We start from the raw sequence: 138,646 nt of genomic DNA on the forward strand, positions 1-138,646 counted from the left end.
TTGTGTATTTTTGCTATAAACTTTTAATAATTATTGGAGATTAAACTATTGTTATTTATCATTGATGAGACTATTAATTTAGTTGAAATTATGATTGTTCATGAGTTGGTTCAGTTCAGTCGTAGGCTATTTGGCCAACCAAATTGACCTGGTCAGGTTAGGGAGTTGGTCAGCTGAAACCGACAGACCTTTTGTGAAAACCGACTCACTCAAGTTGTATCGGTTTGGGTCGGTTTTTTTGTTTGGTCAGTCGGTTCAAATGATTTAAACTTAAAAATTTAATTTAATTTTAAGAATTACAATGCAATATAACGGTTGAGATCAAAGCAATCTAACGGCTAAGTGCTGACTTAGCCCTTACTCTCTAGTTCTCTCATTCTCTAATATCATTCTCAGCTCACGACTAAGTGTTGACTTAGCCATCGAAGTGACCTCGTTGGGTAAACACCCCCGGGTTCTCTGATTCAACTCATGCAGGTCCCTCAGTTTCTGCCACCTACAAAGATGAGCATATCATCTCCAGCAGGGAGTAGTCGGTTCAATTCCCGCTATCTACAAAAATGAGCAGATCATCTCCTGTAGGGAGCAGCCAGGTTGCACTACACCAGGGAGCTCCACTTCAACCTCTGAGTCATCAACCACCTGGGTTCAGACGGGGTACTTAGCCAAAAAATAAAATGATATGTGACCAGAAACGGTTACATCAGTTTTCATTTTACTAAAACATCCCATATATTTTACAACTTATTTACTTAATCAACATTTCATCAATGAGTGTTTGTTTGGCCATTAGGCCCATAAATTTTCATTCCAAAAATACCATTAAAACTTTTTTTTTTGCATAGAAAACAAAATTGACCAAATATAGCCAATAGAATGGTTGCCTGTGTCTTATTAAGGGCAAAAATGATATTTTTATTTTTATTTTCTTTTGATTAAATTTATTTAAATGAACATTAGGGTCAACACTGTCATTTAATAGAAGATTGATTAAATTCATTGTAAATTATAAGTGGTGTTTTAGTAAAATGCTAAATATAGGATAGATTTTAGTAAATTCATGAAACTATAAAAGGTATTTTAATAAATAACGCTTCCTATTATTTACCTTTGGCTCAATAAATCCTATGCATAGCATGGGTCTCCGCTAGTATTTATTATATATTAGGATGATTAGTCAAGATGGGATCAGCTGCCCACATAATGCGCCCCACAGCCCATCCCCTCCGTGCATTGGGAATATCTCCCCATGACAAGGACGGGAGATGTTCCCAGTACAGAGGAGATGGGCTATGGGGCGCGTAATGTGGGCAGCCGATCCGATCACTGATTAGTCAGTTGACCTTCGAATCGATTCAATGGGTCCCATCACATGGGCAGAAAATTTGGACGCTGTGACTTGTGAGGAGTTACTTTTAAGCTCCGACGATGATCGTTGATCATAAACTGTCTCAAGTGTTTGATCGGTTAAAAAATGCTAATTGTAGCTAGGCAGGCTCAATAAATTCTGAACTTGAGATAGATTATGTAGACTTCCCAGTCACTAATGGAGGACAATTACAACCAAACAGAACCTTAATTTGTAGAAAATAATACATTATTATATTCCTTCAACTGTGAAATATAACAACCCATGTAACGACTTTAACTACCACTGCCAAACCCTACAAGAGCATCCAGCCCAAGTACTCTAATAAGGAGAATGAAAAAGGAAAAAACTTTATATTGCAAAGACCCCTAACGAACCAAATTAACAATGAGACCGACCAACATAATAAACTAAAGGAGATGGAACAGAGCATTTACCAAAAAAAAAAAAACGGAGATGGAACAGAGCAAGCTGAAGAATGACAAATGCAGAAACCCCGGTTACCGGAACTGCAATGCCGGACACTTTAGATTCTTCAGGCGACATCACCTTGATGATTATCGTCTGTCCTCTCCCGCAGTGTCCTGATACTCCACTTGTGAAATAAAACAGCCCTGAATGGTCCAACCTATATAACGTGTTCCCAGTGTGGAGAAGAAAATGGGATAAGAGGAATTACACCGTTTGTAATCTGAATCACTCGCAACCATAACTGAATCTTTCGTGTACTTGAAACCTGAACTATAGAACTCGAAGTAAACGGTAATGAATTAAAAGAAAAGAAAGAGCAGAAAACAGCTAGAGTATACTATAATCAAAGAAATATAATGTTCACTTAGGTGTCACCGACTTCAAACTCGAAAGAAGGTACAGAGAAAGTGGTGAAGAGAAGAGAGAATGACCAGGAGAGAAGACAAACTTTGGAAGACCTCATGATGAGAGAAGCCACTGTAAGCTTTAGGGAAACTGTATCAAAATTTTAAAGGTTCTTGGGAGGAAAAACAGAAGTTCAGAAATGAAGATTGGTAGAGCGGGAGAAGGAATGAGAATGACAACGGGGCGGGGCTGGGTTTGGCATGCCCCAATGGGACCCAAATTTACCCTGATTACTCATTCTTACATGCAGCAAATTTATTTTATTTTTGAAACCTACCTTTTTTTTTTGCTCGCATATTCTTGGCATAGTACAACACTTTTTCAGCAATCATTTAATAACTCTTCTCCAAGTGGTGATGGGAGCCGATAGCAGGGCTCAAAACCGCATCTATTCTAGGACTAATTTACGTATCAACCGAGCCACCACTCGGTTATTTTTGAAACATACCGAAAATTATATTATATTACATAATGTAATTAACTATATATATATATATATCCCAGTCCCCAATCACCAAAATTTTCTGCCCCCAACCCATCCAGTGATTAACAAGGAGTTTGACATACAACAGGTGAAGTGTGGCTTTAGTTGGAAGTCAAATATTTTGAGGAGACTGGAGAGTGATGTAGGGGTAGTAGGTCCCTGCTTGGAACTGTATGGGAGGCAACGAATTCGGATTTGGTCCTCACAGAATCATCTTCACAGCCCTTCCAGCTGTGAATTGGGAATATCTCTAATAAATTCAAATCCGGGATCGGAGGCAACGGTTCACCACTGGCTTTGCACAATTCTAATTTCAAAAGAGACCAATTTGGATCATCGACAGACCACGGCCTTCAATGTTGAGTTCAGATCTGCTCCTCACAAAGCGCACCTCACACCGACCTGAAGTAAATGGAAATGCTTCCAAAGAAAGCTACAAAGATAGACAATTGTCCAAGTTTGTTCTCTTAAGAGAACTGAAAATCCTCTAGTGAACATCCATTTAAGAACTCTCTATGGATGACCGTCTACCTAAAGCAGATCTGGGCAGAGCTTAGTTGTATTGAGTTCTGGTTTTGACTGGGTCTAATTAATTGTTCATGAACAGTATTTACTAGCTGCCATCCAAGATCCTTATTAATTGTTTATGGAGAGTGTTGGGCCCAATTACATCTTCCTCACAAGGTGTTTTTGTCAATGGAAGGCAGATTTTGACTGGGTCTTTGGTTGCAAATGATTGTATAGATTTCAGAATTCACAGTCATGCCAGTAGTCATCTACATATTGGATACTGGAAGAGCTTACAACCATATCTGATGGGAATTTTTCTTTTCTTCTATTTTTTTATTTTTTGAGTTTATGGTGCAATAAACGGGCTTTTGTTGAAGTGGCAAAGATGGATTCAGATATGCTGTTGCTCTTGGTTGCAAATGCAGGTCATCACCAGCCAACTTCTTAGGTCTCCCTCTGGTACAAGTTACAAATCAAAGGCTCTTTTAGAACCAGTGATTGAGAGGTTTGGCTGAAATCTGGATGGAAGGAAGAAATATTATATATATATATATATTACATTAACACACTATGTTCAATGACCACCGCCTTAGAGAGAGGAAAAAAAAAGTAAAGTGATTTCCTATGGAAGGGCCCCATGAAAAGAAGCGTGACCTTGTGAACTGGCTTCATGGATTTACTACCAAAGATAACAGTGGAGCACATATAAGGCCTTTGAGAACAACGAATATAGCATTGCTCAGAAATGGCTATTATAGCAATGGACAAACAAAATCATGGAGAGAGAACATAGCAAGCATGGAAGGGCCATTCTTGATGGCTAACTCTCTGGCCTCCCCACCACCCACCTCTCAAACAAAATATAAAAATCATATGAATCAGGCATCTGGATTTGGGAAAGGAATTGAATCATGAAAATTCTTGAAATTCATTGCATACATCCCTGGAAATGAATGAAACATTCATTTTGAGATGACTCTTGGTGTGGGGATCTGGCTCTACATTCTGTTTCCCATTCTTATACAGGTAGTTGATGTATCAATACCACAGCAAAGTCAGTAAATGAGAGCTACAAAGTGGGAGAGGGAAACAGATAGTATTGGCCCAACATCTCCAACGCCATGTGAATGATTGAGAAGGTGATCTACTTGTGGAGTCTTAACCACACATCCATAGAGCACCATTCTGATTTGGAGAAGAGGCCAAATGACCATGGAAAGCTAGTGCTGATATCTTGTTTGCATAGTGCTGGATATGAAAAGCCAATGATTGTATAAATGAAAAAGAAATCATCTTATAAGGCTAAAAACATCCACATCCAGACGACACTCATCTTGACATTAAGAGTGTTTTTGAAGCAACTATTTGTACAGTTGTGACTTGTGATGATTGTTGACTATGAGCTGTCTCAAGTGTTTAATCGGGGTTCGAAAATGATAATTGTAGCTAGGCTCAATAAAATCTGAACTTGAGTTAGATTACGTAAATTTCCCAGTCATTAGAAGTGCAACAATGGAGGACAGTTTTCAGGGAATCATCCATCTTTCCTCATTTTATGTGCAACCAAACCAAACAAAGCCTTAATTAGTAGAAAACAAAATACATTATTGTACTCCTTCAACTGTGAAATATAACAACCCATATAACGACTTTAACTGCTACTGTCAAACCCTACACGCTACACTGCATTAATGAGGAATAAGAAATGAAAAGGCAAAAAGAACTTTATATTGCAGAGACCCCTAACGAACTAAACTAAACAACAATGAGACCGACCAACAAAATAAACTAAAGGAGATGGAACCCAAGAAATGACAGAACAAGCTGAAGAATGACTAATGTAGATGCCCCGGCTACTGGAGCTGCAACGTCGGAACTATTGGGTTCATCTCTTCCTTCAGAATCTTCAGGCGACATCACCTTGATGATCATCTTTTGTCCTCTCTCGCAGTGTCCCGATGCTCCACTAATGAAATAAAACAACCCTGAATGGTCCAACCTGTATAACGTGTTCCCGTTGTTGGAGAAGAAGATGGGATAAGTTGAATTACACCGTTTGTAATCTGAATCACTCACCGCCATGACTGAATCTTTCTTGTACTTGAAGCCTGAATCATAGAGCTCGAAACAAACGAAAATGAATTAGAAGAAAATAAAAGGCAAGGCAGGCATCAGTAAGAGAAGCAGCAAATAGCTTGAGTATAGTAGAAAGAAATGTAATGTTCTTACGGATGGCATCGCCAATCTGAAACCTGTTCTTGGATGCCCACTCATTGTACATTTTGGTGTCGTTAGTGGAGGGAACAATCCAACCTTTGGTGTCACCCACCTCAAACTCGAAAGAAGACACAGAGAAGTAATGAAGAGAAGAGAGAATGACCAGGAGAAGAAGACAAACCCTCATGGCGAGAGAAGCCACTGTAAGCTTTAGGGAAACTATATTTAAAGGTTCTCAGGGAGGAGAAAAACAGAAGCTCGGAAATGAAGATCAGCAGAGCGGGAGGAGGAAGGGATTGGGATTGGTTTGGACGATCTGGGGTTGTTTGAAATTCGATCTCAGAATATATATAAGAAGGGAGTTTGACGGTACTTAGTCGCTTACAGAAGGCGAAGTGGGCTTAGTTGGAAGTTAGTTATTTTGAGGAGAGAGGGATGTGGGATAGTGGGGGCAGCTTATGGGACTGGGTGGGAGGCAACGGTTTGCCGTTTGCCACTGCAGTAGCCACAGTCCTGTAATCGGAAAGAAATCGAATCCAATGAATCTTTATTCGAATTCGAATAACTGGATTCCAACTAAATATCGAATTCATAATTAACAACTGAATTCGTTTTTTTTTTAAGTCAACTGGATTCGAATTTGACAGACTACAAGAAAGAAAAATGTCAATAAATCTAAAATAAGAAAGAACAAGAAAAAAAAGGGATTATAGCAGTTAAGGGCAATTTTTGGCCCTTAATATCAATAAAAATAATATATTTAATAAAATTTTAAAAATGGGTTAACTTTTTAAAAATAATATCAGTTAAGGTAAAAAACACTGTTTAAAAATAATATCAGTTAAGGTCAAAAACACTTTTTAAAAATAATATCAATAAAAATAATATATTTAATAAAATTTCTTCCTCTTGCAATCCATTCACCGGTGCTGCTGTCCGCCGCTGCCTCCGGCAATGCCTTCACCTATCTCCGCCACCTCCACCTCCAACAACATTGCCGGAGGTGGGCGGAGGCAGAGGCAACAACGGCAGCACTGGTGGTCATTCCTCTGCCCAACGCCGCCACCTCCGCCTCCGTCTTCGGCCACGTTGTCGGAGGTGGTGGCGGAGGTGGGTGGAGGCAGAGGCGGCAGCGGTGCTGGTGGATGGAGGTGGCGACGTAGGGCAGAGGAATGACCACTAACGCTGTCGTTGCCGCCTTTGTCTTTGCCCACCTCCGACAACATTGCCGGAGACGGAGGTGGAGGCAGCAGCGTTGGGCAGAGGAATGACCACCAGCACCACCGCCACCCACCTCTAGCACCGTTGCCGAAGGCAGAGGCGGAGATAGGTGGAGGCGTTGCAATGGCGGCGCCATTGAATGGATTGCAAGAGGAAGAAGATGAACAATGTTTTTGCCCTTAACTGTTGTTCGAATATTGGAATGTCGTGAAACATTTTGTTCTTCGATAGCACCGGCCACCAAGTGCTTCCTACATTTCATCCACTCGTTACCCTTAGGCTGCGTTCGGAAGTGATGTAAACTAAGATTAATGTAAATATTTACATTCAGTTTTGTCAGTGTAAATCAAGATCAACATAAAGCTTTACTCTGGTTTAGATTTATTGGCATTTGGATAGAGTGGAGTTTTACATTATAAATCGATATAAAATCTCATCAAGAGTAAAGTTTTACATCGATTATGATGTAAATATTACATCAACAAAAGCGATATAAAACTCTACGCTTTTCAAAGCCTTTTTACGATTCGGTGTAAAATAACATTGATGTACTTTTACACCTATGAGGTTTTACATTGATTCCAAACACAGCCTTAAAAAAATAAAAGTTGCATACTTGAGTCGCTAGGTAAAATACAAATACAGGGGAAGGAAGATTTATGGCAGTAGCATGTACTCAACTCCGGATATTTAACCTCAAACCAAATGAAGCAAACTGAAATAGTTCCGTTCAATTCGATTTCAATTTTTTCACACTTTTTGGTTTTCGGTTTTGGTTTGATTTGACTAAAAGTTTCAACCAAATTAAACCAAAAATCAAACTAATATATTAATGGGTTGGACTGATATGAAAAAGATATGATATCTGAAAAACTTCTAACCAATCAATTGGAATCATAAACATAGTAGTCATCAAGGGTTATTTATCAAAATTCATGAGTGGGTTTTGATTGGTCAAAACACTTCCCATACCATGTCTTTTCCACGTCATACATTTTCCCTAGATTAAAAATAATAGATAATGACCCTGTACTATGTCCGGGGTTACTAATTTGAACTTTTGCTTTTGAAAAAATGACCTGTTTTTATTTGGCACCCATTATCTATATTATAATTTAATATTAGGTTTTTATTTGATTTTTTATAAAAGGATTTTTAATAGGTTACAATTTGATTTAAGATTTTAATCAATTTTGTTCATAATTAATACCCCACTTTATGAAGAAAAATGGGTCCAAAACATTTATTGTTTTATTTAAGATTTAATACTTATGCTTATATAATATATTAAATATATAATATTTTATTTAATATTTATACCCTGAAGATGTGACATTGATTAATTTATTATGGCGGCATTTAATCATTTTTCGAGAAAACGACGCTACATTGGTATCATGTTAGAAAAAAAAAGGAGGTGCTTTAGAAAATGAACTCTTATTTGACATCATTTTTTCAAAAAAAAAAAAACGTTGCTCTAAACCATGCCTTAAAATCGGAAAAGTGTGGTCTGAAGAAATGCCAAATTCAATGTTTTATAATAAATAAATAAATAATCTGTTGCTGCCAACGATGTAATGACGTGGCATCATCTTGGGCGTTGGATAATATAGATCAATGCTGAAAATGGTTATACAACACCGGTACCAAACAAAACCAATGCTGTTTTCCCAAAAAACAGCCTACATGGCAGGCCCTTATGCATACAACACCGTTTTCTCATAAAACATCTTCGAAGCAACAACATCAATGCCAAACACCTACTATTTTTAACAAGGACCACCGGTTAAAATTAATGAGGTCCATAGGTACAACCATGGTTTTTAAAAATGAACCAGTGACCGAACCGATCAAGGGTCCGGTTACCGGTTCGAATGGTTAACCGGCCAGTTCAACGGTTTGCTGACTAAAATCAACAGTTTTGGAGGAAAAAGCGATTTTGGAGGAAAACAGAACCGGTCAAGTGACCGGTTCTTGGTTTTTTTGGTCCAACCGTCCAGTCCGGTCCGATTTTGAAAATAGTGGGTACAACACAAGTCTGTGCTGACGTGTATCTTGGAAGGAACCAATTAGCTTCTTGGTCATTTGAATCAGCTTGGGCATCAAACAAACTAGCTTGACTCTACCGCCCAAAAACCACAACCAGATGGAGAACGAGGTATTGAGAAGCTCAAACTAGCCTTGTGACGGCCATCTCCTTGCAAGAATGGGACTCTTTAGCGAATACAACACCTCCTCTATATATAGGCATGGCAAGTGGCAACCCCCCCCCCCCCCCAAAAAAAAAATGTACACACAATAGGACTCTCTTAGTTTATTGCCTTGCTTTCCTCACCAACTATCTTCATTTACTTAGTCTGAAGATCCATCGTCTAAGGGAGTGTTCTTTTTCTGGATTTTGAGAGGGGGGAAAGTTAGTTAATGGGATTTTGATTCCTATTGACAAAAAATCTCATGTTCTTTTCTAAGATTTATGTGAGGATTAAGGAAAGTTTATTTTCTTGGTGGATAAATAACTTTCCCACTTGGGGGAAAAGTTGCCAACACTTGAATGGGACAAAAATGCCCCTTTTAATAATGGATTTTTATGGTTAAAATGGTCATTGTGCGAATGGAACCTAATTATTAAGTATCAAAGGGCTCATAATCTTAAAACTCTTTGCTTTATTGCAAGTATTAGAAAGCAACTTAGTTCATCTACTCAGGGGTGGAGCCAGGGGGACCTAGGGGAGCCATGTCCCCTTGGCCCAAAAATCCTCACTTTTATATATGTATATATATTTTCCTCCTCCCCCGCTCCCCACCCTAATGGTTGCCCCATTGGTCCATCTATATTCACTTTTCCCCCTACTCTGCAATTCATTTTATGTTTTGATCCCCTCATAAAAATTTACTAGCTCCACCCCTCCCTCTACTCACCTTAGTTCATTCCCTTTTCTCTTCTTTATATGTTGCTCGGATTTGGACTACAAGAAAAACCAAAGACAGTTATGGTTATGAAGGTTGTATCTAGTACTATTGTTTGTTTATATCTGAATTCCTGAAACATTTTTATGTTGACCAATGTAATCAGTGCAGAAGTGGTTTTTTCTACCTAAGCCCGCACATGGGGAACCAAAAAAAAATAAAAAAATCATGTCTAGTTGAAAACTGGGACTACAATGGGCATACTTGGCTCCATTGGATTGAAATTATTTTAAAACCACAAACAAAATCATAATAGTTGAACCTCATAATCTAATGAGAGTTAGGAGATACTTATGGGCATGCTTTGCTCCTATCCCGTTGGAGGACATCCATCCAAACAAAGGTATTTTATACAATGAATTTAATTTAAGGTTTATGAATTTAGTTTTTAAGGTTTAAGTGTGTATAATTTAAAATTTAAGGTTAAGGTTTATCGAAATCACATAGTCTGTCCTAACCAATAGCAATCTGCCACATCATTCAAAAAATCACTTTAATTTTAAAATGAGGAAAACAAGTTGGTGTGGCATATTGCCATTGGTTTGGGATAGAAATTTAAGGATTTAGACTTTAAATCATACAATTAAATACTTAAACTATCCATATAGTTTAGCAAAGTGACACAAACCTACCCTACTGTATAAGAAATTACTTAGGCTGTGTTTGGTTTGAAGGAAAAGGTAGGAAAAGGAAGGGAAAGGTGGGAAAACCTTTACAATTCCTTGCCCTACCTTTTCCTTCAAACCAAACATAGCCTTAAAGTACCCTAGACATTTCTGACAATGGACAACTGTTAGGAATTTATAATGAAAATATTAAAAAGACTACTTTACCCTTGATTTTTTTATCAAAATTTCACAATGTAGCATTTCTTTAGAAAAAAACTTGGCAATCTAACCAGATATCCACCCATATCTGCCCTAACAACTCCATACCTAAAGTCCCAAAACCAAATCCGCCTAGATTTGTTGATATTTCTGCAAAACTTTTTTTGTAGAAATTTATGAGACAATAAGTTCCTCTACTGGAGTCCCAAAACCAGATATGCCCATTATGTGAGCCTCATGTCTCTATTATTTCTATTTATCCGTCCAACTTTCTTGAAAAGAATAGACAACACCGAAGAAACAGAGGTTTGATTGGGAGGAAAAGAAAGGTGCATGTAAGGTGAAGGACTGTGATAGGATTGCAGAGATGGAGATGATGAGGCGGGGTACATGGGAGGAGTTCCTCCTCATAGGTGCCGTTCTTAGGCACGGGAAAACCACCTCGGAGCCTGAAACCCCCGGAGTTAGAGAGGTTTCAATATCTTCTAACCTGGGTAATTCTTTCTTCTTTCTAAAATCTTTAGACAAAGCTTCAACTATATATCTCAAAATTAAAATTGGACAATTTTATGCCCCCCTTTGATGATGAATCAACAGATGCAGAGATCGAGCTCTTGGATGTAGAGCCATGTCCCAAATCAAAGCCAGAACGTCCACCACCTGCAAATGAATATATAGACTCATTGTTAAATCCCCCATCTCCTTCGATCCCTTAATCTGTTGGTTGTGTCTGCCTAGAAATCTCATTTGCTTTCCATTGAACATCAATAGATTCTCCTAGCCCTACTAAGAGGGTGTCTTTGGGTTCCACTCCATCACATAAGAAGTCCTCATAAATAAGTTTTTTAACCGTTTAACACCATATAATATGCAAACTCTAATTTCTTTATGTTGGGCAACACCAGATCCTGTACGTATGACATAAGAATGAAAAGGGGGAAAATAGTGAAAGAAAAGAGGGAAAGACTGGAGTCTTTATCTCTTAGTTCCAATGCCCGGTCCCACACAACCACACCCACTCTTAACCGTTCTGAAGACCCATTATGGTCGTAGCTCCAATGCCCGGTTGTCACGGGGGTAATCGTTGGGGCCCCGTGCGGCACTCGAAATGGGCGAGTAAGCCTACGAAACAAAGCAAACACACACACAAAGGCAACAAGAAGGCACACAAATTAGCAAAAGGCTACTTGTATTGCATAAATCGGTGGTAAGCACAAGCACACAGTACAGTGTCGAGGGGATCTCGTGCTTAACCTTTACACGCTTATGAGCTCACTCGACTACCTACCTCCCCTCAAAGAGTACGTTAAGATTTTGGGGGAGTGACAATAAGAAACGTCAAAAAGATGAAAAAGCATACTACAATATTACAATATTGCCATTGGCAATCCCCCATACAAAAGTACATGTTTAGCCCACCCATGGCACACACTGGGACGCTGGAGTTGCGGCTGAAGGCACAGAGGATGGCACTTGATGGCGCGACGAAGAGAACCCTTGTTACAGTCTCCCCCACTCAATTCAGTCTTCGTCCTCGAAGACTAGCTTCTGCTTGAGGCTTCAACTTGTTGTTGGTGAAAGAAGGTTCTTCGACTGCTCCCCGAACCGGGTTTCTTCCAACTTCTGCTTGAGGCTTCAACTTCTTGTTGGTGAAAGAAGGTTCTTCGACTGCTCCACGAACCGGGTTTCTTCCAAGGCCTAGATAGTAGGTTGGGTAGATTGCTAGTGGATGTTCTCGATGGTGGGGAAAACCTATGGCTAGTCCCTAAGTTAAGTCCCTGCTTGGCTGCTTCAAGGTAGGATTTTGACTTGTTCCTGATGGTGGTAGGAAGGTTGGTGGCCAAGGCTAGGTCAAAATGGTATTTTGGATTGTTTGGGTGTTGGTTCCCATGCATTTTTCCCCAAGGGTGACTCGCAAGGCTACTACGGGATTTATCTTGAGGGATAATGTGAATGTGGCCCCTAAATGGCTCGGGTGGCACTCGCTCTCCCCGATGGTTGTGGCAGTAGGTGTGGGCAAAGTTTGTCACGGCCTTGGGTCTTCTGCTTTGCTTGGTGGTTGTTGACACGCACGAACCCTGTTGCTGGAGAGGTGTAGACGGCTGGATGGCCTGCTGCTTCCTGCTGTTGTTGTAGTTGTTGGCTTGAGGGGCGGCTTCTTCCGCCAGTGGAGTGGGGAACTTCTCTGCTTCCTTCAGGTTGGTGTTGAACAAGGCTTCTTCGTGAAAAAGTTGTAGTGCAGAAACTTGCTTCCCATGAACCTTAGTAGAAGTCGTAACTGGTACCATGCAAGGGGAGCGCTCATCCAAAATGCATAAAGAGTTGATGTGAGGTAGGAGTGCTGCTTCTGCTTGTCTCATGAAGTCCATTCCCAAGACAACTCGGAAGTCATCCAGGGTCCCACTGAAAGATTAATCTTGCTTGTCCACGGCCCAACTTGGAGGTCAACCCCACGAGCCATGCCTTCAATCGCCTTTGCCCCGGAGTTCACGGCCTTGATCCACCCTGTCTCTTTCACAGTGTTCAACTTGAGTCGCTTGGCCTCGGCAACTGAGATGAAGTTGTGGGAGGCCCCTGTATCAACAAGGGCTTGAGTCTGCTTCCCGCCGAGGAGGATGTCTACATACTTCAGCCCCCTTTGGGCTTTCTTTGTCCTTTCATGATTGGCCCCCTTCTTCACCATGGCGTTGAAGAGTTGAAGGGCGCCCACTCTAGGCGCCCGTACAGACTTTTCCTCATCACTTTGCTCGTCATCACTGAGCTTGGCGACAAGGGCATTGATCTTCTTCTTGGTTGGGCAGTTGCGAACCAAGTGATTTCCCCCACAAAGGAAGCAAGAAATTGGGGACCCAGCGGTTCTGGGCTTGTAACGGTGCTGAGGGCCTTGCTCTCCTTGTGGCTTCTTCCCATAGTCTTGTCTTGCTGGCTTGTTGAAGCTGGAGTTGTCGTACGGAGGGCGTGAGGGACTTGCTCCCCCACTCGATTTAGGGGAACGTGGGTTTTCTGGCTTAGGGGTTTCTTCATCTGACAAGCTGGTCTCATTGAGTTGCTCCGCCAGTGCCATTGCCGTGGCGAGGTCCTGTACGTTGCGGCGTTGGAGTTCTAGTTCGGCCCATGGCTTCAGTCCGTCCATGAAGTTGAATAGTAGATCCTTGTCGGACATGTCCGTGATCTCCAAGGTAAGGGCTGAAAACTCTTTAACATAATCGTGGAGTGAGTCCTCATGCTTGAGTGATTTCAACTTCTTCCGTGCCAGGTACTCCACGTTCTCTGGGTAGAATTGCCGCTTTAGTTCTCGTTTGAAATCAGCCCATGTCTCGATGGTGCACGTACCCCGTTCAATGTCTTGGCATCGCCTGCGCCACCATAGCATAGCAATGTCAGTCAAATACATAATCACTGTACGAATTTGCGTTAGGTCATCATCAATGCCAGCGGCATGGAAATATTGTTCCATTTGCCACAAGAAGTTGTCAAGTTCTCTAGCATCTCGGGAGCCGGCATAAGGTGTGGGCTCCCGAATCTTCACACGAGCAGGGGCCAGTGTTGTGGAGGGGCTTGGAGTGCTGGCCACTAGTCTCTTGAGGAGCGTCATGTCTCCTCTTAGATCATCCAATTGAGTCTGGAGGTCGGAGGGAGAGGCCATGGCCACTTTCATGGCCACCCATTCAGCTCTCATCTCATCCACCTGAAAACTGAGCATGTCCACTTGATACTTTGCCAGTGTAGGGCCGCCATGCTCCAACGGCTAGCGTAACCGCATTCCTAACAAGGCCCACGCGTCTGCCCCCGCATGAGGACAACAACCAATGCGTCTGCACCCACAAGGGAAGCTGTTTTAGGGTCATTGGAATGGGAACGCGAACATTGAATGGCCTCTTGATAGGCCTGATAAACAATCTGCTCGGGCAGTGTACCCACATTCCTATCAAGGCTCACGCGTCTGCCACCGCATGAGGACAACAACCAAAGCGTCTGCAACCGCAAGGGAAGCTGTTTTAATGTCATTGGAATGGGGACACGAACAATGAAATGGCCTCTTAACAGGCCTGATTTGAATTCTGCTCGATCCTGGGTGGAGGTGACTAGGGACCGCACCCCACAAAATGCTGCTTGTCGAAATGACCGCTTCAACTGGCTCTGGGCTAATCTGCTGAAAACCAACTGCTGTTGCAATTAGCCAACTTGCTCTGATACCAACTGTCACGGGGGTAATCGTTGGGGCCCCGTGCGGCACTCGAAATGGGCGAGTAAGCCTACGAAACAAAGCAAACACACACACAAAGGCAACAAGAAGGCACACAAATTAGCAAAAGGCTACTTGTATTGCATAAATCGGTGGTAAGCACAAGCACACAGTACAGTGTCGAGGGGATCTCGTGCTTAACCTTTACACGCTTATGAGCTCACTCGACTACCTACCTCCCCTCAAAGAGTACGTTAAGCTTTTGGGGGAGTGACAATAAGAAACGTCAAAAAGATGAAAAAGCATACTACAATATTACAATATTGCCATTGGCAATCCCCCATACAAAAGTACATGTTTAGCCCACCCATGGCACACACTGGGACGCTGGAGTTGCGGCTGAAGGCACAGAGGATGGCACTTGATGGCGCGACGAAGAGAACCCTTGTTACACGGTGCCGTTGAAAAGAGATTGGTGTCTTTTAAGGTGTTTGGTATCGGTGAATATTAAGACCGTTCTATTTTGCAAGTGAGTCCCCATTTACAAGTGATTTGTTTCATTCATTTTTTTATTGGATGTAAGTTTACTAGACCTTTAAAGTGATTTGGCTTAATATTATAATATATTTATAATGACAAATATGTGACATCTAAAAATGTAGTCAACTTTTTCAAAATTTCAATGTACCATGTCACCTAGGTGATTCAGGATCACCTAGGCGATTCAAGAAATAATTCGGTGTTTCAAGAAAACCCTCCTTTCCCGAATTTCAAAGCTAATTATTACAAAAATGTTTTTTTAACAGGGCTACCAAATACCTTTTTTTACTGATTCCATTTATTTGCTGATGTGGCATACATGACACATCAGTGGAAATGGAACGGTCGGAAACGCATGGTCCAAAATGTCTCCTTTGTCTCGTAGCTCTAGTTCTGTTGAAGAGAAAGAGTGTCTTTGTCTACTATCTGAAAAAGTACAATGGGTAGTTTTGGACCATACAAGGGTAGTTTTGGAATTTAAAAATTAGAATGTTGTGTGGCTTGCATGCTAACGGATATTAACGATGAAATGGACATAATACTTTATTATGTAATTTTTAAGGGAAAATTCAATTTTAGTACCCAACGTGCCACTGCAGTATTTAAACTTTCAAAAAATACAAAGTTAGTCTCTACCGTTAACCGATCCTCAGTTATATGTTAAAAATGACAAAACTACCTTTCAAAAGAAGACATTGTTCGTTATATTCTACCTAAGAGTTGAGGTGTTTTGAGATTATGAACTAATAAAGTCATTATCTTCTACTTTTAGATGGTAGGCCCACCTCTAACCAAAACACTAAACTTTTTCATTCAAACGGGAGACTGAAATCTACTGTTCGCCTTCCTCCTTCGTTCCAAACAAATAGAGGTGGCAGCTACCCCCTTCAACTCATGAGAATGCTAACATGCCCGAGCTACTAAATTCACCAGATAATCCATAATCAGGACCACCTCTATCTCTCTGGTCAAAGGCGATCACAGATGTGGGAGAAACAATCTTGTCAAAACCTAGGGTTAGTTCTTTGGAGTTCTTTTTTTGATCAATTTAGTTATTTGGAGTTCTTGCTAGAAGGATCTAGCGTAATGAGTGGTAGGAGGAATCACAGTAGCAGACGAGATTCGTTTGATGTCAATCGACACTACACGAAGGAGATCGTATGTGACAAGAGGACCATGGTACTCCATAGCAAATGAATATTTGACCTCATCTTGATTGTGGGGGATCGAAGCCCGATCGGCAACATGCTAGTAAGGAGACTCGTCATATCTTCACCTTATTTTGCTGAGAAACACTAGCTCTAAGTCCCAAAATCTTATAAGAGAAAAAGCATTGAAGATGGCTAAAGGTTTCGTTTTACATCTCAAAACCACATGGAAGAAGAGGAGGAGCATCCATGAGAGTTTTCCCTCTGAAGCTCCTCCATTATCTTGCTTGTGTACAAAGAAACTCAAATGCCAATCTAACCTTACAGAGGAAGCTAGCTAGATCCTTCCCTCATTTGATGTAAAGAATATTCTCCATGGAATGAATTAAGGCCCCGCTTTTCGGTAAGTTATTTACTTGGGTAAATGTAATTACTTGGATAAGTTTTTCTTGGGAAACACTCACCCAAGTAAGTGTATTTATCCATAAAAATTCATTATTAAAATGGGCATTTTTGTCCCATTCAAGTGTTGTAAATTTTCCCTCAAGTGAAAAAGTTATTTACCACCTAGGAGATAGGTACCCAGGAAAATAAACTTTCCCTGGCCCCCACATTAATCTGAAAAAAGAACATGGGATTCTTGGTTAATGGGAACTGATGAAGGAAGATTTGGCCCGACCTCTTAACCACTCAACACGTGGCAGAAGCAACAGCTGGGCATGGCAGTACGCTCAAGGCGCAAGCTCCGAGAGGAGGAACCAGCGGTCCGAGCTCCCCAAAAGGAGCCCGAACTCCCCCTTTGACCCCGAGCCTTACGAGGAGCGCAAAAGGCAACAACCCGAACTGGCCCACCCCAGGGCAATTCGGGCCACACCTCTATCCGAATTCAAGACTTCACCTCGCACACCACTCCAGCACTTCGTCTCCAGGCCGCCGAACTGAACAACCATACCTGACACCAAAGGAGTCCGTATCCTGAAGCGGCGCACCTGACTGACTTAGGATCTGACGCTTGACAGCCGCACTTCAACGGCCACCTGCCGCCGCCACCTCCAGTCGCAGAGATGGCTCCGACAAAGAGAGCAGTGGCGGTTGCCTGCCCTAGCAGAGGTGATGACACCTGAACTGGCAGAAATGTAGAGGTAATGATACCCGACCTGACAGGAGCTTGGGAGTGAGTGCGTGAAGTGGTTTTAAAAGGCTCTCTTCCCCCCCAAGAAGGAGGTATGTGATAACTTTGCACTATCTGGTTTTGATCTTGCCTTTGAGAAAATACTAACTTGAGTTTCGGAGCAATCTCACCGAGTTCCTCCCCGGAGATTCCTCGCCTTCTTCTCTGTTTCAAGCACCTGTTGCTCCAGTCAGAGGCAAGGTCATTGACAGCTAGGACCGACCGGATTGTGCTACATCATTTGGCGTCGTCTGTGGGAATACGCTTCTAAAAGCCTCCCTTTAAAACTTTCGTAGCATCTTCTGACCAAGAAACCCCAACACCTATGGCTTCTTCCAGCAATGTCGAACATAACACGGAGATGGATGCCACTAGGGAACAACTTCAAGTCCCCGTGGTATGTATCGGACAGTACACCATCCCCCTTTCGGTGGATGGGACCTCCAGCCTGAGTACGCCGCGAACAGTGGCGCCTATGAATCTTCCCTCCGTGAACGTCCCCCTTCCTCCTGTTGGAACCACCTTTGCTGAACCTACCATTGTTCCCCCGGCAACTAGCCAAAACCAATTCGATGACCTGATGCATGGCATGCGGGCCATCCAAGCCCAGGTGCAGTAGCTTCAACAACAGCAATCCACCAGCAGCAGATGCTGCACCATGTCTCCCAGTACCATTACCAACAGCAGTTCCCCCAACTACTTCAAATTCAGCCGCAACTCCCACCTCAGCACCCCACCGTTAGGCGAGCTAAGCCCTCCCCTCAAGGCGAGCGCCCCCACCAGGAGGCTTCCCAAGCTCGGCCCCCCCAAGCTCAGGCCTCCCAGCCTCGGAGCCCCTCCAGGAGCCAGGCATCATCCCCTGGCAGGAGAGAGCGAGCTGCGGCCCCCACCTCGCCATGCGCCGACAGGTCAGGAACCCGATTTGTCAAAACAGCATCACCTCGACACCCTCAAGACGGGCTCCTTCACACCGAGAACTAGTTCAGCGCCTTAGCCGCGGACTACCCCCAACAGTTCAGGCCCATCGAGCTCGGGAACACCGAGGCAAGTAGTGCCAGCGCTGGGCCATCCAAGCAGCAGAGGCACCGCCAGCGAAGTCGTCGAACTGCAACCCGCATCCTACCCGGGCTCCGAGGAAAAGAAGAAGCGAGCTCGGATGAGGTAAAAGCTACCCTGTCCTCTCAGTCCCTTCCCCCCTGTCATCAAGACTCCTTGCAGTCCCCATGCCCAGAGACTTCAAACTCCCCCCACTTGACAAGTATGACGGGTCCTTTGACCCCAGCGACCATGTCGATGCCTTCTAGTCTCAAATGCACCTGGCGAGAGCCAGCGAGTCCTATATGTGCGTAGCCTTCACCACCACCTTCAGAGGAGTGGCTCGCACCTGGTACAAGAACCTGGCCCCCGGGTCAATAAGGAGATGGGCCCAGTTCGTACAAGTCTTTACCGTGCACTTCGTAACCAGCAAGCGGTGCCCCCGAACCGAGGAGAGCCTCATTGGCGTGGTCTAGAAGGAAGGGGAGTCCATCTGCAGCTACATCAAGCGGTTTAACGACGCATGCCTACAGATCCCACGCTTGGACCCCGCAGTTCAGCTCGCGGCGGCCAAGATGGGAGTGACGCACAAGGAGTTCAAATGGCACATAGTGGCCAACCAGCCCACCACCATCACCGAATTCCTTGATCTCGCAGACAAGTTCATGCGAACGGAGGAGGAGATCCATCAAAGGACTGGGGGCGGGTCTGAAAAAAGAAAGAGAGAAAAACTCCCTAGCCAAGGAGACAGCCGGAAGGATCCAGCTCGGGCGCTGAAACCGAGCCAGCCGTTCCGGGCTCTCGTGGCAGGTCGGACAGACTATACGCCATTGAACACAGAGTGGGCTAAGATCTTAATGATGATCAAGGACGCCCCGTACGTAAAGTGGCCACCTCGCCTAAAAGGGAACCCAAACGAGAGGAACAAAAACTTGTACTACAGTTTCCATAGAGATCACGGTCATAGTACCGAAAATTGTAATAGTCTCCGCGACGAGATAGAGGAACTCATCCGCCGCGGGTACTTAAGAAATTTTGTACAGCATAGTAGTAACAATAATAATAATAATAGTAAGACAGGTCAGCAAGGAGAGCGCGACAATGATGCTCCTGAATCTAGCAGCAAGCCAGCCGAACAACCACAGAAGCAGCCTCCGGAAGAGAGGCCAGTTCGGGGGACCATCCACGTGATAGTGGGAGGTTCGGTTGTAGCAGGGTGCACTTCGGCAGCGGCCCGGACGTCAGTTCGCGAAGCTGCCCGAGAAGACCAAAATCCTCCAAAGAGGCCGAAGACGGAAGAGCCAATTCTTTTCACAGAAGACGATGCGCGAGGGGTCCACTACCCTCACGACGATGCACTTGTGATAAAGCTGAGGATCAACGACTTCGAAGTCAGGCGCGTGCTTGTTGACTCAGGCAGCTCGGCAGACATTCTATTCAAATCGACATTTGACCAACTCCAGCTGCGGGGAAGTGACTAAAGCCCGCGAACACTCCTTTGGTGGGCTTTAGTGAGGAAGAAGTCAGGCCCCTTGGGAAAGTAACAGTACCCGTCGAGGTCGGCACGTGGCCCTGTGCGATCAGACTTAACCATGACTTCCTGGTGGTCGCGACCCCCTCCCCATACAACGCCATAGTAGGGCGGCCAATCACCCATGTCTTACGGGCGGTGGTCTCCACCTACTATTTGGCGATGAAGTTCCCCATGGACTTCGGTGTGGGAGTAGCGCGGGACGACCAACTCGAGTCCCGCAAATGCTATGTGGCCGCTTTAAAGGGAAAAACCAAGGTGGCTGGCGAACTCGAACTGGAACGCCCTACGGAGCAAGGCGAAGAGCGAGCTGCGCCCATGAAAGAAACGGTCACGGTCCCGACTTCGACGACAGACCCAGCTCAGACGCTACAAATTGGTGCTTCCATCCAAGAACCTCTACAATCCGAACTGGTAAGTTTCTTACTTCAAAATTTAGATGTTTTTGCTTGGTCCACGGTAGAAATGCCCGGCATAGACCCTGTGCTCATAACTCACAAGCTCAATACTGACCCCGTAGTCAGACCCATTAGACAAAAGAAATGCAACCTAGCCCCAGAACGCTGGAGGGCGGTCGATGAGGAGGTCGAGAAGCTCCTCGAAGCAGACTTCATCAGGGAATCTCATTACCCAAGCTGGGTAGCCAACCCAGTACTGGTAAAAAAGGCAAACGACAAATGGTGCATGTGCGTCGACTACACCGACCTGAACCGGGCTTGCCCAAAAGATTGCTTCCCCCTCCCAGGATTGACCGCCTAGTAGATGCGACCTTGGGACACGAGTTGCTAAGCTTCCTAGACGCCTACTCGGGCTACAACCAAATCAGGATGGACCCACGAAAAGTAAAAGAGGTTCAGAGGCTAAACGGCAGGATAACCGCTCTGAGTCGTTTCATGTCTAAATTAGCAGACCGCTGTCTGCCCTTCTTCAAGTCAATAAAAGGCAAAGGGTTCGAGTGGAACCCGAACTGTCAGCTCGCATTTGACGAGCTCAAAAGATACCTCGCCAGCATCCCAGTGTTGACCCGGCCCAAAGAGGGCGACGTTTTGGAACTGTACCTCTCGGCAAGCGACGAAGTGGTCAGTTCAGTACTAATAAAGGAAGCAGATCGGGTCCAACGACCCATCTACTATGTTAGCAAGATATTGCAGGGAGCAGAAACAAGATATCCAGAAATAGAAAAGCTAGCCTATGCGCTGGTCATCGTGGCCCGCAAACTCCGCCCGTATTTCCAAGCCCATACCATCGTCATCCTCACCGACAAACCCCTAAGGCAAGTATTACTTAGACCCGAGGTCTTTGGACGATTGACAAAGTGGACCATCGAACTCAGTGAATACGACCTCCAGTACAAGCCCCGAACTGCCATCAAAGCCCAAGCCTTGGCAGACTTTGTTGCAGAATGCACGTTCCGCTCCGAGACCCCTGGCCCGACCGAGCATGAGGCTCCCAGTTCAGGTGAGCTCAGTGCTTCCAGGAAATTCGATTCTGAGCACTGTGAGGTCATACCCAAATCGACATCTCTCCTGATTAGGCCAAGTGCGAACTGGGATGAGGAGCCATGGATCCTTCACATGGATGGCTCCATGAATCAACAGGGCAGCGGAGCCGGTGTAGTTCTTCGCGGCCCGAGTGGCATAAAACTGGAGTACGCGCTACGCTTTGAGTTCACGGCATTCAACAATGAGGTGGAATATGAAGCGCTGATAGTCGGGCTAACCCTAGCACAAGAAGTAAGAGCGAAGCACATAGTCGTTTGCAGTGATTCCTAGCTCGTAGTCAACCAGCTCACCGGCGAATATGAAGCTCGCGAGTCAACCATGATCGCCTACTTAGCAAAGGTAAATGAGGCTCTCCTCAACTTCTAGTCACACTTCATCGGACAAATCCCGAGGTCAGAGTACACTGAGGCCGATGCCCTGTCCCGGTTAGCTAGCACCAGTGACAAACACCATGAGAACAGTGTATATAGAGGACTTACCTCGGCCTAGTATTCTCAGGGGGGCAGTGGAGGTCGCTCCCATCCTTGAGGCAGAGTCGAGCTGGATTGACCCACTCGCGAGCTTCCTACTACATGGAACACTCCCTCCAGATCGCAATGCAGCCAGAAGGGTGCAGCGCTAGGCAGCCAAGTATGTCATAATAGACGGACGGCTGTACCGATGATCCTACACGCTTCCCTATCTGCGTTGCTTGCGACATACCGAGGCTGAGCTCGTACTATGTGACACCCATGAGGGTCTGTGCGGCGGACACTTGGGGGGCAGGGCTCTCGCTCAGAAGGCACTTCGACAAGGGTACTACTGGCCAACAATGAAGGCCGAGGCCACCGAGATCATCAGAAAATGCGACAAGTGCCAGAGGCACGCCAACATCCACCATCAGCCTGTCGCCGACCTCAAGTACCTCACTAGTCTGTGGCCCTTGGCACAATGGGGCATCGACCTACTAGGACCATTCCCGCCAGCAACAGGTGGGAGGAATTTCCTAGTAGTGGCGGTGGATTACTTCACGAAGTGGGTAGAAGCTGAACCTCTCGTAACAATCACAGCCCGAAACATCTAGAATTTATTTTGGAAGAGCATAGTATGTCGCTTTGGGTTACCTCGGGTACTGATCTCCGACAATGGCAAGCAGTTCGAGGACATAAAATTTCAGGAATGGTGCCAAGATCTGGGGATTCGGCAGAACTTTACATCGGTCGCACACCCGCAGGCAAACGGTCAAACAGAAGTTATGAACAGAGCTATCCTTCGCGGACTGAAAGTGCGACTAGACCGAGCTAAAGGGTTGTGGGCGGACGAGTTACCAAGTGTTCTATGGGCTCACCGAACTACCGAAAAAACCGCCACGAGAGAAACCCCCTTTAACCTCATCTACGGCACCGAAGCAGTAATACTAGCGGAGATCGAAGTACCCACATGACGACTAGAAGCATACGACGAGCAGACAAACGGAGAAGAACTACGTACCAACCTCGATCTACTCGACGAGGTAAGAGATCTCGCGTACATTCGGACTGCAGCTTACCAGCAAAGAGTAGCTCGGTACTACAATGCCAGAGTAAAAAAGCGGAACTTCCGCGTTGGTGACTTAGTTCTTTGTAAGATCATGGCACCCGAGCCCGGTATCGGCAAACTCGGACTGAACTGGGAAGGGCCCTACCGAGTAAAGAGAGCGCTCGGAGGAGCATACGAGCTCGAAACTTTAGAAGGCAAACAAGTACGCCGAGCATGGAACCTCGTTAACTTGAGACGATACTACCTATAGATCACCAAGCAAAGTAGACTAAATCGCTACCAGAGCCTAGGGGCTAGAATACCAAGCTAACAAGGACCTTGGCATGGGCAAACAAAGTGCTAATAGCGAACTAGTAAGGACATCGACATCTCAGAGGCCAAGTGTTGACACCAAAACAGGCCGCACGAGTGCAGTAACCCGGCTAAAAAACGGATTGGGCATATGGTCAGTTCGGAAGAAAGAGTGAACAACACTTAACCAAAAGAACATTCCATTGCAAAATACTTTGTTTACATTCCAAAAAAAAAAAAACAACAGAAGCGAGCTCACAGGCCCGGAGGTACTTCTTCACCATCGGAAGGCACTTCAACGATACCCGAAGGTCCTGCCTCGTCCTCAAAGTCTGGTTCACCGTCAGCAGCGTTTGCCATCTCCTGAGTAATGCGCGAAGTGGTTATGGCGCTAATATCAAGCACGGGGTACGTATTCCGGATCATCCACCGGCTTAATTTAAAACCCCTTCTGTACGAGTCCACCATCAGGTCGTCAAAATGCGGCGAGGCGATATAGTCTTCGACGGCCTTCTTCTTGGCATCCTCGATGCCCTGAGAAAAGATCTTGGTCCTCTCCCGAATGTCCTCTTGAAGGTATTCGACCTGATGCTGCAAGTCCAGCCTCAGGTCCGCCATGTGCTTCACCACCACTCCCATGGCCTCGGGGTCTCTCTGAGACCTCGCCAGCCTGGCCTGTGCAGCGAGAGAAGCCGCTTCGGCAGCGCGGGAAGCCTCTTCGGCAGCTCGTGCCCGCCTCGAGCTCCTTTCTGCTTGGGCCGCTAAGGCATGGATGGAGGAGTTCACCTACCAAAAGGAAAAATAACGGGAATGTTCAAAGAGCAATAGCAAGAAAGGTAATGACAAGGAGCCCGACAAGAAGTTGCTGACTTACCACCATGGCATAAGAGGCAGCACGCTCGGCTACATGGTTCAAAGGAAGATCGGTCCACGCCGCGACCTCCTCAGGGTAAACGGCCTCCCTACTTTTTTGAAGAGCGTGGTTCGACGACAACACGCTCCTGAACTCGCCTTGGCCTCCCGAGCCTGAAGGCCCAGCTCGCGTATAAGCAGTCTCTGTGTAAGGAGGAGCTCCCGTATAAGCAGCCTTGGCGGAAGGGGCCCCTGCCGCTTCTCGTACTGGAAGGGCCATCTCGGGCTCCCTGGGCGGATCCACTTGCGGGTAGCCCGGTACCTTGGGCTTCGCATCTTGGGGCAGTTCGGCACGAGTTCGTTTGGCAACTCGCTTCCTCCTCTTCATGGCATGAAATAGGTTCCCACCACGAGTCTTCTCTGCGTCCCTTACACCTGCAAAAAGAGCTCAGCGTCAGGAAAACGAAAGAATGGAAAGCAAAACAAAAGGCAAGCCTCTGAGCAAGGAACCTACCCGAACTCAGGCCGACCTAGATGAGCTTGGCGTCCGTCAGATAATGGTGTCATTTTAGCCCAAGCCGGGCTCATTCCTGGAGGCCCTTCGCCGTCTCCCTATCTAGCGTGACACTGGGATCGGGGGCAGCCATCCCCCACCCGGTTTGGAACAACCACCCCATTGCACTTTGCACCCCGAAGTAGTCCCGTTTCCACACCGGGACCTTGTTGGGAAGATCGTGTAAAAGCTTGAAACCCGGGCGAGGAGACAGGTAGTACGCCTGCCTACGCCCGGGAAGGGAACCCGCTTGCTTCTTAAGCATTAGAATGGAGGAAAAGATCTCCAGGTCTAAAGGCAAAATCTGTTCGCAAAAGAGGGAGATAGTCCCAACCAAATTACGGATAGAATTCGGGTGGAGCTGACCGACGGTAATGCCGAAGTGGTTCATAACCTCAACGATGAGGGGGTGGAAAGGTAGGCGCAACCCAACGACGAGTTGCTCCCGGAATATCACGATCTCGTCAGGACCGTGTTCCCATGGGAAGTCGCCCGAGGGTATAAAGTAAGTATACTCCCTGGGCAGGTTAAACCGGGTGATTAGGGAGTAAAGTCCCTCAGGCATCATGGTTGAGGGCCCGAACTTGTCTAACGTCCGACCTCGATGGGAGGAGGACGCCAAACTACCCGAGGCAACTCGGCCTTCGGGTTCAAAATCTTCCTCGAGCTCTACCTCGGGTTCACTAAGGCTGTCGGGGGTTGCAGCTCGGTTCGTAGAACCTGCATCTAACCCCCTCGAAGAACTGTCTGAGCTGTCCGAGCCAGACATCGGGAGGAAAAGAATACCAGGAAGAAAGTGCCGACTCACCCGGAAAAAAGCAAACGGACTACGGAAGGTTGACGCAAGCTAAAAACTTGGACGCGAGCTCAAGAAGCAAACGCAGAAAAATGGAAATGGAAAGCGACTAGGGGTCCCCCACTATTTATACCCATAGTGACTCGAAACCGACGGTTCTGATCGAGGCAAATCCAACGGCCCATGATCAAGCTGACCGCACGCCTCCTAAGACCGAGACGTGACTGGCCGCACGTCTTTTGAAACTGAAACAGTGCCGGCGCACGTCACCCCGCATTGAAGGCAGCAACGACGCGTTTTTTCAAATTTGAAATAACGCCCGTTGTCACGTCTCCCAGCGACGCATTTTTTAAATTTTGAAATAACGCACATTGTCACGTCTCCTAGCATTTAAAGACGAATTGGCACGCTTCCTGACTTTTTGGCGCTGAGAGAAGCCTGGAATTCTCCTGACGAATGCACACTTCGCGCTATCAGTCAACCGGTTCGAAGTACGGGTCAAATCCACCCGCCACCTCGCGCACTCCCCGCGCCAGGGCAAGCCCCTTAGCGCGAGGAGTGGGGGGCAATTGATGAAGGAAGATTTGGCTCGACCTCTTAACCACCCAACACGTGGCAGAAGCAACAACTCGACACGGCAGTACGCTCAAGGCACGAGCTCCGAGAGGAGGAACCAGCGGTCCGAGCTCCCCAAAAGGAGCCCGAACTCCCCCTTTGACCCTGAGCCTTACGAGGAGCGCAAAGGGCAACAACTCGAACTGGCCCACCCCAGGGCAGTTCAGGCCACACCTCTATCCGAACTCAAGACTTCACCTCGCACACCACTCCAGCACTTCGTCTCCAGGCCGCCGAACTGAACGACCGTACCTGACACCAAAGGAGTTCGTATCCTGAGGCGGCGCACTTGACTGACTTAGAATCTTACGCTTGACAGCCGCACTTCAACGCCCACCTGCCACCGCCACCTCCAGTCACAGAGACGGCTCCGACAAAGAGAGCAGTGGCGGTTGCCTACCCCAGCAGAGGTGATGACACCCGAACTGGCAGAAGTGCAGAGGTAATGATACCCGACCTGACAGGAGCTTGGGAGTGAGTGCGCGAAGTGGTTATAAAATGCTCTCTTCCCCCCCAAGAAGGAGGTACATGATAACTTTGCGCTATCTGGTTTTTATCTTGCCTTTGAGAAAATACTAACTTGAGCTTCGGAGCAATCTCACCGAGTTCCTCCCCGGAGATTCCTCGCCTTCTTCTCTGTTTCAGGCACCTGTTGCTCCAGTCAGAGGCAAGGTCGTTGACAGATAGGACCGACCGGATTGTGCTTCATCAGGAACCAAAATCCCATTGACCAAGTTTCCCCTCTCTCAAAATCCAAAAAAAGATCGCCCCCTAAGAAAAAACAAAATAGTACTAAAAATAAAAGAGAAACACAAAATCACAGAGTAAATGCAAAAACGGACTAGTCCTCTCTTAAGCCTCACTAATTGAAGAATGAATGACCGGAGAGGAGAAAAGCAGGAGAGGAGATGGTGAAAGAGAGGTTGAGGCGGTCTTGAAAATCTTGGGTGGTATTTTGAGTCCGTGTAGGGAGAAAGGTGGTTGGACATTAGAAGGGGAAAGAACGAAAGAGACAAAAAGAGGGTTTTGGGACGTGAAATTCACTTTCTCAATTTGTTTAACGGAAAAGTACGTATAGGCCCAATGCAGATTTATGAATTCCACTCCAGACCTATAAACATTCAAAATGTTAAACACCCCCCACTCTATACACCAATGCTGCCTATAAATTGGCATCAATTCCGAGTTAACACCTACCCCAACTGTACTTTGGGCCTAAAAATTCTGAACCGTCATTCTCCCTTTGTTTAATCGCCTTGTATTTTACGATGACCAAACAAGTAAGTCCAACATGGTGGATATGTTGGATGGAAGGGTTTTGAGTTTGTCTTTAGTTCTTTGGTACTATTTGAGCTTGAAAGTCGGAATTCGGATGAATAGAAGTAACACTGTCCTCTCTTTGAATCTTTTACCAAAGTACTTACTGCCAATACTACCGCTCCAACCCCAATTATAAAGGTTCCGATAATGTAGGTTTCAACACCTTAACCAGTTCAGTCTCAAGGTAGAAGACAATGAACATCGTCTTCTTTTGAAGGATAGTTTTGACATTTTCAACAAATAATTGGTGACGATCAATTAACATAGGGACCAACTTGATAATTTTTGAAAATTTAGGTAATACAGTGACACGTTTGAAAGTTCGGATACCAACTTGACACTACCATCAAAGTTAAGGATACTAAAGTGGAATTTTCCCATTTTTTAAAGATTAGGGTAGGTTTGTGTTCATTTGATAAATCATAAAGATAATTTGCAAGTGCAGCACAGAGGCTTCCTAAACACTAGTTGGGGCCTCAGTATCCCCCCAAGATAAGAATCTTTATGTTCTTGCTCCTTAATCGTAAACTGCCGTTCAAAGACCTCCTTAGGAAGAGGGGTATGAACATAAGTGAGGCATGTAACTTTTGTGGAGATGACGAGAACATTGATCACATTTTCAAAAATTGCATGACTGCAAAACAGGTTTGGAGACTAGTGGGCCAGGACATTGTGAACCAAATGGACAATGAAGCCTCTATTAATAGTTGGTGGTCTAACATGTCATGATTAACAACCATGTAACTCAGTTAAGCAGAGAAAAAACAAGTATTATTCGATGGTTCTTGTGGAAGAATAGAAGTGAGAAAATTTTTAATAACAAAAACATCAATCTGATCGGGATCATTGATAAAACTCAATCTTTCTACAACCAACTAGATTTGTAACAATGCAACTAGGGACAAGATCGATAAAAAAGTTTGGAACTCAGTTTATTGGAGGAACCTAAAACTAGGGGTCATCAAAATCAATTTTGATGCTTCCCGTAATAGTGAGGGGTGTTGTGCTTTTGTGTGTATTGTCAGGAACTCCCTTGGGGGAGGTCTTGGATTTGAAAGCTTGTCCTATTGGAGAGGCATCGATAAATCTTGCTGAAGTGTAGGCTGTTTGGGAAGCTTTCAATATAGCTTTTAACTTAAGAGATCAATCCATTTACATTGAGGGTGACTCATTCATCGTCATTTGCTGCCTCAAAAAGACGCTTGATTTACCTTGAAGACTTCGAACTATCATTGATGAATGCTTCAAAGCGGTAGAGTTGTTGGACTATGGTGTGATTTTCTCTCATGCAGCTGATGGATTGGCAAAATATGCTTTCGACTCGAATTCTCCTGTCAGCAATTATCTACCCGTGCTTACGCCTCTAGAGTTCATTTGTTGGTGCGATTTTTGGGAAGACTAACCCATGGTTGTGTATCTCGTTAAAAAAAAATCATAAAGATAATTTAAATATTTAACCCTTAGGGGTGGACGTGGTCATTGCTGTGCTTCATTGAATAGGCTTTTCCTCGTCTTAAGAAATCCAATGGCTAACGGTGTCATTCTTTTACCCGTACATTTCTCCAACAAGGCCACAATTCATGGGACGATCGACGATGTAGAAGTAGATGACGGATCTGTTAACATGAACCATTAAAGAATGATGGATTTCAGAAGATTCATTGAAATGTATTCTGGTCAAATTCTCGATCTGGGCCCGTATGTATTAACTAAAAATAGGGTTCTGGACTTCCGACGAAACAAAAGAAAAGAAAAAAGGCGGTGAGGACTTATTTGACTGATTTGACTCCATTGTTGGAAGCAGATCCTGTATGTCTTCTGCTCATGTCTCTGCATGTAGCAATTGTTTTAATGGTCGCATCCAGTGTTAGCTAAAGATCTAAAAGAGATGGCCAGCTGTGCTCTTCAAGGAGGTTGTCCGAGTGATTACATCGCTCTTGCTGTGTCCGCTATCGCCATGATTGTGTATGCTTGTATCTCCAACTTATTTCTTATTTCTGTCTTTTTTGCCCAATCTTTTCCTTACACTTCTCTGAGAATGGCATGTGCGTCTCCGTAAGAAATGTTAAACTTTTAAAAATGGAATATTTCTAAACCCCAAAACATACCAGAAAACAATTAATGTATTTATTATTTCGTATATTTTTTCGTCCTTTCCTTATATAAACGATTTGGTATTAAACAGTGCTATTGCTGGAAATATGGTTTTCTGTCGTTAAGTTGGATATCTGGTATGGTATTTAATGGGGATAGTTCAATTGAGCACATCCTTTCCTTTTTTATTCCCTTCCACTATTTTTCCTGTTTTCCTCTTCTTTTCCTTTGGGTTTATGCTGCTATTTTGTCAATTAGGTACTGAGCGTGGAGGCCTTACTTTCATAGTTATATGAAGTGGGTTGTACCCGAAATTTTAGCTCTCTATGCAACTTCTTATAGCTAAATATTTTATTGGCGAGCGATTTGTTGGAAAGCCACAAAAATTTATGTGTGTTTGTTTGGTTTTCTTTTCTTAAACCATTTTTCTCAGTCGTATTGTGATTTCTTATGCCAGTGTTTTGATTTCTTTCTTCCTGTCGTATTGGCACTGTGAGTGTGAGTAATATAGCATATTAGCATGTTGTCTCTTTATCTAATTCATGAAATGTAATCATTTTTGTGATGCGAGAATCAATGGGTTTAAATGCAAAATCCCTGAATACAATCATCATCATCATCATCATCGTGAACACGATCTGGGCACTCCTAGCTGGCTGTGACCTGGCTTCCGGCTGGAACGATCGACACCTGTGAGGAAGGAGGAAGTGAAGGGTTCCCGGGGAGATATCCCGGTGGGAACACTCCAACGGCTAAGTTAGGACTGGAGAAGAATCTCAAAGAGAGAGTAGAGAGTAAGAGTGCTGAAAGTGCTTAAGCTTCAATACCTTTGCTTCGCGAGGGTGGTAGTCCTTTTATACCGGAGGTCGGTCACATCAGGTGTAACCGTCACTGCCCTAGCCGTTACTGCCAGGATTGAGGTGGCAGGTGCAGGCCGCCATTGCGGGCTGCTGCTGCAGGGTACAGACTCGTCAGGCGTGCTATGCTTTTCAAGGACAACAGGCACGACGCCGCCTGGCAAGAGATGTGGGCACTGCCACCAGATCTGGCAGGTACGGATGTCAGGCGGATCTTCCCTACAGGCTACCGAACTACTCTGATTCGGCAGGTACGGATTCTGCGGATGCAGTCCCAAGGTACTTCTCCCTCAGGACACTTAGCCAAAAGCTGAGATGCCCCCTCCTCAAGAGTGGAGAGCTCGGGGCTCCCTAGGAGAGGAGAGTTTGGGGCTCAAGGGGAGCTCGGGCTCCTTCGCGGGGAGTCCGGGTCCCTTAGGGCTGCGGGAGATCGGCGCGCTTAGGCCTTGCGCTCGGGGCGGGCTGAGCCTCGCTTCCTAGCGAGCTGTTATTCCCGCTGAGTCGCTTGGTCGGGCTTCGTCGAGCTTGTTACGCCGGGTTGCGGCCAGGTTGTCATGCTAAGTTGCTGTTCATGCCAGGTCATGTCCACGTGTCCCCGTGTTACGAGGTCGTGCCAAATCACCCTACATCAATTGCCCCCCCACTCCCCGTGCTAGGGGTGCTGACCTCAGTGCGGGGAGTCCGAGGTCTGCCGGGTGGATTTGGCTCGGGGTCTAAGCCTTCTTGTCTGCCAGCTCATAGGTTGGACCGGTTCCCTGCTCGGTTTAGCCAGGCGTAGCTCGGGTAGCATACAGTCTACGCGCGGACGTCACGCGATTTATAGACTCCGCGGATGCCAAAAAACGCGCTAAACTAATTTCGTCTCGAAGGTCGTGCAACCGGTTTTCATGAGGGCCGTCAGATTGCTTTGATCTCAACCGTTGATGCCCGCGGATAGTGGCTATATAGTGGGGGTCCTGGTCATTTTCCTTTGCCACAAATCTTCAGCTGTAGTCTTGAGCTCGCGTCCAAAGCCTCTAGCTCGGGTCAGTTCCTTTCCAGTTCGGTCTTACTTCTCTTTGGTGAGTCATCCTAGCTCTTCCTTGGTTTCAATTATGTCTTCTTTCAATAGCCTTTTGGACGAGCCCGAGGTGGGTACCTCGGCTCAGGGTAACCCGCGCCTCGGGTCGCCAGGCATCCACCTCTCATCGAGTTCGGATGCCGGATAGGTTCGGGCCCTCCACCATGACCTTGGAGAGGCTCCGCGAGCTCATTCAGCAATACAACTTGCCAGGGGAGTACACCTACAGTTTACCTGCGGGGAACTTCCCATGGGAGCACGACCCTGACGAGGTCGTGATCTTCCGAGAGCAGCTCATAGCCGGGCTGCGTCTTCCCTTCCATCCACTCTTAGTGGAGGTCTTGAAACATTTCAATGTTACGATAGACCAGCTTCACCCGAACTCGGTCCGTAACGTGGCTGGGACCATCTCTCTTTGTTATGAGTATGTCATCCCCCTTGACTTGGACATACTCTGCTCCATCTTGACCATCAAGAAGAGCGCTTCATGTGTTCTTCCCGAGCACAGGAGGGCTTACTACTTGTCCCCCCGCCCGGGCTTTAAGCTAATGCACAAGCTTCCTAGCAAGGTCCCGCCCTGGAAGTAGGACTACTTCGTAGTCCGGAACCCCGCGGGGTGGCCCTTCCCTACTCACTGGAGGTCGGCTATCCAAGACCTTGGCGTCATACTCGACAAGAAGACCAGGGAGGCATTCCAATCGTGGACTGAGGTCGGCTGTGATTTCAGAGATTATATCAAAGAGGGTATGCTCTTCCCGGCCGGCTTGAGCCCGGGTAGGTAGTTAGTACCTTAGCTGTTTGGCCTACTCTTTTTTTCCTTCTTTTACTCGAGTACTAACGCCGAACTCTTTTGCAGGTCCTATGGAGGCAGATAAACTCAAGGGAGACCGGCTTTTTAAACACATGAAGGGGAGGAAGAAGCGGGCTGCCAAGAGAGCTCGTATCGAGTCGCCGCCTGCCCCCACTCCCGAGCCCCAGCTTCCACAGGCTCCAATTTCTGAGCCTGAGCTCCCCGGGGCTCCTCCAATTTCTGAGCCTGGGGCCTCGGCTGAGACCGTAGTGAGGTCAGCAACTGAGGCCAAGGTTGCCACCGGGGCTGCTAACGTTGCAGCTGAAGTCTCCGCCAAGCCTATTCACACAGCCGAGACGGCTGTCTCCAGCTTGGGGAGCCCAGATGGGGTCCAAAGCATCTTGCTCCCTCAATGCGGTCTTCGAAAGAGCAAGGGGGCCACTTACTCCGAGGAGATTGCGGTTTGGGCTGACATGCTCAATCCTTCTCATCTCGGAGCCCGGGCTGCCACCCACACTATGGTGGTAAGTTTTCTTCTCTTTCTTTTCTTTTTTGTATGTGCTTCTCTGGTACTAACTAGCTCCTTTGTCAGGCGAACTCCGTCGTGCACGCACTTACTCTTCAGACCGAGAGGTACCTGAAGCAGGCTTTGATTGCCGAGGAATCTTCCCGCGTTGCCCATACCGAACTGAGGATGGCTCGTGAGCAGATCCACCGGTTGGATAGCGGTGCCATGGCCCAGAGGGGCGTCATCACAGCGCTGACAGAGGAAAAGGACGGGCTAGCTCGTGAGAACAGCGAGCTGAGGGGCAAAATGGAGGCCCTTAGAGCGGAGCAGACACGCGAGAAGGGCGTGCTGAGGGGCGAGCTGGACGCCCTTAAAGTAGAGGCTGAAGGCCTTAAGGAAAAGGAGAAGGTTCTTCTGCACGAGGTGGAGTTCCTCAAGGCGGATATCGCAGAGAAGACCAAGATCTTTACCCAGGCGATAGAGGAGACGAAGGTCAAGGCTGTCTCTGAGTATATTCAGTCCGATAAGTTCGATGCCATTCTGGGGGAGGCCTACCGCAAGGGGTTCAAGCTTAACAGATGGTTGATAAGGCATACGTACCCTGAGCTCGACACAAGCGCCATCACCACCTCGCGAATCACGAGCGAGATAGCTCGTCAAGCCGCGGAGGATCCGGACTCAGAGGAGAAGGGTGGTGACGAAGAAGCTGATACCCCTGACCAGCCCGAAGCTCCTGGGGGTGGAGAGCCCCCGAAGTAATTGCCCTTGCATTCCGAGCCTGCGAGCTCAATCCTTGTATTTTGTTTTTTCTTTTTGTTGAGCTCGTTGTATAAAATTTTACATGTTAATGAAATTGACCCTTTTCTAAGTGATCTTTCTTTTCTACATATTGCCTTATCCGAGCTTGTCATGGTTGTGTGTGGATTGGTTTGTCGTAGTAAGGCATAGTAGGGTGCATGTCCGAACTGCCTTGCGGCGTACACCGAGGTGATTGCCATAGTAAGGCATAGTAAGGCGTGTGCCTGAACTGCCTCATGGCGTACACCGAGGTGATTGACATAGTAAGGCATAGTAAGGCGTGTGCCTGAACTGCCTCATGGCGTACACCAAGGTGATTGCCATAGTAAGGCATAGTAAGGCGTGTGCCTGAACTGCCTCATGGCGTACATCGAGGTGGGCTTAGCGCCGTAGGGTCTGCTTGCGCCTTTGACGCGGCGTGCTATGGTGCCGAGCTCCTTGGTCAGCTCGGTGTTTTGGCCCCTTAGAGCTCTGAGAGTGACCCGTGGTCTACTCCGTTACTCATAGGTAATACTGTCTTAGGTTGACGATATTCCATGCCCGAGGTACTTGTTTCCCTTCTAGGGTTTGGAGCTCATATGTTCCTTCCCTGAGTTTTCACTTTACTCGGTAGGGTCCTTCCTAGTTCGGACCGAGCTTGCCAACGCCGGGCTCAGGTACCATAACCTTACGGAGAACCAGGTCGCCAACGCGGAGAGTTCGCTTTTTGACCCTGGTGTTATAGTATCGAGCTACCCTTCGCTGGTAGGCCGCGGTCCTGATGTATGCGAGGTCCCGTACTTCGTCAAGCAGGTCGAGGTTGGTACGTAGCTCGTCTTCATTTGCCTTGTCATCATATGCTTTTAATCTTAGTGAAGGAACTTCAATCTTGTCTGGAATGACTGCTTCGGTGACGTATGTTAGGTTAACGGGGTTTCTCCCGTGGCAGTCTTTTCCGTGGTACGGTAGGCCCACAACACACTGGGCAGCTCGTCCGTCCACAGTACCTTAGCTTGGTCTAGGCGCGCTTTTAGCCCTCGAAGGATTGCCCTGTTTGTGACTTCCGTTTGCCCATTTGCCTGAGGGTGCGCCACTAAGGTGAAGTTCTGCTGAATCCCCATGTCTCGGCACCAGTTTTGGAATTTGATGTCTTCGAACTGCTTACCATTGTCGGAGATCAGTATTCGAGGTAATCCGAAACGACACACTATGTTCTTCCAAAAGAAGTTCTGCACATTCCGGGCCGTGATTGTTGCGAGAGGTTCAGCTTCGACCCACTTTGTGAAATAGTCAACTGCCACCACTAGGAACCTCCTTTGTCCTGTTGCTGGTGGGAATGGGCCGAGTAGGTCAATCCCCCATTGCGCAAATGGCCATGGGCTAGTGAGGTATTTTAGATCGGCAACAGGCCGATGGTGGATGTTGGCGTGCTTTTGACACGTCGCATTTTTTGACGAGCTCGGTCGCATCTGCCTTCATTGTTGGCCAGTAATACCCCTGTCGTAGTGCTTTCTGAGTGAGGGCCCTGCCCCCCAAGTGTCTGCCGCATAGGCCCTCATGAGTATTGCAGAGGACGAACTCGGCTTCAGAGGGTCGCAGGCAGCGCAGGTAGGGGAGCGTGTAGGATCTTCGGTATAACCGTCCGTCAATCATAACGTATTTGGCTGCCTAACGCTCTACCCTTCTAGTGGCGTTACGATCTGCGGGGAGGGTCCCGTGTAGCATGAAGCTCGTGAGCGGATCAATCCAGCTTGGCTCTGGTTGAACGACGGGAGCAACCTCCTCTGCCCCCCTGAGAATGCTAGGCCAAGGCAAGTTCTCTATATACACGGTTCTCATGGTGTTATCGCCAGTGCTGGCTAGACGGGATAGGGCATCGGCTTCGACATTCTCTGATCTCGGGATTTGTTGGATGAAGTATGACCGGAAGTTGAGCAGAGCCCCTCTTGCTTTAGCTAAGTATGCTATCATGGTTGGCTCGCGGACTTCGTATTCATCCATAACTTGGTTTACCACGAGCTGGGAATCGCTGCAGACAACGACGTGCTTGGCTTTCACTTCCCTTGCCAGATCCAGCCCGGTTAGCAGCGCCTCGTACTCTACTTCGTTGTTGGATGCCGCGAACTCAAAGCGTAGTGCGTACTCCGGTTTCACACCGCTTGGCCCGTACAGAACGATCACAGCCCCGCTGCCCTGCCGGTTTGATGAGCCATCTACGTGAAGGATCCAGGGTTCTTCATCCTAGTTCGGGCTTGGCCTAACTAGGAGAGACGCTGCGTTGGTTGCTACTTCACAGGGCTCGAGTTCAACCGGCCTGTGAAGCCCGGGCTCACCCGCACTGGGGGCCTTGTGTTCCACCGGCCTGGAGACTTCAGAACTGAAGGTACACTCTGCGACGAAATCTACTAAGGCTTGGGCCTTGATAGCAGTTCGTGGCTTATATTGGAGTTCGTATTCGCTGAGCTCGATGGCCCACTTCGTTAGCCTTCCTGAGACTTCGGGCTTGAGCAAGACTTGCCTCAGAGGTTTATTGGTAAGGACAACGATGGCGTGAGCTTGGAAGTACGGGCGGAGCTTTTGGGCTGCCACAACCAGTGCGTAAGCTAACTTCTCTATCTCGGGGTACCTCGTCTCTGCTCCCTGCAATATTTTACTAACATAGTAGACGGGTCATTGGACCCGATCTACTTCTCTTATTAGTACCGAGCTAACCACCTCGTCACTCACCGAGAGGTACAACTCTAAAACATCACCCTCTTCGGGTCGGGTTAAGACTGCGACACTGGCTAGGTGTCTTTTGAGCTCGTCGAATGCGAGCTGGCACTCTTTAGTCCACTCAAAACCTTTGTTTTTTATGGCCTTAAAGAAGGGCAAGCAGCGATCTGCTGACTTGGACATGAAGCGGCTTAGGGCGACTAGCCGGCCGTTCAACTTTTGAACCTCATTTAATTTTCGGGGTGGTCTCATCTCTAGGATGGCTTTGATTTTGTCCGGGTTGGCCTCAATGCCTCGGCGGTTAACGATGTACCCTAGGAATTTTCCCGATGTGACACCGAAGACACACTTGTTTGGATTTAACTTCATATTAAATCTACACAAAATTTCAAAAACTGAATGTAAATCTTGTACTAATTCATGCGAAAATTGGGTTTTGACGACCATGTCGTATACATAACACTCTACTTTTTTGCCAACTAGTGGCTCAAACAGCTTGTTTACAAGTCTTTGAAAAGTGGCCCTAGCGTTTTTTAGCCCGAAGGGCATGACCTTGTAACAGTACAAGCCGAACTTGGTTATGAAGGCAGTTTTCTCTTCATCTGCTGGGTCCATCTTGATTTGATTGTAGCCTGAATAGGCGTCCAGGAAGCTCGGCAACTCGTGCCCCGAGGTCGCGTCGACTAGATTGTCGATCCTGGGAAGTGGGAAGCAGTCCTTCGGGCAAGCTCGATTCAGGTCAGTGTAGTCGACGCACATGCGCCACTTACCGTTAGCCTTTTTTACCAGAACGGGGTTGGCCACCCAGCTTGGGTAATGGACTTCCCTGATAAAATTGGCTGCAAGGAGTTTCCCGACCTCCTCGTCGACTGCCCTCCATCGCTCCGGGGCTAAGTTGCGTTTCTTCTGTCTAATGGGCCTAACTATAGGATCAGTGTTGAGTCTATGAGTGATTATGTTGGGGTCTATGCCGGGCATTTCTGCTGCTGACCATGCAAAAACATCTAAATTTTCAAGTAAGAAGCTTACCGGTTGAGACCGCAGGGGCTCCTTAACAGAAGCGCCGATCTGAAGCACCCGAGCTGGGTCTTCTGTCGAAGCCGGGATGGGGATGGTCTCCTCGGTAGGTGCGGCTCGCTCCGCGAACTGCTCCGCAGGTCATTCTAGCTTGCGGTCGTCAGCTACCTTGGCCTTTCCTTTGAGGGCGACTACGTAGCACTTGCGGGATTCGAGCTGATCACCTCGTGTCACTCCAACTCCAAAGTCTGTAGGGAACTTCATCGCCAGGTGGTAGGTGGAAACTACCGCGTGTAGGGAGTAGGTGATGGGCCGTCCTACTATTGCGTTGTACGGGAAGGGGGTTGCGACCACCAGGAACTCGTGAGTGAGCCTCACTACACTGGGCCAGGTACCGACCTCTACTGGTACAGTGACTCTCCCTAAAGGCCTGATCTCCTCGCCACTGAATCCTACCAGTGGAGTGCTTGAGGGCTTCAGGTCGCTTTCCGGGAGCTGAAGCTGGTCGATGGCTGCCTTGAAGAGGATGTTTGCCGAGCTGCCCGAGTCGACTAGGACGCGCTTGACCTCAAAGTTGTTGATCTTGATCTTTATGATGAGCGCGTCATCATGGGGATAATGGACCCCTCGCGCATCGTCTTTGGTGAAGAAGATCGGTTCCTCCATCCTTGGCTGTTTCGGGGGGTTAAGCTCTTCTCTGGCGGCCTCGCGGGCTGATGACCGAGCTGCGGCCGAGGTGCAGCCCGCGACAACCGATCCTCCGACGATTACATGGACGGTTCCTCTGACTGGTCTTTCGTCGGGAGGCTGCCTCTGCGGCTGCTCAGCCTGTCTGCTGGACTCGGGAGCTTCTTTACTCTGTTCCCCTTGCCGACCTGCTTTATTGTTACTGCCATGATGTACAAAATTTATCAAATATCCGCGACGGATGAGTTCTTCTATCTCATCGCGGAGGTTATTACAATTCTCGGTGCTATGACCGTTATCTCTATGGAAACTACAGTACAAGTTCTTGTTCCTAACATTAGGGTCGGCCTTGAGCCGAGGTGGCCACTTTACATACGGGGCGTCCTTGATCGCCATGAGGATCTCGGCCCGCTTCGTGTTGAGGGGTGTAAACACCCTTTCTGCTGCTGGAGCTCGAAAAGGCTGAATTGGGTTTACCCCCCGAGCTTGTTCCTTCTTCTTCTTGTAGTCGTTAGGAGCCGGGGGTTCCGGTCCCCTTCTTTTTTCGGGGGCGTGCTCGCCCTTCTGGTTGATCTCCTTCTCTGTCCCTATGAACCGATCTGCCAGTTCGAGGAACTCGGTCACGGTCTTGGGTTGGTTGACAACCACGTGGCATCTAAACTCCTTGTGGGTGATGCCTCGCTTGGCCGCAGTGAGCCGAACTGCAGGGTCTAGGTCTGGTATCTGCAGGCAAGCGTCATTAAACCGTTTGATATAGTTCCGGATGGACTCCCCATCTCTCTGGACTATGCTGAGGAGGCTTTCTTGGGTCCTCGGGCATCTCTCACTAGTGACGAAGTGGGAGGTGAAGACCTTCACGAACTGCGCCCAGCTCCTTATTGAACCCGACGAGAGGTTTCGGTACCAAGTGCAGGCCACCCCTTTGAACGTAGTAGAGAAGGCCACGCACATGCAAGATTCACTTGCCTTGGCCAGATGCATCTGGGACTGGAAGGCGTCGACGTGGTCGTTGGGGTTGAAGGACCCATCGTATTTGTCCAACGGGGGGAGCTTGAAGTCCTTGGGCATGGGGACCGCGAGGAGCTCCAGGGATAGAGGAGAGGGGACCGAGAGGAGTGGTGCAACTGTTACCTCTCCCGAGCTTATTTCTATTTTGCCCTTGAGCTCGGGCAGGTCGTGGACGGTGGTAGTTTGGCGAGACCGGCGACGTCTTCGCTGCTTCTTGGCCAGCTTGGCGTTGGTGCTGTTGGCTTCAATATTGCTGAGCTCGACGAGCCCAGGGGGAGGCAAGGATGGCTGCCGGTAGCTGCGGACAGGTCCTTGTTCCAGGTCGCCGGCTAGCACCTCGAACCTGTTCTCCGCGAGCAGAGGCTCGAACAACGAGTGTTGGGGTGACGCCGGCCTAACCGGCTGGGAAGCTCCCGACCTGACCGCGGGCAGCACGGCGGGGGTAGGGAGCCTCCCCTTTCTTCCTTGAGACGATGCTGAAGTCTCTCCCCGGCGGGAAGGGAGTTCACTGCGGCGCTGAGGCTTAGCTGGTTGCGTCGCCGGATGTCGGGGGGGAGTGAAGGGAACTGTTGTTGATATTGGTACTGGGACATTTGGTGTAGCACTTGCTGCTGGTGGGACTGGAGTTGCTGGAACTATTGCATCTGAGCCTACATGGCTCGCATGCACTGCATCAGATCCTCGAGCTGACCTTGGCTGGCCACCGGAGGGAGGATGGTGGGTTCAGCGAAGGTTGTTCCGACTGTAGAGGGCAGCGGAACAATCACGGGTGCCACCGGGGGGAGGACGGTCAGACTAGGGACCCCGTCCACAGAGAGAGGGACGACGAACTGGCCGATGCAGACGGTGGGTAATTGGAGTTGTTCCTCAGGGGTGTTCCGGCGTTCGGTGTTGCTGGAGGAAGCCATAGGTGTTGACGATACTGAACAGTTCTTTGAAGAAAGTTGTACAGAAGTTACAGGAAGGCCTTTTGAAGCGTTTCCCACAGACGGCGCCAAATGATGCTGCATGATCTGGGCACTCCTAGCTGGCTGTGACCTGGCTTTCGACTGGAACGATCGGCACCTGTGAGGAAGGAGGAAGTGAAGGGTTCCCGGGGAGATATCCCGGTGGGAACACTCCGACGGCTAAGTTAGGACTGGAGAAGAATCTCAAAGAGAGAGTAGAGAGTAAAGAGTGCTGAAAGTGCTTAAGCTTCAATATCTTTGCTTCGCGAGGGTGGTGGTCCTTTTATACCGGAGGTCGGTCACATTAGGTGTAACCGTCATTGCCTTAGTTGTTATTGCCAGGACTGAGGTGGCAGGTGCAGGCCGCCACTGCGGGCTGCTGCTGCTGCAGGGTACAGACTCGTTAGGCGTGCTATGCTTTTCAGGGACAACAGGTACGACACCGCCTGACAAGAGATGTGGGCACTGCCACCAGATCTGGCAGGTACGGATGTTAGGCGGATCTTCCCTACAGGCTACCGAACTACTCTGATTCGGCAGGTATGGATTCTGCGGATGCAGTCCCAAGGTACTTCTCCCTCGGGACACTTAGACAAAAGCTGAGATGCCCCCTCCTCAAGAGTGGAGAGCTCGGGGCTCCCTAGGAGAGGAGAGCTCGGGGTTCCCTAGGAGAGGAGAGCTCGGGGCTCCCTAGGAGAGGAGAGCTCGGGGCTCCCTAGGAGAAGTTCGGGGCTCAAGGGGAGCTCGGGCTCCTTCGCGGGGAGCCCGGGTCCCTTAGGGTTGCGGGAGATCGGGGCGCTTAGACCTTGCGCTCGGGGCAGGCTGAGCCTCGCCTCCTAGCGAGTTGTTACTCCCGCCAAGTTGCTTGGTCGGGCTTTGTCGAGCTTGTTACGCCGGGTTGCGGCTGTTGGATTGAAGTCTTTGTATGTATGAGTATTCGGCTGATAAGAGTTCTTATTAGCCTATACTTAAGTTTAAGTTGTCCTGTACTGGGCCTAATCCTGTTTAATGTTTTAAGTTGTCTGGGTGTCCCATCACTAATCAGGGGCATTCTAGTAACTTCCTGTATCATTGTACTACACCATAATATAAATAATAGTACTGTCGACTGAGTAGAAAGTTCGACATTCCTGCATCTCTTCTTCTTCTTCTTCTCTTTTCTGCTACTTCGGCTACAGTAATTTAGCTTTCATGGTATCAGAGCATTAGCTTCTTCCTGGTTTCAGCCGGCACACACTCTCTTCTCTTGTTGTCTTTTCATCTTCTCTCTCCCTTTTCTGGGTTGCTGTAGAGAAGACCTAGGGGTGTAAGAGTAAAGCAAGTTCGAACCTAGGGTTTCTCTTGGTTGTGGGACTCAAGGGAAGTAAGACCCAGAAGTAGATGTCCTACTAGGTTATTTCCAGCAAATAGTAGCTATTTGGCTACTAAGAGAGGTCTGTGTAGGACAGACCTAGTTGAGGACTGATTTCAGCAGTCCTAGCACTAGCCGAAAGGGGCTTAGCTACTTCTACAGTTACAGCTTCGGTGCTCCAGCAAGACTCGCACAGACTTAGCTTCTTCTACAGAGCCCACTGTTCACTTGCTACTGTTGCGGCCTCGAACTGTTCACTCACTACTGTACCCGAACTGTTGCAGTTTTTGGTTCAGCCCAAGTGAAGTCTATCTAGTGTTCTACCAGCACTGTGAACACTTCTACCATCATAGCAATGTGGCAAACAGCTCCAAGTTCAGGGTGGTTATCAGTCCGAAACCCCTCACCACTGCTGTGAGATTACCTAGGGAGCTGCTAGCTCCAGATTGTTCAGCACTGTGAACCCTAGTTGAGGACTGATGTCAGCAGTCCTAGTATTGGTCGCAAGGAAGGGCACTCTCTTTACAGTTGCAGTACTCAAAGTTCAAGTGGAGTCTGCATAGCACAATAGTTGAGAACCCTTAGCTTCAGGTCGGTTACCAGCCCAGAACTCCTTGCTTGCTGTTGTAACTGAACTGTTTCAGAACTGTGACAGTCTCGGCAAGTCTGAAACTGTGTCGAGTGCTGTCAGAACCTGCTGTGGTCATTTCAGCTAATCAGATCTGCTCCAGAACTGGTTCAGAACCTTCAGAACTGCTTCGGCTAGTCTCAATCAGTGTCACCTACACAGTGGCTGCAGTCAAGATGTCTTCAATACCCAGAGATGTTTCTTCTAGAGATAACAGGCCTGCGGCAAGTGGGAATTTTGTCACCAGCAACAATGATGACAACTCACAAAATACACCAACAGTGTCTTCTTCTCCTATGGGACAGGTTGTTGATTCCTCTGGAACTGGTACATTGGGCTTCTCTGCTAGTGAGGTTGAGATCCTTAGTAGGGCATTAGCCTGTCTAAGAAATAATTCTTTTGCTTCTACATCTCTTGCTAGATCAGGTACAGCCTCTCCCTTCAGTGCCACTGGCTCTATTGACTCTACTTCTTGGGTTATTGATTCCGGTGCTACTGACCATATGACACATATGTCTTCCCTATTCTCTTCATATCATTTGTTGTCTGGTCAGGATAAGATGAGAGTTGCTGACGGGTCTTTCTCCACTATCTCTGGAAAGGGAATTGTTGACCTAAGCAAGGACCTCTCTCTTAAATCAGTTTTACATGTTCCCAGTCTTACCTCAAATCTCTTGTCTGTTTCAAAACTTACCAAAAATTTGAACTGTAAGTATAACCTTTTTTCCTACTCATTGTGTCTTCCAGGACAGATTGACAAGGAGAACGATTGGGTGCGGTCATGAGTATGGAGGCCTCTACTACCTTGATGCAGACATCGGCTCAGCCTTACAAGCATCTGCTGCTAGTAATCCGGAAAGTGTGGAGTCAATAGCTAAGCTGCATCTTTGGCATGCTAGGCTAGGTCATGTGTCTTTCTCCTCATTAGAAATGTTGTTTCCCGAATTGTTTAAGGGCATTCCAAGTCAGAGTCTAACCTGTGAAGTATGTCAAATGTCAAAACAATGTAGAACTGTGTATCCAATTTCCAGCAATGAAATTTGTGCTCCTTTTGATTTGGTTCATTCTGATGTCTGGGGCCCTTCACCCATTGTTTCCTTTGATGGCTTCCGGTACTTTATCAGTTTTATTGACCACTACTCTCGTTGTACATGGATCTACCTGTTAAAAGGACGGGATGAAGTACCATGGATAACCATGGCATTTTGCAAGATGATTGAAACACAGTTTAATAAGAAGATTAAGCAATTCAGGTCAGACAATGCTGCTGAATACTTTGAAAAATCCTTGAACTTATTCCTGGAAGATGCTGGCATACTACATCAGTCATCCTGTGCTTATACTCCTCAGCAGAATGGAGTTGCTGAGCGCAAGAATAGACATCTATTGGAGACAGCTCGAGCCTTACTATTCCAACACAAAGTCCCCAAGCAATACTGGTCTCAAGCTGTACTTTCTGCATCATATCTGATAAACCGGATGCCATCTAAGGTGTTGGGTATGAAAACCCCTTTCTCTGTTTTGTGCCCCACTCTTCTAGACTTTCCCCTTCCTCCTCGGGTCTTTGGCTGTATATGTTTCATACATGTGAAGGATTCAAAGAAGACTAAGCTAGATCCTAAGGCTACAAAGGGAATATTCTTGGGGTACTCTCCTACACAAAAGGGTTACAAGTGTTATGACCCTGTCTCCAAGAGAAAGTATGTCACCAGAGATGTGGTGTTCTTTGAGTCTCAACCCTATTTTCAGTCTTCTCAGAATCCTCTTCAGGGGGAGACTAGTGGGATGGAAGAGGATTCTCATTCTCCCTCCTTTTTTGTTCCCCTATCTACCTTGGGTCTTCCATCCTCTCTTCCTACTCCTTGTTGTGACATTCCGGGTCAACCCAGTGAGGCTCCCACTGTGCCGGTTACCTCTCCTGATGCTGCAGATGTTCTTGAAGGCTCCAGTGGGCAACAAAAAGAGATACTTACATACAACAGAAGGAAAAGGGGTCCTCAACCTCATGACAGCAATCAGTTGGACTCGGATCAATTTGTCTCTACAATCCAAGGTAATTTCAACTCTCATACTTCTGATTTGGATCTTCCTATTGCTCTCCGTAAGCCTATCCGCTCTTGCACCACCCGGCACCCCATTGCTGATTTTGTTTCTTACTCACATTTATCTCCTGCCTATCACTCCTTTGTGTCTGCTCTTTCCTCTATGCGTGTTCCTTCTAGGTACTCAGAGGCTGTGTCTGATCCAAGGTGGAAAGAAGCTATGAATGAAGAGATGAAAGCCCTAATGAAAGCAAGAACTTGGGAATTAGTGGATCTGCCAGAGGGGAAGACCACTGTTGGGTGCAAGTGGGTATTTACTGTAAAGCACAGGGAGGACGGGTCCATTGAAAGGTACAAGGCCAGACTTGTGGCAAAGGGGTTTACTCAGAAAGAAGGGATTGACTACAAAGAAACCTTTGCCCCGGTAGCAAAGCTCAACACAATTCGGGTTCTATTGTCACTAGCAGCAAATTTTTCATGGGAACTTCATCAGCTGGATGTGAAGAATGCCTTCTTAAATGGTGACCTTCATGAAGAGGTATTTATGGAACCTCCACCAGGCTATGACTTTAGTAGAAAGGTGTGCAAATTGAGGAAAGCATTATATGGGTTGAAGCAATCTCCCCGTGCATGGTTTGAGAGGCTCTGTGGGGCCATGAAGAAAGTGGGGTACACTCAGAGTGGTGCAGACCATACCTTGTTCATAAGGAGACAGGATAGCAAACTTACCGCACTCATTGTTTATGTGGATGATATGGTAATTACCGGGAATGACTTGGAAGAGATAAAAAGACTGAAGGAGTTTCTAGCTTCTGAATTTGAGATCAAAGACTTGGGTCATTTGAGATATTTTCTTGGGATTGAAGTTGCCAGGTCAAGAGAGGGAATCTACATATGTCAGCGGAAGTATGTTCTTGACCTCCTAGAGGAAACAGGCATGATGGGGTGTAGGCCAGCAGATACTCCAATGGAACAAAACCATGGCCTGCAGGAATCAGTAGGGGAGGACTATTATGATAAAGAGAGATACCAAAAATTGGTAGGGAAGCTGATATACTTATCCCTCACTCGGCCAGATATTGCTTATGTTGTGCATGTTGTCAGTCAATTTATGCACTCTCCAAAGATTCCTCATATGAAAGCAGTTGAAAGGATTCTCAGGTACTTGAAGACTTGCCCAGGGAAGGGAATTCTCTTCAGGAAAAACAATAGAATTGAAATTGAAGCCTACACTGATGCAGATTGGGCTGGGTCTGTTGGAGACAGGAAGTCAACCTCGGGTTACTGTACATTTGTGGGAGGAAACCTGGTCACATGGCGCAGTAAGAAGCAGAATGTAGTGGCTAGATCAAGTGCAGAAGCAGAGTATCGAGCTATGGCCCACGGGGTTGCTGAACTCTTATGGCTCAGAACTCTTCTTAATGAACTTGGCATTAAGGCTGAAGGTCCTCTCAGGCTGTATTGTGACAATAAAGCTGCCATCAACATTGCCAACAATCCCGTGCAGCATGACAGGACAAAACATATTGAGATTGATCGGCACTTTGTTAGAGAAAGAATTGTCTCGGGTGAACTCTGTGTGCCTTATACTCCATCTGAGATGCAAATTGCAGATGTACTGACTAAAGGGCTGGCAGCAGCAAAGTTTAGGGACATGCTTGGCAAGCTAAACATGATTGATATCCATGCTTAGCTTGAGGGGGAGTGTTGGATTGAAGTCTTTGTATGTATGAGTATTCGGCTGATAAGAGTTCTTATTAGCCTATACTTAAGTTTAAGTTGTCCTGTACTGGGCCTTTGTTAATGGGCCTAATCCTGTTTAATGTTTTAAGTTGTCTGGGTGTCCCATCACTAATCAGGGGCATTCTAGTAACTTCCTGTATCATTGTACTACACCATAATATAAATAATAGTACTGTCGACTGAGTAGAAAGTTCGACATTCCTGCATCTCTTCTTCTTCTTCTTCTCTTTTCTGCTACTTCGGCTACAGTAATTTAGCTTTCAGTGGCCAGGCTGTCATGCTGAGTTGTTGTTCATGCCAGGTCATGTCCACGTGTCCCCGTGTTACGAGGTCGTGCCAAATCACCCTACATCAAAAACCATGTATAAGAGCGAAAAAAATAAGGTGAAGAGAGCTCTCTCTAAAATAAAAGGAAATATCACATGATAACCTTCTACCAATCTCTTCCAAAACCATTTTATTCAGGTATTAGTAGAGGTGTAAAACGGGTCGTGTCAGTGCTTGTATGTGGCCTGTGGGCCGTCTCGGGTCGTGCTTCCCTCCCCTGGGATATTTTGGGGGTCAGCTCAGCACGGCCCATGGCCTGAGCCCGCGTGGGCTTGTATCATGCCGTGCCATGCGACAGACCGGTCTGGTCTGTGGGCTGAGCCTTAGGCCTAGCTGGGCCATGGACCAGGCCAAAGCAATTTATTTAAAAAATTTGAAAAAAATCTTAAAATTTTTATGTTATATGAATTTTGGTGTATACAATTGTTTATATATACAATAATTAAATAAAATAGTATAATAAAATTGAAAACAATTGTTTATTTTATTGATATATTATATACTATATATTATTTTATAATTATAACTTATATAATATATAATATATATAAATATATAAAATATAAATATAAATAAAATATGGGCTGTGCCGTAGGCCATGCCGGCTTGGCCTGCGGACCTGAAACCCCAAGCCTGGCACGGCCCATACAATCGTTCTGGGTAGTGGCACGGCCCATGACTATTGGGCTGGGCCGGCTCAAAATTGGGCCAGGTCATGCTGGGCTGCGGGCGGCACGGCTCGATTTACACCTCTAGGTATTAGACTCCTTGAGCACCTTAGTCCATTCAAAATAAAAACATCCCACCTATTCATTGTGGGGATTGATCTATCCTTATCCTGGAAATTCTTTTCAACGTTACCTCAACAAGCCTGAACAGATTATTGATGAACTTAAACATTGTTTTCATGTTTTTTTTTTTTCATTTTACACTTTTATTGGTAATCTCAACATGTTGTTTTGTGGTCAGAGTCTTTGAACCAAACATAGCTGTTATAGGAAACATTAGAGAAAAGAATAATAATGTGCTCTTTTCTTAAGGTTACAAACTATTAGGAAACAAGCAGAGATGGGCTTTATAGAAGAATTTCCTGAAAAATAATAGGGAATGGATTTTAGCAATGTCAATCAGTGGCAGACTTTCAAGAGCTGTGCAAAACATTGAACCTGAATTGGACTTACCCAATTGCCTTGGTACTTGGACTGCTCTTGGGATCTGTAGTAAGTATGTTATGATCCTATCTGGGAAGTGAAGAGGATTAATTGGTTGACTTGTGTAGATCAGAGGATGTATGAGGTAATATATTTGGAAGTGGGAATTTTTTTCTCCCCGAAATATTATTATTATTAGAAAAGGTGGAACACCATTGCTTCTGCTTAGATGGAATCTATATTTATATTAACAAGGGCTTCACATTGGAATGGCGAAACAAGATTTATGTAGCCAACCTCATATAGTTGGGACAAGGTTTAGATTAATGATGATGAGCTTTACATTCTGTATAGAAACACCAAGTTTTTGCACATCTATGTTACACGCATGGCATGGACAAGGTGTTGAACATGGATTATGCACTAAAAAACAAGGACATGATCCTATTGGTGCCTTTTTTTTGTCATCAAGAACCAAAACTTTATTAAATGCAAATTGAAGAATAGCGTACCCCTGAATATTTCTTCAGTGGTGGTAGAAGGAGACAGACTCAAAGGTGGTAATAAGCTGGATATTAAATCGGGAGGGGCCTTGGAGATTCTCTCATCAGATCAATGAAATCAGGGTTATCCAATCGCAGCTACACTGTCTTAAGGTGAATTCCAAGAAATTTGAACTCACTAGAGTAGCGGATGCTCTTGCTAAATCTGGGGTGGGCAGGGATTTTTTGTACAGCAATATAGAGCTTCCTTTTTAATGGGTAGGGAAGGCTTTTTGGTTTTTGTTTAGTACCTGATTAATGTATCTCTTATACATACTGTATATCCCTCTCCTTTCTTTTTAATGAAATTTACCATTTCTCAAAAAAAAAAAAAAGTAAAAAACAAAACAAAAAGTACAAGTAGAGTTCTGCCTGAGGACCCCTTTGTTTGGGGCCTTTAGGCTAGCAGCAGCTACCAACCTGTTCTAATTTGTTATTTACAAGTTTCCGCTTTGGGGATCATTCCCAAATACAAATATGTTCTGTTTGCTCCTTGCCTTGCCAAAGTATCAGGGATACTATTGGTTGATCTTAGTATTCCCACCAATGGCTAAGATGTTTGGTAGATTCCTTTTCCCTTCATGGGATTCGAGGCCCTTAGAAGTGAGCAGAAAATAGGCCATGGTTAACCATCATAATTAGTGAACATGTGTATGCTTCAGTACCTGATATTATGGAGTAGGAACCACATTGGAGGATAAGCAAAGGATGCAGATGAGTAGAATAAGTTTGATCACCTTGCATCAACCATCTAATGGACCATGGACTTGATAAGCAAACCCACCTAGTGGATTGTTGAGCTACAAGTCCTACGATAAGGGAGTTCGGTTGTCTAAAAAGCCAAGATTGTGGATGGTCAAGAGGGTTCACCATTTATATTGATGGGTCAAAAGGGAAGGGAAGAATGAAGATGCATAGCACTTGTTGGCACTGGGGTTTTTGATAATAAAGAGCTTTGAAACTTGTGGAGGGAATTATATTTTTCTGGTGGGTGCTAAATGTGGAAGGCAATTATATTGATGCAACTAAAAAAAGCCTTAAATATATCAGTTGAGATGTTCTTGCTTAATTCATGGTGGTATTTAGAATTTATACGAGCTTTGACAGTTCTATCTTTTTTCTCTATCCTACATGATCATGGCAAGAGATTATTCCCTTGCTCATCCTCCATTTTCTAGTTTTCTTTTGGCAGCAACACCATGTGACAGAAGTTAATAAACAGTATTATGTTAAATATTTATTTCTTGGACCAATTAGAATAATAATTAAGAGAAAAAACTTATAGTTTTTTCATTTTGGCTAAAGGTCTATTTGATAAAGGCTAAGTGGCTGAACTAAATGACTTTGTGTTTTAGTGAATAAGTCATGTATCTTAGCTCCTAAATGGCTGAATGGCATGTTGAGTTGATTACCATACCCTCAAATATGTTATCACATGACCCTTTTATCCACTAAATAACATAGCAATAAGTCATTCAATTCAGCAACTTCAGCCATTATTAAATGGCCCCTAAGTACATGAATCTTACTTATAGAAATGCAGATTTATTTTCTTTACTTCAAATAGCCTATGTTGAAATAATTTTTGTGCCTTGGCGACTGGAGATTAAGTGGTCTTCTCTTTCAGGCTTCTTGCTCGTTCTACATTACCCTTTGTGGTTCACAAGATTCCTTGTACAAAAGGAAGTGGATTCTGGCTTTTAATTATTCAAATTTTTGCTAGCTTCGATCTTTTATTCTCAATGGTGGTAAGATCAGCATGGATTTTTATTGCATAATTATGAATGCATGTATGTATTTGGAGATCTATTACCATTGGTTATTACAAGTGGAAGATGCAATGATTCATGCAGATGGGCATCAATATTTTGAAAATCAAAAAGAGGCATTGGTGGCAATCTTGCTATATTTGGGCAGGTGCTTTTACTTTACTATCAATGTTAGCTTTCATGTTATTTCATTTTCACATGGAAGTAGTTAATCGGTTAATCCCTTGCTAAATATTTGCATTAACCATTTTCTATATTTGGTTGCTTCTTCAGTCTGGTTCGAAGGTCCATTTGGATTTGCTTTACTGCTGAGCTGTCGCATAGTACAGGCCTTCCAACTGTATCACATATTTGCCAAGTAAGTCAAGAAAACTCAAATGTGAGAATTAATGGTGGACCTGAATTACATACCTTGCATTGAAATTGTTACATGTAGAATTCTATCCTACTCAATTTGAAAAGGTTATTCTAACTATGTGTGGGCTACCAGAAATCCTGTTTAACCATTTTACTCTATTAAGGGCAATGTCCAATTTGGTCAGACCACCAAGCTCAGTGGCTAATTTGTTGATATTGTTGACTTCTAACTAAGATGAAGTTTCAATGAATCTAATTTCAGTTCTAATTTAGTAGTTGATTCCACCAACTGGTGAGTTCAGATTTTCAATCTGGTTTGACTCAGTATGTTAAAACCTGGCCTGGAGGTTGAACCTCAATGGATCAACTGTTCAACAATCTGGGTCAATGGATCAACCTATGATGTCATCATTATGAAAAATTAAAAAAATACAACAATACTGAATTCCGGTAACTCACTGAACAGATCAAATAGGTCAATGGTTCTACCATAAGGGTCAATAGATTGTTAACTGAGTAACGGATTTTTATAACATGCCAGATTAGAGGTTGACCCAGACCAGGATTGTGGTTGGGCCAACCATGGGTAGAAAACATTGGTTTGACTTATACCAGTTTATGGCTGGATTAAATCTTTTAGTGACTTATACCAGTTTGGGCCAACCAGTTTATGACTGTCAAACCTAGATTTAAAACATTTGTATGACCATCCTGCCTGATCTCAAACTTGGATGATCATCAGCATTATTGTTGCCTTCTCACGTTCCTGTTCTGTTCTGCCATTCCAGTTGACACAAAACAATGCAATTTTCCCTTGAAAAGTTTGTGAACCCCTAATCAAGAGTATGGCATTTCTTGTATCATCCTTGCCACCATCTCTTCCTCACTTTTTTTTTCTCCTTTTGTTCAAAAATCAAACTCAGTCCATATAGCCCTGAAGGCAGCAAATCACACCATTTTCCATACTGTTCTACCTTGTTGCTCAAGCCTTAAATTGCCAGCTTAGATAAAATGCTTCAGTTGGATCAGGAAGCATCAAACATGTTCAACACCCTGGCCCATAAACCCCCAAAAAATTTGCAATGGAGGAAACAATGATTGACTGACATATTGCTTGACTTTTTTTTTTGATCAGTAAAAAGAAGAAGCTTTTATTGATAGAGAAAACAGAATTTACAACAGTGAGTAGCCTCGGCTACCCATTCAACAATCACAGAAATAAACAGTAATAGCCCCAGGATTTTGCTTTTTTAAAATTACAACTGTGCCCAGAATATATATATATTTGCCCCAAACTACCTCAGTGCACTTCCTTTCTGATCATTTCCTTGCTCTTTTATAGAGTGCTTAACCTGCACCACATGACTTCTTAATTCTTATTGATGCTTCTCAGCCTTCACTTGTGTCCAAATGATGTGGTAAACTTTCCTTTATCTCCTGTATTCCTAGATTATCCCAAGTATACTCTTCTTTAACTTTGCATTCCTAGACTTCATGTTTGCATATTTCAACATTCTCATCTACTCATTGTATAAACATTCAATGGCTACAACCTTTCAGTGGATAGGATACTTAGCAGAAGGCCTTCCGAGGGGCATGAAAGGAGATTCTAGAATTGCCATAAAATAGGCTAAAGCCCTAGATTCTGGCCTCTGGAAACTGTCCCATTTTTACATGAAAGCGAGGAAATTTCCTCTTCTATGGTATGCTGTGTGCAGCTTCAGATGAATCCCAAGAAATCTGAATCAGGTGGCTGATGAGTTAGCTAGACATGGGCTGGTAAGGGATATTTTGTATATACACCTTTAAAAAAACTAAGAAAAGGAAGAAGGCCTCAGTCAACAGATGCACCTCCAATGGAAAATTCGAAATTGATGTATGTGTGTGTGTTGTCTCCCACAAATAATTGCTTTGAATTACTCCATCTGTTTTCATACTGCTTTCTTACATTGTTGTGCTGTACTCATTTTAATAGTTCTGGTGGAGGTAGCAACAAAATTGGTTTTACTAATATTAGGTTCACTTGCTTGCTATTTGATATTTTAGGCGGCGTTTACCACCAATCAGATCATATATCTTACTTCCTCTGATTCTCTTGCCATGGATTGCTGGTGCTGCTTGTAAGATTCACTGCCTCAGAATGATTTTTATTTGGAGACCCTTTTGGCTAAACTAATCTTATTTTTAGAAGGAACAGTATATCTGTTACTTTTCTTCACTATTTGTTAATTTTTACAACCATGCCTCATGGTGATTATTTTCCCAATATGTTTCTTTTCACTATTTGTTAATTTTCACCATCTTGACCAACTTTAACCTTTATGACTTGAGAACTAATGTGCTTGCAAAAATATTCTTGCTCAGTGTGGCCTGCAATAAATAACTTTACATGCCTTGCTGGATATCTAATAATTCCATTTGAAATTTATTAATTTACCTTATCTTCTGAAATTATTTTTTTTCATGGTCTTTCTAAACTTAGCTAAGTTAGATTTCTACTTTTTTTGTTCACTAAAACTCTTTCTGTGCCCAGACAACTAACATTAGGACCTAGATAGATAATTCCTCTGGTGTTCAATGAACCAGAAAGAAATCTGCTTCCCAATGAATGGTATTTGAGATGACCAAGTAAAAGGGGTCAAATCACCTGGAACATGTTCCTGCTATCCATCACTTAAATAATCTGGGGAGAGTGGAGTCCATGTATTTTTGAAAATACAGTCAGGGTTGCCCTTTACTCTTGGATGTTGATTCACAGAAAGTTCAAAGGGGTAACCACTGGGAATATCTGATAAGACACCCAAATGAGATTGATTTATCAGTTTTCCTATAAAATTCAGTAATTTGCCCTGTTAAGCTCTCCTCCGGTACAACTGGTACCCAATTTGGATGCATCCCATTTTTGATAAATTGCACATCCCCAATGGAAAAGACAAAAGATACCACTGTATGATGATCAGTTTACAAATTGGGGATACTTCTTTCTTTTAAAGTATGCAACTTTTTAGTAACAATTAGGGATGTGGCCTAAAATTCCAACTTGCTTTTTCAACCAGAGGACTTGCTTGTATTCTTTCTACTTTTCCAAGTATGGTTTATTGAAAGTTGTCTGCTGCTTATCAGTCTGTTATGAATCTTCTAATTGTTATTCAGCTTCACTTTTTGTTTATTTGATTTTCCCATTGTCCTTTGTTCTGATTTCCATAGAAATTAACTATTTGTAATGAAGACCTTTTCTGACTTGTAGTTATTCATGTAAAGAAGCCTCTAAATCCTCGATGCCACTTGCGGGGTCAGTGGATCATCCCTGTTGTATGCCTCCATGCATTGTATATTGTTGCCATGGTTTTTATGACATGGTCTGTTCAGCATATCAAGTTTCGATTTCATGAATTTAAAGACCTCCTGCAGGGAGTAATTGTCTCTGCTGCCTCCATTGGTATGTTTCTACTTAAATTTCCTCCTTTGGTCTTGCCTCCCTTTTTTGCTGCTAAAGCAAGTTGAATTCCTATGATACAAGTCATATATTTTGTGTTTAGGGCTGTTGTAATCTCTATGTGTTCCACAAGTTAGATGATCTTCCATTTGGTCCATGCACACATAATTGTATCACACATAGAACTGTAATGGAGGCTCCTGCTCAAATTTCAGCAGGACAGTACTGCATCAAATTACTTGGAAAACAAAAGGCAGAAATTCTCATAACCAGTTAAGAGAGCATGGTTTTTTATGACAACCATACTAATAAGTGAAATTAGATATAGGCAATAGAAAACCTTGCACTCAGTTTGACCTTCCAAAACTGAAAAAAAAAAAAGAAAAAGAAAAAACCGAGGGCATGTTAAAGGGCATTTGTTTTGCATTCCTCAAATTAAGATTTGAAACATCATTCGGCTATCTTCTTTATTCATGAATCACCATCTTAAGCCCTGTTCGATTTTCAAACTTCCAGGACTATGGGTGGTTGCTTACATTATGAATGAAATCCATGAAAATACAGAATGGCTTCAAGTTGCCTCCCGGTTTCTACTGTTAGTGACGGTATATCATCTAATTGATAAATTCATTTAGAATTTTTTTTGCATTGTTGTTATCTAAATATTTCTAATTCATTCAGTTCTTTTCCCCATTTTGTATCTCTTATTGAATTTATTGAGTAGATCCTTGTTTGAGTTGTTTGCTTTACTTGCTAACATGGATGAGGGTTTCCTTGTTTTCCAAACAGGCAAGTATTCTTGTCCTTGCGTTTTTTTCGTTATCAATCTCCCAACCTTTGCTCTCACAGATGAGCTTGAGAAGAAGGGAACCCAGGGAGATTGGGACAATGAGTATGGCTTTGGGCATACCTGATAGTGGGTTACTATTACCAAGGGGACCCACACCAGAAATAGATCCTAATGAACCTCTGGATAAGCTTCTTCTGAACAAAAGATTCCGTCAATCTTTCATGGCCTTTGCAGATAGGTCTCTCTCTCTCTCTCTCTCTCTCTCCCATACTCACTCAATCCTATGAAAGTAGGTTTATTTTGAATACATAGCAAGGTGTTTTGGGCTGGAATTTTTCCCACAGTCAGTGGGAAGAGAAAGTTTGTTGACTCATGTTGAGCTCCAAAGTCCAAACTAGTTTGCTATGGGTAAGATTCTGTGATCATTTAGGGAAGCTCACTAAATGATCTGACTAGCAAATCTGCTTCTGTATGTGTGCATAGGCCTGTGGTTCTTCTATCATTCAATGCCACCTGAGAATAAATTTCTGTTGTTATAATTACAGTTGTTTGGCTGGGGAAAGTGTACATTTTTACGAAGAAGTGCACGAACTTGGTAAAATACCCATGGATGATACTGTAAGAAGGGTCTATATGGCACGGCACATTATTGAGAACTACATAGTTGCTGGTATGTTGTCTGTTTATTGAAATATGCTATTGTTACACAAACCAACAGTTTTTATGAAACAGAGTGCTCTTCTAACCAATGAAAATTTACATTATCCCCTAAAGTTGGCAACTGCTGTGATGGTTTAGTTATGTGGTCATCCAAATGCGCACTTTCTGGATTGGCTGGAATATAAACTATAATGAACATTCTGGATTAGCGATCGTATGTTAGCCATTTGATATCAGCAGAAATATCTGAACTAAATTACCTGTTGCTTTGCTCTTTAGTGAATGAAGACCTGTTCTGAAACTTCTGTTTCTCTATATGCCTAATTAATAGTCTGTCCATCAAGTTTCAACTGAAAATTTGAACTATACTACGAGGCAGTTTTACTTCAATATGAGACTTAAAGAGTTGGGTGATTATATAGATACTGTTTTATTAGGTGCTATCTTATAAAGTATATAGGCACATGTGTATTGCATATCAATTTAACTACAAGTTAAGGTGCCAACCAGCTGGTTGGTAAGGTCTCCTGCTGGTCTTAGCGGAGACTTGGGATCGAATCCCACCTGCACCTGGGTTGGGGGATGGGCTACCCCCGTTGTGTAGCCCTTCAAAAGATATCAGGCCTTATTACTATATAAAGCTCATCTGATTGACCATCCTGCACAATTTATGGAAATGCAGGTGCAGCTATGGAGGTAAACATATCTCACCGAACACGGCAAGAGATCTTAGGTACTCCAGACCTGGCACACCCTGATCTCTTTAATAATGCAATAAGTGAGCTGATGCAGCTGATGAAAACAGTATGTTCTCTTTTGGTTCAAGTTGAAACCACTTGGTTGAGGGTGCAACTTCGGTCAGGTTGTGTTGAGCATTTGTTAAACTTTGAATGAACTCAAGCCCAAACCCAAGCCTGATGTAGTTAAAATTCTTCAATTCGGGCAATGCGATTTGCATACCTATGGCTGGTTGCACCCTTTTTTTTTCTATTTTCCTTCTTCACTTAAAATGCTTTCTAACTAAACTAAATGATTTTGAAGAACTTGGGGAAGGATTACTGGTCATCAACTTTCTTCATGAAGTTCAAAGAGGAGTCACGATCACAAACAGATAGCAATGAACTTATGGAACGGGTAATTGGGTGGGACATCTCTCCGCGGCTGAGTTCTGTCCATGGTGCTGATGATCCCTTTGGTCAAGAACCGCCCTCAAAGGGACACCGACGCCAGTGTGATTCTCACAATTCAGATTCATGGTGAACCTGAAGATGGCTGGATTAAACTAGAGCATATCAGTCAGTGGAATGAAGTTGGGTTACGTTTGTATCTTTTGTTGAATTTTAGCAGTTCAATGTTAAAACGAGAAGAATGAAGGTAAAAAAAGGTAAGAAAGAGATGATGTATATGTTATAATTTATACCACAAGGACGGACGCTACATGTAAACATGCGCTGTTTGATTTATCACGGCTGATGATGTAACACACAACAAAAAGTTTTGGCTGATGTTAATATACTCTTTCTGCCCATGTTAATTGTTAATACAGTTGTTAGAGGTGAGAAGTTCCATATTACCCATGTTTCAGGCATATCAAATGGATTACATGCTGAATGAGTTGGGCACAAATCAAAGGCCATAGGTGTAGGGTTTCTTTTAAACCTTTTTTTGGCGGGTTTCTTATACTTAATATACCCTACAATTTTCATGTCGTATACATTCCACACCTTCCCCGTAATAATTTGGGAGGAGGTTTTTGTTTCATAAAAAACTGTTAGAATGGGAAAATCTATGATATGGAAAGAGTTTTGACCGATCAAAATTTGATCTTTGATAGATAACACATGATGGGCTACCACGTTTATGATTTCAGTGGTCAGAAGTTTTTTCCGGTATCATAGTTAATAATATGCAAGTTTGATGGTAGTTTATAATAAATTCCAGTTGATTGGTCAGAAGTTTTTTCCGGTATCATAGTTGAACCCGTTAATAATATGCAAGTTTGAGGGTAGTTTATAATAAATACGTAAAACTATAATGTGTCTAAGACCCTATTTTTCTTAAAAGAAATACAAAGCATGATTGCATGGTGGTGGCCCACCAGATCAAAAATCTCGTCCATTCATAATCCAGCTACCAGCTATTGGTCCACTTGGTAAGAGATTGCAGAACAACAGGACTCATCATAGCAAACAGGTCCTTTAAGCCGTCGAAGCTTTACTCGAAAATGCGCCCCAGTGCGCAATACGCATCTATAGGAATTTGTGGCGCGGTTGGAGGATAAGTTGGGACGGGTATTAAAGCCGTTACAATGCCCAAGCTAAAAGCTGGGAGAAGAGTGAGTGTGTGCAGTCTACAATGGCTTCTGCTGCTTCAACCGTCGTCTCTCCTTCGTTGTCTGCTTCCACGACTCGGCTTCCCAGAAGAAACTACTCTCTAATTTCTCCCGCGAATTCTCTACTTTCTCCGATTAAGACTTCCATTTCTAATATCGGACGCCAAGAGAGGAGCTTTACTTCTTTCCCAAGACGGACAAGCCTATGTAGACGTATGGCGACGCCTCAGAGCACTCGTAAAGGAGTCATCTGTTCTGCATCCTCTGCTCTTCCATCGGCCCTCCTATTCGATTGTGATGGAGTGCTTGTCGACACGGAGAAGGACGGCCACCGAATTTCTTTTAACGATACTTTTACTGAAGTAGGATCACACTTGCTCTCGCTTAATCTGTCAGTTTCATTGGAATGGGATTCTGTCATTTCTTGTGAATTTCACTGAAAATATGACAATAAAATTACTCTTTTTCTATTTATTTTATTGAATTGCGTTTTGGTTTTAATGCACCTGCTTTCATGATTTTTCCCTTTATTTTGGTATAAATATAAATATATCTCTCTACGTACGTTACAGGGGAAATTTGGATATTTTATTATTGCATAAGATGCTTTTTTTTATGCGCATTGCGCTTTGTTGCTCCAATTTCCATGAGGTTTAGATAGTTTTATGCTTTCTTCTTCTCTGGATATTCATCGTAAATAGTTCTTTCCTTAGCTTTGTTTGATTGGAACTTTCCGCTCAGTTTTGAGTTGGAATTGTTCTATCTCACAAATCGATAATCCTTCTGTTTTTTATTGCTGCTTGTAGTTCTTTTTTACTTTCCAATTAAAATTTAGACTCATCTTCCCAAGATGCTCAGTGAACTACATCGCATCATTGACATAATGTGAAATGACCGTACAGAGGGAATTGGGTGTTACTTGGGATGTGGATTTATATGGTGAACTACTCAAAATCGGTGGTGGAAAAGAGAGGTAAAGTTTTCCTGAATTTTTATAAATACTCTTGTTTCTTGAGTCAAATTAGTGTCATAGGATATTCCAGCATTAGTTAAGGACCTCAAAAGAGAACACTGGAACTAGATTCCTTTCATTAAATTCAAGAACTCTAGCTTTCATTTTTTTATATATATTCGAGTAACTCTTTTCATTAATTGGTGGTTGATGCGCTTCTGATTCTTTTAGGATGACATCCTACTTCAACAAGACAGGTTGGCCAGATAAAGCTCCAAAGAGTGAAGAAGAAAGAAAGGAATTCATAGCTTCACTTCACAAGCGGAAGACAGAATTGTTTATGGCTCTTATTGAGAAGAAGTTGCTCCCACTTAGGCCTGGTGTTGCAAAGTTAGTTACTGTTTGAGTGAGCTCTCTTATCGTAATATTGTGGTTAAGATTAAGTCACCTCAGAATTTACATTAAACTAATACTATACTGTAATTTGAATCCTTTGCTTGGCATTAGTTTTCATGTACGCAAGGCTGTATCCTGAAGATGTTTTATTAATGAATGAACTAACAATTTTCTATTTCCCATGTTCACATATTATTAATCTCATGGGCATTACTCTCTGATCAAACTAGATTAACATGGTTCTTTAAAATTGAAACGGTTAGAACTGTATTAGAGAGAATTTCCACGTTCATTTGGTTATTGGTACAGGTTGATTGATCAGGCTTTGGCAAAAGGAGTCAAAGTTGCTGTATGCAGTACTTCCAATGAGAAGGCGGTATGCATTACCAGGTTCTACAAATTTAATTTATTGGGTTGGTCATTTATATTAACCTGAAGCTGGTAGTTGCATAAGTTAGAAGCACATACAATTTGGGCAAGAGAGTGACAAGTGAAACAAAATTGTTCTGATTGCACAAGATGCACATTCTTCGGGCCTTTTGCTTTTTGTGATGAAAACTTCATTCTTGTTATTTCCCTGATGAGGATTATCAAGGATAACCATATGAAAAATACTGTATATCTTTTTGTTCTAATTACTGCAAGATTCATGATAATCTCAGGTCTCTGCTATAGTGTCCTGCTTACTGGGTCCAGAACGAGCAAAAAAGATAGATATATTTGCAGGAGATGTGGTTCCTCGTAAAAAGCCTGACCCGGTATATTTTTATTGCAATTGTTTAATTCAGTAATTTTAATTCTTTCTTTGTGATTTCTAATCTGGATTGATTTGGTAAATTTCATTCATTATCTGAAAGCTTTAGATAACTAACTTCCATTCTTCTTGGCAGGCCATTTACCTACTAGCAGCCAGCACTTTGGGTGTTGAACCATCAAGGTATAGCCTGATATAAATATAAATATTTGTAGAATTGGTTATATTCACAAAATTTATATGGCGATCTGTAAAATTGACAAAACAGAATGCTGGAGTCTTTCATTTATTTTTGTACTCATCAGTTCTTTATCCATTAAGAGGGCATAATTTTGCACATCTGCACATGAACAGTTTATTTGATGTCAGATGCATAAATGGCGTACTGTACATCCACTCCAACAAATCCAGTTTGGTAGCATATGCAGCTTACTTGATAATTGATATACTAAGAGATACAATAATGAATTACTTGAATATTAACTAATAGGACAAAAACAGGGTATGTAAAACTAGGCACCCTATCTCATAGAAAGAAATTGATGTTACTAGCATAATACAAGCAAAATTAAAGTTAGCACTCAACCAGATTTATCTGATGAATTGGATACGTAATACATTTTTCTTCACTCTCTGCAGTTGTGTTGTGGTTGAGGACAGTGCCATAGGCCTTGCAGCTGCCAAAGCTGCTGGAATGAAATGTATAGTAACAAAAAGCGGGTGAGTGGTTTGCTTTTCTATAAAACTGTAGTTTTTATTTCAACCGTATGATCTAGAAGTGTTATTTATACATACAGTGCATAATTGTACATGAGATAAATTGATATCTACCAAGATCCAACCTTGGATGTCTCCTATATCAGAAACCCGTGTGATTGGTTTATTGCAAGATTTTAATACTTTATAAGAGTGATCCATTCTACCTATCCCTTACCATCTACAACTTCTATTAGTGATCGGTAATGATTTGCTGACATTTGACAAGGGGAAGGCTGAAAAGGCATGGGCTGTAGTATTGAGAAAATATCCGGATGCATATTCTTTAGCAGAATATAGGACATTAGGTAGATTGAAATGGTGGAATTAGTATCCGAATAGTTGGGACATGTCTTTGTTGATTGATCAGTTGACCCTATTTCCATTTGGTTGTTTCATTATTGATTGCAGTTACACAGCAGATGAAGACTTCTTGAATGCAGATGCAGTGTTTGACTGTATTGGAGATCCCCCTGAAGAGCGTTTTGACTTGGCATTCTGTGGAAGCCTGCTAGAGAAGCAGTATGTCAGCTAGTAGATGATACTTTGAGATATGAAAATTGCATTTGTGTTCAAATCATCTCTGTAATTCACTCTCAAATTGGAGAAATGTACATTCAACTTTTTCTAAGTCTTGAACTAGGAACCTCCACTTGAGCCATATTTTATCAGACTCATCATGTACCAAGGCTTTGCTATTAGTCCTTCCCATATTTGAATGCAAGGATCAAATTTTGAATTAGATATGCCTTATCTAAAGTCGACCCATTAATGTTCAGATTAAAATCAAATCTTATCCATTGTGTTCTGGACTTGGATTGGATTTGGATATTGCATACTCTTGATAAATTGAACCAAAAGATGATAGAATATTATACTATGTTAATAAAATGAACAAGAAATTACTTTATAGACCAATACTGTGAATTCTCCTATTTATAACTAGGGGTGAGCATACTTCTGTTATTCTACAATGGTGAGCATCTGTTAATTTACAAGACTGCAACTGTGAATCTTCAAGACTACAATAGCAGAGCAAGACTGAGCTGTTATTCCTTTTTTTTTTCCTGTTATTCTCCAAGACTACAACGGTGAGCATCTGTGAATCTTCAAGACTGTAATGGTGAGCAAGACTGAACTGTTATTCTTTTTTTTTTTTTTTTCGCTTCTCAGGAGTTATCAAGTCAAATTTTTTGAAGTTATGATGTTTTACATTTTGGTGGGATCAGTGAATGATCCACCTGTTTGAAGTTTGGTTTAATCAAACAACCGAATTAACAAAAAAATTGGTTGGTTTGTTCAGTTTAATCAAACCTCGGTTTCGGTTCAGTTTCCAATTCCACTAGTTCGGTTTTAAACTGAACAAATCGTTTGCTCACCCCTATTTATAACACATTTTCTCTCATAAATTTCTATTTGTAACCCTGTAACTACCCTCTTATTGATTCTTATATTTAAGGCATTAACTCTTACTCAAAACCCCTAACCCAGGTAAGGCAGCAAAAGTCTCTGCTATAACTAGCCATAGACTTGCCAACTACCCAGTTGGCACCTTCACCCGTAATTACAAGCTACAACTTGAGAAGCCTCAAAGGCACAAACAGGCTGAAAAATAAATACGGTAGGTGGTTGTCAAACAACCACCGATATTATTTACTTGGCCCGGGTAGTCGGTTGCTAAACAACCACCAATATTATTTATTTGGCCTAATTTGCCTTTTCCCCTTTTCTGTATGGTTTGGGGCTATATTTTTTTTCCATTTTTTTGGTAACTAACGAAATGGGCCCATATGGATCACTTGACATGACACTTCATTGCCCTCTTAATTGGGGCTGTAAATGTAAGTAACAGGGTTACAATCCATTCTGTGGAAGCTGCAAATGTAAGTAACTAATGAGGCTGGAGCAACCAACAGAGGAATTCGTTTAATTAATGGGGTTAAATTGTAGCTTAAGGGGTTGTTTCTGTTATATTTGCCAAGCAAATTAATGAAATCATTTAATTTTAGAACAATTACATTAATCTGAAGCCATTTGCAATCAAACCAAATGAAATTGAAGAAAAAAGGTTGAAAATGAGATCGTTTCTCGAGTCAAATGTAATGGGAAACCACGATGAAATGTCACTTTAAGACAATTATTATAAGATAATGGGGCTCAGTTTTCCATGTGGCAAACTAGAAGTCAACTAACTAGTTTCAACGTCAGATACATTGACTTTTCCTTGAAATTTGATTTTTTCAGTTTGTAGCCGATCTAAGGGGCAAGTCCCTACACTTGAATTCGTAGTTGATGCTCATTGTTTGTTGCTGCAAGGCAATGGCAATGGTTGAAGATCCACAAAGAAAGGACAACTTGAGGAAAAAAAATAGCCAAAGCCTCAATGCTCATCCCAGCAAAGTCTTTACTCTGTAGCTGCTCTGGGACTGGCATCCAAATCTTCTTTTTAGTGACGCCCTCAATTCACAGCTTATTTATCAGTTTACTATAGCTAATTTTACTTTTTATATTAAACTATTTCAAATATAGTGGGTTAGATAAATTATAAAATGAGGGAAAGGCCCAAAACTTCTTTATGAATCTCTGCAAAACAGATCTAACATTTTAAATTTCTTTTTGCTCCAAAAGTCCTCGTAAATTTTGCGAGCACATGACACCCCATTTGCAATTTTGAATGAAGTCGTTGTGGGGAGAGATGGGCTTCAGTCATTCAGATGATGGGTTTGAATAAAGTTTTCAATGCTTGAAGCGGTGAGACAGAAGTTGATGACTCCACTGGAGTAGCTAAGTCAGTTCATCTACTTCAACCACCTGTTAACTCCGTAGTACCCATGCCAGAACAGTCATGAAATTGAATGCTCACCCGTCTCTTTCTACCATCATCATCACCACCTCCTCCTTCTAGTGAAAAACATAGGCATATATATTCCCGATTCCTCAATCCTCTCCGTTTCTTCGGCCTAATCTTAGCTAACTTGAACGACCCACATTCAATTAAGATTCTTTCTGGGGTTTTCTTATTTAATTCCTCCCAACAAGACCCATCATCCCTTGGATCCCCTCGTCTCTTCTCTTTCCTACTAGAGAGAATCACTTTGGTGCAGATGGCGGCCTGTCTCATGGAACAGCTCAAAGCTCAACCCTCTTGGGTGGTTCTGCTCTTGGTTCTGGGTTCTCTGTCTCTGTTCAAGGTCACGTTTGCTCTTCTCAAGTGGGTATACGTTACTTTTCTGAGACCTGCTAAGAATCTGAAAAAATACGGGTCATGGGCTCTCGTGACCGGGCCAACCGACGGCATAGGAAGGAGCTTCGCCTTTCAGTTGGCCCGGAAAGGTCTCAACTTGGTCTTGGTTGGTCGCAACCCTGATAAGCTCAAGGAGGTTTCCGATGCAATTCAGGCAAAATTTGGGAAAACCCAGATCCGGAATGTTGTTGTCGACTTCGCTGGAGATCTTTCGGAGGGGATTAAGCGGATCCAGGAGGCCATTGAAGGGTTGGACGTTGGGGTTTTGATAAATAATGTCGGGATTTCGTACCCTTACGCTAGGTTCTTCCATGAAGTGGATGAACAGCTTCTGAAAAATCTTATTCAAATCAACGTCGAGGGCACCACAAAGGTTACGCAGGCTGTTCTTCCGGGGATGCTTAAGAGGAAGAAAGGTGCAATTGTCAATATTGGCTCGGGCGCTGCCATTGTCATACCTTCAGATCCTCTCTATGCCGTTTACGCTGCCACCAAAGCGTAAGTACTAAGTACCATTCTCTTCTGATTTTGTCTTGGTAACTTCTGGATTTTTTTTTCTTTTTTCTTTTTTTATCTCCTTTTCCCCTGTCATTCTGGAGCTTGATCTGTTCTTCACTTTGGTGGGAAGGAGAAGGGTTTCAGAGTTCATTAGACGATTGATCTATGGTGTCATGTAGTTGTAGATTCTAGTTACACAGGAACCTTTAGGCTTTAGCTTGCTTTTGTTTATAAGCGGAATACCCATTTCATGCTCCTTCAGCTTGCTTTTGTTTACAAGGATTTAAGACTTCCTGTCTTATATTGTTCTCCTTCCCCTCTAGATTCATGTTTACCTGGGTTTATTTTCAGGTATATCGACCAGTTCTCCAGATGCCTCTATGTGGAATACAAGAAAAGTGGGATTGATGTGCAATGTCAGGTAGCAATTTGAACTTCATTTGGCCCCTCAATTAGACATAATTTGGTATTATTATTTTCATATTATTTTGAATTTAAAGGCAACTGTTATGAAATGAAGGAGTTTGGTTAAAAATGAGTTTATTTTCTTAGTTTGCCTTTACTTACTAGTGGGGGTGTGGAGAGTTCAGAATGAAGGGCTCTTAATTAGAGATGGTCATACTTGTCTGATTATGCAATTGGTATGTTTAGACCAAAGGCATCCTGAAAGTTTTTAAAGCCTACTTATTACTTATTGAACCTAGCAGCACATGATCAGTAACTTCTTAAAGAGGGACACTTCTTTAGTAAGCAGCTGAGCTATAACCAAACATTTCATTTATAGGGTAACACTTCCTTCTTATTAATGATCTTTTCTTAGATTAGTCGACATTGATAGAAGTGTCTGTCTATGCTTGGGTGTAGGCTACTCGAGAAGTGATTTTGTGGATGTCATTACCCTAATCAATGAAAACATTCTCAAAAAAAAAAAAAAAAATCAATGAAATTCGCCAAATTGTTTGCATGGGCAGAGAGCCCCAGAATTATGGACTATTGTTGTACACTTGGGAAGAATTTATCTTTCTTGTTGTTCTTGGTATTATTATCTTTATGTCTTTGTGGTGAATAACCATTTTTTCTTTTCAAAATTTGCTTTTTCTCTCATGATTTTTGCTGAATAATATTAGAGGATTGAAGGAATGCATAATTCATACACTGTAACTAGGGTCTAGGGGTCTGGGAAAAATAGAAATATTCCAGTTATTGTGTTTCTAGCTTCTTTATTTGCTAGTATGCTTTGTTTCTGCTTCTTTCAGTAGAGACAGAGACAAGGCTCTTCTAGCCTACTGGTTTGAAGTTTTGAGGTTGATCCCCTATCTGTATCTTCTGGTTGTAGATTCTGGCTTAGTCTTTTTATTACAGGACTCTTTACTCTTGAGTTGCCTTGCTTCAATCCTGCTGTGATGCTCTGTTTAATCCACCTTTAGATTCAGTGATCTAGCATTTTCATTTTGGGGTGTAATTCTTATTCAAGGTACTAATAATTTACAATTAGAAAACCATTGACCTCTTACACTTTTACTTTCTAAATGAGCTATGGAGCTTCCCCATAGGTGCTGCAATGTTTGGTGCTTTGTAATGAAGGCTCTTACAAAGCTGCAATGTCATTAAAAACTAGAGAATTGTTATTTTCAAGTTATGGATGAGATACTCATCCCAGGAAACTTGAAATTCCTTGATAACATCACCTCAACTTCTTGTTTTTCTCCTATTTTCTATCAAACCAAACACAGCCTGAAGGTTATGCTGGAGGGAAAGTTGCTTGGATTTCATTTGGTTTCTACTTTTTGTTTCAGGTCCCGTTGTATGTAGCAACAAAGATGGCGTCAATCAGAAAATCTTCCTTCTTGGTACCATCAACAGATGGGTATGCTCGGGCTGCTATGCGCTGGATAGGCTATGAACCACGATGCACGCCTTACTGGCCACACTCTGTTCTATGGAGTTTGGCATATTCATTGCCAGAATCCATCATTGATGCATGGCGTCTTGGGTTCTGTCTTGGAATCCGTAAGAAGGGGCAGCTGAAGGAATCCAGTAAGAAGGAATAGACAGTTTCAATACCTTTTACGTTTTTTTATCCTTGTTTCGGAGGGAGATGGTCCAGTTTTTTTAGCTATTTTAATTGGTAAATCTATGTTGTCAAGACTGCATAATTCAAATCTGTTGTGTTATCCGTATTTAATGCAATTTTCTATTCAAAGATCAATTTTATGGTTAAGTTGATGGATGCATGTATTGCTTCCATGTAGATTCCAAGGGGAGATTACATTGGCGCCCCACCGGCGCCTAACAGCACATCCCAACAGTGTATTGTGACCAACGAGGAGCGCAGGAGATGTTCCTGTGAATGCATATTGAGAATTGAGATGTGCATGTGGGGTTCGCTTTGAGGTTCACAAATGTGAACTCGTTCAAGGGGGTTCCCCTCGCCCCGGTTTCTGATTCCCAAGACCCCCAACCAACTTATTTTTTTGGGAAAATTCCCGATTAAGACCTTGTATTTTGGGTCTAGTGCCACTTTGGTCCCAAATTTTAAAATGCAATAATTCAGTACCTGGACTTTCAAAGCATGACAATCCAGTACTTGCTGTTAACTAGTTGTTAACCAGTGTTAAGTGGTATTTGCAAAAGGACAAAAATGCCCTTTGAGTGTCATTTAATTTTCTTTATCAACCATCCAAATATTGATGAAAAATTAACAATCTCAAATCCTTGTCTTTTCCATTCAAGAAAGTTGGGGTCACCAGAATGTCCACTCAAGCGTGACCCCAACTTTCTCGAATGGAAAAGGCAAGGATTTGGGACTGTTAATCTTTTGTCAACGTTTAGATGGTTGATAAAGAAAATTAAATAATACTTGAAGGGCATTTGTGTCTTTTTCAAATGCCACTTAATGACTGGTTAACAACTAGTTAACAACAATACTGGATTGTCATGTTTTAAAAATTGTTATCAGGTTTTTTATGTATCATGTTCCTCTTATCCCTCCAAGTCCAACATGTCTACACACTTGAAGGGCATCGTTCGAATCCGGATATTTATCAAATCAAATAAGGTCATATCCAAATTCGACTGATTAGATATTTGAATTATCCAAATTTGATCGAATTTTGAATTCGAAATCGGATTTTTGAATACCGTTGATACCCCTAGATAAAACAAATATCTTAGTGCATCCGTTTAATTTCATACAGTGTCCTAATCAATGGGAACCCTACTGGCCAAATTAAACCCTCTAGAGGAATCCAGACAGGGAGATCCCCTCTCCCCATATTTGTTCCTCATCATCATGTAGAGTTTTTTCAGTCAGATGCAAAAAAGGCCGTTCAAAATGAAGAGTTTCGGGGGGTGAAGATGTTGAGGTCAGGCCCAAGGATCTCCCATTTACTGTTTGCAGACGATTGCATGGTGTTCTCTAGGGTGAATACTCAAAATTGCAGAGGCATACACCAGCTTCTCCAAACTTTCTGCAGGGCCTCAGGTCAGGAAATCAATCTCAACAAATCACATGCTACCTTTAGTACTAACACTCCCCCCAGGATCAGGAAGATGATCTCCAGATGGCTCTACGTTCCAGTTTCAGGATCAAGAAAGTACTTGGGTCTACTAGTAGAAATGGCGAGAAACAAAAAAAGAGCTCTTTCTAAAAATCGTAAAAAGAATGGAAAAGAAAACGACAGAGTAGTAAAAGAGAAGGCTTCTCTTACAGGCAGGAAGGGAGGTTCTTCTGAAATCAGTGGCGCTGGCTAGTGGCTACACCAATTTATGCAGTGTCCCATTTCAAACTGCCTATCAACATATGCAAATTGTTAAATAGGAGGGCATCGAATTTCTTCTGGGGGCCAACAGAATCAGGAACACAAAGTTCATTGGGTCAGCTGGAGGAAACTGTGCAACTCAAAGTGTCCTAAGAGGTGACCGGGCAATGGTTTAACAGTCAAGAAGCGAAGGCCATAAAGTGCATTCCTCTCAGTTGGGAAGACCACCATGATTCCATAATATGGAGTCATCACAGATCGGGCGAGTGCACTGTGAAAAGGCTTACCATATAGCAAAGGCTATGGGAAGACCACCATGGGCATCTTTTAATTAAAACCCGTAACACCACAATGCTAAGAATCTAATCGATCCAATCATCTCTCTCATTATTTGTTTCTCTGCACTCATTTATATCTTTCTCTTTTCTTCATTTTTCTTGCATCTGCGTTGGTTGGTTGGAAAAATCAATTTTGCCAAAATATTTTCCTAAAAAATCAGTGATTCTAAGGGATTTAAAGAACCACTAATTTCTTTAAACAAAAAGAAATGATAATGATGCGATTTCTTGAAAAAAACATGTAATCACAATTCACATAAATGGATTTGTCATTGTCAACAGGTCGAATGGATCAAATCTTGCAATATACACATATTTATATGTTTATATATTATTTTGTTTAATTTATATTCATTTGTTTTTAATTTTTTACTTGTAGAAAATTGTAACACTTAGATATTAAAAATTTGAAAATAAAAAGCTACCTCAAATGTAAAGTTATGGTCTCCAAAAATTTTAATATACATGTAATTTTTGACCCATGACCTAATGATGGAGCGAGATCGGTCAACAGTTCAACTTCCCAAATCAGACAAGTTTTGACCAAGTCAACAATTTTTTTTATCAATTTCCGACTTACAAGAAACTAGGAGACAATTCCAATGGTTGGATTCTCTGGACAACGGTGGGTTGAAAAGATTGCATTGCATGTCAAAAATCAGCTATACTATTTGGGGGATCCATATCACAAAAATCCTGCTTTCTCTATTGATTTTTGAAGGATTGGCCTTACCAAATTGGGTCTTCATCGATTGGAAAATTGGCTGATGTCACAAATCTATAAATCAGAATTAACAAATAAACTCTTCCAATTATTATACCCTGCAATTATAGAAGGATTTTGCCCCCTTTTTTTTTCTCTGTAAAGAGCATTAAAGTTGGTTAAATTGAATAATATTATATATAAAATGAATTAAAATTAACTTTGATATATTGCACCTCATTAACAAAATTAATTGAAGGTATAAAACCTGAGCCTATCACTATTTTATAAAAATACAAACATCATGCCAATTTTTAACTAATAGATACAATATAAATTAGTAGCCGAAAAAAGTTAGATACAATATAAATTATATATTTATATAATCGAAGTGGATCGTATAAGATGTGAGTATGGTGGGTGGATCCATATTCCATCCAATTATAATTGAGCATATACCATTTTGTTCCCCCTACTGGGTTTCTATATTTATGACTGTACATCCTATCAATGAGAAAGTCTGCGATGCGGAAAGATATCGAAAGGGTTTTGACCAATTAAAACACTTCAAGAATTTTATTGTTAAAAATACCTAAGTATTTTTTGATAAATTTATTTATGGTTTAGTTAATTGACTAAGTGTACTTCTACAGTTTGAAAATTGACTTACACCGGCAGTGCGCAGTATGTACCGTCTGACAGCGTGCTGCATGTACACGCCCGGCACCACACGGCAGCGGCACCATGGCACGTAGCACGCACCGCCAGGCAGCATGCACCGCGCACACGCCCGACACCGCACGGCACTAGCACCATGAGCCGCGCACACGCACTGCGCGACAGCAGCACTGCCCGCACGCACCGCGCGGCAGCGGCACCATGAGCCGCGTGCACGCACCCGGTAGCAGCAGTGGTGCCGGGTGTGTGCGCAGTGCGTGCTGCCGTGCAGTGCGTGCGGTGTGCGCTGCTGCCTGGCGGTGCATGCTGCGTGCCATGGTGCCACTGCCGTGCAGTGCCGGGAACTATTTTACCCTCAACTATAACTATCTTTCCCTCTCCTTCTCATTTTTTTTGTTGGAACTATCGGAACCACTGAAACTACTAGAATAGCGGATGACGATCGGATTCTCATATGGGTTCCTTCAAGTCTGCACAACTGTTGTTACTTGGCTTCTAAGTCCGAACCAATGGATACTGATGGATCAATTTTTTGGCTAAGTACCTCGTCATTTGGTCTGCTTCCAAGTGGTCGATGACTCAGAGGCCGAAGTAGAGAACTTTTGTTGGATGAGGACCTGGATGCCGAGCTGACCAGGCCAAGCTAGGGGCAGATTAGGTGTCAAACTGACTAGGTCGAGCTGAGCAGGTTAGGTGCTGAACTGACTAGGCCGAGCTGGGCAGGTTAGGTGCCGAACTGCTGGGCCGAGCTGTGTAGGTTAGGTGTCGAACTGACTAGGCCGAGCTGGGCAGGTTAGGTGTCGAACTGAATGGCCTGAATTGGATTGATTGTTGAGCTTCGTAGTTCTTTAGAGACCTGCAAGGAATCAATGTCAGAGGACCCGGGGTGGCTAACCTGGCAAGGTCGCTCCGATGCTTAAGTCAATACTCTCATAATAGACTGCAAGTTAAAAATCACAAAGTATGAGAGCTAGAATATGCTTACTTGCCCCCCCCCCCCCCCCCTTATGCCATTGGGGTTAGTGCCTTTATATAGGTATTGTTTGGCGTGGGTTTCATGCACCGTATTCGAGATTTCTGAGAAGTCGCCTAAGTGGTCCGAGATTCCTAGAGGCAACCGCCATGCACGTTGACCACCCTCCGGATCGTTCGGTACGTGGGCCAACTTCCAAGGATCGTGGGAGTATTGGGATATGCATGCCGAATTTGTTGGCGAACACGTCTCGCAGGTCGTCAGATCGGCGCCTATGCCAAGTTGCCAGGTCACCAGATCGGACACCATCAGCTTAACTAAGACAAGTTGTTGCCTAAATGGTTCTAGATGTCACCTAATTGTTCAAAGATGCCATGTATCACAATGACATTGTAGGCCCAAATCCGCCCTCATCTTATACCGCCCAAACCAACCCTCACCGAGCCCACTTTGCTTAGGATTGCTCGGACTTCAGAGAAGAAGAGAATGGCTCTGCGCCTCGTGCTCTGGTTTTCTTCGGAGCCTGCAACCCCGTGGCATCATGGCATCGTCGGCGACGGAAAGAGGGATCTCTGCAACAAAACCTGCAACCCCTGCAACCTATGGCGTGAACAAACGCTTCCTCATCTTCTTCTCTTCACCCCTGCAACCCATGGCATCATGGCATCGTCGGCGACAGAAAGAGGGAGGCGTAGAGGAGGGATCTCTGCAACCCCTGCAACCCATGCTGAGAACAAACCCTTCCTCTTCTTCTTCTCTTCACCCCTGCAACCCCTGCAAATCAAACTTCTCTTCACCCGATCATTGGGGTCGGGTTCAGCTCCGCCACCACCACCATCGTCAACGAATTTTTCATTTTCAGCTTCAGCAAGGCATGACTCCCTTTGGGCTTTGGATTAAAAACTGCTGACATGCTGCATGTGCCACTGTAACAGCAACTAACAACCACTGTAATAGCTCCGCCACCGTCGTCTACATCGACCCCCTCCGGCACCGGCACCTTCGTGGCAAGATTAGCTGTAGGTTGGAGATTGTTTGAAGGACTTGGGCGGTATCCACTATCTCCTCTTTTCTCTTTCTCTGTTCTTGTGTTCCGCTGAGATTACTTCAGAGCTGAATCGATGAAGAAAGACTGCTAATGGAAACACCGAAGCTCTTTCTAGCAAATCCGCTCTGGAGCTCTTCTCTTGTTCCCAATGAAGGATATTCGGTTGGCATCCCCCGCTCTATCTATTTGTTTCGTTTTTTCTTTCTTTTTTTTTTTCTGGGTAGTATAGTTGATTTTGGATGGAGGCAATACTGGGTTCCTTAAGAACCGAATCAGTTCGGTTTGCTGCTGAAAGGAACAAGACGGTAGGGGTAAAATTGGAATTAAAAAAATATACGTCATTTATATGCGAATGTAACAGAATATTAATAGATGCAAACGATAAGGATAGAACCAGTAGGATAATAGGGATAACATCACTCACTTAGTTAATTAACTTAACCATAAAGATAATTTAAGAAATTTATCTTTTTTTTAATGACAAAAGAAGACATAGAACAAAGACGCTTAACAATCTTGCGAGATTAAATTCTCCAGGCAAGGAGGTCCAATAGGGGTTTGAATCTGCCACCCAACGTCTCACACCATTAAAATACGCCGCGTGTCCTCCCACACGCAAGCGCCTCAACCTCGTGCGGAGCTAATGGAACGGCCGTTAGTTCGTCCCGTTCTTGCCAAGAAATCCGACGCCACGATCATTCCTGCAGTTACACCATCCATCCCTCTCATCTCATCTCAGATATTCTCAGATATGTTTTTTTTTTAGTTTTTTAACTTCTTTGCAATAGAAAAAACGCAAAAGGGAAGAATTGCCGATAGGTATTCTCGAATCTGTTCTCTCTTCCTCCTGCAATACTCCACTCTAAATTCACTGATTTGAGTTTAACCATGGAATGTCTCCAGCTGGGCTGATACGCAGTGCAAAGATAAGAGCAAAATCCATGGTTATTTGAAGAATGAATATGGCGTTAATTAAAACCATAAAAATTGTATGGGCCAGACAGAGCACAATCGTTTCCGTGATCATAGGGTTGGCGCTGAGGACCTCATAAACAAGTGATGTGTTTCTGTGCTTTAAATAGAAATCAAGCAGTTGGTTTGTCGAACTAAAAGTCTCATAATCAAGACAAAGAACTTTCTGGGGATGACATAAAAAGACATTGTTGTCGTTGTTTCAAGCCTTTGAGTTCTTACCACAGCCAGCACCTGTATCTTCTTCCCTTCTGCGTTTTTTTTTTTATTGCAAAAAAAGAAGGTTAAAAAAACTGAGAAAAACATATTCAAGAATATCTGAGATGAGAGGAACGGGGATTATATATCCCCGGTGTATCTACCGGAATAATCGTCGGCGTTGGATTTATTGACAAAATCCGGCGGGGGAGGAGATGCCGTGGTCTAGGTTTCGAAGGGCAGGAGGAGTGAGAGGCTGAAATAAAGATCGAGACCGACTTTTTTGGGTGAAATGGGAGCTAACCGCCGTTTCATTAGCCTCGCACGAGATTGAGATGCATGCGTGTGGAGGATACGCGGCAATTTCTAATAGTGTGGGACGATTTTGGGGCGCAAGTCAGTGGGGGGCAGATTCTAACCCGTCCAATAGCTGCACAGCCATACCAGTCAGCCGTGCGAGAGCAAAAAGCTGCAAATTCATGAGTAATTCGATTAACAGTTCTGCTAATCCAAACGAAAGAAATAGAGTGAAACTGGCGAGCTAGTTCATGAATGTCCTTACTTCAGAATGGAAGCTTTTGCACCCCAGAGATATTCCATTAATAAGATCTTTACAATCAAACTCTACTATCAGTCGATTAACCCTTGCTTGTTAAGCCTCCACTAGCCCTCGTCTCATTGCCAAAGCTTATAGAGTTAAAATCGGTGCTTTATGGGTTTGTCTACCTCCTGCAGCTATCAAAGCACCTGAGGATGATCTTAAAGCATAGCCAAGTGCAGTGTGAATGTGTGACCTCTGAAGCATTTGAGTTCAATTTGACAAAACCAACAGGGGGTCCTAAGGGTTGAACCGCCCTTTTTCATCTTGGGCAACAGGTCAGCGGTTCAACCGTATGGATCAACAAACTAATCCATAATATCATTCATATAAAAAATTATTAAAAAACAAAAAATTCGTTGAATGGGTCAGGTATATATATATATATATATAAGGTTCAAAATATCGATATACTGATAGGGGCATATCGGACCATATTGGTACTTTGTTTTATACTTTTTTTTTATTTTTTTCAAAATCGGTTCAGGGGGGCTGATTTAAGGCTCCTCCACCCCCTGAACCAGTCAAAAACCCTGGTACACCCCCTGTAGAAGCTATCAAAGAGTTCCCAAAATGATACGTATTGACTGATACGGGTCGATACTTTGTACTTGTATATATATATATGTATATATTATAATATAGTGGAATAGATGTTGACCCAAATCAAATTGTAAGGGGATCAACATTCCGACTGCTGGGTCAATAACGGGTTTAAAACATGGATTGGGGTGTGGGAGAAGGTGGGCACCATGCAAGGCGTATTGGTCCAATCCAAGTTTTTTCTTTCAGATTTTTTTTTGGTTTTGGTTTTTTTTGGTAAATAGGTATAGTCCGATTAAGTTCTAGTCCATCTGAAATAGTTACATATATATATTTACAAAAATATAGTTTTCTAATTATTTATCTATATATTTAAAATAAATATATATTTATTAATAAAATTTACACATATTTTCAATCAATTTCATTTCTAATCCAATAAAAGATAATTCATAATTGTACAAAAATATACTCATTTAAAAAAAAAAAACCTTACCAGCCCACCCAGGCCTGTTTCAATTAAAATTCAACCAGTGTCTCACCCAAATTATATCGGGCTAAACTTGAGTTGGGCCTAAGTTCGGGTTCGATCTCAGGTTTCCAAACTGGGCCTGGTTGACCCTCAATCCGACTCACCCCACCCAAGTTGCACCCCTACCTGAAGTAGGACTTAGTTAAACCGAACCATCCGAATTCTAGTGTACTACGGTTCAAGGATTGGACTGAAGTAGGATTGGATGGCTTTCTGTTTGGTTACACTGCCTACAGTGGTGGGACCCACACAATCAGTGCAAGGTTCGCAAAACCCTAAATACTGTGGTTTTCACCTTTGATTTGTCTGGGCTTCTTGTCCTCACGGTCACGGCTCACGGAGTCACGGGAAAAGGCGTTACTTTGACACAGCGGGTCAGTTCCGAGTTCGTGTCGTTTTGCGTGGGACTGTGGGAGTCTTTGCTCACGGCGCAAGTTATCATTATAATGTGTTAAGCGTTTTAAAACCTCCCCGCCTTCCGAGTGCCGAGTGCCGCCGAACGAAGCCTGGATGTGGATGTAGCTTCTTGTATTACTTTCTACATCCATCGTCTTTCGGTCCCTGAACTTTTTTCTCCTTCCGTTTCAATGGCGGCGAAAGATAGTTCTGCTTCGGAATCTTCTGCGGATCATACAGTCTTCGTGGACACCAATCTGGATACACATTTCGCCATGATCGTCTCAGCTGAGGATACTGTCACCGACCTCAAAAGTAATCTGAAAAGCCACTGCTCTTCTCTCTCTCCTATTTGCTCCTTTTATTTATGCTGGCATGCACTTATTTGCCTGTATGTATCTATACAAAATTTGGCGCTGATATATTAGATTGCAGTGGTAAGAGGTGTGGCAGTCAAAGAAATCTTTGAAGTCATGGGAAATCATATTTGTTCATAATGGCTTGTGTCACATACCAATGTTGGGAAGTGGTTCAGTTGGTAAATCTTTAGTGGCAAATAGAGCAAAACGTGATTATCTTTAGAGAGGGGGGATATGAGAATATGGGAGGCGGACTCAGAAGGGGGACTTCATGGTGAAATCAATGTTATCTATTAGTCATATGTAGGAAGTAAGAACCTCTTTCATGTCGTTGGATTTGCAAACCTAATATTTGAGAAAAGGGTCACCTTTATGTGGATGGTGTTATTGGATAGAATTTTAACCATCAACCATCTTATATGGGCATTGGAATGTAGAAATGAGTCTTCCCTATGCAGGATTTCTAAGGGATCAGTCTTGCACCCTGTTCACTGTCCCTGCTCCATGATAGTTAAGTGGTTGCACTTCATTTGTCTTTTAAGTTTCTAATGGGCCATTTTTCAAGGAGCGTGTATTCAGGCTTGGTGTGTGAAAGGCTTCTTTAGGAAAAGCTGTTTTTTGGATCTTGATTTGGTTTGCAATATGTTGGAGTGATTGAAAAGAACAAGACAGTTCAATTTTTGAAGGCAAGAGTTGCCTAGATTTTAAGGTGATATCATATGTTTTTGGTCCTTCATTCTTTAGGAATTCAAATATCCGAACTTAAGAATTTTATACAACATCTGGGAAAGCATGATTATCTATATATCTGTTTATTTTTGTATTTGATTGTATAATATACATCAGTGAGCATAATGTGTATGTAAGAACGTGAGTGATGATATGCAAGAGTAAATCTCCAAGAATCAAATTTATAATTAGATCTTGGTCTGCTAAATGACCCATCAGTAAGCATAATGTGTATGTAAAAAGAGACTGATAGTATGCAAGTGTAGATCTCCAATAATCAAATTTACCAGTAGATCTTGGTCCGCTAAACCCAGCAGGCTCCCTATACTAGTATAGAAAAAAAGAAAGCCATCAAGTTGGCTATGACACAGATACACTCCCAATTAATTTCACTACGAGCTTCCCTTGTAAGATTTCAGCTAAGGATTTAGTGAATTCAGAAACCCAATGGAATGAGGAGTTCATGATAGATGCCAAAGATTCACCTCTCTAATCTGATAGCATAGCCTCCATGACTTGACTCACTGTCTTGATTATTTTTCTTTGCCATCTTATTACAATCTATGAACATCCTTAGCAGTTACCCCTAATAGCTCATAGACTCTGATAGTCTGAGTCTCTGGATCAATCATAAAACTTTGGTCTTTGCTAAACCCAGAATGCCAACTGGTCCTGAACATACTAGAATGGTCACCTTGTAAAGTAATTCTTCATCCCAGAAGGCCCTGAGTTACCTAAGAAGTAGGGAATAACCATCATTGTCTGTGTTATTTGACAAGATTACCTGATCACTGAGATCATTCCTCTCTGATAGCATTAGTCCCTCCATCAAATATAAGAGTTTGGTCTTTGCTAGATCTTGCATGCCAAGCAGTCCTGAACATACTAGAATGATCACCTTAAAACCGTTCTAAGTGCTTCTTAATTCCAGAAGGCCCTGAGTTACCTAAGGAGTAGGGAATAACAATCACTGTCTGTGCTATTTGACGAGATTATCTAATCATTTGATCATTCTTCTGTAGATGGAGTCTACTTTGACACTGCAAAATATACCCAATTACTCCGATAAGAATTGTCTTGATCTTGGTTACCTAAATTGCTAAACGTCCCATTGACTTGTAAACTGGTTCTATGTAAACCAATTATCATGTCTGTTCCTGAAAGCTTGGAATATGTGGCTAAGTTACCCTATAAGATAGACTCCTATTGAAAGTCAAAATCTTTTCTTTTTTCTTGGTGGAGAACTCCAAAATGGGATTAAATATTCTTTTTTCTAATTAGATATTTGACTATGCATAATTGATATTCTATGCTTCATGCTCTCTAAACTGGCATGCAATTTCAATTTGCCATGCTTTTGGTGTTGCAGTGAAAATAATGGTTGAACATCTCCGTTGTTTTCCTAACATTGGGGAGATAACAATTGATGCTTTAAAGGTATGTCACTCCACTATAATGGTGTTTGAACAGTCTTGCCCACTAAATCTATTATTCACACAGGGTGATAATCCTTGCAGATAAAGCGTAGAAGGTGCTTCTATCACCTAGTAGATTCTATGCTTGTTAGAAGTGCTTTCCATGGTGTTACAAAGAGCTGGTTTCTTCAAATTGATGTTTCTCCTAGCAAAGCAGGGTTTAGAGAATATCTTAACTTCTTGGAGCCTGGTGCTAGTGACCAACTAGCCTGTGTTCGTGTTACAAATGGTCCTTCAGCTGAAAGGACTACTCTACTATCTGGTTGCCCTTCCAAGAAGATGACCATTGTTGATTGTTCATCATTGCCACAAGTTGGAAGCAGCCAGGTTGTGAACCAGAAAGATCACCCTATTTTGCAGTTGTGTGCTGGCAATACAGGTACAGAAGTGCCAAAGGATCTGAGCATTGGAGTGAAAAGTAAAGCTGAGGAGCATTTCAAGTATTCTTCTTCTGAAGCAAATAAGGGGTCAGGTTCTGAAGCAGTGAAGAAAGGTAATCTACTTAGCCAGGGCAAGGAAGATTCAGGAACTCATACTCCACAGAAGGATACGACTGAAAATAGGATTTTGGACATGAAGTGTGATGGCATGGTGGGAGATTCCTTAGCAGATGGGGCTGTTGCAAAGAAAGAAAATAGTGTTAACAATGCCATGGATGTTCCTTTGAAAGACCATGATGTTGGGAGATCCGAACTGGAAAATACCCTCAAGAACACATTGAAGGTTAGCAAGAAAGTTAAAGATACTTATTTGGTTGACTTATCTACTAAGCTCTTGGACGATGATCATTTGCTTTCAACTAGTCTAAGTAATGAGAATAAGAAAAGGAGAAAGAAAAAGAAATCAAGTTTTACTGATGAGGTAAATTCCACAGTCCCTTCATCTGTGGAAAATGTCAAGCAGGATATTTCTAAGAAAGCATTTGAAGGAAACCAAAAGGACATGGGCAAAGAATCTGATGCAGTAGTCCTTCCTGAACAAACTTTTGCTGTTGCATCTCCAACAAATCTTAGTGCTATCATTGAGAAGCAAAAGCCATCTGTTCCAGTTGAAGAGGTGCCTGCTTCTGATCAAGTAGTGGCATCTGAAGCTAAAAAAACAAAAAAGTTGAAGAAGCGCCACCGTGCTGATGCAAATTGCCTTAATGATCCTTTAGTTGGTGAAACAGACAACTTCTCAAAGGATTTAGTGGGTGAGAATGCTGTTCCTGATGATGATAATTTTGTAACCAATAGGCCAGGTAAAACTGAGGGGGTGGAGAATTCATTGTCAAGGAATGGGGTTCATAAAATGATGCCATCAGAAGTACCCAATTCCGAGAATGATTCACTGGTACAAGATGACAGAGAAATGAGTATGAAAGATAAATTTGTGTTGTCTAAGTTGTTCAACACTTCTGTTATCTCAGAGATTGGTGATAAAAGAAGAAAGAAAAACAAAGTGAAGGATTCTGATGCGAAGAGCCTTGCTTTATCTTCAGGTGTAAAAAATGCTAGAAATGATGGAGATGTTATTCCTTTAAGAGTTGAACCTCATAAAGCCTTAACCAGTAATTACCCTGGTGATGAAAGTGATAGAGAGCATAGCATCATTTCCCGGACTAAAAGAGAAAAACTATCTAAAGCAAGGACACCAGATACTTCATTGTTGGGAACTGACCAAGAAGCTGATAAGGTGATTGGAGGTGATGTCTCTTTACCTCTAACTCAAATCAACAAAATCCTAGAGACTTCTGATGATTGTAATGATAATGTAAGAACGAAGAATTTGTTGTCTCAAAGCTGTGATCCTAAAGCAATGCCATCAGAAATACCCACTGCTAAGTCAGGTTCATTTGTTCAGTATGAAGCAAAATTAAACATGAAAAACATTGCTCTGTCTAGGTTGTTGGATACCTCTGGTATCTCAGGGACCAGTGAACTTAGTAGTAAATTAAGAAAAAAGTCAAAGAAAGCCAAGCATTCTGATGTGAAGAGCCACACCTTACCTTCAAGCATAAGACATGATAGCATTAATGGGGATGCCATTCCTTCACAATCTGAGCCTCAGAAGGATGTCAGCAGTGAGCATCCTGTTGATGAATCTGAGAAAGAGGGTAAAATAGCACCAAATGCTTCATTATTGGATATTGACAAGGAAGCTGATAGGGTAGATGATGACTCTTCTCCTCTAGCAAAAATCACCAAAATCCAAGATATTGCTGATGACAGTGGTGGTAAAGTAAAAAAGAAGTCAAAAAAGATTCATACTTCCATTGCCAAAACCTCCTCAACTCTGCAGGTGAAAGAGCATGATTTTGGCACCGAAGATCCTGAACCTTCAGTTGATGAGAAGAAAGAAAATAATTCTGTATCTAAAAAGACAAAAAGACAGAAGTTGGGGAAAACCATTCATGCAGATCAGTTAACAGGATCGACATTAGAAGCCCAGGAAGGTAGTAATAGTAAGATCAGGGATGAGTATCCCCAGCTGTACCTGATCTCTGGGACAAATGGATCTCCCGATATTCTACATGATGTCCGAGAATGTTATTCAGAGGGAAACCGTCAAGTAGTTAATACTAAAAATGATTACCTTGTTAATGACCATGAAAATAAAGGTAACAACATGGAAGTTCCTGAGGTTGATAGTGATAGGGTCAACTTCATTGACTACTTTGTGCATAGCCAAAACCAGTGTGAAGTTGTTGCTCCTGCTAAAGACCTTGTTGGAAAGGAGATTCAGACCAAGAAATCAGAGGAGTTGCAAGTTAATAAGAAATCAAAAAGGCTTAATTCTCAAAATAAAGGTACCTCATCAGATTTAGAAAGCTCCTTCAAGTCAAGTGACAAACAGGGACATAAAATAAATCCAGGCAGCCTAACTGAAAGAATTCAAATTCAAAGACCATATTCGGAGACTGAACAGAATGTGCTAATACCTTACCATAATGGGGTGAAGGGTCAAATTTCTCATTACCAGGATGCATTTGGTGCTGTTTCCAATGAAATCTCTGAGGGCAAGAATTTTTATTCTTCTGGGCTCAATAACTCTTCGCGCTTACCGTTAACCCAAGGTCCACCTAGAGCAAGTTCTAACAATATGAAAGGAAAGAGTGCTACTAGAACTGCATCAAGCTCTAGTCCAGAGGAAGGTGTTTACCAAAATAAAGGGGGTAGAGAGCTTCAGCTACAGTCCAACAATTATCGGGTAGTTTCCAGAAAGGCTTCCGGAAAGAAAACGGGGGAGGTTCTTAACAGTTCTAACCATGTGAAGAGCTTGCTATCAACTCCAGGCACAATTTTTAAGGAAAGTAGTAGCGAGACTTCTGAAGGTGAAGGTGAAATAAATGATTCAGGGGCAAGCACCAAAAGTCCTTCGGATAGTTCATCCTCATCTGATTATTCAGAAGGGAAAGACCCGGATGTTGTGGATTCACCACACAATGGTAATTTCACATCTCTGCCCTTTGGCACTATCATTCTGAGGTTAAATGTTCCTAGATATTAGTCAGTTTCTTCCCTTAGAATGCCCCTTAACAAGAATTTGTAAACATATAGAGATGCTTGCCATATATTTTCCCATAAAACTCTAGCTTCTGGGCCTCTTGTTAACGTATTCTATTAAAGCTATTTTTGTTTTTTATTGTTTCCAATTGTTACAGGATCCTACCGTGTGAAGGGGAAGGGAAATGGTGGCAACAACATGACTATATCACAGTAAGTGGATATTAATTATTTTATATAGATATTAGTTTGGTAACATGGAACTTTCTTTCTTTTTTTCTTAAGTAAGTTGACTTCTGAGATGTGATAATGTGCATGAGTTTTTTTGACTGCTTTGCTATTTTAACATTTTTCATGATGGCGATACACATTTTTCATGAGATGTGCATGAGTTTTTTTGACTGCTTTGCTATTTTAACATTTTTCATGATGGCGATACACATTTTCTTGTAAAAAATAAACAAACAAATAAATAAAGACGGTGATACACGTTTAAGGAGGATCCAAGTCTAGGGTTCATTACTTGCTGGCATATGTGAAGCTGTTCTTGTCCCATCTGCAGAACATACATTGGAAACTTGATTTTAGTCTTGTAAACCTTCTATGTTTTTCAGAAATCAGGAGTGGATTAAACACTTATGCACTTCCAGAAGCAAATCTCAAGGAAGTTTTCTTCAACGAAGTAGGGGACCTATGAATTATATTTCGCAAATTAATTTCCAATTATACTATGGGAGAACCCAATGGAAAGTCACCTATTTGCTTTATTTCAAGTTATGAAATTTTAGTTGGTTGGCTAAGAACATTGAATATGGCCTTGAGTAAGAGAAAAATAAATTAGAAAGTTCAGAATTTAACTAGGAATGTATGTAAGTGTAATTAGTTTTCCAAACTTATGAATTTATAGATAAATCAAAATCAAGAATTTAACTAGGAATTTATATAATTGGAATTTAACTAGGAATCCAAAGAAATGCTAGATGGTAATAAGGCACCTCAAATGATAACACCAGGAATCAAACCATAACATCGAAGTGAAAGATCTTTAAGGAGACTTCTTTGGTCATCAAAATGGTTCTTGTTTACTCTAATGGGTTTGTGCAATTTGGGTCAACTTATAAAAAGCTCTGCAATTGATACTTTGGTAATAATTAAGTAAATGGTCTCAAGAAGATTGTCTAAAAATTGCAGATTCCTACTTAGCTTCAATAATATATAGGTCAGTCAAACCTTATTTGCATGTAATAGCGTTGAACACCGTCAGTCTATTTTATCTTGTGGGGTCTAGTGTTTTGTCAGATCTGGGTTTAAACAGTGGTCTCCACCCTGTGCACCATATCCATGGTATTCAATTTTGGTGGAACTGTAGGCTAACCCCAGAAATTCAGGGGTTGGGGGAACCTTTAGAAACAAACAAGGCTATATTGTTGCTTTGTTTTCAGGTCCAATTGGTGTGGGAGATTCACTAAGGGATGAAGTTATGGCTGTAATGGAAGGTGTGTAAAGGTCTAAAGAGCAAAAGAGATGAATGTGGAAAAAAGCTGATAATTGAAGGGGATTCAAGGATGGGTTGGATGACTACAAAAGGGAGAGGCTGGTTTGTGGTGCACAGAAATGAAGAAAAAAGGTTCAGGTGGCTGACTAAGAGAGGCTAACAACTTGGTGGATGCTTTAGCAAAGCAAGGGGTGGATAGGGAACATATGTTTGAGGCATGATTATTAGAAAAATACAAGGAAATGAAAGGGGTAGAGAAAAGGCTCGGTTAGGAAAACCAGAGCCACTATAGTTTGGGTAACTCCCCCTGGCATTGGAGGAGTATTGAGGAATGAAAATGGCAACATCATATCCTTATTCTCAGGCCTGATAGGGATAGGGGACTCTACAAGAGCTGAGATATTGACTGCAGTACAGGGAATTCAGATTGCTAATCAACTAGGAGTGGAGAACCTATTGATTGAAGGGGATTCTAAGGTGATTGTGTGCTGGCTGTGAAATCCAGACTCAGTTGTTTGGAGTTATAGGGATCTCATAAAAAAAGTTAAATGTTTAACAAGGCACATAACGAGATATCAGTGGGTGGGTAGGGAGGCAAATGTTTTGGCTGATCATCTTGCTAAACAGGGGGCTACTAGGGACCATTTATTCTGGGCAGCATTGTAATTTTATTTCTGATCTTTTGTAACGGTTAGGGAGAGATTTTGTACATATTTGAACTTATTCATATAACGGTAATAAACTCGGAACAACTTAATGACTCTAGAAACAAAAAGTGTCCCATATTTATAGGGTAAAGGAACTGGATGACTAGGACTTAAAGAGTTTATAATTGACATTTTGACTACTAATAATAAGGCTTAATTCATTTCCCTGGGCACCTGATTCCCGGGGAAATAGGTACTTAAAAAGGCAGTGTTCGTTTAGGCAATAAGTTACCCGGTTAAGGCACGGAGCAGGAGCATTTTGAGTTTTTGTCAGGTGGGTAAGTACTAAGTAACTTGCCCATGCACCGGAAAAATTGTTTTCCGTGGGTCCCATTATAGTGGTGGCCGAATGCAGCTTTCTTTCAATTCTGTTGAATCCACCAACTTATCTGCTCGTCTTTTTTGGAAAACAATTGAGGCCTGAAAGTATAAAGTACTTAGAACATTTTGGGCTTACACTGAGGCAATGTATGGTTGCATGTAAAACAAAGGAAAACAAATCATTTCCTTAGAAAGTGATATTCAATAGGACAAAGCACATTTAGTTTAATCTTGATTTATTACTTATTTAAAGCAATAAACCTTATAATGTCTCTTGTTAGAGTCTAAAATATGGAAAAGACAGGTGATTTATTAACTTTTAAGTTGAAGATGACTCTAATCACCATAAAGATATTCATTTCTGTGACCGATCTATTCTGGCCATTTACACATTGTTGCCTGCTATCTAGGGTCTTGGGAGGGGTGAACTGGATATGGACCTCGGACTCAAATCCACATTCTCATGCTTGCTAGCTACTTGGCCTGAGATTTTACTATTATACCGTGCAATAGCCCATCTATGACTTATTTATTAATCATATTTTGACCAAACTCTCTCAAATGATATTCATATTGTGTTATTTTACTTGTGCCTTTTGCACCTCAGGCATTGAATCCCTAGCTCTTTTATTGCGCATCTCACTTTTAAACACTGGTCAGCCTGGGGCTATCATCACACTGAGCAATGGCTCCACTTTGACTGTCCTATATATTGTTCATATTTGTATCAAAATTGAATTGATTGATCAAAATTATATTGTGAACAAGCAGAATGGTGGAATTCTAAAACCTGCGGGATCAATTTGCATTACATTGATCTAAACAGTCATACTAGCATAAGCTTTAGAGAGTGGGCTCTTATTAATAGATCTCATGATATGACTAAGATAAGAATGTGGAATCTAATTAATGAGGTGTCATAAGAATTAACTCCAAGGAATAAGTATTGGCAGACAATGTTCCTTACTTGTTGCAGCTAGGTATGGGTGGAGCAAGCAATCATTTGTACTTAAAGGCCTTAAATTCTTTTTATTTTTGAACTGCTGCATACCTTTTTCTTCATCTAGGAGATCCATAAGGCGGCAGTTAAAAATAGAGAAAAAAGTTGCCAAACAAGGAATAAGGAGGGAATCAGAAGAGGAATAAAAACAATAAAAAATAAGTTTACAGCTTAGGCTATGTGTTGGAGCATTTCAAATAGTTTAAGACTGTTGAAAGAGAATTGTAGGAATAACCCAATCATGAAATGCCTTCAAGCGGTGATTAGCGTGTTTTTCTTCGTTCAATTTTTACATGGAGAATTGCTTGTAGATTTTCAAGCAAGTTACTTGGCAATGACTTATGAAAGCATGTATTCATGTGAAAACAAGCTGGTAGCTTCTGAACCCAAATCCACCTAAACCTGATCTAGTATTGACACAAAATCTTGCAGAAAGCCAAAGATCACTAGCTCATTTGGCAGCCATACAAACACAAATGTGTATGCTACTTTTTTCCACCTACCCGGGTTCAGTGAATGCAAAGTGGGTTCAATTTTCCATGCCCACTTTGCGCTCTTTCCGTTTGGTAACTGACCGTGGAAAATCTTCGAGGTTTAATTGATGCCCTGTTCTTTAACAAGTTCCTCATCGGCAGCCATGTTCTTTAACCAATGCCCTTGTTGATTTTTCAAGCACCTCCAACTGGTCTTTAGCAAGTTTCTCAATTGTGTTAGCTGTTTGCATACCGTGAATTGGAAACTTCAGTTGAAGTAAGGAGGGGGAAATCATTTGCAGTTGTCGTCAACAGAAGGTTTCATAAATCTGAACTAGTTACCATTCATTGTTGGTGTAATAACGTGGAAGATGCTGATGATGAGAGCAAAAGGATTACCTGTTTCCTTCGATGGAAGAAGAAACTTTGATAAAATCGAAGATGCCCAAAATTGAGGTAATCCCTTACAAGTTTACGTTTTTACCTCAGTTTTCAGTGCATTTCCATGCATTTACCAAATGCCTGCAAAGCCGAACTGGACTGTATAGTGTACTGTTCTGGCATTTGCATCACAACCAAGCTCAGTCTAAAGGTGAGCATTTTGAAATCACTTCAGACATTATGTTACCAGTGTATGATACAAGTTCTACCATTAGACAATTGAGATGAGCATCAGGTAGCCCGTGGATTACTCTATTTTAGATTGCATTGAACAATTGTGTAAAATCTATCAACATTTTACTAGTCCCAAGTGTTCAATTTATATTCTGCATGTTGAATGCTTTGAAGCTTACTATATAAATTGATCCTACTAGCTAATAATCTCAAGATAGATTCTTTTGTGTGGTCGTAAAAGAAAGATGCAATTCTTTGGAAAATGGTTTACTTATTTGATAGAGGTTGCTATGCAGTTTTTTTTGTGGTTGTGTGCGTAATAGATCTGCTAAATAGGTTCTGCAATTTTTACCATTTGGTTTGAGTAGATATTGCACCAGTTATCTTAAACAGGAATTACTACCATATTAACTACTTGTCCCTTATGTAGTTCTGCAGGTGCAAAGAACATGAGCCTGGATATGATCCTTCGAAGTTCACGCAGCTACAAGAAGGCTAGGCTCACAGCTTCTCAGTCCCAAATTGAGGATTCTGAAAGCCAACCTGTCGATTTTGTTCTAGACAGTCTGGGTGATCGGTAAACCACCCCAGTGGGCAGAGATGCAACATTTTTTATTCTCTTCGGTTCATTTTACACAATAGACGAATGTTCAATTAATTATCGAGTTAAGCTTTGTTGTGATTTGCCACGTAACCGGCTTCATGTCTTTTGTTTCTAATCAAAATGCCTTTCCACCATCGAAGAATTTTGACCTTCACACTGGTGGTTGCTGAGTTCTGTTTCTTCCTGGATGAAAAAAACATCTCAAGAGAGTGCGGCAAAACTCATTGAACCACATTTTTTCTATGGCAAAACTCGTAATGTATGAATTCCGAAGTGGACATTTACAAAATGAAACTGTTTTTCAATCTAGATACATTAGAGCATCTGAAGCCTGATTGTAAGTCACTAGAAGCCCCGTCAAAATTCAGTTTAATGTGAGTATGCGAGTAGCCGGTGGTGGGGACCAAGATCTAGGAAAATGGTTTGGAAATGAGCTGCACGAAATTGCTGTATCCATCTCCCCATGTTTACAGGGTTCGGCAAACTGGGCAAAAGCTCTATTGATGACATTTTCAGGGCTGAAGATCTCACCCTTCATTTGCTTCTTGCACCCGAACTTCCAAGAATGTTACATGATGATGGTGCATAATTTAAACATGAAGTTCTCATTAATTTTCCACCACATAGAGAGTCAATCTTCTAGATTTCTGACCTGCTCTGGTTTGATTCTAGCAGCCACCATCGAGCCAAACCACACCAGCCTCGTAGCTGGACAAAAAAGAAAACGATGTTTTACTGTTTCCAGCTCATTACCACATAAAATACTAGTGCCATCAATTTTGGGATTATGTCTTGCCATGTTAGCACTGATTGGTAAACAATGATTTAAACACCTCCATAGAAATGTGAGAATCCGCAATGGTAAATTATTGATACTCCACAACTCTTTCCATGAGGCACCGGGGAAAGCCCAACAACTGGATGAGGAAGCTTGTTTCACCCTCACATAGAAAACAAAATGCTTAGGCACAGGTGAGATTACCCTTAGGCAAGGTTCAAAATATCGATATGCCCGTGTATCAGCAGGGGTGTATCGATACTTAAAATGGCATGTTTTTATATTTTTTTTAGTTTTGTTTCTGAGTATTTTTAACTATATTTTGCATTAAACAGAAGCCGGTTCCCAAAACACCTATAAATAGGTCTACTGTGAAGTGCCCCATACGGGGTTTCAGTGTGAAAAGAGTGCGAAAGAAGGCATAATACTGTAGTCGAATAAGGCTTGAATCTTGGAAGTACACCAACCAGGTCGTTCATCGTTGAGCTTCGCCACTCTCAAGAGCTTTGTGCTAATCTGCGTGCATGCATGCCTTTTTTTTTTCCTTGTGTGTTGCGACTGAGACCAACTTGAAATGATAATGTTGCAAATACGAGTGAGGCGTCAGTTGGGAGGTGTACGGAAAAAAGGAAATTTGTATTTTGGAGATTTTACTAATTATGTTTCAAATGAACATGCTAAAACACCCCTTCTGCTAATGTGAACTGGTGAGTTGGAAACATTGGAAATTTTCCAATGATGACACCATCAGTTCTGATATATCATCGGAGATGTTCCCAATACATGGCTGGGATGTTCTGTGGAAAGTTGTTCCCAATACATGGCTGTGATATATCAGAACTGACACCATCAGTTCTGATATATCACCATGAGAAGTTGAAAACTAAAAGTCATAAATGTGCTCTACTCTTGTTATGAATGTCTTTAAAGCTTTAAATTATTAGACCACCATTTTCTGTCATGACAATTAACAGCAGTGTATTCGCATATTTATTTTCAAACATACAGGTTTATGCGAAGGTCAAAATACTGGGGAGGTTTAAATAATTATCCCTTCTATGATTTTTTGCGATTGAGTCTTGCCTTTGGAGTACTAGGGCTGGATTAAATGGAGTCTGGATCACCTGCCAACCAAGATGATCTTACACCGCACATCTTATACATGGTGGATCCCAGTCTCATGGTGAGATGTGTGGTGTTAGATACATGGTGGGTTCCAATCTCATGGTGAGATGTGCAGTGTTAGATTAAGTTGGTAGAGGGTTAGAACGTGTTTTGTTGACAGAAGATCCCAATTTGATTAAATGGATTAAAGGGGCCTGTTGGGGAAATCCGCTTCAGTACTCACAAGACCGCGCTCACATGGTTCAGTCCCTGGAAATCTTGCATTGAGAATATCTCCCCATGAATAACATGCAACGGTGAAAAACCACTAAAAAAAGTAGCTGTTTAAGGAACTTGGGGCCTTCTGGGATTAGGGGAGTATTCAGGAATGAGGTGGGGGCTATTATTGCTATGTTTTTAGGCCCAATTGGGGAAGGAGACTCTCTTAGGGCTGAGATCCCCGCAGCCCCGAAAGGCATCCAAAGAGCAAAAGAACTGAACATCAGATGTTTGGTCCTTGAAGATGACTCGGAGGTGGTGATTAGGTGGCTAAAAGGAAAAACCCATTAGAGAAAAACAACAGGAAGTAGAGTAAAGTAGTAGATAATAAGCAAGAAGAAGTCGATGACTATCCAAAATCCAAGGAGAACAACTACCCCAGCATGAGGGGCAGTGTTGATGCTCTGTTCAAGTCCTATGGGTCAAGGTAACTTGATTTAGGCAGAACTTCTGAAGATGGGAGAGTTTGTGGAGGTAGGCCGCTGGAGAAAAGCCTTGAAGATTGAAACTAAGGAGCTGCTATTTGAGGAGCTAAGATTAAATGGTAAGCTGAGCTTGAAGATCAGGGAAGCAAAGAGAGGGATGGTGCTGTTAGACGGGTTGAGGGTAATAGAAGGGTTCAAGGAGTTTGTAGAAGGTGCAAGTAACAAAGGCAAACAAAGTTGTTGGAAAGAGTTTCTCTCAGAAACTGAAAGAAGATTTGTTGTAGAATGTAAGAGAAACCTTAAAGGTTATTTTATATCTTTGACAGAATTCTTTGGCAAGGGAAGAAAGCAGATGGTCTGCCTACCAGAAGGAAGGAAGAGTCAGGTCTAGAAGGCAGTCCATGGGGTCTTATGTGAACTGTTGCAACACTTGGGTGCTAAAAGAGAAGAAATAGTAAAAAGGAAGATAAGCACTTCTACTAGTCTGGTGAGAAATAATAAGCAAGAGACTCTATTAGTGACAGTTGGGGTAGGCAAATATAGAATGGGAGTAAACATACAAAGAGGAGATTGGGAAAGTAAGCTGATAGTTAAAGCTTCAGCTCATATACTAGACTGGAGGAAAGTTGCAGATCTATTAATAGCAAGTTTAAAGCTGAAGAGTACGTTTATTTTAACACCCTTTGAGAAGGATAACGCTGTGTTGGATCTGCTGGAGAATAGAGTAGAAGTTGAGGCATTAAATATCCAAGCTTCTCTTGGAAGCTTCACAGTATCAAGATGGTGTCCAGGATCAAACTCCAAAGATTTCTTTGTTGAAGATGGAGTGATGGTACGTCTCTTAGGCCATCCCTTTAACTTATGGAAGCAAGAAGTTGCTGAAGCCATTGCTTTGATGTGTGGAGGATCTTTAGGAGGTGCCTTTTGGGGAGACATTTGTTCAGCCTCCATTTTATTGAATGGTGTAAAACTTGAGGAGATTCCTCGAAAAATTGAGGTTCTAGTTGAAGGGCTTTGCTATTCAGTGTGGTTGGCTTCATCCTTTGAATCGGTGCTCTGGAAGGAGGCTCGTAGGGAGGGAGATGAGAAGATTGAAGAAGAAGTACTACGTGGCAAGAAGGGATTGGGTGATTCAAACAAGAAAAGATCTTTCACAAAAATGGAAAAACCAAGACTGGAGAAACAAAATGGTAGCATTCAGGGGGTGGGTTTTATGCGTGTGGGAGCAGTGAACAGTCTGGAGGGTGGCAGGTCCTTTGCACAGGTTGTAACCGGCGCCAACTTGACTTGTTTGAACAAGGAAAAGGAGCTGATCCAAGGAAGAACTGGATCTAGACCGGATAAAAAGACTGGAGAAACAAAATGGTAGCATTCAGGGGGTGGGTTTTATGCGTGTGGGAGCAGTGAACAGTCTGGAGGGTGGCAGGTCCTTTGCACAGGTTGTAACCGGCGCCAACTTGACTTGTTTGAACAAGGAAAAGGAGCTGATCCAAGGAAGAACTGGATCTAGACCGGATAAAACCAAACCGAGTGCATGTGACTCTTTTTAAAGTCACGTGAGGTCGCAGTGGCTTAAAAATGGGCCGAAGCCAAAGCCCATTCAAAACATCTTGGGTGCAATTAAAGGCCCATTTGGGTCAGCGGGCCCGATCCAGTGGTTTAAGAAGGCGCGTGAGCCTTTACTAACTCACGTGACTGGGGACACGACTAAGATAGACGATGCTAATGGTCTATCATCGTCCCCAATCGCGAGAAAAGGGGGGGAACGCGTGCAGTGCCGGAAAACAGAGAAGAAGCTCGACTTGCAGTGGGTTTCCCGACGAAGGCTGAAGGAGTTTAGCCCCCTGCGGTGCTCCTCAGAGAAGCTAAAGCCAAGTTACGTTAAGGGAAGACCTGAAGAGAAGGAAGATAAGGATGAAGGCTGGGCGCAGACCGGGAGAACCGGAAGCAGAGCAGGAACACACCATCAAGGGGTGAAACAGGGGTAGAGTGGAAAGATCACCAGGGTGACCAAAGGACAGAAGTACTTCCCGACCAACTCAGGGAGATAAATATTTACCAACCTCTGGAACAAGAGAGGGAGGCAGGGAGCAGTCATTTTCCAGCTTGTCCATCAGTCCCAGGTAACCAAGTGATTTCGGTTTGTGCTACTAATGTGTCTCCAGTGTCTTTGGTTCTAGATTCCGTTCCTGCTCCATGTCCTGTAGCCCATGAATATGTAGCCGAGCCAGCAGACGGGCTCTCCGAGGAGGGAGAGACCGGAAGGAAGGAAGGTGGGAAGGTGTCGGAAGGAAGGTTTAGGAGTGAAAAAGTATGGGAAATTATTGAAAGAGTGCTTAAGGAAGTGGAAGGAGAGAGCAGGGTTGGAGGGAGGTAATAGGAAAGGGAGGGTGGATGGAGAAGAAAGAGTAAAGGTGGGACCAGAGGAGAGGAAGAAGGGGCAGGTGGTAGGGCTGACTCGGTGAGAGAAGACATGATAGCAGAATTTGTAGGGAACCTAGGTTGCAGGTTGAAAGATCTGAATGTGCTGAAAGAAAACTTACAGAAGAGGAAGGAGAATATCAGAATAAAGAAGAGGAGATTGAGTGAAGTAAAGAGATTGAAGAGAGATGTAGAAGGTGATAAGAGGCTCGGGGTAAATGGAGACAGGAGGAAAGGGGAAAGTAGTGGTAAGTGGCAAGGGGTTCACCAAGAAGCGAAATGAAGATTCTTAGTTGGAATGTGAGGGGAATTGGGAGTGCAAGGAAGAGGGCAACAATAAAAGAGGTAATAAGACGGTGTGACCCAGACATTGTGCTGCTACAAGAGTCTAAGAGAATGTAGTTTAATGATAAATGGGCAAGAAGTGTATGGAAAGCCAGGGGAATTAGCTGGGTGGTTGCTCCCTCGTGGGGTGCTTCCGGGGGGATTGTAACAATGTGGAATAAGGATGTGGTAGAAGGTCTGGAGGAGTTGATTGGAAAGTACTCGGTGTCTTTGAAGTTTAAGCAGCAAGAGGATGACTATACATGGGTGCTCATAAATGTTTACGGACCGAATGACTATAGAGAGAGAGAGGAGTTGTGAGAGGAATTGGCTGATGTTAGAGGGTTGTGGGATGGGCCTTGGTGCATGGGTGGGGATTTCAATGTGATCAGATTCTCGGAGGAGTCCAATAAGGTTAACCAGAGGGTGACAAAAAGCATGAGGAAGTTTAATAGTTTTGTGGATGCCTTTGAGCTTAAAGAGATTCCCCTAGCCCATAAGACGTTTACATGGTCAAACCATCAATCTAGACCCATTTTCTCTAAACTGGATAGATTCCTGTTCTCTTTGGATTGTGAAGAACATTGGGGAACCTTGGCTTCTAGAGCTCTCCCAAGGGTGACCTCAGATCACTGGCCCATGGTATTATGTAAGGAGGAAAAAAGGTGTAGAGGTCCTACCCCCTTTAGATTTGAAAATATGTGGTTATTTCATCTAGGGTTTACTAACAAAGTGAGGGAATTGTGGCATGACTGTAACCCACTGGTGGAATGGGAGGGGATGAGATTTCATAAGAAACTACAATTCTTGAAAGCAAGAATCAAGGAGTGGAACTTGATGGAGTTTGGGAGGATAGAAGAAAGAAAGGGAGATTTGATGGATAAGATTGAAAGCCTTGACTCTAGAGAAGAAAGGGGAGAATTTGGAGAGGAAGACAATGATCTCAGGAGAGATTTGAGAAGACAACTAGATGATTGTCTGTACAAGGAGGAAATTAGTTGGAGGCAAAAATCTCGATGTAAGTGGTTGCAAGAGGGAGACAGAAACACTAGGTATTTCCATTCTCTAGTAGATGGCAGGAGAATGAAGAACTTTATCTCCAAATTGGTAGTAGATGGAGTCGAGTTAGTACAACAAGAGGAGATTTCCAGGACCTATGTGGAGCACTTCAAATCTATTCTAAGAAGGCCTGTGAGTAGAAGGGTGTGGGTAGAAGGTTTGGACTGGCCAGATGTAGGGGTGGAGAACAGGAGAAGGCTGGAAAGAAGCTTTACTCTAGAAGATATCAAGGAGGCTGTGTTTTCTATGGATAGAACAAAAGCTCCAAGGCCGGATGGGTTCACAATGGCTTTTTATCAGGACTGTTGGGATATCTTGAAAGATGATCTCTTGCGGGTGTTTGAGTTTTTCAAGAGAAGAATTGTCAATCCGGGTGTGAACTCTACATTTATAGCTTTAATTCCAAAAAAGAAAGATGCATCCAACCCGAAGGATTTTAGGCCAATTAGCCTGGTTAATAGCTTGTATAAGATCATTGCAAAAGTGTTGTCTATGAGGTTGAAGAAGGTATTGACCGATATCATTGCACACTATCAAGGAGCCTTTGTGAGTGGAAGACAAATTACTGATCAGATTTTAATTGCTAATGAGAGTGTGGAGAATTTTAAGAGGGATAAGAAGAAGGGAGTGGTTTGTAAGTTGGAATTGGAAAATGCTTATGACTTGGTGGACTAGGATTTCTTAAGGAGAGTTTTGACTAAATTTGGGTTTGGGGCTAGATGGTGCAAGTGGATCATGGGTTGTGTCAGGAGTTGTCATTATTCAATACTAGTGAATGGGACAGTGGTAGATTTCTTTCCAGCCAGTAGGGGTATAAGACAAGGAGACCCCCTGTCTCCTTTCTTGTTCATTCTAATTGCGGAGGTTCTGGGGAAACTGATTCACAAAGCAGATGCTAGGGGGCTCATTAGAGGCTGGAGAGTTGGGAGTGTGGAAACCCCCCTCACTCACCTATAGTTTGCTGATGAACGATTCTATTTTGTGAAGGCGATAATGTGAGCTTGATCAGGAACTTGAAGTTGGTGATACAACTGTTTGAGCAAATGTCTAACTTGAAGGTTAACCTTGGGAAAAGTTGTATAGTGGGGGTGAACCTGGAGGAGGGAGAGCTCAGGGGGAGTGAAGTTTCGGGGTGGCCTTTGAACTACTTAGGGTTGCCATTAGGTGATAATCCCATGCGAGAAAGCTTTTGGAACCCGGTGGTGGAAATGTTTGAAAAAAGACTAGTATCTTGGAAAAAGAACTACCTCTCTCTCGGTGGGAGAATTACACTAATTAAGGCCACGCTTGCTAACTTATCCATCTTTTTCCTATCGGTGTTTAAAATCCCAATGAAGGTCGCTAACAGATTAGAGAAGTTTATGAGAGATTTCCTATGGGAGCCAGGAGAGGAGAAGAGGGATCATAGAGTTAGCTGGGAGATAGTGTGTAGGAGTAAGTCTTGTGGTGGCGTGGGGCTTGGGAGTATCAGGAGAAGGAATATGACTCTGTTGGGGAAGTGGTTGTGGAGGTTCCCTATGGAGAAGGAGAAGCTATGGGCTAAAATAGTGGCAAGTATACATGGGCTGGAGGACAATGGATGGGACGCTGGAATCAGAGCTAGGACCACAAGCAACTCTCCTTGGAAAGCCATTCATGACTTGCTACCAGTTTTCTCCCCTAATATCAGGTATGACTTGAATTCTAGTAACTTCATAAAATTTTGGGAACAAACCTAGGTGGGGAGCACCCCTTTAAAGGATCAATTTCCTTCTTTGTATGCTCTATCTGATTTGAAAAATGAGCCGATCTCGTCTTTCATCACCCCGTCCTCTTCCACTTCTGGGATTTGATGGAACTTGGGTTTAAGAAGGGATTTGAGGGACTCAGACCTCGACAGTATTTCGAGCCTTATCGCACTTCTTGATAGTGTTGTCTTAGACCCCACTAGGGAGGACTCTAGAATTTGGACACCTACCCCCAATGGCATCTTCTCTTGTGTCTCGTTCTTCAAAGTCTTAAGTCAGTCCACCAGTCCTACCTTCCCCCTTTCCCTGTTGGTGAGGTTTGGTGCAGAGCAATACCTCCTAGGGTTTGTAGTTTTTGTTGGGAAGCCTATCTGGAAAGAATTAACACTGGTGATCTACTCCAAAAGAAGAGACCCAATACTTGTTTGTCACCTCAGTGGTGTGTTCTATGTAAAGCGGATGGGGAGACTGGTTTTCACCTACTGGTGTCTTGCCACTTTGCGAGGTTAATTTGGGATTGGGCTTCCTCCTTATTTGGACGCAGTTGGAATCCTCCATCAGACTTGCAGGGCCTTTTCTCCCCTACCTTTTTCAGGTGGTGGATAAAAAGGGGAAGGATAATGTGGAGAGGATTAAGGGCTGCATTATGTTGGACATTGTGGGAGGAAAGAAACTCCAGGATATTCTCAGAAACCCAAAGAGGAGCAGCAGATCTAAGGGCTATCATACATATTAGGGCGGTACAGTGGCTGAAATATTTGGAACTATTCATAGATTACATTGTGGATGACATGTTGAGGAAGTGGGGTGAAATTGCAAATTGTACACAGACCAAGTCAGTAATGAAAGTGATTTGGACTCCCCCACCTAGAGGATTCTTGAAATTAAACTTTGATGGATGTACTAGGGGAAATCCGGGGGGATTGGAGGTGTTTTTAGGGACGAAAATGGGGTCATCTCTACCATGTTCTCAGGCCCAATTGGAGTGGGTGACTCCCTTAGAGCTGAGATCCTTGCAGTTATGGTAGGAGTCCGGAAAGCTAAGGAGTTGAACATCAAGAAACTCATAATCAAAGGGGATTCAGAGGTGGTGATAGAATGGCTGACTAAAGATCAAAATGGTTTATGGAAGTATAACAATGAGAGGAGGAAATTCATGTGGCTGGTGCAGGAGATGGAAGTTAAGACATATTGGGTTAAAAGATTGGCTAATTCCCTAACTGACGGTTTAGCTAAACAAGGGGCAGAAAGGGATTCACTGTTTTAGGCTAAACTGTAACTTTAGTGTATTCTTTTTTCTTTCTTTTATGAGGCTCTTAGTGACTCTTGGAAGATAAGTGTGTTTGTCTTCCTCCTGTAAATTTTCTAATGATGATTTAATGAAAGTATTATTGATCAAAATAATAATAATAATTAGGTGGCTAAAAGGGAGAGACAACGGCTTATGGAGTAATAACAATGAGAAGAATAGATTTAAATGGCTGAGTAGGGATATGGTGGTTCATTACAGTTGGGTGAGGACTGCTAATTCCTTTGCTGATGGGTTAACAAAGCAAGAGGTGAATAGGGATTCGATTTTTTAGGCTGATTTTTTATTTTTTCCTTGTACTCTTTGATGGGGAGTTAAGTCTTTTTACCTCCCCTCTGTACCTAAGCTTCACAGTTTCATATCTTTAAAAAAATTTCTTGTTATTAATAAAAAAAAGAACAATTAATGTGGGCGTTCTTGGTTTTCACTAAACATTGCTTATAGGTTGCCCATGTTAAACCCACCATACAAAGCCATCCAAAACAGACAGCACCACTGTTCATTCAATAGATATGTAAACAAAACTGACATTTCACTTCTTGCATGCAAATACATTCCTCTCAGTTGAATATTACAAAAGGGATAAATTAAGGGTATTGGTATATTTGATCACGGAAGTTCCAAAATCAAAACTATTTTAAGCGATCGATTGGCCCTCGTCTATATTGAGCCCCTGGTTGCTTGTTCCGCTTCCGAAGGACTTCTGACTGAATATCGGGATCAATCTACTTTTCGACCTTGGAACCGATCCGTTAGTTGATTGACTTCCGCCATTCTTTTTGGCAAGTTCTTCAGATAGAGCACTCACAAGACTTTCAAAGCGTCGCCTGTAGGTTGGATACCTAGAGATTGATTTGGTAATCCCTTGGAGCCTTCTCATGAAAAGAATAAAATAAACATCAAAAAAGAATCTGAAATGTTACAAAGCTTTCTTGAAAAAAAGTCTATACTTACCTTCGGGCAAATGCACCAAGTTCAGCCTTTTTGAGCTCAGATTCAGGTGGCGTCCCCAGATTAGAACTCTTCAGTCTATCAGGATTTCCACCAAGTAGAACCAATTTGCAGAGGTAATTCTCTTCAGCTTCTGTAAGGTTCTTAGCTTTGATCTGATCTTTCAATATCAGTAAGGGGTTAAGGAACCAATCAAAGAAGACATCTTTTGGTCTATTTGTAGTAGTTATTTCAGTCTCGTTATTGCCTGTATTAAGTAAAATGGTCGTGTCAGAAATGATACCTTTTATGTATTTGTAGTCATTCAGAGAATAAGAGTATATTACAATGTTTTTTTTTTTTGGCTCGGCAGAATATATTACAATGTGAGGACTACTTTAATGCCATCTAAACAATATGACAATATACCGCCCCACAGACTAGAGAACCATACCTAATAGTAAATAGTATCCCAGATTTCATTAGTGTAACTGTGTAAGTATATTAGTTTTCCTAAATTTTTATATTAGATTCACTGAAAGAGCAAATCTGTTCAGGGTCACCATAGTTACATTCAACATCACCTTTTCTTTTCCTTTACAGGGCATTTGGAAGTCCCCTCCAATGAACTGCATTCATTTGATCTGTTCATTGTATTTGAGGCGACAAAAATTGATCCAAAATGGAGTCCCTTCAGGAATATCAACTAATATTAACATATGTAAGTTATTTCATCTAATATGAAATCCTTACAAATTCCTCTCAACCACTGTTATTTCACTACATTTTCCATCTTCATGCACCATGTACTCCCAACTTTCTTGTTATTATGCATCTTGCCTGCATTTCAATCTTTTTCTCACAAGACTCTGGCTCATCATGTGAATAATGAGTAAACGACCATGTAACATAAATATTTAGACCATCGTATACTTTCTTTGTTGTTTCCTACTTTCGTATATAATATTTGTCCCATTATAGATTAATCATGTGCAGAATCTCATTTCCAGCAATCATTTCCTTTTCCATGCATATTTCATTATTTCCCATGCCTACATATATTACTTCTTTACTTTATCAACTGAATTTTATCCTCCTTTTCTTTTCAGTAGTCATCACCCAGGTACATCAATGTCTAGTTTGAATCAACTACCCTGATTTTAAATTTTAAAATCAATTCTCATCACTGAAATAGGTCCACCAATAAGTCAAGTTCTAGAAGCCGCATACTTCTCTTGAAGACTTCCCAAGATGGTGGTTTGGCACAACCCTTAAAGATCTTTAAAATGAGTCTGAGGGCCTTAAATCTAGTTTTTATGAGAAATTCCTATAATTCCTTCACTATACAAAGTACCTAGGTCATTTATGTCAGAATGCACTTTTAGTTAAAAGGCAGGTTTTGCAAAACTCAAGGCTTTGTAATGCACCACATTTCTTTAATAAACTAAGATTTTCTATCCTCCCTATTCTGAACATTTTTTTTTTTCAGCTCAGGTACATAAAAATAGAAAAGAAGAGACTTCCACTTACTTAGCAATATACCGTCTGAGTTAGCCCTGGCAGAGCGTAAAAGTGCTTGAAGGATGCAATAAGCTGGAAGGCCAATGCTAATCACACTGCTCCTGCCCGTGCTAGATTTAGAGCCTTCTATATCTTCAGGCACTATCAGTCCTTCAACAACCAGAATCTCCCCATGTTGTGCACACTCCTTAAATAAGCCATCTAATAACTACATTTATACAGTTTTAGTTAATGTGTCACAATAAAATGGCATTTTCTGTATCTTGGAAAACTTCTAATACCAATCAATTTTTTTTTCTTTTTCTTTATCTTTTTCCTTTTATCGGTGGGTGGACTTGGAGTAGGTAGCATGATCATGGGCCAGGACCGCCAGGCAGGGCTTTGGGCCTATCTCATTAAAATATTATATTTAATATATATATTAAATACTTTATATTGTTAAAATACATGTTACAATTTATAATATTATACTAGATAAAATAAATATGTTGCAGGCCTGGCCAGGCTAGAAATGATCACCCCTAGAAGTAGCCCAGAACTGAGGGGGAAAAGGCTGCTGAGCTGCAGGTTCTGTATGGCAGCCATCAGAGTCATGCATGCCAGTCAGCAGCTTTTTCTCATGCATTACATTAGGAAGTAGCTTATCTGCAGCAATTATCTTAGTTCCTCCCACTAGGGATGTCAATTGGATGCGTTAAGTGGAAAAACCCACACCTTGATGGCTTAAGGTTGAAGCCAACCCACACGAAACTTAATCTGTTGACATAATAGCATTGAAACATTTGTAAATATAGCCTTCACTGAGTACAATGGTACTACTTGTGGGATGGGGCAGGTTGGGTTCGGTATCCTATTTTATTGTGTTAGGTTCATGTTCAGGTTGGGCAGGAACAATGCTGGACCCAAACTGTTGAAATCCCTATTCTCCATTACCCAAAAAAAAAAAGAACCACTATTCCCATCACATGAAACAAGTAACTTGTATAAGATAAACTAAATACAACTGAATTGTGAACCAAGTGAATCAGATGAGCTAATCTATCATGCATCTAAAAACAATATACCTCAACTGGCTTCAACTCATTAATTGCATACTTGAGAGAAACTGAGCGGGAGGGAGGATTGCGGAAAGAATTAGGCCTTGAGAAAGAAGTGGCTCGAGAGCTGGTACGTGACAAGGTCCCTTCCCTGCGGTACCTAAGTCTGATAATTTGGGAAGTATATCATCAAATTAAGCATGTCCAACATAATTGACAAGTAATGATGCTAAGTATTGAAGTGAAACACCAACAGCACCTAGGAAAGCAGGAGCACTCAGGCATGTCAAGCACATCATTGCTGTACTCATCAAAAATGGACAAGGAAGAGATGATATAGCAAAGGCCCAACTGAATGGATGACTCCTGTAATAAAAAAAACCACAAAATCAAATTCTAGAGTAGTTTGCAGTCAATTCCAAAGTTAAGGTGAACACCAAATGAAAACAAACAAAGATTATCACAAATGCAGGAATAGTCAGTTGAAAGTATTTATAATGTGATTTTAGGGATTCAGTAGGAACTATCAAAAGTTCATAATTTTTAAATAGACCACATGGGGTTTTAAAACTTCAATCCTGCAGAAGAGTTCTGAATAAGCCACCTAAAGCTGCTTTTACCTTAGCCAACAAAACAGCTCAATTTTGCTGATATGGGTAAGTGCATAGATAAATCAAATGCCCCAGATTGGGTTTCTCACCAATTCTAGGCCAGAATACTACTAGTCCTTATGGACCACAAATGCCAAATGCAGTCCCAGTCTTTTCTTGATGCCCAAGTTTCACTTGTCAAGATATGCCTAAATGCATTTAGTAACCTCAGATAGTTTTTAACTAAATACCCCACAAGCCCAGATCACATGATCAGAATGTAATTTGAGAGAGTTTTGCCCAAAATACAACCAGCCAACAAGTTTATCAGGGGAACTCTAAAGCTTTTGTTTATTTGAGTTTCAAATTCAGAATCTTGTATGATTTAGGATTTATTTATGTTCTTATTATCTTTTACTTTTTTTTTCTTTGCTTTGTTTGTTAGATCTTGGACTGCAATATTTAATATACTTTAGGTTCAGTTTGGAAGGAGTACAACTGCAAATATGAAGAGTGCAAAACTTTGTATTTTTTATTATTTTGTATCTATTTGTACTATACATATTTCTATTTGTACTCTTTCTAAACTGAGCCTTAGTGAGAAATTGTTTACCGAAGTGTTCACCCAAAGAATGGTATGGTACTGGCCTTCTTGAAGGTATGTTTCTAATTTTGACAAGAGAAGTATGATCCTTGGACCAGTTCTTTCTACACTATATCCTATTATTAACCTTTAATAGCAGTCAAGATCCCCAACATTTTATTGTTGATCGGTGTTCTTGGGCCAAATATAATTTTTCAGTGTCAATTGAAATTCAATCTAAATATTTCTGGAATACCTGGATAATCTTCCACAATATCTAAATAATTTCCATGCACCACTCAACCTGAAAACCATAAGTTATAGGTATTTCTTTTGATTTTTTTCTTCTAGTATTACTGTTTTTTATCAGCAGATTCACTAACAGAGTTTATTAATGAAATTTAAAGAAACCTCAACATACCAACATAACTGGCATGGAAGGAGATCAAGGAACACACTCAAAATAACAGCCTAGACTGTTTTGTAGTTGAAAAATCATCTAAAACAATCATATGAAATACAAATTCTGATGTTCCCCTGAACCAGCTTGATACTAGTCCTAATGGTGTAGTTACCCAAGACTGAAGATCCCTATTTCTGTTAGATCCTCAGCACAAGGATACTTAGCCCAAACAAACCCTTAATGCCCAAATGCCCATGGATATAAAATTCCTCTATTTTTTTGTTAATTCTTAATAACTTCAGGGCCACAATTATAGGATGCCTACCCTGTCCTACATCAATTTACCATTGCATTCTAGAGTAACTTACTAAACAGAAATTATAAATAAACAAAGCAAGGCCACTTAAGTATTGGACATTACAAATATATCTCAGAATTGGTTAGTCCTTAAGAAATTTATCAGGAAATAACTAATTGGACATTTTTATCTAACCTGGTAAACAATAACAGCTGCATATGCACCTAGAAAGATACTTGATACCATCGACCCTAAAACAGCGCCAATAACTGCCAATGGCCACAGTAAGATTGCAAGTCCAGCAAAAGGTACACATATAGTCTCCAAGAATGGGCCTTCACGACCTATAAGATCATGAAACAATCGATGCCATCCTTTGAAAAGCATGTAAGGGCTCTTGTATAGGGCAATAAGTGTGACCACTGGTAGGTCGACCATAAAACCAAAAATTCCAGCTAAAAGAGCACCTGGAAGAAGAAGCAATCTGCAAAATGGTAAAAGGCATATTCCGGTAAGATAAACATCATATAAGAAAAATAGATCATGATATGACTGTCTGTTTTCTCATTGTATAGTTCCTCGCTGTACATGTGCTACACTTATACATGTTTTGCAATACTTATAAACCATGGAAAAACTCAAACACGTATTTGGCATGCTAGTAGATCACATGGACGGGATCAATAAACAAATTAGAGTTAACATGATACAGGAACATAGAATCAGATAAAACAGATGGGCCCAATCCCTTGCATGTGTAGCAAATTATCCACAAGTTTGTGGAGGATGGTGTCTTTCCATCCTCCTCTCAGCACCTGGAGGGTGTCTTCTGAATGCCCCATCTACATCATAATACTTGTGTAATGGGCTCCATGTTACATGGATACATGTACAAGTGTCAGAATCTAGCATGGATAAAAGATGTCAGATTCTAAGAGCCAGGAAAAAAATATGATTCAGGTACTTAATGATTATATTTAATGATAGTGTTTGCTTTTCATACTATATTTTTATTTTATATAAATAATGGGGGAATTGGTTGTTCAATTTAGAAGCATTAATCAATAAAAACCATACACAATTAAAACAATTTATAACTAAAAATACTGAATTATCAAGTAATCCTACTTCATAATTCATTCTCAAAGTTTAGCCTAGGAGTTAGAGGTTTTTTAGTTGCATACCATAGTCTGTTAAAAGAGAAGACTCATTTAAGTATTTTGTCAATGATTCAGTGTGCATATGTCTCACCATGCAATTCATCCGTGGTCTTAGAGAGCCCATGAAAAAAGGATGGACCTAAAAGGATGATATGGAGTGCCCTTAATTCTTTTTTATCAGGAGTGTCGTCAATCTGCCCAATTGAGCTAAGTAATGAACTGCCAAAAAGGACCTTTCTTGAGAGTTACACTCCATATTCTATCTTTTTATAGACTCCTAGATTTGGACATGGTGACAGATGGTAAAATAGGTGCAAATAACTTATAAATGTGTAAAAAGTAGTACATGTTGTGTGTGTGTGTGCGTGCAAATGTGCAAGAGAAAGAGAGCGGGGCGGGAGTGCCTATGTTTGTGATGTACTTTAACTTGATTTCCAGCTGAAATGAGTTTTATATATGTACAGTTAAATGCTTCTTTATTTTACTTTTTTTTGAAAAGCAGAGTTACTGTTAAATGCTAGATTCATTTTGCAAACTCCAATTTTTTCATCATACAGATTGAATTTTATATGATCAGCTACATGAAATAGAATAAAGGAAAGTTTCAAGAAATAAAAACACAAGACCTGATCTCATGAGGTTTCCCATCTGGAGGTTCTTGAAGGCAGAGGTCATCTGTAACTGAGAAGTAGGAGTGGAAACAAACATCGGTAAAATCCCTAACCACAGTAAAGCTCCCTTTTATAGTGCTCCATGTTCCATCCTATAAATGTAATAAAATAAGAAGTTTCTATAAGGGAATGAAACTAAAAAAGTAAGCAATGATTACTCAACACAACTAATCTTCTCAACATACAACTATACAGTGGACAAACTCATCTGTTTTCCCTTCTCCAACAGCTTCAAACGTAGCAGTCAGTGGTCCTAGAAAACCATAGCCTGCACCTGCTAGGATACTCCCCAAAATGCCAACTAATGGCCACAAAATTAAGAGAACAGAAACACATGCACAAAGGATGAGCTTCAAAACTGGGCCTAGTTTTTTGGATCTGCCTTAAGGAGAACACAGTGAATCAGTTATAGTGAGAAAGAATGCAACTACAACATAGAAAAGGCAAACAGGCAAATCATTGTCATCATTATCTAAGCCTTGTTCCAACTATATGGGGTTGGCTACATGAATCCTGATTCGCCATTCTGTTCTGTTCAGTGTCATATCAATTGGTAAATTATGGGCTCATGAACAGGCAAATAAAGGTGATAAAAAAATTAGGAGGTCAACTGAAGTACCTTGCAATGCTGTAATATGTCCAGATACTGTGCACTGGCCAAAGGCCCAAAATGACTGCGGAATTCCCAATTGTAATGATAAGGCAAATCAGGGGGCAGAAAATGGCACCTGTGGAAAAATATTAGTAAGGTAAAACAAATTTGCTTTGCTATCATGTATTACCACCGTTCAAAGTCCATCAGTTAATCAAGAGTCCAATTCATCAATTAACCAAAATTTCAAGGACAAAAATTCACTATATTCTTTTTCTTCCTTCCTCTATTGACAAATTAAGCCTTTGGCAGAACCAGTATTCACCTTATTTCTAAATTATAAGAAAAGATTCAAAACAGTCCAGTCATAAATCTGCAGTTCTGCACGTATTCTTAGATACACGACAACTATAAAACCAAGTCCCTCATACTTCGAAAGTTGGAATAGATAATACAGGACTAGCAAAATTATAATCAACAAGGCAGAAGTCTAAGGTGAAGCAAAGTATCTAAGGATTAGAGAAAAGGATATAATAACTAAGAGTCCAATGTCAAAAAGCTATATTCCGTTTTCGTATAATGTGGCAAGAGATGAATTTCAGTTTTAAGAGAAACAGAATGAAAGGTGAAAACGAAATGAATTTCAGCTTTAGAGAATAAGGATATAATAACTAAGACTCCGATGTCAAAAGGCTATATTCCGTTTTCGTATAATGTGACAAGAAATGAATTTCAGTTTTAAGAGAAACAGAATGAAAGGAGAAAACGAGATGGAAAAACACAGTTTCTATCACGAGAAGAAAACTGCTACTCTTCTCTGAAATCTTTGAAAATATAAACAAGTTTGAAGTAAGAAAGAGGGAAAATAAGATAGAAAATATTTAAAAACCAAGAGCTCAACTAGCTTTCTAGCTTCACACATTCAAGTAAAATATTGAAAGTTTCTCCAGAGATTGCATTTTCTTCAAATACAACATGGAATATAAATAAGAAGAAGATGAAGGAGAAAAAGTGTCGAATAAGGAGAAAAAAATGTCGAATCATTTCCAGCAGGAAAACAAATTGTTATGTTCCTCCAAAACCCTTTTAATGTAAAAGCAAAATTTACGTACCCAAGATCTGAAAAGTAAAAGAAATAATTGCAGGCAATAAAAAAAGAAATGGAGGAAAAACTAATTACGAAAAAAAACTGTGAAAAAACAGTGAATAGATGATGAGAAGAGACTAACCTTTAATGATGCCAAGGAGAAGAAGGCCAACGAAGAAGGGCAAAAAGTGGAGAAATCTCCATAAGGAAGCCCAAAACCCCTTAGGAGGCTCCATCTCACCTCGCCTAGATTTCAAATGTCACTTCAAATACATCTCCGGATCAGCTCATGTTCTGACACAAAACACAGAGACTTCCAACTTTAACGAAGAACACGTGACACCTCGGAACATTCCCTAAACCCAACATCGACAACTTGGCAAAAATCTCTGTTTTGCAGTCTCAGTCATTCTTCTGAGATCGAAGACGCCAGAAAAGTAAAAGGAAGTGAATAAAGAAAAAAGATGAAAACCCACTAAAATTGTTTAGAATTGAGTGATAGACGGTTAGTTAACCGTCGTAGAGGTGATAAGGATTACAGATTATATGAACCGCTTGAAAGGAAAAAGAGAAACCCAGAGAGGAGTCGGGCTGACAAAACATAAAATTGATGGTTACTGGGTTCTTAGCTTACAATCAAACCCAAAATTAAAATAATTAAAAGAGTAACGTATAAAAGGTGGATAAGCCACCAACCGAAACTGTGACTGAAAGCAAGTATATAGATGGATAAGCCGGCAAGCCGCGACGCCACACACTGTGAAAGCATAAGAGTCCAGCCGTACATGGAACCATGTATTTAGCTTTAGCATACATAAAGAGTAAAGATGTTTCCGATGTGCATTCCATTGAGCAGAGTTTTTGGTCAAATCCCACTATAACCAATATAACCCAGAGTTGGGGGGTTGTGGGTTTGGGGGACGGGCTAGCCCCCCGTTGTCAAGATCCATGAAGTATAAAACAAGATTCAAATCTCGATATGTCGGGCATATCGTATCGTGCCGGCTGGTTGATGTTATTGGCTCAAGAAAAGGCTTCTACAAAAAAAGTTAAACAAGAAAATTATCGGCCCTATGTAAAAATATGGAAGTAAAAAAAAAGAAAAAAACTAGCTTTTGTTCACCTGAAATACCCTATTTGCATGTTCGTGCATCAGATATATCAATACTTTGAATGTCACACAAAATTGAACAGAAGAGAAAAGGTTACACTGTTATTGAACAACAATTACAGAAGATTGAGATCGAAGAGCAATGCTTGAATAGATTAGGGTTCTTCATTTTCAGGAGACAGGAGGGGTCATTCCAACAAATCCCTTTAGAACTCTGCATGCACTATCCTGTATTTTATTTTCTGATTAAAAAATTTGCCCATGAACTTTTTGATAGGCAAATGGGCTATACAACAAGAGCAATTAACGTCCCTCTCACAAACTCCTAATCCTAGTTCCTACACCCTCCAACTCTGATGAGTGATGAAGGCGGAACTTCATCCCAAGTCTGAGATTTTACTAACAAAATAGCTGCAGGCACCTTATCAATTTGCCGGACCGTCTATATGAAGGATGGCATTATACCGTTGAACTAAATCAGCTGAAACGTTACGAAAAATCATTTCTTTCAAATAATCATAAGCTTCAAAGAATGTGATTTAAGCAGCAAAAAGCCATTGTCAGTCGTTCTGCCTCAACCGAAGCTTTCAGCCATGGAGAGCATCCCGGGGAATTTTGGGCTATATCCAACAAGGATTCATGGGATTGGCTGTAGGGGTGGTAGTTGTTGGGTGGGTGTCATTTGATACCCCTCCGTAGACCTGTTCATGGGCCGGGTAGCCCGACAGCCCGGCCCGGCCCCGTGACGGGCTTGAACACACATTTGAGCCCGCCGGCTTGACCTCGGGCCTAAAAGCCCAAGCCCGACTATGTTACGGGCCGGGCTTGGGATTTGTTAAAAAAGCCCGGCCCGACCTATAGGTTAAATAAAAAAACCCTAATATCCTAACCCCTCTTTCATTCATTTCTTTCTTGTCTATACCATTTAGCCGAACCTCTTCTCAGTTTTCACAGTCACTCACAACCTCATGAGTCCTCTCTCTCTCTCTCGTTCCTCTTCTCACTTCTTCTCTCTGAAAATCTCATACATGAATTCAGGCACCGGCGAGGCGACGGTGAGTCCTCTCTCTCTCTCTCTTAGACATGAACTCAGCACCAGCGAACACAAACCGGCGGTGAATCCTTTCTTCTGTTAAACCGGACTTTGGGCTTTTTATTAGGGCCGGATTCGAATCCATGTTGTAGGCCCATTGACCGGGCTGGACTTGAGTTCAGGCCTAATAAAATCCTGTTTATGAAGAGTAAAAGTCCAGCCCGGCCCAACCCCATGAACAGGTCTACCCCTCTGGCATCTCCACATTCTGAGAGGAAGAGAAAAAGAGCCCAACCCACACACCTAAATCCACCAACTAAAAGTAAGTAGATGGTGGGTTGGGTCAGAAATTGGACCCCTCTGACATATGTATAATATTCTAAGCTGATATCTTAAAAGCAGGAAGCTTCTCTACAAAGAATATTATTCCTGCAGACCTATTTACACCATTCATCATCAAATAGAAGACCATTAGATTGGATACATATTCATTATTCAATACCAAAGGTCGTATTAGCCATATGACCCACCTTTTTTTTTTAAACTATTGGCCATACTCCTACGCACATATTCAGTGGGTGTTTGTAACTATGGGTGTTGATTCAATAAATGCTGTCACATAGGCATTACTTCATTAATTCCCTTTTCATGCTCTTTCTTATGTATTGAGAACGATAAAAGGTGATTTCAATTTCTGTGCACACTTACCATTTGGGGAAATTATTTTTTAAAGTTTTTTCCAACGGTCAGGCATTTTTTCACTATTATGTTGATGTGGAGCCTAGTGGCGTCTAATGGAACTTAGTTATCATAAACAGTTATAATTATTACTTTTTTCAGTTTTACAAGCAAATAAAATACAAACGTTGAATAAACAACATAAACAGAACCAAACACATATTCAATCTACTTGTTAGGCATTTTTTCACTATTATGCTGATGTGGTGCCTAGTGGCGCCTAATGGAACTTAGTTATCATAAACAGTTATAATTATTACTTTTCTCAGTTTTACAAGCAAATAAAATACAAACGTTGAATAAACAACATAAACAGAACCAAACACATATTCAATCTACTTGTTATATTGGCCGAAATCAATAGCCACGAAGTAACATCATTAATTAATTATAAACCCATCAAATACTTTTATATTGTTTACTCAATTCTGTGTAAATATGTCTAAAAAAATAAAATAAAATACTCGGAATGACACTGGTTGGTTGGTTATCAGTTATCCGTTTTTTAAGCACCATACCTTTTCAATATCATAGTCAAATTGCTCTTGAATGGGAAAAGTACAAATACAAATATATATATACAAGGTTTTTACATTCTATATATTTACATTTGTACTCTTCCCAAATTAAACTGCACAATAGGCTCAATTTGGAAAAAGTAGTACAAATGTAAATATGTATAATATAAATATATACAATATATAAGACTTTGCACTCTACATATTTGTATTTATACTCCATCCAAATTAAGCCTTAAGCTCTATTTGATAAGAGTACAAATATAAATATATTCATTCAATACAAAACAAATACAAAGGGAGCTTATATGCATATTTATATTTGCAATATTCCAAATGAGGCCTTAATGAAATAATACATTATTACATGTGCACTTTATTTCGCATCTGTCTCCTCTTTAGATTCCATTCCATGCACTTTATGCTTCTATTAAAAATTTTATAGGAGATGATTAAGAGTTAGTATATAATAAAAGGTTATGGAGCCCAGCCCTCCACTGTGCAAAGGCATATATACATCTACACCTTGTGGCTGACGATGGCCTGCTCCTCGTGGCTGACGATAGCTGACGATGGCCTGCTAATCAGAAATCACCACAGGTGTGAAAACTTTGCGGGGTCATTGGAATGTGGTGGGCCATTCCATTGCGATTCCATGGAAGAAAGTGTTCTATCGTGCATTGACAAGAAAATCACAGGCTGATAAGCATGAGATGGTGAGTTCTGATTGGCAGCTGAACTTGATTACTGTATAATCAATAATGGGGACTGGATCTGCTATTCACACAGGGTGTCTTATACTAACCTCACATGCACATCCTACTATGCATTGGGAATATTTCTTGTACTTGTAATAAGTTATTATTTATGGGAGATGTTCACAATGCACCGTGGATGTGCCTGTGAGGCACCCATTTATGAGGAGCAGATCCCGTTCCTCAATAATGAAACCCTCATCAGCCACAAGGTGTATATGCCCCACAACCACTCAATCTCTCTCTTCCCATGGATAACTGACGTGGATGTTATGATTGCTTATACAGCTCCTCAAACCATTATCAAGTTTGAGCTAATCCAAACTCTAGAGATTTTTTCACTTTCATGTCATCACTTTAAGGCCAGGCCATGTTTGGGAGTGCTTAAAAATAAGTATTTATTCGAAATAAATATTTATTTGGGCCATTAAAAATTTATTGGTATTCGGGAAATAAAACCAAAATAAGTGCTTATTTTAAAAATAAGGACTTATTTTTTAAGCTCAAATTTTCAGATTTTTTCAAGTGTTTATACAATAAATACTTATTCAATTTTTTCATCTAAAATTGTCCCTAGTTGAATTTTATAAAAATACTTTCGTAAAAGTGCTTTTATTAAAGTGTCTTCGTAAAAATACTTTTATAAAAGTACTTTCGTAAAAGAAATAAACCCAAGATAAGTGCCTGTTTTAAAAATAAGAGCTTATTTTTTAAGCCCAAATTTCCAGGTTTTTTTATCTGCTTATACAATAAGCACTTATTCATTTTTTTCTACCAAAATTATCCCTAGTTGAATTTTATAAAAGTACTTTCGTAAAAGTGCTTTTATTAAAATGCCTTTATAAAAGTACTTAAGTATTTTCATGAAAGTACTTTTTCCTAAAATTACTTTCATAAAAGTACTTTTATAAAAATTCTTTCGTAAAAGTGCTTTCATAAAATTATTTTCATAAAAGTGTTTTTATAAAAGTAATTTAATAAAAGTACTTTCATAAGGGTATATTTTGAAAATTTAAAAGAAAATGAAGGATAAAATAGTCACAAATGCTTATTTAAGTGCTTATAGGAGAAAAAGACTATCAAACATGAAATAAATGCTTATTAGAGAAAAATAAGCACTTTAAAAAGTTGGGTGCCAAATGCAAATAAGTGTTTATTCGAATAAGCACTTATTTTTAACTTAAGCACTCCCAAACATGGCCTAAGAAAGCATATACATATACCCCACAAAATGTTTATACAATCATCACTTTCAAATCAAAATTCCAATAATAGAGACTCCACAGATAACAAAAAAGTTGTGCTTAATAACTTAATACATATGAACAAAAGTCATTTATGTTCTTCTGAAAAGTCTTGGATCAAAGCTTAGTTTATCTTCAACGTACTCCAAATCATAGAGACTCCAACTGTAGAATCTCTCTTCCCCTAAATTTCCCATCTATGAACTTAATTCCTTGAGAAAATCTTCAATACTACCTTCCTCTTCAACAACTTCTTGATAAACCAGCTCAAGACTTAAAAACCAAGACCCAAGAAAATTAGTATTAATGGAGAGCATGACTCCATGACTACGTAGGAATGTAGGTAGGGAAAATTGTAGCTACTGATTAAGAGATGAAGTGAAAAGGGAGACCGAAAGTTTATTGTGTAACTACAACGGAGAAGTGTATACAGTTGCAAGCCAACTAACATATTGTCATGGGTTAGTCAACAAGGCCTCGTGTGGCATTTGATTGTGTTGAGAAAGCCTATGGAACAAAGTAACAAACAATAAAAGCAACAATGATGGAATACAAATTAGTCAAAAGGTTTTTTGTATTGCATAAAATGATGGCAAGCACAAGTACACAGTTTAATGTCAAGGAGATCTCGTGCTTAACCTTTAAACATTCTTAATTCACTCGACTATCTACCTCCCCTCCAAGAGTAGGTTAAGCTTTTGGGGGAGTGACAAAAGGAAACATCATTACTGGTGAATAATCATACTGACGATTACAAAAATGCCATTGGCATTTTCCTCATACAAAATACATGTATTGCCCCACCCAAGACACACTTGATGACATCTGGTGCCACGTTGCGGCACGGTGAAGGCACTTGATGGCACGATGAAGAGTTCACTTGTGACAATATGGTATATAAGGATCAAATTATTGTTACCTGCTACATATCACCATCAATGTCAACTTCAGCTGCCATTGCCAGAAATACGACTTAAATAAATAAATTGATTTTTTAAAAGTAAAAGTAAAATATAACCCAAAAGTTCGCCCTGTTTATTTAGTCCATGTGGCAAATTAAAATGTAAAAACACTTAAATATCCGTTATGTTTGGAGTTTCCAATGGTCCCAACTTATGCAGCTAGGCCATCTCTGAACCTAACAATACACAAAAGTGGATAATTAATTTGTAAAAGATGAAGAATTGGGGAAGGTAACTCTAGTCTAAGATTGTTGTAGGATTTTTCTTTTCCAGTTGGACAAGCTATGAACTATAACCTGAAAACACAAATAAGTTATAGCAAAAAATAAAAAAGAAAAAAGCCAATGAAAAGGGTTTTAGGTTGTATTTCAGCTCCTCAAATGGTAATACTAATTTGATGTTTTTAAGAAATGAAAAGGATTGTAGATTGATTTGAAAAAAAAAAAAAAATCTTAAAAGTCTTGAAAAGGGACTACTCTTACGTGTCAAAGAAAGAATTTCTGAGCAAGGCAAAAATCAATTTATAAAATAAATGAACCTAAGAGTAGAAATAACTAAACCATTGATGAGAATTGCACAGCATCAAATAATAACAGTGCATAAGGTAGATTCCGAACAGATTCCGAATCCTTGCAGTAATATGAATGAGAGCTCTAGAATTTGTTAGCTTTATTTTCAGTGAAAAAAATAACTCTGTTATAAGCCCTAAAGTTATGGCCAATCACACCCTACAAGAACTGAATGAATGGTTAAAGCAACTTGAAATCCACCCATAAAACTCTGTTATAAGCCCTAAAGTCTGTCATAAACACACAAATTTTGTCTGGCATCATAAAAGTGGCAACCGATCAAGTGGTTTTCATAAAAAATCACAGGGGGTTTTGCTTGGTCAAAGCCTTTCTGGTATCAATGTCATTCCAGCATCATAGATTTTTCCTTAAGCATATATACACACAAATGGGACACTTGATGAAGAAAAAAAGATAAACATTCAACAACCCAGTTACAAATATTACAGTTGTAACTAAGAAAAGAGTCACCTCAAGAGATATTCATTTTGAGGCAAAAACCAGATAACTTTATTTTTTACGGAGAATTAACTCATAATTAATGCAACTTCCAAATTAACATGCAACTGCATGGTTTCCAAATGCCACATAACTAATTAGTTAGGAAATACTCAAATCCTGTGTATGAGGCAAACAAACCATTGAAATATTAGAAACAATATCAGGAAGTAAGATATAGGAGTTGTATTATGCAAAATTCGAAAGGTAATAAACTAATAATTTACAACAAAATATGATAAGCCTAGAATTTCTCAGAACTCTTGAACCAAAAATTGACTAAATTCCACAGTTACAAATGGAACAAAAAGAAACCAGAAAAGAGAATTCATAGCTAATAGTTACAAATGTACGTAGTGTTCTAAAAATTCATTGGTGATCACATGGATATATTGTCAGGTTACATCAGTGTTTTAAAAGCGCAAGGCGAGGCATGCGACTTTTTGAAGCAAGGTGCAAAAATGCAAAAAAAAAAAGTCATAAAATTCAAAAAATTGCCAAAAATTTCAAAAAAAAAGCAAAAATAAAAAATATTAAACATACTAATAAAAAATATAAACTTAAGTTTTAAAATAAATGTTTTAAAAAACCTATTATCTAAAATTAAAATACATAAACATAACATGTAAAGCGTATTCAAATAAAAATTTAAAAATAAAATCAAACATATAAAACATTTTCAAGCATGTAAAACCCACAATTTCTTTTTTTCCTCAATTGCATTACTTCAAGTAGCTAGTGTGATGTAAAACATTTTACATTCTTGATTCTATGAGCCACCAAACAAGTCTATGTTAGGGTCTTAAATTCTTAGTTCTCGCACAAAAAAATAATGATTTTATAATTTTAATTGTTTTTTAAGAAGATATTTTATTAGGATGAGTGAATGAACAACATTGGAAAATAGGGGGTTCTCAGAGCCGCTAGGTTAAAAAGAAGCGTGAAATTTTCAAAAGGTGCACACCTGGGCTGAGGTGCAAGGTGCATCAGGTGCACCAAGCGTGTGCCTTTTGAAAGGGCTGCGCCTAGGACCTAGGCAAGGCACATACCCTAAAATGTGCCTCGCCTGTGTGCCTAGGTTCACCAACACGCCTTTTAAATCATTGGGTTACAACTTTCTCAATTCTCACACAAGATCCTTGTTCAAATATGCACAAAACTAGTAGGTAAAGCTTCTCATACTAATGTCAATTGGATTGTATGATATGAATCCCTGCTTTGAAAAACATCCTTCCACATGGGTTTCTATGTCTTTTGGTCCAAAAAAAAAAGACAAAAAGAAACTGAACAAATTTCAGGTAGATAAATCCTACTCCTAACATGTAGAATTATCAAAGTAAATAAATAATAAGTGACATCAATTAGAAAGACCCAAATAAGTGACATGTCCATCAATCTGTGGTACATGACCCATACATAAACCAGCTATGAGAGTTGATTTAAGCATTGGAATTATATAGGACCTAAAGGTTAGATGCATATCCAATCTACCTCTATAAGAACCTAGATAGCCAAGACCATCATTAGGTAATGCCCTCTTTAGTATATAGGATAATAAAGAGAGCAAAATAATCTACTAACAGTGGCAGGACTTGTCATACTGAAAATTGGGCAAACAACTCATACAAAGCATTGCCTAAATTAGCTGTGAGCCAATAAATAAAAAGTAGGAAAAATAAAATAAGTTTACTTCTTGAAAAGCTATGCTCCAAATAGTAAATTCCAACCATGCATTTGCTATAGCAGAGGTATTTACTACTAATAAAGTAGTAACGGGGCTGCTACTTAATCAACACCAATGAGACCAATAGATATTTACTTCTTCTGGGCTTTCTAGAAAAAATCTCTTGTGAAAGAAGGCACAAACTTGTTACAGAGAGAGAAAAACTTTTCTCTTGGGGAAGGGTACAAATTGACAACTTGGACATGGATATTCTCTGGACCGGTAATTGCATTTCTCAAAATGTTTAAAATTTTGAGTCACCAGTTGATTGTTTTTCGTGTACAAACATAGCTATGGTATCTTCTGTGAGATGACTGCATGCATAACCTTGTAGATTATTGACATTTTAAGACAAACCTGTGTTACTGGTTATGAATGTAAACAGGTTTGACCTATGATTAACACACTTGGCTTTATTCTCATCTAAGTTTACTTTAATATTTTCTTTCCTATTTATATTACAAACATTAAATTGTGGGCCATATAAGTAAGCTGCATTTCTGCCTTGCAAGCTCCCTAGACTAACTTGCATGCAAATGCTAGGCTCCTATTCTTGAGAATTTCTACTTGAGGGAATTTGGTCTTTTTGTTTTTGCCTGGGTTGCATTTTTTGTTTTGCAAATTGTCAAGGTTTGCTATTTTTTATATATTCCCTCCTTTGAAAGCATATATATTAGCGATTAAAGGAATGAGAGAAGGCATCACAAAGTTTTAAAACTTTTAAAATATTTGTGTATCAGTGTATCCATGCATACCTGGGTGCACCAATACAGATGGGGCATACAATATCAATATTTTAATCCTTGGCCCACCCAAATGGACAATCAAATTAGAAATTAACAACATAAATCACCATCCAAGAATCCTTCTATTTCTTTCTCTTTGGGACAGGCTAGAATATTTGAACAACACAATTCAACTTAAGTAGATTCTCTTATTTTCTAATGAGAAAGAAGGTAGCAAGTTACACAGACTATTTATGCTAATTCTTATGACACCGAAGAATCTTCTTCTTAATCAAGTCAGTTCAAGTGTCATCTAAATTTATTAAACAAACTCTCTTCATCTCAGTTGATAGGGGATTCAGAAGAACTCAAATAGAAGAGGGGGGCAGAAAAATATCTCCAGTTACTTCATTCTCAAATAAGTATCACAAAATATCATGTTTATTAGATTTTACAATTTTACTAATGGAATTAGCAAGGGAAATTTGTTCAATTTTTCAGGAATTTGTTGAAATAATAAAATCTGTTGCTAGTAGTCGACTACTAGCAACAGAGCATATTATTTCAACAGATTTAATTTTGGTGAGATTAGTTTCCAGACTTCAGGTTTTCCTCACTTTCACACCCTCCTCCCCAAAGAAACAAAGAGGCCAAAACCAAAATTCAAAAACCTTTGTAAAATTCCTTCTTGAAGTTTTGCATTGTCTTTTTTCAGTGGCAGATTATGTCAGTAGGATGGTAAACTTGGTATTTTTTTCCCTCTGTATCTACTGCATGTGATTCCACCAAATGATCATCCAGAAGGTTAGTTACATGCCACCACATGTATGACATAGGCACTAAGCAGGAAGAACACATTCTTCATGCCCCACAGTCCTCAATCATCTCCATGCCTTATCTTTCTTAAAAAGCAAGTTTACTGATTCACATAGGAATGTAACGCATTATGCTTGGAACCTTAGTACTTACCAGAAAGCATCTTATAAGAAAGCAAGTGAACATATATTGCTGTAACAAATCCAACCTATAAAAGTTAATGCATGTTAGAAGAATGAAATTAAATACTTTGAAATTAAACTGGAAGTCCAGATAGAGGTTGCAGTAAAACAATTGCATACAAAGATTATTTTCTTAGCACCATGTAGCTTGATATAAATATTGGAGAAAACTCATATATTTGTCAATGAAGAGTGTATCCAAAACAAGCATGACTTCAGCGTAAGAATGAAGGATCAATGAAATAACAAATTATATTTCTTTGTCATTTTAAAAAGTGGCACCATTAATCATTTTTTGATTACTGTGTCTTTCTCATTTCATTACCTTCTCCAAAGGCTAGACCGCTAGAGCTCTATTGTCTGACAAATATTAGGCTTTTCATACCAAAAGATTCAATATAAGCTTAAATGAAAGTGGCATCTTGCTTGCTGGTAAGGTCTCTAGCTGGTTATAGTGGAGACTTGGGATAAAATCCTGCCTTCACCAGGGATTGAGGGGTTTAAGCGTTAGGGGAGGGCTACCCACTGTTGTACCCCAGTTTCCTACCAAATAAAGAAAGAAAGAAAGAAAAACATAAACATGAAAATAAAAAATGGAGCATATCCTTCAAGGTGCCAGCATCTAATACCCTTGACATTGCATCAGAGGTTTCACGAATGATAGTAATAAAGCTTCTAGGCTACCAAGTAAATAGAATAAAAGCTAAAAGAAGTAAAGAAAAAGAAAATATTATCTGATACAATCTGGGACTGAAAGTTACGTTGTTTTTACAATTCAATTGTCCACCTGATAAGAAGCAGATACCTCATGAAGCTTCTTTCTATATCCTTTAGATTCAATAGGGAAGCACCTCAGCATGAAAAATAGTCTGCAAGAAGAAAACCAGATACCATCATTCAAGTAGAACCAAAAGTATCTATATAGGAGGACCGGACCAGGTCCATTAAAAAAAGGAAAGAGACTTTGCATATGCATAGATACTGTAGACTGAAAAGGAAGAAGGCATACCTTCCTCCATACAGCAAGAAACTTAGTGATATGCTAATGGATAAAATTGGATAGAAAATGAAGCAAGCATGCATACTTCTAGCATATGAACCAACAAGTAATGCATAGATACATGATTGCAAAGTGAAGTCTCAACTACCACACTGATAATTGCAAGAACTTTATCATGATTAGGCTAACCTGCAATAAATGCATTTCCTATGGCCTCCACAATGCTGCTGTCATTTATCCATAGGTATATCCAAATACAAACCTGATACACAAGTTGTTTCAAAAAGCCTCCACAATGCTGCTGTCATTTGTATGCTCGAGTTTGACATAAGCTAACCTGTTTATACCCTAAGCATCATAAGTACAACTTACAATATAGTAAGTTGTGTATTTGATATCAAATTGAAGACTAATTCATCAAAAATAGAAAAAAGCCAAGCAACACGGCACCTAGGTTCAAGCAAAACACACCCCACAAAATGAGCCTCTCCTGTGAGCCTAAGCATGCCTACATAAAGCAGAAAATAAGTTGTTGAAAATGAATCTCCTAGACAGACATGATTCATCAAAAAAAAAAAAAAAACTCCTAGACAGACATGATTAAATTGGGAAGTTGAAGAAAATCAAAAGATCATATATATGGTTATGTTTATCTAGTTAGGTTAGTTTGGGCCTAGTGCATCAGCTAGGAAAGACCAACCAAATACAAAGCCAAGAACCCTGCAGGTAGTGGGAACATGTAGCTTATGTTAAGGAAATACAAGGCTCTACAAATCAAATGAATATGCATAGGCTTTATGTTAAACAATAAAAATATAGAATTAAAATGCAACAATCATAAACAAAGAAAATAAAGCAACTGCAATGTGAAACCAGAAAATACAAATTCACCTTGGTGTCTTGTAAGGAAAAGGATAAACGTCTTGGTAGAAAAGTACTTGAAATTGCAGATTGTGTTAGACCCAGATTGGACAAAATCAGAAAGCTCAGTGGTAATTAGATTACTGGTTTAACTGGTGTTTTAATCATTATGCTGATAAAAATATTACCAAAATACTAGGGCCCAGAAAGCTCACTAGGCCACTGGTTTGACTATTTATTCCAATCCACCTCTGGCAACACTAGATCATTGGAATGCGAATTTATCTGCTAGTGAAGATTCATTATTTTGCAGGTTGTGCAAGAGAAGATAGATAAAGACAATGCAAACTTGTATGAAATATATTCCACAATTAACCAAAATGTATACAAGCCTGAGATTATTTGTTGGAAGACTTCTTGCCCACCAATGATTAGGAATTGAAAGAGTCAGAATTATTTCTATACTTGTGAACCGACTGCACATGTTAGGGGGTTAAGCTATTCAAACTTGGCATAACCTGTCCACTGTCCAGGGAGAACAGAGGTAGTATGAAGCTTTTTTTTTTCTCCTAGTGTTTTTGAATTAAAAGAAAAGATACCGGTATGTGTATCTTGTAAAATTTATTTTATGTTTTCATTTCTCTTTGTGAAACCTTGCTAAAGAGGTTGCTAAGAGGGAAAGTTTCTAATGTGCTATGGTTATGCCTAGTTTGAAACCCTAACCTTTTAGTAAACAGAAAGCCCAAATGAACCAGAAGAAGAGAACAAATAAATGGTTTATTTTCTAAGTAGAGCTCAAAGAAATCCATAAATGGAGAAACAACTAGAGGCAAAACCCTAGACAAGAAGGAAAGCAAGTGGTGTCCCTGTTTAGTTAGCACAGCAACCAAATTGAAGAAATCTTAATGAAACCAAAATGAAACACAAAGAGGATCCATTTACCTCTCTTACATCTTAGACTTGATTCGGTTCCTTACTCATCTTTCTAGAACAGCCCTGCAATAGCATCAGGAGATTAAGTTGCACAGAAGAAGAAGAAGAAGATATTTGAGTTAGAAGAGGGTGAACACTTACCTTCTTTCTTTGATCTTGTACTTTGCTTGCGAAGCTGTAAGAGTTATCAGTGAAATGACCCAAGAATGAATATGCATGAGACTTTCTCAAAGGAGAACACGAGGAGGGAAGAAGAAATTGCTACCACACATTTTTTATGTCAATGGTTCAAACAGAGACCAAATACATATAGTGGCGTTTAATAGCAATTTAGTATTTGCTGCTTAAAGAAAATAATTAGAATGGCAATTTTAATATATTTTTAACAGCACTTGAATGTGTGCCACATAAAAAATATGTATGGTGGTGTTTGTTATATGCATATAGTGGCACTTTTAACAATCACCACTAAAGCTATCATATAGTGGTGAATAAAAAATGTCACTATGAAAAACGCTGTCAAAGTTTAACTTTGTTGTAGTGTGGTTTATAAAATGCTGAAACTTCTTATCATCATTGTCATTCAAAGGACTGCGTAGTGCATACTTCTGTGTGTGTGTGTGTGTGTGTGTTCTTTGTCACATTTATCACGAAGACCATCATTTGATATAAAGAGAAGTGCTAAATAATAATTGGGTTTTGATATAAAATCAACATTTTCAAAATTTGCAGCTCGTAATTTTCAAATCTCAAACTGGATTTGGAAAATGACTTGGTCCAAATCTGTGTGAGATAAAAGTAGATAGGGCCACAGTATATGATACAAGTAACACCACCTCACATGTCACATCATATCAAAGACATAAAATTTGGCCTGATTCTGTGACATGATCTGTAATTTGGATGTCAGCTTGCCCGATGGCTATTATACTGGTTAAGTGACCATCCATCCATATACACCATACCCTTGCATAACAAATTCTTCTTTACAGTTTCAGCTCTAACCACAAAAATATGATTTTTCTATGCATATCTTTTCTGCCTTTGCTTCATGGAAAATATTGCCAGTCTTCTAAGTGTCTTGGCAAAATGCCATTACTGCTAACATGGAAGCAAAGAATTCGCATATCCTATAATTTGCGTTGCATTGACTGCATCGCAACACACCAGTTACTGGTTTCCCAGTGTTTGACGAGCATGAAGTTCCTCTCTGTCAAATGGTTTGCCTCTCCTAGGGAGATCAGCCAAGTTACAGAACTCTGACAAAGTCTTTCTAATCTTCACAGGTTTCTTTTTCTCTGGAGGACGGGGTCCTAGAACACTTACATCTATAGTTGCCCCATAATACCGTGAGGATTCTATTACAGCATCATAGGCCTTTGATGAAAGATGTAAACCCTCCTTTTGAGCCCTTAGATACAGTTCATATGCTAGTCTTGGTTTGGCATCTTTTGCAAGAGCCTCAATAAGCATTTCATATGTAATCTCATTTGGTGAAATATTCTGAACTTTCATGCGATGAAACCATTCAAATGCAGTGCTGCCTATACCATTCCGTGCACAGCCACTTATAATTGCATTATAAGTGACAACAGTGGGTTCAATCCCAGATGAAATCATATCACGAATGAGGGAATCTACCCTCTCAGGTCTTCCTTGTCCAATGCAAACAGAGGCCATAGTTGTGTAGGCATACAAGTTTGGCTCAACACCCACTTTAACCATATGATCCCAAACTCTGAGAGCCTCATCATAGAGTTTCCCCTTCTCAAGGGCACTGAGCAATGCCCCATATGACAGAATTGTTGGTTTTTCACCTTGCTCTACCATCCTTCTAAATATCTGCACAGCAGCTGAAGTTTCTGATGCCTTGGAACAGGCTACAAGAACTGCATTCCATTCCCTACTCCCAGGTTTCAGGCCTTTATCTTCCATTTTGTTAAGTAACCTTACACCCCATCTCCATATTCCTCTTCTCCTAGCTGCAGTGAGTAGAATGTTGAAGTGAGATACAATCAGCTCATATGATAGGTTATTTGGCTTTGGCCCCTTGTCCAGCAAATCCTCATAGATCTCCAGAGCTGCCCACCACTTCTTGGCCTTTCCCATCAACCATATTATATGGTTGCAGACAGATAAGCTAATATCAGATTCCCTTTCTCGTATCCTGTTATACAACTCTTTGGCAACAGTATAATGCCCTTCTAGAGTACACGCCCAGACAAGACGCTCATGTTCTGCCCGACCAGGCCTCAGACCAACCTTATCCATATCCGTAAGAAGCTTCAGTACCCTGCTATTCAAGTGATCTCCCTTCACGAGCCATCGCCGCATCACTTGGTAACAAATACGAATTATAAACTTTTCCAGCTTGACAAATTCATTTTCCCAATCTTCATCAGTATTGTCTTTTCCTATTTCCCCCTTCTGATACTTTTCTCTTAGTTCAACAAAGAACTTTAGAGCTCCATCTCCATCTTCCATTCTTCTGTAAGCCAGCAAAGCTGTTGAATAAGATATGGGAGATGGAGAGAGGCCCTTTTCCTGAATCTCTTTGAGAAGATCAAGGGCCTTAATGGACTGCCCTTGTTCCAAATAAATAGACATTAAAGTGTTGTAAGTTACAACATTAGGAAGGATCCCTTCCTCTGCCATATCTTTCATGACTCTCTCCGCTTCTCCAAACTGTTCAGATTGCTTCACTGCACCAAGAAGACTATTGTATATGAAAAGGTTCGGACCACTAAAATCCTTAATCTCCTTCTTCTTGGTTCTAAGCCACTCAACAAGAGCCATTGCTGACTCTAGTCTCTTCTCTATTCCAAAACCTCTTATTATGGAGGAATAGACAGGAAGGGGCAGTTCACCCATATCCTTTAGAATCTCTTCTACATCACCTACAGTTTTAACAAGCCGTAAGCTCCATGCAAGTGCACGAACGTCAATCCTTGTATTATTATCTTCAACTACTTTTTCATTTTCACTAGCTTCTCCCCCTGGTCCTCCTCCTTCAGAAAGAATTGTCTCATTCACTTCCTCGTCAAAACTAAGATGGCATTCTCCATCTTTTGATAATTTATCTGGCGGATTTGAAGCTTCTGTAGCGAATTCGTTGCCAATTGCTCGTTGCTCCAATGCCCAAGCCAGTGCAAAAGAAGCACCAAACAAATTTCTCTTTGATTCACAAAAGAGAACAAATTTCTGTTTGGAGAGACTGAAAAAAATCCCATACTGAGGAGTAAAATTTGGATTCCAACAACAAGCACCAGTCCTAAATTCCGCTGAAGTTCTAGAAACTAGCAAAAGATGAGAACTTCTGCCCTGATATATACAACCATCAATAGCACATATTTTCTTTTTCCCTCTCCTTATTGTTGAAATACAAGAAGAATTGACATCAAATCCCAAATATGGAACTGTAAAAAAGTCCCTTTTTAAGGGCCAGACGCTTAAAGCTTGCATCTTAAGCGTAAATTTATAAGTAAAAGCAGAAACCCACAACGAAATATCCCATTCAGTATATGTGTATAAACTGTTTGCTCTCAAAATTCATTTGCCACTAATTTCTGTCGTAAGAAACAGAACAAAATACCCATCTTTTCCGGTATGAATCTTAGGCTCTGTCACTAATGAATATTCAGTGATGCACAAGGAGGGAAGGGTTCATACCTTGAAGAAAGAGGAAGAGACAGTAGTGAAATTTTCCCTTCTGGATGAGATTCGGTTGATATGTGGGGTGGGTTGAAGAGGGTTTCTCTTCCTTAACTGTTCCTCTCTACTCACAGCCATTCAATTTGGAACAGAACGGCTAGCTCATCGTTACTCGTTAGCTACTTCTTTTGCTTTCGTTAATGTGCGGGTGCGGGTGCGGGTGAGGTCCCCGCGGAAACCGGATTAAGGACAAATTTGTGAGGACGGTCTCGTCCACGGGGAGATGAGCTATAAATTATTACAGTACAACTCTGATACAAATACATATGTATATAAGATGGTTAACCGATCGTACCCATACAGATCAACACCACGCTAATGGTATTTGATATTTCACAGTTTAATTTTTTTTGGTAAAGCATGGATAATTACTTTACTGTTGGAAATGGGTAAAAGGCTCATCAATTTTGGGTCTGGGCAGTGGAGTTGGGGACACGATCCGTAGATTGGGCCAGGACAGGACCCACAACTTTGCCACGTTCTCCTTATTTTTCTGGATATACTACCAATAGTCGAAACCGGATTCAGTCAGTGCAAGGTCCGTTCCAATAACTTGTATAGCCTTACATTGGGAATATCTCCCATTGCACTGACTGAATCCAGTTTCGTGGGGGCTCAATGCAAATGTGCAATTTATTGGGCCGGGCCAAGAAGAGCGTGTTAAGCGCCTTAGGCAGGCGGGCGCAGGCCCGGTCCATTTTATGGGCTCCAAATACCAGGCTGGACCAGACAAACAAGCAAGCCATGCAGGCCCAGTCAATAAATCTACAATTCAAACTTCTCTGAAAAACTTATAGAGTTGATTTGACAACAATACAAGATCTAAAATTAGAAAAATCCGACCATTAAAAAAAAAAAAACCTAGAGCAAATCCAGCCTTCAGGTTCTTCACCAAAATCTAAATTACTTCTAGATTTGTTCTTTTTTTAAAGCACAGGTGTGGGGTACAATACTTAAACTCCTATTCGGGCCAACCATTATTCTCCTATCCTCTACCAATGATCTACAACCCGCTTTCTTGTCTATGGTCTCCCGCTACTGTGACTAGTCTATTACTTTGGCTCCAACGTTTTCTGCAACATCTTACCATCACCTTCACTCAACCTATATGGAGCTTCATTTTGGTACTCAGACAACATTGCACATTGCGGAAAATCCCACATTCCACAGACATATTAAATACATCAACATAGAATACCACCATGTTCGGGAACACATCCATCCGCACCTTTCACATTTCTACTAAACTCCATCCACCCGATTTACCCACTAAAGCGTTGGATCGATGTTGCTCTATTCCAATTTTTAAGTGGTCGTTTGAAAATTACTATAGTTATAGTTAGTTTGGTTCAAACAGAAATGGAAATGAAAATTAGAATGAATAGAAATGGGATTTCATTTCCAAGGAAGAGAAAGGGAATAGCTATTCCCTTAAATAAGAGATTGCCATTCCACCCGGTCAAACAGTTAAAATCGTAATAACCCAGTCCAATTCCAATTCCAGACCCCTATTCCTCAAAATTGAACTAGGCCTAATTAATACAAGTAACCATATAGTTGCAGTTGTCTGATTGTGTCTGTAAATTACAAGACAATACATTTATTTCTGCGCTTCTATCCTCAACTCTTTCATGCTCATGTTCACCATATTTTATGGTGGCGATGGCAATGCCTTGGCAGGATTCAACAGACAAGTGATAACAATCAAAGAGTCATTTTCTAAAATCACATTTACATTCAATTTGCTACGACATAAGTGCATTATGTATGTATAATTGTACATGGTGTTTATATTGGAGGGGTCAACTTTTAAACTGATTTATCAAACATTTAGGGGAAGTTCTACAACATCAATTGTTTTTCTTATTGCCCGTTCCAAAAATAAATCAAAAACAATCTTACTCTATTTTTGTTTCAGTTTTTAATATATATATATATATATATATATATATATATTAAAAGTTCGTTGAATTCCTGGTTTCAAAAATATGTTTTTATTTTGTTATTTCCATAAAGCATATAATTTCTATATTTCAAAATTTGTTTTTATTTTACAAACCATCATATTGATGGTTCCAAAAATATGAATTGTTTTTTCGAAACAAAATCACCTTGTTTTTTTTTTCCTTTGAAAACAAAAATAGAGTTCAAGAACATGTTTTTGTTTTTTCTCGCTGATATGGTGATTCCAAAATAATGAAAACAGAAACATTCATGTTGTAGAAAGCCCCCTTAAGCAGTCAAGATGACCATAATCATGGTGCAGACAATGGGGCTAGCCCATCCCCCAAACCCATATATCCCAACCCTGGTGCAGGCAGGATTCGATCCCAAGTCTCCATTACATCCAGTAGGAGACTTTATCACCCAGCTACTTGGCACCTAGCGAAATAATATTATTATCTTAATTATATGTGACTAATATAACAAAAAAAATCATGTTTATATAAAACTTAAAACCTTTTTAAATCAAAGTTTTGTAGAAATGTAAAATTTAAGTGAGTTTGTTTATTTCTTCTTTTTGCTAAAATAAAACTTCAAAAATAATTTAAAAACTAGATAGTTAAGACTGAAATTGATACCCCTACAAGGTGGGTGCTGATAATCTAGATATATTACTGAGGGACAGTACATCCCTGCCGTGGATAAGAAACATCTCCGATGATGATATCATCATGCAGTATATCATTGGGAGATGATCCCAATCCACGGCAGGGCTGGAGTTACAATTTACAGCCACTCGAAATCTGCTACCCACAGAGCACCATCGCCATGTATTAGGAACATCTTCCTATAAATGACAAAAAGATGTTCCCAATGCACTGTTATAATGTCTCGTAGGTAGAGAGCTGAAAACAGCTATACCCAAACCCGTAACAGGCCTCCATAAACCATAGGTCTCCTTTCGGCCAAATGGGCTTTAGACCACAATCTTGATGGCCCAAAATGGATGCAACCATAAGCTTGTAGCGATCCATCCATTTGCACGGCTCTAGTTTAGCCTATTCTGAAGCCTTATAAATTGAGCCTTCATGGGAACAAATAAACTGTACGTCAGTATGTATGTATATCTTCGTCTTAGGCTGAGCTCAGACGATATTTGTCTAAATTAGTTGGGGGTCTTTGGGCTTGTATCAAATAGCAAAATAATAATAATAATAATAAGTGTAATGTCCTGGTATTAACTCGTACCGGACCCCAAATGAGATAAATGACGAGCTTGTATCATTTATCATGTATAATCCTTTTTCAATATTTAATAATAATAATAATATTATTAATATTAATACTAATATTAAAACAACTTTTGTACAAGATGGTCCTGAAGGTTGCATCTTTTCCATGTAACATCAACCAAACATTAGGCTGTAGGTTGTGTTTGGGAGTGTTTTTTTTTTGGCTTAAACAAGTTTTTTGAAGAAATCGCCTTTTGATTTTAAAACGATTTTTTTTGAAAAACTACATTTTTATTATTGGATGTTTACAATCTTTTTTGTTGAAATAATTTCTTGAAAATGTGAAAAGTTAAATGGATATTTTTCTTTTTTAAAATGGTTTTTATGCAATAATAATCCCATTTTAAACTTTATTGACCAAACGATTTTTTTATTGCTTTTTGGTTTCCCCAACGTGAATAGAACAAAAGGTCTCTTGGAGAAACACTCCCAAACGCGACTCAAATATTAAAATCCCATAGCTCAGGTTGCAAATTAGAATATATGTGCTACTAATGGTACAATCCACAACTTTACTACAACCTTGAAACGATCATTTTGGGCCACCTGTCGTCAACACATGGTAAAATGCACTTTTGCATTAAAAAAAAAAAAAACTGTATTTAGAGCAGGTAAAATTTGATGTAGCTAACGAATGCAGATTCCATATTCGAATTGTTTGTTTGAGAGTGAAATAAGAAGGAAAATAATGGGATCTATACTTTATATATGAAAGGGAATTTTTTCTTCAAACACAATTAAAGTAATGAAATCAATTTTTTTTTTCTTTCGTAGAAAAAACTGTTTTTTTTTTTTCTTTTCTTTGGAAAGAAATTGATCTCAGATCCCACTTCTATGTCTGTTTTAAGTTTTTAGTTTTTATTTTTTATTTATGCATGTCTCTTTTACGTTGAAATCAATCTCCACACCCATTCCTTTTATAAAATTGATATTTATTTTTATACAACAAGGTAAAAAGTAAAAGGTTTCCACAGCTAATTGGTTGGTAATTAGGGATGTGGCAAGAAGCTAGATTTAGCAGAAGAAGAAACTTGTGTGCGCGTTTGGACTTATGTAGTCAAGACAAGCCTTTAAGATGTAAGGGCCAAGTGTAGGCCCATTGATGGCTCTACTAAGGTTAATGACATTGAATTGCATAATTATGGCTTTTGTCGATCTATGGGAAGCATCGCTTACATGCCAAAGGGGATTATGCTGATGATGGTTGTGCTAACTAGGCAACTACTGAGCCTTGAACACACCCAGGTGCTAAGACATGGGATAGCTCCATCAGCTTAAACATGGGGCTGGTGAAGTGAAGGAACATTGTTATGGCCAATGCTCATGTAAAATCTCCCTCATAAGGTACACTGCCAATTCATGTAGTGTCTCTGTAAATGTGTGTGTGCCCATGAAAAACTCTGATAGCCTTGAAAGCTTTAAATAGGGCTGCCCCATGAGAGATGTAAGGTATTGAAAATGGCAAGGGTAAGCATTAGACCACCCATCACCATCACCAAAAAGGATGTTAAGCTCTTGAGCTTTTGGTGGAAGATAACGTTAGAGTGGCCTAAAATTTATGATAATGCCACTCAATATATACAACCCAAACAAATGTAGATAGACTAAGCCTACATTTAAACCTTGACAAGTGGATTAGGTTAAGGGGTAAAGGCGCATTGACCCAAACCCCTATCTGGTTGGCCTTAAAGCAGGTTTTGGGTTGAGGACCTTGAGGTCAACCCACATCAAACCCAACCCATTGATATAGGAGGACAATATTTGTAAATAACTAAATACGGCCTTGGATGAGTAGAGGGATGATACCACTTGGAGCGGGCAAGACCGAATCCACATTCCATTTTAATTAGATGGGTCAGATCACCAAGTCAAGTTCAAATTGGGGCGAACCTATACCAAACTCTGACCTTTCGATATCCCTTCCCTGGTGAGGTGTACTTTGACTTTCACCGGTCCGGGGTTGAGGGGTATTGGGTTAATGGTAAGGAGGAACCCAAAACAATTGTGGCCACTGGCCAAAGACTGGCTGGTCCAAAGTGTCTAACCAGTAACCACACTCTTTTATAAGAAGCAGAACAGAACAGAACAGAACAGCCTCATTTAATTTGCCTTCATGGGTCCCGTCCTGCAGGCTGCAGCTATCACTACCCTCATGTCTAAACTCTAAAGTGCAAATAATGGTTGGTTCTCTCTCTCTCTCCCCAAAGATCTCTCTCTCCAAAGATTTGAGTCCTGTACTCCTCCACTAAACAAGGTGAATCTGGGAATTCGTGAAGCTTTGCTGGGAGCTTTATGAACTAGCAGGAACAGTGAAATTGTGGATCCCCCTCCTTGGCTCCTTCCCAGTTTCCAAGCGTAGTAACTATTAACTAATCCGAGGAAGAGAAAGAGATGTATGATGTGATGTATCTTTCGCATTTTGTGTTGAGCTCAACAAGCCTCAAGCTCATCGGTCACAACAAAACTCTCTCTCGTGGGTACACAGAACAGTCTGGGAGTACTCTCTAATGAGTCTCTGAGAGCCTTCTTCGTCTTCGAGGAACGTACACACCAACAACTACAATACAATACTCCCTTCCTCTTAACTCTTAAGATAAAGCGAATCTGGTAAGCACGTGAAGAATCAATCTCGTGCGTTGCCAAAGTTTGACATTGTTTGGATTTGGGCGTGGGGTGTGCCTGCCCTCTCACCAGTTGGGCTTAGGCAGTTATCATATCATGCTCTCTTAATTTTGTTTTTTGTCCGGTTCATGTATGGGTTGGCACTTGGCCGGTTCATGTCCTCACCAAACTCTAGTCTTTTTTTTGGGCTCATTGGTTACGGAGTGTTAGGATCAAGAATTGCAATCATTTCAGTTATGTGTCAACTACCAAGTGCACGCTTACTACCTTTTTTTGTTGTTGGTGTAGAACATGCTTACCTTTTAATATACTGAACTTTTCATTAGTCGGTCGTGCACTTGGGGGACAAACCTCCTCTTAAAGCTTGTTAGCACTTCCGAATAACAGTTACCAATTTCCTCTTTTATTTTATTTTTATCTTTTCTCTCACGGAGAAGGTACCGTGCCTCCCTATTTATCCGTCACTTTTACTAATTAATGTCCTAATCTGAAGTGAAGAAGGTTGCATTGGTATACAGTATACATAGCCTATGCCAATCAAATGGGTCCCCCATTCTGGTGGGTAGCTTTGATTTGCCAGATCATCATCTTCCAGATGGCAAAAGGGCGTATCTAGAATAATCTAATTGATCAGTTGAATAGCAGAGAGTATCTTTCCAACTCACCACAGGGGGGAGAGATACCAAATAGACCTAGAGGCTAGAGTTGTTGTCAACCACCAAAACAGAGTATAGCTTTAAAATAGAAGTCCAATGCTTAATTTAAGGGAGTTAAGAAGAGAAGAGACCCACCTAACCTAGAAATGAAACCTAATCATAAATGCAAGGAAAAGACAGTTACCTAATCTCTATTTCTTATCCTCCAAATATTCCAATATAGAATTAAGATGTGATTAGTTTTGAATTGATGGCCCCCTCACTCATCTCCTCTCTATTCTGAAACCAAAATAAGTGAACAAGGGAATAACCCACACGGGCCACACCACACCGACCGACCAATTCTGTCGATGTGAATATGTGATTTTGTTTTGTTTGGCCCGCCAATCAAGCTCCAGCGTGTACTGTTACCACCATGTCCATGTGCTGACTGCTGATGTGCGTTACCTCTCCCCTCTCCCCTCTCCCCTCTCCCCAAGATAATCAGCACAAGAAACTCCCTACTCCCGACCATATTTTATCCCACGTGGCACCGTCACAGTCTTCGGTTACTAACATGGAACCGAATTTGCTGCAAAGTTCCACTCTTTTGCGACCCCAAACGAGCAGAGCCAAAGCCAAACCACCCTTTTTTTATTTCTTTGTTTATACCGTCGTCTCGTCACCAGGTCCTATATAAATACCCTCCGTTCCTCCTCTCCAACCCTCTTCCCCCGGCGAGCGAGAGAGCGAAGCGAGCGAGCGAGCGAGAGAGAGAGAGAGAGAGAGAGAAATGATTAAGTTTAGAGCAAGGAAATTTTGCAGAAGCAACTCTAAGATTAGTGGTGGAGGAAGCACGGGAGGGTCTGGCAGAGGGTGTGGAGGAAGCGGAGAGATCAAATGGGAGCTCAGACCGGGAGGGATGCTGGTTCAAAAGAGAGAAAATGGGGAAAGTGAGGGAGAAGAAATGATTACAGTAAGAGTCTCAACTGGATCGAAGTGGCATGATATCTCCATCGAAGCAACTTCGACGTTTGGTAATCTGTCTATCATCAGCATCCTTCTCTTTTAATTCTTTCTAGTCATGAGGTAGTACAAGTATATCCTAATATGGGTGGTTGGATACTGATCCCTTGGCCTTGATCAAGGTTTCCCTTCTAATAACAAGATGCAGAGTGTATTGTTTTTCGTTTATATCTTTTCCTGTGTGTTTTGATATTTGCAGGTGAACTGAAGACGATTCTGTCATTGGTGACTAATTTGGAACCAAGAGAGCAGAGGCTTTTGTTCAGAGGGAAGGAGAGAGAAGACGGTGATTTCTTACACATGGTTGGAGTTAAAGACAGGGACAAGGTGCTGTTGTTGGAAGACCCAGCTATCAAGGAGAGGAAGCTTCATGCCTTGTCCCCAGAGAATCCTTGCCACCCCATTAGTGTGTAATCTGATTATATATTATTTTCTACTAACCACTTGACGCGGCTTAATTAATGTTTTGTATGAACTAAGAACAACTACTCCACAAATTGTTGGTATTTTGTGTAATTTATTTCTCTTTTTATGCTCCTTGACCTTGAGAAATTAAATATATGTAGTCTGATCTTGTATCCACATCATTTGAAATCTCTCTCTCTCTCTCTCACCCCAGTTCGCTTGCACACCTCTCTCTTTAATTACATGACAAAACAGCTGGGGCAAACTCTTGGCTTCAATAAACTAAACCGAAACAAAAATTCCAAATTTCCAATGCACTGGGCTCTGTAAATAGGCGTACAATTGCAAATGTGACTTGTGTATGATCAGACTCTGTATTTTACCCTGTTAAAAGTTCTGATTTAACACTTTGGCCAAGTTTCTTGCTTCCTTGGAACTTTTTACATTTAAGTGAGAAAAGGAAAGTAGTGTTTATAAGTTGGTTGTAAAATTTCATTAATGTCAGGGGCTGAAAAAGTTCTATTTGGGTGGTGATGGAATCATGTAAATGATTTTTTGGGCAGCATCGTGGAAATGGTATTTGGCTCCAATTCCGCAACTTTCAGAATTCTGTATGTATAGTTTGGGTGCAATTTCAATATTTCATAGTTGGGATAATACACGTTCTGAAACCTTCACTTTCATGCTTCAATGGAAATCTTGATACTGGAAATGGAAATCATTTGAAATCTGGTGGATCTAACATCTCAATCTTCCTGATTTTAGTATCATTCGGAGGGTGCCAACTTGCTCAGTTGGTATGGAGTCTATGGACGGTATAGTCTTTGGCAGGTTTAGCAGAGATTTGGGGGTTTTGGGCTACACCCTCTGTGTAGCAGCCCCTGCACAGACCGTCTTAATCATTTATGCCTTTGTTCAAACCATATTGGGTTGATTACATAAATCATGTTTCACCATTCTGTTCTGTTTTCTATTCTGTTCAATGGTCAATGTCACATCCATCCATCAACAAATCAAATTACAGGTGCTTAAATGATAACATTCACTTGTGTAGTATTGGTTGCATTCTTGATACAAATCCTCCATCTGGGCTTGGGTATAATAATTATTATATGGCTGGTTTAGCATAGATTTGGCAATCACACCAGCTTACCAGCTTTTGAAATTAAAAAAAAAAAAAACAAAACTTGATGTATTGCACTGAATTTATTTCTAAAGCTAATGTAACTCCTTAATAGCCCAAAGAAAAAAAAAAAAAAAAAAACAGAGTTTCTAAACCAAGTGACCAGTCCATCTTTAAACGTAAACAACGTGAATCTCGTGCATCATGCCATGATTTTGACCAATCCGTAGCCTTAGCCATTAAATAATGCCAAACCAGTAAATGACGATCTAAACTAAATTAAAGCCGAAATAGTCTTCGACTACTACCGATGGCACTCCTCCATTCCAATTTTCAGAGGAAGAGAAGGATCGGATGGTAGGTATGACTTTATAATATTAGGGGTAAATTGATGAAACCTCCCTTAGAAATTTATGATTGTTGCTGAAATTTTTTTTGAAGTTTGGTAATTGCAATCACTTCTATTTTTGATACGCAGGTAAATCTCTTTTGTTATAATACTCTAACAAGAGGCTCTAAAATGCCTAAAATATCCATCATTTAATATTTGAAAAGCAAACAGTCTCGTCAAAAATAACTATATAGGTATTTTGGATAGGGGTGCTCATAGTTCGATTCAAGGTTAAAAGTATCGATAGGGTATATCTGCCGATATCAATCTTTTTTTTTTTTAATTTCCACTTTTTTTTTTCAATTTTGGTTCAGAGGGGCCAGTTTAAGTCTCGGCTACCCTCTGAACCAGGCCCTGACCCGATATAACCCCTGTAGGGGCGTATTGAGAAGGGCCCAATATGGGCTGATACGTCATAATTTTTTGAACCTTGGTTCGGTTAACTAAATTGTGGGGCTTTTTTTAGAATCGAACCGGTACTACTGGTTTTTGGAAAACTGGTAACCGAAACTGAACCGAAGCCAGTCAATTAATCGGTTGATTGGTTTGGTTAACCGTCGGTTCGGTTCATTAGTTTTTCGATTTTTTTATTTTTATAATATATATTATAAAAATAATAAAATATTATAATTATATAGATATATATATTTATATATAATGCATATTTATTAATTTATATAAAATATATATAATATACATAAATATATATAAAATATATAAAAATATATGCATACCGGTCGGTTCGGTTAACCGTCGATTTTCTATATTAGTTAACTAAAACCTAACCGACCAATTCAATTAACTGATTTTTTGGTTCGATTTCGGTTGGTTCGGTTTTTCGGCTTTTTTGTTCACCCCTAATTTCGTATAGTTCCATACCTCTTTTTAAAGGATTCTAACAAGGGGTTTTTATTGTTCAATCCACCCCAGAAATCCTAGCTCCATCGTACAGATGGGGGTAGGTGTCAGCTTGGAATTGATGCTAATTCGCGGGCAGGCATGGGTGTCATAAGTAGAGGTGTTTGTAATTTGAATTGTTGTAGGTCTGCAGTTCAAATCATAATTATGAGATGGAGTGCAGTCTAAAATTCCCTTCTAACAAAGGGGGTCTTCTTGCAATTGTGTCAAAAAATTAAGAGGAGGTGATTGCAATTACCAAACTTTAAGAGATATTTCAACAAGAACCAAAAACATCAGGGGAGGTGTCAGCAATTTACCCTAATATTTATCAGGTAAGACAATTCAAAAATATAACGGCTCCAAGAGTGCAGCTCAACCATATTTATGCTATATATTAATTTGATGAAATGTTGATGCACTAAAGGCCAATTTGGTTCACGGGAATAGGAGTCTGGAATCGGAATTGGAATGGGCTATTCCGATTCCAACTATTTGGTTGGACAGAATCAGAGTCCCATTTCCATTTCTACTGCCCCTTCCTCCCTTAGGAATGAAATCTCATTCTTGCTGATTCTAATTCCCATTCCCATTCCTGTCTGAACCAAACAGACTATAAGAATAAACCATTTCGATTCCCATTATAAAATATTCTGATTCTGATTCCAATTCCAACTGCAAACCAAACGTACCCTAAGATGTTTCAGCAATATATGGGTCCATACCATAAGCAAGCAGTAAGGGCGTGAGGGCATGCTTCTCTACTGAAATCCACCCACATCCCTTCTCACATTTGCTGTGTTTTGAGAGCTAAAGCCAAAAGGTGGAGTTTATTTTATTTTATCTTCCTAGCTATTACATGCAAAACATCACACCAAGTATACATCAACATCAAATTAAAATTAAACACTAAAAAAACACAACAAACATAACCTCCTTTATTTCAAAACACTCTCCCCTTTGTTGCTCTCAGTACTAATGTAGTTTATTTATGTCATTAGGCTAATAATTAATCTCAATCATCTTCACTTCTGGCTTCTTTACTACTTCCTGCTTGGGGATGATCACTCTAAGTACACCATTCTCCATGGTCGCCTTCATCCCATCAATTTTGGCATTCATGGGTAGCCTAAACCTTCTACACAACTTACCATGGCTTCTCTCCATCCGTTGCCAAATGTGGTTCTTATCCTCCTCCACCTTTCTCTCTCCACTTATTTGGACAATTCTCCCCGGCCCTCATCTACCTCTATCTTTACTTCGTCCTTGATGAGGCCTGGGAGATCAGCCATTAACACGTAAGCGTCGGGGTTCTCCTTCCAGTCGGTCGGGACATCAGCAGCGATGACCGGACAAACCAGACCACAAGGGGAAAAGGGGTCCTAAAGCTCAATTGAGAAAGAGTTGTCACCGGAACCGGACAACATGTTTGAAAAATATTGATTGGGAATGAAGAGAGAAACTGAAAGAGAAGAGAAAGTAGGAAGTGAATAAGGAACAAGCTAAGACTTGTGTTTAATACATTATAGATAGATGCATGCTAAGCTAAACCATCAGTTAGTAGGTTATATATAGTGATCATTGTGCATAGTCTCGCAATGAATCGATGGGTATTGAAGTTTCGTTTTTGGTCTCTATGGTAATTACTTTATACAGGTCACAGATGTTTGGTTAATTAGAAATTGCATGACCTTCGATTAGGTGCCAAAGCTCGAACCTTCTGCTTCTTTTGCGTGGAAATATGATATTTGAAAGAACTTGAAAAGGGTAATGCTCACGCAGGAAAGCCCACACGGCCACACCTAATAATAAATCACTCGTTGGCCGCTTAGTCGCCGGAAAGCCTACGCGACTCAGCATGACCGCTTCCATTGAATCTTCATCTAGTAAAAAGCTTATTCTCGCCACGTGGCCAACAATAAATTTTCAGTTGAAAGTTCTCAATGGGGCTAGAGTAGTGAACAAAGAAGTAGGGCTTTTGTATCTCTTTACTTGGCAACCCAGACTAGTGAAAAAGTGAGAATATGATTGCGAATATGCGATCCCATCTCCACCTTCTTCTTGGATAAGGATTTGCTAGTAACTAGAATGTCTCGGAAGCTAACGAAGCAAAAGGGGTTTCTAGAGAGAGAGAGAGAAAGAATCTGAGATGCTAGAAACTGACAAAGGTGATTCTTGTGGGTTCAAGATATGGGTATTCTATGGTCTACACGGGTGCATCTGTGGGGTGGGGAAACCCCAATTCAACCCGGGCCTCAGGTTTCGTTGGGCTGGGTGCTAGAATTGGGCCTACAAATTTCAACCCATGTTTATTACGAGATTATGAGTTTATGACCAAACCGGACGAATCATGGGGTCGAATAATAAACATGTATCATGAATTTATAATTAAAAAGAAAAATCGGTCCAAAAATTATAGAATTTTTTATTATATATTTTTAAAAGCTAGTTTAAAAACCGATGCTTATATATTATACACATATTTACATATAAAATATATCGAGTTTTGACATTCAACTTGTTTTTTATTTAAGTTTTAAATATATTAACTGATATTTTTACCCTATTGCATTTATTTGATCAAACATTTTACCTTACTTTTTTTTTTATTTTTGATTTAGAAGGTTAAGCATCGAATAAAATTATAAATTGTATATAGGTAGGGCCAAACCCAAAGGAAATATGATATCCTATTAAAATCAGGAGTGATGATTCAATGAGTGTTGAGCATGCTTTCATTCAATAGGGCATCATGACTCATGATCACCCTACTGTGTTGATCACATTCATTGACATTCAAAAATTGTAACCCCTCTAACGAGTGATAAGCACGTAACAAGTACTACTGGGAGCGCATTCATTCCATCACCACTCTAAAATTAAATAATCAAGGTATAACTTAAAAGCAAGAATAAATAAATAAATAAAAGTGGGGTGAGTGAATCTTTCCACCATCATCAACAAAGGCCGGAGGCCCGGAGATTGTCATGATTTATGCCATGTTTCTCTTCTCAATACAAACCACCAGTTGCGCTGAAACAATCAAATCAAGGCCTTTGATGAATTGTTATGGCCCCACCTTAAATTAGACGAAGTGACATTTTTTTGGTGGGGCGTGTTCATGGATCGGTTAAACCGATCGAACTGTGTGGCTTTTTTTTAGGGATAAGTGGACTGCAATTCAGCTACTAGTAGCCCCTCTATAAATTATATCTTGTCCGTGAATTTGGCATCAATTCACGGGCAGGATTCAGTCCACTCTTAAAATCTTAGCTACATCATAAGGGTGGATTAAACTATAAAAACCTTTTTTTTATTCAAATGGGTACTATCGGGTTTTGGAAAACTGGTAATCAAAATCGAAATGAAATCAATTAAATAATAATTGACTGATTCGGTTAATTATCGGTTCAGTTTGTCGGTTTTTCTGTTTTTTATTTTTTACAATATATAATATAAAATCTATATAAATATATAATAAAAATTTATAAATATATATAAAATATTATATTTTAAATAATAAATAATATCATATTTTATAAACATATATAATATACATAAATATATATAAAATATATAGAATATATGTATACCGGTCAGTTCGATTAACCACCAGTTTTCTATATTAGTTAATCGAAACCAAATCAATATCTTTGGTTTTTTAAAAACACCGAATCAAAACCGAACCGACCGATTCAATTAACCATCTTTTTGGTTCAGTTTTGATCGATTCGATTTTTCAGTTATTTTTGCTCACCCATAACTGCAATACATCATTTTAGCCCTGCACTTCAACACTAGCAGGAAAAGTGATTTCAAAACAGTAATTTTCCCATGGTTTTTAAAAACGACCCAGAGACCGTCAGGGGTCTGGTTACTGGTCGAACAATTTGCTTACCAAAATCAACAATTTTGGGCAAATTTCCGATTTTGGAGAAAACCGAAACCAGTCACCTGACCGGTTTCCGATTTTTCCGGTCCAATTTTGAAAACCATGATTTTTTCCAAGAAAGTGGGGGCCATAAAATTAAAGCATTTTCACTACTTTCACAATTTATATGTGAAAAAATTGCTTGAGAGCTGGGAATAGATAAAATCATAAAAAAACTGGGTCGTGTTTATAAATTTTGAAAGCAATTTTCTCCTTATCTTCTGAAACCAGACTCTTGATGGGAAAAAGGTTTGTGAACTTTGTGAAAAAAGTAAAGACTATAATGGCTGATGGGTTTCTGAATCAACCACCAATGAAGGAAAAACAGGAAATGACCCTAACCGATGCTACCAATTGTATAATTGAGTATTTATCTCACCAACCTCGTATAAGAATTTAAGACAAAACAATTTCAAAAAAAAAAAAAAACCTTCTAAAGAAAATCTACTCTTTAATTTTTATCATGACCGCTGATTCCTTCTTTTTTCTGAAAACCAACTCCGTGTCCAGACCAAACCCATCAACCTCCCGGATGTGAACCAACTCCGACTCCCGAAACATCGCCATCAACGGCCCCACACTGTATAGGTCGTTTGCCGAATATTTATCTCCCCGTCTTGTCAGCGCCACGTGTAATACGCAGACCCCACCAGGCCTCAATGTCCGTTCGATCTCCCCCACGAACTTCCACGGATACAATGCATGGTCGAACACATTGGAGAACTCAAAATCGAAGGTCTGATTCTCGAACGGCTGACTGTGAAAGTCTCCCTCCATCACCAACGGTGGGCTTGGAACTAAATCGATGCCCACTGCATCCAACACCCCAACTCGCTTCAACGCCGCCACCTCCTGCCCCATTCGAGCACCGATGCACAACGCTTTCGAGTTGTTCCTAAGCAGTTTCTTGCGTTTCAGATCTTGGAAAAAATTACTGAATACATCAATCTTGCGATCCCAATCTCTGGTGGTCCATATTTTTCTCAACCTGGGATTTAACGTCTTGTGGAGCTGGTGTTGTATGTATGCACTATAGGAGGTATACCCAGGACGAATTCGGAGGTCACCGCTCGATGATGGAGCCGTCGGAGGCGGATAAGTGATAATCTGGTGGTTACGATGCCGCTGGATGGAAAGAAAGAACAAGAGTACGATGGAGAGGGATAGAAAGAATGATTTAAAGATGAGTGATTTTGATGGGGTTGTAATGGCTACGGTCTTCTTCATGTTTACTTGAAAAAACATATTGGCATTGTTTTGTTCTGGGATTCTTTTCCTTGGTGGCGGTAGTGAAAGATTGAAACCGATCAGGAAATTCAGTGTGGCTCTTAGAGATTGGATGCAACTCTGATTTTTTGTTTGAGAGTGGACGACTTATTAAGGGGTTGAGTTGATGCCAAACGTTGTACATGAATTCCTCCTTTTGTGAGAGTTGTCTGGATTAATCCTTTTAATCTTTTATCGTTGACGTCGAAACTGCAAAGGTTGCACCAATAGTCAGCTCCATCAATTTTCAATTCTTTCACCTGTAATTATATTAGATAAAGCTAAACATAAAATAAAATAACTAAAAGGTGATAACGACATATAAAACAATATTATCTACTCTAGAGATGTCTCGTATAACAATGATATATATGATAAGGTTGTCCTAACTATATTTGGGGACAACTCATGAGTAAATCTATAATAAAATCTGATACAAGTTTTTCTCGAGTTTGATGCTAATCGAGCTGTCGAGTTCAAATCTCATGATAAGTTCAATTAAAGTTTCAAATTCAAGTCCAATCAATAAATATTCAACTGAATGATTCGATTAATATTTACTTTCGACTTAAATTCGAATTTATCAAATATTTAACCGAACTGAATCAAACAGGAGAATTTTAGTTGAACTGAAGCAAAGACAAGCTGAAGGATTGTTTGGCTTGGCTCCATTGAACCCATGGTTATATGAACAAACAAATCAAGAAAAATTGGATTTGGACGCTCAGGATCTGCTACTCTCTCAACTGTTTATCACTGGCTATGTAATCAATCACCAATGAACACACACCAACATTGCCCATATTCACTTGTGATTGGTGACATACCAAGTGATACACAGTCAAACGAGCAACAAATCCAATCTTTATGATAATAGGGCCCTACCTGAATAGATGTAGTTGCAGGTTAAATGGTTGGATATGGTTTGAATTAATACATCATATTAAATTGAATCCAATATAAATCTTGTTTGCTTGATCCAGAACTAGGAAGGCCTAAAACTTTGCCAAATGCACAAGTTCTCTCCCTCCCCAAGGTGAAGTTTGAATGGCCGGTCCTAAGTGAGGGAATTATTCTTTAATTATGTAAATGTTTTCTGTGTATATATGGGCACCTGTGGATAGGGTTAGAAAAGAAGTAACATGGGGAAAACCATTCACGCCATTAGTTGAAAGAAATTATCTATTACAAGTTGATGGGGGTTAGAAGTACACGGAAAAGAATTTGGATGAAATTAATAACAAATTATTTAAGTTTCCATAATTTGACAATTGATATAGCACCGAATAGAATGACAAAACATGATTCATGTATCCAACCCATATAGTCGAGATGATGATGATGGTGTAGCAGTAGTAGTAGTAGATATCTTGGTTCTGGTTCACTTGGATAGATAATTATGACCAGTCCTCATATGCGTTTGACATTTCAAAAGATCATATTAACTATTAATGGGTCCAAAATGGGGGCGTCTTGAGGATAGGGTCGAAAATGAAGTCAGAACCTAGGCCTAGCTTCCACAGGTGACAAAATGACAAGATAATTAGGTCACATGTGGGTGTGTTGAGGGTTAGAAGAATTCTATGTGATTACAAGTTGGAGGGACTAGAAGAAGTAGGGTTAGAAGAATTCTATGTAATGATAAAATAGATATGACACTGAACAAAATGAAATGATAAAATAGGATTCATGAAGCAAACTTTGACTTAGAATACAT

At 41.1% G+C, this 138,646-nt stretch overlaps 10 protein-coding genes across 16 annotated transcripts in view; 6 read left to right on the forward strand and 4 right to left on the reverse strand.

Moving 5' to 3' along the window:
• Positions 1-4,806: 4,806 nt before the first annotated feature.
• On the reverse strand, positions 4,807-5,967 carry LOC104591980 (early nodulin-like protein 6). The gene is made up of 2 exons (XM_010251133.3): positions 5,469-5,967; positions 4,807-5,347 (listed from the first exon to the last, which is right to left on the reverse strand). Exons 1-2 carry the CDS (start codon positions 5,641-5,643, stop codon positions 5,028-5,030), a joined length of 495 nt encoding a protein of 164 aa, XP_010249435.3. The 5' UTR covers positions 5,644-5,967; the 3' UTR covers positions 4,807-5,027.
• Positions 5,968-29,013: 23,046 nt separating this feature from the next.
• Positions 29,014-56,347, forward strand: RGS1 (REGULATOR OF G-PROTEIN SIGNALING 1). 3 transcript variants are annotated; one of them, XM_010250470.3, is made up of 11 exons: positions 29,014-29,494; positions 49,401-49,521; positions 49,627-49,690; positions 49,816-49,900; positions 51,946-52,019; positions 53,147-53,338; positions 53,852-53,940; positions 54,125-54,363; positions 54,671-54,795; positions 55,468-55,589; positions 55,827-56,347. In XM_010250470.3, the coding sequence occupies exons 1-11, from the start codon at positions 29,418-29,420 to the stop codon at positions 56,043-56,045; spliced, it is 1,407 nt and encodes a 468-aa protein (XP_010248772.1). In that variant the 5' UTR covers positions 29,014-29,417; the 3' UTR covers positions 56,046-56,347. The 3 variants fall into 3 exon arrangements, with proteins under 3 accessions (XP_010248772.1, XP_010248773.1, XP_088759270.1); XM_010250471.3 differs by having other exon boundaries at positions 55,468-55,518; XM_088903144.1 differs by having other exon boundaries at positions 29,270-29,494; positions 54,185-54,363.
• On the forward strand, positions 32,147-33,738 carry LOC104591583 (uncharacterized). Its single transcript, XM_010250467.3, has 3 exons — positions 32,147-32,314; positions 32,397-32,854; positions 32,923-33,738. Exons 1-3 carry the CDS (start codon positions 32,287-32,289, stop codon positions 33,595-33,597), a joined length of 1,161 nt encoding a protein of 386 aa, XP_010248769.1. The 5' UTR covers positions 32,147-32,286; the 3' UTR covers positions 33,598-33,738.
• Positions 56,348-57,084: 737 nt separating the features above from the next.
• LOC104591582 (Haloacid dehalogenase-like hydrolase (HAD) superfamily protein) lies at positions 57,085-60,719 on the forward strand. Its single transcript, XM_010250466.3, has 8 exons — positions 57,085-57,479; positions 58,020-58,090; positions 58,301-58,459; positions 58,775-58,841; positions 59,128-59,223; positions 59,356-59,402; positions 59,859-59,939; positions 60,387-60,719. Exons 1-8 carry the CDS (start codon positions 57,141-57,143, stop codon positions 60,508-60,510), a joined length of 984 nt encoding a protein of 327 aa, XP_010248768.1. The 5' UTR covers positions 57,085-57,140; the 3' UTR covers positions 60,511-60,719.
• Positions 60,720-62,556: 1,837 nt separating this feature from the next.
• Positions 62,557-65,926, forward strand: LOC104591581 (very-long-chain 3-oxoacyl-CoA reductase 1-like). Its single transcript, XM_010250465.3, has 3 exons — positions 62,557-63,717; positions 64,069-64,138; positions 65,514-65,926. Exons 1-3 carry the CDS (start codon positions 62,831-62,833, stop codon positions 65,766-65,768), a joined length of 1,212 nt encoding a protein of 403 aa, XP_010248767.1. The 5' UTR covers positions 62,557-62,830; the 3' UTR covers positions 65,769-65,926.
• An 8,462-nt stretch (positions 65,927-74,388) lies between these two features.
• LOC104591580 (uncharacterized) lies at positions 74,389-85,810 on the forward strand. 4 transcript variants are annotated; one of them, XR_734276.3, is made up of 6 exons: positions 74,390-74,772; positions 76,915-76,982; positions 77,063-80,447; positions 80,664-80,718; positions 84,804-84,957; positions 85,547-85,684. XR_734276.3 is itself a non-coding variant. In XM_010250464.3 (5 exons), the coding sequence occupies exons 1-5, from the start codon at positions 74,649-74,651 to the stop codon at positions 84,600-84,602; spliced, it is 3,774 nt and encodes a 1,257-aa protein (XP_010248766.1). In that variant the 5' UTR covers positions 74,389-74,648; the 3' UTR covers positions 84,603-84,695. The 4 variants fall into 4 exon arrangements, 3 of the variants coding, with proteins under 3 accessions (XP_010248766.1, XP_019052277.1, XP_010248765.1); XM_010250464.3 differs by lacking the exons at positions 84,804-84,957; positions 85,547-85,684 and adding an exon at positions 84,461-84,695 and having other exon boundaries at positions 74,389-74,772; XM_019196732.2 differs by lacking the exon at positions 85,547-85,684 and having other exon boundaries at positions 84,702-84,953.
• A 9,812-nt stretch (positions 85,811-95,622) lies between these two features.
• Positions 95,623-104,874, reverse strand: LOC104591579 (putative membrane protein At3g27390). The gene is made up of 10 exons (XM_010250462.3): positions 104,161-104,874; positions 102,959-103,067; positions 102,525-102,717; positions 102,295-102,431; positions 100,704-100,992; positions 98,894-99,000; positions 98,662-98,800; positions 97,607-97,805; positions 96,101-96,344; positions 95,623-96,018 (listed from the first exon to the last, which is right to left on the reverse strand). The coding sequence occupies exons 1-10, from the start codon at positions 104,252-104,254 to the stop codon at positions 95,784-95,786; spliced, it is 1,746 nt and encodes a 581-aa protein (XP_010248764.1). The 5' UTR covers positions 104,255-104,874; the 3' UTR covers positions 95,623-95,783.
• Positions 104,875-118,351: 13,477 nt separating this feature from the next.
• LOC104591578 (protein LOW PHOTOSYNTHETIC EFFICIENCY 1, chloroplastic) lies at positions 118,352-121,551 on the reverse strand. The gene has a single exon (XM_010250460.3). It carries the CDS (start codon positions 121,146-121,148, stop codon positions 118,857-118,859), a length of 2,292 nt encoding a protein of 763 aa, XP_010248762.1. The 5' UTR covers positions 121,149-121,551; the 3' UTR covers positions 118,352-118,856.
• A 6,887-nt stretch (positions 121,552-128,438) lies between these two features.
• Positions 128,439-129,498, forward strand: LOC104591577 (BAG family molecular chaperone regulator 2). The gene is made up of 2 exons (XM_010250459.2): positions 128,439-128,927; positions 129,116-129,498. Exons 1-2 carry the CDS (start codon positions 128,684-128,686, stop codon positions 129,328-129,330), a joined length of 459 nt encoding a protein of 152 aa, XP_010248761.1. The 5' UTR covers positions 128,439-128,683; the 3' UTR covers positions 129,331-129,498.
• A 6,344-nt stretch (positions 129,499-135,842) lies between these two features.
• LOC104591979 (uncharacterized) overlaps positions 135,843-138,646 on the reverse strand; it is a 5,539-nt gene continuing 2,735 nt past the window's right edge. Inside the window, exon 3 of one of the 2 annotated variants that reach the window (XM_088902974.1) lies at positions 135,843-137,139. In XM_088902974.1, coding sequence (XP_088759100.1) covers positions 136,108-136,908 — 801 coding nt within the window. In that variant the 5' untranslated portion in view covers positions 136,909-137,139 and the 3' untranslated portion in view covers positions 135,843-136,107. Of the gene's footprint in view, positions 137,190-138,646 lie in introns of both variants that reach the window. The other variant, XM_088902975.1, reaches the window with a different exon arrangement.

This window comes from Nelumbo nucifera, chromosome 4 (genome assembly GCF_055504915.1).
Source record: "Nelumbo nucifera cultivar China Antique chromosome 4, China Antique-T2T, whole genome shotgun sequence".
Classification (NCBI taxonomy): Eukaryota; Viridiplantae; Streptophyta; class Magnoliopsida; order Proteales; family Nelumbonaceae; genus Nelumbo; species Nelumbo nucifera.

Bases quoted from the DNA above. Each gene is read 5' to 3' on its own strand.
- LOC104591980 (XM_010251133.3), bottom strand. From the start codon at position 5,643: ATGAGGGTTTGTCTTCTTCTCCTGGTCATTCTCTCTTCTCTTCATTAC. The intron at 5,348-5,468 runs GTAAGAACATTA...TCTATGATTCAG, and splicing joins TCAGATTGGCGATGCCATCC to GCTTCAAGTACAAGAAAGAT.
- RGS1 (XM_010250470.3), top strand. From the start codon at position 29,418: ATGGCCAGCTGTGCTCTTCAAGGAGGTTGTCCGAGTGATTACATCGCT. The intron at 49,901-51,945 runs GTAAGTCAAGAA...TTGATATTTTAG, and splicing joins CTGTATCACATATTTGCCAA to GCGGCGTTTACCACCAATCA. The intron at 53,339-53,851 runs GTATGTTTCTAC...TCAAACTTCCAG, and splicing joins TGTCTCTGCTGCCTCCATTG to GACTATGGGTGGTTGCTTAC.
- LOC104591583 (XM_010250467.3), top strand. From the start codon at position 32,287: ATGCTCTTCCCGGCCGGCTTGAGCCCGG. The intron at 32,315-32,396 runs GTAGGTAGTTAG...ACTCTTTTGCAG, and splicing joins CCCGGCCGGCTTGAGCCCGG to GTCCTATGGAGGCAGATAAA. The intron at 32,855-32,922 runs GTAAGTTTTCTT...CTCCTTTGTCAG, and splicing joins CTGCCACCCACACTATGGTG to GCGAACTCCGTCGTGCACGC.
- LOC104591582 (XM_010250466.3), top strand. From the start codon at position 57,141: ATGGCTTCTGCTGCTTCAACCGTCGTCTCTCCTTCGTTGTCTGCTTCC. The intron at 58,091-58,300 runs GTAAAGTTTTCC...TGATTCTTTTAG, and splicing joins ATCGGTGGTGGAAAAGAGAG to GATGACATCCTACTTCAACA. The intron at 58,842-59,127 runs GTATGCATTACC...TGATAATCTCAG, and splicing joins GTACTTCCAATGAGAAGGCG to GTCTCTGCTATAGTGTCCTG.
- LOC104591581 (XM_010250465.3), top strand. From the start codon at position 62,831: ATGCTCACCCGTCTCTTTCTACCATCATCATCACCACCTCCTCCTTCT. The intron at 63,718-64,068 runs GTAAGTACTAAG...GTTTATTTTCAG, and splicing joins GTTTACGCTGCCACCAAAGC to GTATATCGACCAGTTCTCCA. The intron at 64,139-65,513 runs GTAGCAATTTGA...TTTTTGTTTCAG, and splicing joins GGATTGATGTGCAATGTCAG to GTCCCGTTGTATGTAGCAAC.
- LOC104591580 (XM_010250463.3), top strand. From the start codon at position 74,649: ATGGCGGCGAAAGATAGTTCTGCTTCGGAATCTTCTGCGGATCATACA. The intron at 74,773-76,914 runs GTAATCTGAAAA...TTGGTGTTGCAG, and splicing joins TACTGTCACCGACCTCAAAA to TGAAAATAATGGTTGAACAT. The intron at 76,983-77,062 runs GTATGTCACTCC...TAATCCTTGCAG, and splicing joins TAACAATTGATGCTTTAAAG to ATAAAGCGTAGAAGGTGCTT.
- LOC104591579 (XM_010250462.3), bottom strand. From the start codon at position 104,254: ATGGAGCCTCCTAAGGGGTTTTGGGCTTCCTTATGGAGATTTCTCCAC. The intron at 102,718-102,958 runs GTACTTCAGTTG...TCCTTAAGGCAG, and splicing joins ACATATTACAGCATTGCAAG to ATCCAAAAAACTAGGCCCAG. The intron at 102,432-102,524 runs GTATGTTGAGAA...TTACATTTATAG, and splicing joins AGTTTGTCCACTGTATAGTT to GATGGAACATGGAGCACTAT.
- LOC104591578 (XM_010250460.3), bottom strand. From the start codon at position 121,148: ATGCAAGCTTTAAGCGTCTGGCCCTTAAAAAGGGACTTTTTTACAGTT.
- LOC104591577 (XM_010250459.2), top strand. From the start codon at position 128,684: ATGATTAAGTTTAGAGCAAGGAAATTTTGCAGAAGCAACTCTAAGATT. The intron at 128,928-129,115 runs GTAATCTGTCTA...TGATATTTGCAG, and splicing joins CGAAGCAACTTCGACGTTTG to GTGAACTGAAGACGATTCTG.